We start from the raw sequence: 113,684 nt of genomic DNA, 5'->3' as shown, positions 1-113,684 counted from the left end.
CTAAAGTGTTAATGTGTACACTAAATGAAGCAGACACGGTATGTGCAATGCTGTGCACAAGTCACAGACCACTCCTTATTTATTTAATCTCTAGGCCATTAATTACATGCTATTCAGTGTCAATAAAAAAAAGCAGAATACATTTAACAGAAATGTACACAGAAGCTTCAACAACTAAATATAACATTAAAACTGTCAGTATTTAGTGTGTCCACCTTTTGCCTTTATTACAGCCTCCGTTCTTTTCAGCAGACCTGCCTTCAGTTTTTCTAAGAAAAAAAGCAGGGACATTTTTTACACCTCTGAAGTTCAGTCTTAGAAGTCAGTTACATTATCTGCCTCTCAGTCCAGGTATTCATAATTACAAATTTAGAGTTTTTAGATGTCTAGATCTCAGATGTCCAGTTTTGTTGTTCTAGTGCAAATGTTCTTTTCTCAGTAACTGCTTCTTGACAGCTACACATTCTTTCAGGGTCACACTGAGGACGGACAGACAGAAACACCTATGGATTTTATCAGATGTGAAGCAAGAGTGGAGCTTGATGTTTTTTTCTAATGTCTCAAATATGAAAGCTTTAAATACTGTTTATCTGAGGGGAGCAGTTTTAGTGGTCTACCAGGTTTAGCATGGTTGTTTTCTCTATATTATAATGTTTTTGTTTTTTTTTATTTAATTTTAGAAAGTCCTGTTTTTTCCACTTATTTTGTCTTGACCTTCCCTTCCTTATACAAGTGGACTATCTTTAATATTCTTTAGATAGATACCATCTTTTATGCACATAATGTTTGTGTGAATGTTAGTGTTTCTTTGAGGGGTAACAATGTCAGTGAGAGACAAAAGAGCAGCTTTTGTTGAGTAACTTGTTGGTTTTAAGATTGGAAGGATGGAAGAGTCAAAGTGGCAGTAGAGTGCACTAAAGACTGAACAAAGCAAATAATGATAGATTTGATGTTCTACTTAGTGTTGGAAGCTTTTATGTAATTTTCTGTTAAATTTCTGTCATTGAAAAATAACTTCTAATTCATTACCATTTTGATTGGATATTAAATAAACAAATAGGTGGTCTCTGACTTCTGCACTGTACATCTTAAATCTCACTTGTGTCCTAGAATGGCTTCTGTAATGACATTTGTATTTCTTTTGTGTATAGGTTTCCTTTAATGGCACAAGCAACATATATATATATATATAATTTTTCACACAGAAGCAAAGAAATGTTAAAACTCCCATTTGTTTGATTTTTTTCTGCATAGCATAGTAGATTGTACTTATTGTATGTAATGTTTGTGCCTTACTGTAAGTATGGCAGCAATATGTGCACTACTAAGGCAGAGAACATGTTTATTAGAAGGAAATGAAAACAAACTGTTGCTTTCTATGGTTGGAAGCATATGTCATTTTATTAGTTGATGCATGAAATAGCATGTAACCACTGGGCACACTTCTCATACATAGCAACAGGATCTGAGCTTTCCATCAGCACGCTGTATAGATTAAATGTGAAATTAAACCCTTTCATTTGATAAGCACAATACACTTTTTAATTGACCGACAAAACATCTCTGACATACAAGATTTTGACATTAAACCTTTAGCAGTTATAAATACTATAGCTGACACAATCACATAATGCCTGTAAGACTCGCTCCATTACTGTGCTTCATGCAGGAGTTAAATACAAAAATATATATACACCGACCCACACACACACACACACACACACACACACAGCACAAACACAGCAAATATTAGCCTGTGCAAAGGATCCTGCCCTCTTTGGCCTTCATTACGAACCCTCATAGCAGCATATGAACTTTCTCACCTCACATTTATCATCCAAAGCTCAAACTAGGCCTTTTTCAGTGAAACAGATATAAATTGGACATGAATCCTAAAAATAAATAGCTAAAACAGTGATCTGTGATTGCTCACGTCAACTGAAACAACAATGCAAATTACAGTAGACTTTTGCACAACATAATTATAAAGCAAGGTGCTTCTGCTAACCCTAATCTATGCTCTATAATGAGTCTGTGAGGAACAAAACCAAAATGATCAGAGCCGTGTAGATGCACATTAGAGCTTCAAATATTCGTCTAAACCTTTGGGTTTGGGCACATTATTTTTCATGTTTCTCAGATTCATATTTCACATTTGAGTTTCTAATAACGTGTCTCCCACCTTTTAATGGGTTTAGTATATCTCCCTGTTTCGTTTTTCATCTTACTTACATAAACACTGTCATAGTGTTTGGTGGCTTTTGCCTTGAGGCCATTTCAAGACTTCCATTACCACTTTTCACAACAAGTCATCAAGCATGTTACACTGAGGAAATGAGTACACTTAAAGGTGTCTTTACTAGAAACCCTCATTGTAAACATATTTAAGAAATTAGGTTTTTGTATCATGCACACTAAATAAAAGAAATAAAATTCATAATTATGATGGCGGTAGAAAATGTGTTTAGTGCAATACAGTATGTGAAACACTGAATAAAACTCATTGTGTAAATAGCTTTTGATAGCATTTTTTAAATATAGCACTACAGTAGCTTTATCTGTTCCAACTTATCAAACCTCAAACAGTAAATATCATGATGCATATCGCTTATTGTGAAAAGTATCGTGATGTTAGATTTCTGCCATATCATTCACCCCTGTGTCCAGGCCTTGAGACTGAGATTTTAAAAGTCACTGACTTTTACAGGTTTTCCAGGAGCGTGGGAACTCTGGTTGGAGTGTCGAGTTTTATGCCGTCTCTTGGTGGTGGCTGTGTTGAGACTGGGACTAGAGAATTGGTTGAGCTATAATCTGACTCAGGTTCAAAACCTGGAGGTGTGGCTGTGGGTCAGTTTGGACTGGGGTTACATTTGGGTTCCCATCAAAATTTCAGGCTCAATCAAAGCTCTAATATGCATGCTGATCGGTATCTAGGTGAGTCAAGCTGGGCTGAATGTGGCTTCAGGACAGTGTTGGTCAGATGCTCTGAGACTGTGACTCTATGAGGCCAGCTCCACTGGCCCCTCCTCCTCACCGTCAGCCCGGTTGGCGCGGATCTCCACCAGCGTGCGGGCGAAGCGTGCCCAGTCCTCGCTGTGCGTCGCTGCCAGCTGCGGAGTGAAGAGAGAACGTCAGTACACCCATACCAAATCTCTCCAACCACGTAAGGAAGACCTAAATGACTCATCAGAATGACTTGTGATATTACACTGCAGGAAAAAAACAGTATGCATTGTAAGTGTGGAAAAGAACAGTAAGGGCTGTTGTTTGGCCTTTGGATGCTGAATATTTATGGTGAGAGGAGACAGCGGGATCATGAGGCAGACTGCGAGATTGTGCCGTCACGTTCTCCCGCAAAAAGTCACATGAGAAGGAGCTGGGCTGCCTGCCACCCATGCCGAGCGAGAGAGAGAGAGAGAGAGAGAGAGAGAGAGTGTGAGACTGCAGGCTGTAATTAAGCAGGAATAGAGAGGTGGAAAGAGATGACAGCTATGTCTAAACCAAAGACCAAATCAAGCCCTTTTATAGCGCTGCAGGAGGTCTTCAGAGAAAATCATTAGGACGTGACCCCTGCACGCGTAGCAGAGAAACAGCACTGTGCTCAAGGTAATGCAGGATAGATGCTCATAAACCCAGTACAAAAAAGCTGCAGTTAAAGTGTCCGAGTGCATGAAAAATGCATGTATGAGTAAAATGTCTAGGGCTGTCCCTTTTAGATCAACTGGCAAACCTTTTGTAGTTTTTTCTTAGCCAGTGTTGTCAACTGACAGCATTTACATGTATTTCTTTATTTTTGCATTCATTTATTAATTGACCTGTCCAGGGTTTCCTGCCTTCTGCCCAGTGACTGCTGGGACAGGCTCCAGCACCCCACCATGACCCAGGAGGAAAAGCGGCTTAGATAATGTGTGCGCGCATGTGTGCGTGTGTATTTATTTATTGACTGTTAAAAGTGAACAACACTTAGAATAGTATATGCTACAAATTGAAGTTTGGACCATGTGTGGATGCAACGCAGAAAAAAGTTGTTGAAAATTGTCAAAAAAAAAAACAAAAAAAAACAAAAAACTGAAGAGTTTCAAGAAAGTGGCGTGTAAACTAGGCCTGGCCAATCGGGCAATGTAACTGGATAATCACTGCGTTGGCAAAGAAAGTTGATAAAGAACTAGAGAGGACTAATTGAATTTTAAATTTAGCTTGCTTAATGATATTACATTATATGTACATGTAATGTTTTATTGCCTTTTACAGTTAAAACAATGAATTGTTACAGAGCATTAATAAGACATTAGTCTAGGGTAAACTGTGCTGCGAGTCTCAACAGATAAATACATTTTAAACAAGAAAATATTTTGGTAGTTGTTTTAGGTCTTTTGTAAGCTCAGCAAAAGTCTTACAGTTCAACTTCAAATATGATGTACTATTTTAAAAAAATGTGTGTGTGATATTTCATGCTTAAAGGTATAATTACAACAATGTTCCTAATAACATAAACTAGTGTTCAAAAATGTTCAGTCACTTTTATTATTACTATTACTATTAATAATTGTTTTATTTAGTAATAGCTTATACAGTTTACCCTTCTTATATACACTTATACAGTGGGACATCAAAATGTTATTAAATGACAAATAATATACTGGAATTATCTATTTATTGATAATTTATCTGCCTGAGATTTGATCACCATGTTTCATATACAAGGCATTCTGGGTGTTAATTTTGATGTTTAAAGTGTAAACGTTGTTAATTAAATTCTTACTGTTTTACAGCTTCCTCAGTTATCATAAAATCCTTTACAGTTCATCATTCTGGACAAATCTAAAATGTCTTAATTTTCACAGCTTCCTACAAAATACTAGAGTAGTTGTCGAGTAGAAGCTGCAATTTTCTTTTTAATTGAAGACAGTGATCCCAAATCTTAAACTGATTCCAAACTTTTGAACACTAGTTTACATACCAAAAAGAAAGCTTTCATTAAAGCTGCAAATTTCACTTTTGTCAAAAAATGATTTTAAATTTACAGTCGCATGCAAAAGTTTGGGTACCCCGATCAAATTGCGTTTTACTGATTTTCTAAGTGAAAATAAGTACACATCCTCTACAGAGAACATGCTTCTGACATTGTAATGTACAATTACTGTTTGTTTGCTTAATTGAAAAAAATGAAACATAAAATGAGTCCTGTGCAAAAGTTATGGCACATTTTTTTTCTAGTATGTTAAACTCAGCTAATAAACAGAAATTATAAACACTAAAATTAGCAGAAAAATGTCATTTATAAGTGTGCTTAATAACGTAGATCAAAGTAAGTGAGCTATGTGCACTATTACTCATTTATATTATGAAAATGTTTGACAGGGATTCAAAGCAAATATTTAGTACACACAGGCCTAAATATGGCGCATAAAGACCTTCCTGATTGTCAGAAGTGGTATCCTGAAAGTGCACAAGAGTCCCTGACATTCTCTCCTCTGACAACGTGGGCCATGTTGTGGACTTTTTTTCTGCCTTTATGGGAAGCTTCTGGTAAATAAGCCCCCACTCTGTTCCAACATAAAACCCTTCAGCCTCACTCACTTTATTGATGACCCACCATTATCATCAAGCCAGAGAGACCACACGCCCAACCAGCACACTCTCCAATTACCACACTATGCAGGGCTAAAATTAGCCTTGCCACACACACAAGGCAAAAACCAGATTCTGAAAAGAACGCGGCGAGCAGAGGAGTCGTGGCGGCTCGCTGCTCTGTGCCGGTGGTTAGGCCATGTGGAGGCTGTTTTAAAATAGGGGATGAAGAGAAGTACCAAAACCCAAACAAGCCCGGCCAGGCCGAGAGGTTAGTAAACATGCAAGGCCTTTAATGGAAGGGCCTGCCATGCATGGAGCACAGAAAGATGCTTTAATGCACTGCCAGCAGCTCCTCTGCCCACTGTTGCCTCAGATGTACAGTGGAACGTGCAGCCTGAAAGCTAATAGTTTCACTCAAGCTGATCTGTGGTAAGCCATGTTAGAATGCGAGCACATTTGCTGTATGTGTGTTTTGAACAGTAACACTTGGCAAATAAACATCAACCTTTTTTTTTTTACTTTTAAGCGCATGCCTGAAGTTACTAGAAATCACCAGACACAAGGCCTCATTTCCACCAACCTTCAGACTGTTTCAGATAAGTGACAAGCAAATTATCAAAGCAGGAAAATTTTCTTGTTATTGTAAATACAAATTTTTGACAGTTTCACATTGGAATGCATTAGAACATTAGAACTCTTGTTCAGGGACTCTTATTGATATAGGAGTGGCATTCCTGCCTAGATAACCCTTGTGTGGTGTTCATGTTTTTGTTACTCAGTGCTCTGGTGGACCCACCGCATTATTGTTTTTTAAATAAATACAGCCGTAACAATTTATGTAAAAATACTAGATGTTTAAAATATCACAACTGGCCAGTGTAGGGTTCTCCTTTAGCAGCTGTAGCCAGTCAGCAGTTTGTCCATGTTGTCCACCCTCACACACACACACACACACACACACACTCACAGCAGGCCATGTAGGAGGAGAACAGAGTGAAGGGACACAGCAGCTCCACACTTTTATTCCCCGTGGGTTCACCCCAACATGTGTAATATAAATGTGTAGGGGGGTGTACAGTGTGAAGTCATTGAAAATGTGTTATTTTATATGTTCCTCACAGAAAATGAGCGAAGGCCAAGGAATCTGGGGTTGAAATAATAATAAATTACATCACTTTTTTTTGGTAAACATTGAAAATGGGTCCCACAGACCTGAACACCAGACAAGCGTTAATCAAAACTACAAGATTTTTTATGTGGGGTTTGTGGTGTTATCCACTATGCAGCTCATTAGAGCTTGGTAATAAGAAAGGAACAGATCAGCACTAGTGACTTTACATGTGTCAGTGTGCATGAGAGCCAAAAAATAGGGTGCTGAATTATTGTGAACGAGTTAACACAGTTTTTTGAGTCCTAACTGCAGCATACCTCTCCAACATCATAGATCCACAAACGGCCCTCTGAGTCTCCTACAGCCACCTCTTTTCCTCCAGAGGCCCAGCGAACCCTGTTCAGCGCAGGAGCTCCCTCAATGGTCACGCTGGCTGTGGGGACCTGTACACACAACACAGCACAAGCACTGATTCACAGACACACAGTTTGCAACTGCAAAACAGGTTAACACTTTATTCTGTATACCTGTTAGCTAAATGCACTCTAACAGCTGGCTTTGTATGAGGTTTCCAAATATGTGTAGAGCTTCCACAGAGAAATGGATTTTGTTCATTAAAGCAATAAGTCCGAACAGGCACCATGATAACTTGATGGATTCATACTAGTGATGGCATAACGCCACTGTTTTCTTTCCAGTCAAAACAGCCTCTAGGTTAAGTATTTTCTTAGATGTTTCTGGGGAGATTAGATATAAAATCTATTTGCACAAGCAAGAGGAAAGTCAGATTAAGTAAGTAAGAAACAGGAGTTTCCAAAACCAACATTCAAAAAATGTATTAAAAGATATAAAGAAAATGGGATTATTGAATAACCATGCAAGACCTGGAAGACCATCAAAACTTTGCTTCAGATCTGAACAAATCTACAGGTGTTTCTGTCCATCCTTCCACTGTGAGAAGATAAATTCAACACTATGAGTCTGAAAGGATGTGTAGCTGTCAAGAAGCCATTACTGAGAAATGGAAATACACAAAAAATCAAACATAGAAGCTGCAGATGTTCTCAGAACAATGGACTGACCACCCCAGAGTCCAGACCTCAACATCACTGAATGTGTTTGGGATTACGTTTTGGGATTGTGAGAAGCAGAAAATGAAACTAACTTCTACGACTGAACTTTGAAGAAATGTGGAAATGTGAGGTTCTTTAAAAACTGAAAGCAATTCCCCTGAAAAGAATGGAAACTGTAATAAAGACAAAGAGACGACACACTAAATATTGAAAAATATTATATTTAGTTGCTGAGGCTTCTGTGTAATTTTCTGTTAAATATATGTTTCCTGCTCTTTTCCATGTAATTAATGGCCTAGATTAAATAAATCAAGGAGTGGTGTCTGAATTTGGCACTGTGCTGTACATAGTGTGTCTGCTTCGTTTAGTATGATTGTAAGTAAGGGCCGTTTTGACTGGAAATTAAATAAATGAACAGTGGTCTCTGAATTTTGCTCAGTACTGTACCTTAATGAATGTTTACTAGGTGAAAGTGTCAGCTCTTTATGCAGCTGAACACTGAGAGGGATCAGATATCACACAAACCCAGCACCTGCATGATCCAGCTCTGTTCCTGCATACACTGCTCCATATGAAAATACAGTCAACACTTTTAATGAGTCCATTAATCATCACAGAAAGCTGCAGAACATACATTAAAACAATATACTTCAAACCAGCGTTACAGAGAGGAAAACGACAGGGAGATTAAGGCAGATGATCAAAAGAGAAAGCGAAAGGAGAAACAGACAGAGAGAGAAAGACAGACAGCGAGAGAGAGAGAGGGACTGCAGTCTATTACTTGTGACAGCTGAGACGAGTTCGACACATGTCGTGAGGGAATATGGAAGCTTCGGCAGTGTGCTCCGGCTAATACAAAAGCTTCCACGCTTTGAAAGGAGCTAACCACAGACTGAGCACTATTAGCGAGCAGCTTCCTCCAAAAGTCAACTGCAAGGTTAAACTGGCTGCGTGTTTCTCGTTGCCTAAATTAGAACCAGGCATTTCTACAGACTGTTAATGGCATTATGGGTGAATTTCTTTATAAGCCGACGATAAAGAATTGTTGGCGGTTAGAGAGCAGTGGGTGTGTGTGTGTCTGAGTGTGTGTGTCTGTGCCTGCGTGCATATGGGTGTGATTTTTATTTCTGAAAATTAATGTGATTTGGTGTGTTTGATTTTTTTATATTTACCAGAGCTGCAAGTATGAAAATCATAAAAACAAAACAGCTAAAGATGGTCATGAAACAGAAGCACTTTGGTGATAAACAGTACAAGTATAGTGAAAATGTTTTAGGCACATTTTAGGCAACTACAATTTTAATGGCTGTTTATCTGGACAGTAAGTATTTATTTGCTTACAAAAGTGCTGATATTAAAACATACAAATAACATTAATACAGTAGTGATTTTACATACGTCAGTGAATTCTTTCAACCATTTCAAACCTCTCCTTGAGAACGCTCAGTGTTATTTGTGTTTATCATCCTACACCTGGTTTGGCTAGTCAGTACTTCGTTATGTTAAATCAGGCAATGGATTTTAACATATCCATGTGATAGCTGTGGACATCGAGAAGAAATCTGAAACTAAACTCTGTTCTTCAAAGTCGCTCACAAAATTCCAGCTACATTTTTTCAAAATAAGAAATCCTTGTTACATTTCTTTGCATCTGTTCTAATGATATATGGTGTTACAGTGGTTTTATCATCAAAAACACATTTACCTCTGAAGTTAATGGTTTTAATCAATTTGCTTAGGCACCTTAGTCTTTTATACAGCACTGTATATGTGTGTTTATCTGCACACATCTTTTTTTCTTTGCACTAGGCAAAGTAAGGCAGCCGCCTAGGGCCCCCATGAGCCAAGGGCCCCATGAAAATACAAATTAGATATACTCTATATGTTGATATTAAACAAACTATTCCAAAAAATAAATACACATTTTAAAAATAGACATTTGCTAATTTGCTATTATTTTTTTTTGTAGATGATTGTTAGTAATTGCAATGCAGCCCAACCCCTGTACTTCTGTGTAGTTTTGAAAGGAAAAATCAAATAACGTGATCCAAGTATAGCAGTGAAATTCAAAAAGATATACTCCCATCTGCCAAAACTAACTTCATTTCTTCCAATAAGAACAGAGTGCTGCACCAGCTCAGTAGTACATAATGATAGTGTTAATGATAGCTCCAGTGTTGAGCTAAGTACTCAAAAAAAATCACACAATAAAAGTTACTAATTACTTCTCTCTAAATGTAGAATTATGATACTTCTTACTGCCTGGAAAAAGTAACATTATTACTCATTATTATTTTTGCATCACTCTGTACCAAATGATCTCCATTTATTGGCAGATAACTTTGCTTCCTTTCACACAATATTTCTTAAAACAAAAACAATTATCTGCAAAAAGAGTGTATAATTTCACTTACTAAAATTAGAAAAATGTCTAGAAATAATTTAAATCATATAATATGCTTATAGCAATCTCAAAAATGAGAAATATTAGATATGGCTAAAATGAAGATGATTTCTTATGCCAAGAGCATTTTTTGCAGTGTATACAGTTTGCATCACGCACGAGCCCAGAGCCTCAACTAATTTAAAAAAGTGCATCCAGGGGGTCCTATTCCTGTCTTTTAGCCTAGAGCCCCCCAGTCAGTAAATCCACCCCTGTTAATCTGTTACATAAAAGCTTATCCTAAACATAAGCAAATCCGCACACAGCTATTATACAACTTTTACTACAAGCTTCAAAAATCTGAAGTGCATCTTCGTCTGCAAACCTAATAATTAGTCTTAAAGTCTTAAAGCTACACACATGCTCAGAAAAGTGAGGTAAAGCTGGAACAGCAGATCTTCGTTGCTTGTCTTCCCTGAACGCCGCGTGATTCTGGCTCTTATAAATGTTTTGAAACCCAAGTTTGAAAACTTGCCTTACTGGAGTCAGTTTAGAACTCAGCCAAGTGAAACGTGAATGTGTGTCCCTGTTATTAAGCTCATGTCTAAATCACTGTGGAAATAATGAAATATCTTACACTACTAGTCAAAAGTTTAAACACCCTTACTCATAAAAGGGTTTTCCTTATTTTAGCTTACTATTATACTCATTTTAGAATTAAAGTGAAAACATCACACTATAAAATAAATATATTTACAGAGTGACAACAAAAAAATAAAAAAATACAAATTATCTTATATTTTAGGTTCTTAAAAGTATCTTGTTTTTCCCTTGGCGTGAAAGTCACACACTCTTGGAATTCTCTCAAGCAGTTTTATGAGGAGCTGCCTGGAACGCTTTTCCAACAGGCTTGAAAATATTCCACATATGCAGAGACTTTGATAGCTGTTGAAAACTTTTTTGGGGGCATTTTACAAAGAAAAGAATATTTTCAAATTTTGGATATAACTGCATACATAAGCATGGCCTGCACTGTTTATTTTTATTTGTAAGCACCAGTCTGTCAATCACAATGTCTGTTTGGTTATGAAAAGTGTACATTCATTCAGGTGTCTAAACTTGCATGACTGCGCATATATTCATAAAATGTTTAATTCTGTTTTGTATTAACTTGTTTTCATATGACCAATTTCTTAAATTCCATATTTTGGTGGATATATTGTGTTGACATTTTTCAAAATTATACACATGGATAATAGGTAAAAGACAATATTATATTTTGTGTTTATGTTTGTCAATATATACAGTACTGTGTGAAAGTCACCCTTCATTTATTTAATTTCTAGTCATAAAAGACATTAAGGACAAATTATTCCTTTTTAAGGCGACGTTTCTAAGGAGATTAGATGTAAGATAATCCATTCGCATAAGGAAGGAGAAACTCAAAGGACAATTAGAAAAAAAATGGAATTTCTAAAACTGGAGTTCAAAAAAATTATTAAAACATATAGAGAAAATTGGACTCCTAACAACCATGCAAGGCCTGATAAACCACCAAAACTGTCACCATCAGATAAAAAGTACTTAAAGTGTTAATCTTTGAGAGAGAGGAGAAAATCAAGCTCCACTCTTGCATCAGGTCTGAAAAATCCACAGGTGTTTCTGTCCATCCTTCCACTGTAAAAAGACAACTCAACACCATGAGTCGGAAAGGAGGTCTAGCTGTCAAGAAGCCCTTACTGAGAAAAGTAAACAGACAAAAAAGAAGAAATTTGTAAATTTGTAAACAAAAGAAGTTATGCTATTCTCAGATCTCAAGGACTGATGGAATGTTCTGTTAAATATGTGTGTTTTTTACACCTGACACTGAAAAAGGTATAGCTTGTACTTAAAGTCCATTTTGAACGGATATTAAATAAATGAAAGGTGTGTCTGACTTTGCACTGTACTGTAGCTTGTATATTATTGCAACATTAGTAAAAATAGATAAACACATATATTTCTGATCTGGAGTAACAACAACATACAGTTTAGTGCTTTCTTTGCTCTCACACACCTGACTGAACTAATCTTGTAATTAACAAGCTCTTCATGCTTTCAGTCATGTGTGGTAGAGCAGGAAAAAACACTAAGCAGGGAATCGAGCAGTGCTGTCTCGTATGACTGCAGTGATGGCTCTCAGTGGCTGGATATATTTTCGAGCAGTTGTTGGAGGTCCTGAAGCATGGTGACCCCAGAGGACCAGATTAAACCACTGAGCTGGGCTGTGGCCCATGGGAACTTAATGACTCTGGAGCACTGGGGAGAGAGGAATCCACACATCGGAGTGATTAAACTGCTCAACGTGTGTGTGTGTGTGTGTGTGTGTATGTGTGTGCGTGTGTGTGTATGTGTGTGTGTGTGTGTGTGTGTGTGTGTGTATGTGTGTGCGTGTGTGTGTGTGTGTGTGTGTGTGTGTGTGTGTGTGTGTGTGTGTGTGTGGAGAGAAACGTTAGAGGAGAGTTTGGTGGGAGCTGTCAGAGAGCTGATTTAAGGGCAGCCTGTGGGGAAACGCCCACACAGAGAGGAGCTTGTTGTTGTTTTGATGCAGCTTTGGCGTAGCATGCCTCTGTGTGTTTGTGTGCAGGCATGTGTTTGTGTGTGTATGAGTATGTTAGGGCTCCACAATATATCATTTAGTAATCGTTACAATGATACTAGCCTTTGTTATAGCGATACTGCAGAAGGCAGCAATATGCAAATAGGAACTCTAAAAAACATCATTGCGTGCAATTGTGATAAATCACTGACACGTCTGATGTACATTTCTGGGGGTATTTGGATGAATTCAGGCATTTAAATTATCCTTAAATGATTACTTAATATTTTTAATATACTGGGATATGGCATTGGAGTAACACAGTACAAAGTGACGTGCTGCAGTAATGCAATTACTTTTTCCTGTAATGACGTAGTATCACGCTTTCTTGTAATTCTTGTAATTACAATACAGTTACGGACAATCAGCATTTCGTTAATTGCATTATTCACATGTTTCTAACACAGCAATATTAATTATGCATTTAAATGCATTTAAAGCATACATTCCTCTATATAGATTTATTGTGACCTTGTGATACATAATTTGCGCGTGCATGCACTGCCTGTGACAGCTGACTGTGTGACTTTGCAAATGTGACAGAGCAGTGTGAGGAGGGAAGTGCCATAAACTCAAGCAATTTGTGGAAGCATCTAATCATGCTTATATAATACTAAAGGACAAATATCCCCATGCTGAAAAACAGAGAACCCCAAACTGACCTACACAGGCCTGATTCTATTTTCATTCATTCAGCTCTGTGAGCTTTACATTTTACTCATAAAGACCTATTTCTGGACTGCTTCTTGTGGCTAGTTTCTCAGTTTTCAAACAGGTTATTCATAATTTCAACTAAGCATAACTGTCTTTTTCAGAGTCAAGTCTGGGACAGTACTTTTTAAAAAGTACTGAAAGGACTACAGGATTTTCCCATGTACTTTCCAGTACAGTTTTGTGTTCCTTTTGAAAAATTAAGTAACGGCTAGTGAGATTACTTGTTCCATGAAGTAATGAGTAAAGTAATCCCATTACAGTTTAAGAAATTAATTAGGAATTTGTAATGGATTACTTTTTTGATGTAACTGCCCCAACACTGCTGTCATATCCTAATACTGCAATCACAATCTATCAGTATAGTCATAATGTTCATATCATGCAGCCCTAGGGTCTGTGTGTGCGTGTGTAGGTGAGTGTATGCATGTGTGTGCATGTAGTTGGAGGATGTCAGTGTGGCCTAGAGTTTGGCTGGGAGAGCCAGGGGGGTTGTGGAGTGTGTGTGCAGGATGTGTGGACTCACCTCAGTATCATTGCTGAGGTTCCACAGGTCCAGACGGCCCATCCCGTCCACCGCAGCAAAAAGCGCAGGGTGCACCGGAGACCACATGACATCATACACATAATCAGCATTGTCCTCAAAGGAGTACAGCGGCTTATTGTGCTGAGGAGAGAGAAAGAGAGAGAGAGAACAAGACAGCATAAGAAAAAAGAGATAAGGTGGTTCAGGAGAGAGAGAGAGAGAGAGAGAGAGAGAGAGAGAGAGAGAGAGAGAGAAAAGCATCAAAGACTGAGGGGAAAAAAAGAAAAAAGACAAGGTGGTTTCAGGAGAACAAGACAGAAAGAAAGACAGAAAGACAGAGAGACAGAAACCGAGAGAGAGACAGGGAGGAAAAGAGAGTAGACTGAGTGGCGCTGCTGCAGCCTTGGGGCCTGTCTGGGAACAAGCTAATTAAAACCTCTGCACACTCACACAGTGTCATAAAAAACATGAGATGAAAGTCTCTCCGAAGGTGTACTGTAACCTTAGTGTAACAGCTGTCTGGGGTAGAGTCGAAAAGAGAGCAGAGGGAAAAACAGAAAGAGAGAGAGAGAGACAGAGAGAGAGAGAGAGAGAGAGAGAGAGAAAGAGCGAGAGGGAAACAGAAAAAGAGAGAGAATTCCTGAGGATGGCCGTGTGCATTCCGGACAGGTAGAGGGGAGACAGGGAGACAGCTGGGTAAGAGGAATGCAGCCCCTGTCTCTCAGCTCCTATACCACACCACACTAATGAAGCACTGAGAGAGAAATGTATGCAAACATGCGTTCTCATGTATTCAGCCTAAACAAGAATATCAACACTGTCTTAAGAAAACCTCATATCTCCAGGGTTGGAAAGAAAAAAGTTCTTAAGTTTAATATATATTCATAAGCAAATGTCTGGGCACCTCTCGTCAAATTGCATGTTAGGCTGATATAGGCTGAGTGAAAATACACTAACACACTCTACAGGGAACGCACTTCTGCACACTTTAATAGACAATTACTGTTCAGTTAAACTCAGCAAAAAAACAGAAATTAAACACTACTGAAAAATGACACATTTACATGTTCTCTGTAGAGCAGGGGTGTCAAATTTTATCCACAAAGGGCCGGTGTGGCTGCAGGTTTTCACTCCAACAAAGCAGGAGGTCACCAGATGAAATGTTTGAAGACTAAGACCAACTGATTAAACAACTGGAGTCAGGTGTGCTTCAGCTTGTTTGGAGTGAAAACCTGCAGCCACGGCGGCCCTTTGCAGATAAGATAGGACACCCCTGCTGTAGAGGATGTGTTAACTTATTTTCATTTAGAAAATCAACCAAACATCCAATTTGATTGGAGTTATTAAAATTGTTGCATAAACTTTACATTAATTAGTGGTTCATGATCACAATCAGCAACCAACATTAGAATTAACTGGTTTTCGCTTATTTTTTGATAATTTTTTATTTTGAAATCTGTGCTACTAAAGAGTGTTAGCCAGGTGATGCACTCACACTGCTCAGCTACACTGCTACACACACCAAAATGTCATTATGCATTTATAATTATTATCAACTTTGGGTAATGATAAGTATTGTTACTACTGTGTTTCATGTAACACACTTAACACACACAGTGTGAGCTTTGGGTATCTAGAAAGGCTAATAAAATGAGCTATTGGTCAATATGGGTCTAATGAAATTGGAAATGGCCATAAAAATGAACACCTCTAACATTAACGCACCAATATTTTATTTTAGGTTATTTTGATTTTTTTTATTCATCCGTCCATCATGAAATGTTCATACAATGTAAAGGACAACTGATGTCTTTAAATTGTGAATGGAGTTGCATGATTTTGATATGACACATGGATCAGTACAAACAGATGTATGCTTTTTTTTTACTTAGAAGATCAACAAAACATATCATTTGCCCAGGGGTGTCCAAACATCTGCATACAACTGTAAGTAGCCTAGGCAAGGAGCATTGGATGGAGCCATATTTTTGCACTTAACAAGTTATGCAAGGTCCTAAACTCTCCTAGGAATTCTATGTCATCATAATCATGAGTCGGCAGACACTGCCCAGCCCTAAACTGAGCCGAATCCATTTTCAACAGTTACCAAAATGAATGATGGTTAGGTTAACAATACCTGCTCAGCACTGCTGCATTCCACAACCAGAATGAGCAAACCAGGACAATCTCCTTCAACCAGCAGGAGCAGTCAGCATCAGCAGATCTAATCCACAACGCCACAGCCAAATCCTGCAGGCGCCAGCGCTGATACGGCCTCGCCCTTCCACAGCACTGCAGATCAGCCTCCAGTCTTTTAACTCCCCTAACTGAGCACCACATATATACATATACACAAATAGCCTGGATCATATGGATAAACATATCAAAGTAGCAATGCTGATCTAAGGTGGTTTTTCGCTTTTCATAATCTTATGAATATAATTACAAGGTCTGGAGGAACTGATCCTAGATCTACTCAGAGGAACTTTTCATGGAAGTATCTTGGACCTAGCCAGCAAAGGATGTCTTTTTATACTCCCTCTGTTTTTTCTTTCACAATGACCTGCAGAAACTTATAACTGTGTCTTTTGTTGACTTTCTAGTACCTTCCACATCCTATTCTGTGTCAGAGTTTCAGGATGTAGAGGCCCTACTTGTACTAGCCTTCAAGTTTCCAGTGCTCAGCTCTGGAAGAGGAATGCTCCACAGACAGAATAATCATTACTAACTGCTGCGCCACAGCCACAGTGGGACATCGGTTCAAATCAGGCCACTGCCAGGGTTTTCCAATCACAGAATGGAGGAGGCTGGTGAGGGCTGCCATTTTTCCCCTTTCTCCTTTATAGGGCACTAATAAAGGGCACTAATGCCAACGGAGAGGACTCCATTCATTTTACTTTGGTTATCCACCAACCAGACAGAGGGAGGAAAAGACCATAAAGCTAATCACTTAAGGATAATGCTTTTGGATAATGGAAGAACCTGGCAGAAACTGACCCAAATTTATGCATAAAGCTGAATGCTTCCTGGTCATCAGTCTGTCTCCAGATGACTTTTTCATGTACAACCCTATTTCCAAAAAAGTTGGGACGCTGTGAAGAATGTAAATAAAAATAGAATGCAATGATAAAGACAACATATCAAATGTTGAAACTGAGAAATTTTATTGTTTTTTGAAAAATAAATGCCCATTTTGAATTTGATGCCAACAACACATTTCAAAAAAGTTGGGACAGGGGCATCTTTACCACAGTGTTTCATCACCTCTTCTTTTAACAACACTCTGTAAGCATTTGGGAACTGAGGAGACCGACTGCTGTAGTTTTAAAAGTGAAATGTTTTTCTATTCTTGTTTGATATAGGATTTCAGCTGCTCAACAGTTCTGGGTCTCCTGTGTCGTATTTTTCGTTTCATAATGCACCAAATGTTTTCAGTGGTGACAGGTCTGGACTGCAGACAGGCCAGTTTAGAGTTTAGACTCTTTTAATACAGAGCCATGCTGTTGTAATACATGCAGAATGTGGTTTGGCACTGTCTTGCTGAAATAATCAAGGCCTTCCATGAAAAAGACGTTGTCTGGATGGCGGCATATGTTGCCAAAACATGTATGTATCATTCAGCATTAATGGTGCCATTCAAAGATGTACGTCACACATGCCATGTGCACTTTAGCCCAGAAGACACAGCATCCATGATTTCCAAAAAGAATTTCAAATTTTAATTTGTCAGACCACACTGTTCCACGTCATCTAAGTCCATTTTAAATGAGCCCGGGCCCAGAGAAGGCAGCGGTGTTTCTGGATCCTGTTTATATGTGGTTTCTTCTTTGTGTTTAAGAGTTTTAACTAGCATTTGTGGATGCAGCGACACGCTGTTTTCATAGACAGTAGTTTTCAGAAGTGTTCTTGAGCCCATGCAGTGATTTCCACCACAGAATCATGTCTGTTTTTAATGCAGTGCTGCCTGAGGGCCCGAAGATCACAGCCAGCAAATACTGTTTTTTGGCCTTGTCCCTTGCATACAGAGATTTCTCCAGATTCTCTGAATCTTTTAATGTTATTATGTACCGTAGATGATTAAAAGCAAAAGTTCTTTGCTATTTTACATTGAGAAACATTCTTTTTGAATTGTTGCACTAATTGTTATACTAGTCCCAACTTTTTGAAATGTGTAGTTGGCATCAAATTCAAAATGCGCATATATTTTTTTAAAAAACAAAGTTTCTCAGTTTCAACATTTGATATGTTGTCTTTTCACTATTTTCAATTAAATACAGAGTTTAAATGATTTGCACATCATACACAGCGTCCCAACTTGTTTGGAAACAGGGTTGTACTTGAAGCTATACTATTTGCACATCAGTGCAAGTGTGAAATGCAAGGTTTCTAATGTAATGAGTGTGCAGACAGATGTAGTGGGTACAGGCTGCCCTCACTGGCGGCCTTAGGTAAACAAACACTGGCTAACCAACACAAGGTGTGCCCAGAGCGGCACAGGAACAAGGGAGAGGCAAGCATTCCTGCGGCTCTCCTCACAGGCAAAGGGAACCCCCCCCCGCACCGCCACCACCATCTCTGACCATGTCCCTTGACAAAACAACATCCATGTATCCACAGAACTTCAAGAATGTTTTTTATGTGTTAAAATGCACAAGGTACAGTATATGTTATAGGGTTCTACAACAGGCCGTTTTTTTATTGAGGTTCATTTCTAATCTTCGCGTGGTTTTATGTAGCAAAAATAGCCATGTTTTATTTTTATATGACCCCTTCTTCCTTTGGTTTATCCCTTTGAATTAAACAGGCTAGGAAGAGCGCAACTTTAATCGTCTTTGCACACATCTTTCACTCCAGTAACTGCGCTACAAATCATCTGCAGTAAAAACACTCTATCACTTCAACGTATCACCTAGCGGATGCAGGCTAAGGGGGCATTCCTATGAAAATATGTTCATGGCAGTGACATCACAAACGTGAGGAAATCAGACCTAGTGGTCTTATATGGACTGTATGAAATGAGGATTGAACTGTTGAACTGTTTTGAAATTTATATAACAACAACAACAACAATACTAATACTACTATTACTACTTCTACTACTACTACTACTACTAATAATAATAATAATAATAATAATACAATTGGATTTATAAGTTCCTCTCAAGGTACCCAAGGACACCGTAAAAGAAATGCATAAAAATGCATAAAAAACATCAGCACAGCTACACTTAAAAATGACAAAACATTAAAGTGCACTAATATTAAAAATGTAATAAAACAGTATAAATTGTAACACGAGACAATTTAAAATATAACAAAAAGAAAAGAAACACTAATATCAATGAACAATTTTTACATATTACAAAAGCTCTTTTACTTAAAAATAAAAAGAAAAATGTAATATTCTGTGATATGGGCCCTTTAAGACTTTTAATTCTGGTTTTAAATATTTCAGCACTGTTTGGTTGATCAGTCTTCTGCCATAGTAATGTGATTCTACTTCTCTGGTTGTTGTCCTCTTTTCCATCGTTTACTTTTTCACTGTTGACCACATTACTTAATATGTTTCTTTAAGCTTTCTCTCACTTCTCTATTTCACTCCCTCTTTGCTCACATTTATCTTTACCATTTTTCTACTTTCCTCTCTCTCTCTCTCTCTCTCTCTCTCTCTCTCTTTCTCTCTCTCTCTCTCTCTCTCTCTCTCTCTCTCTCTCTCTCTTTCTCTCTTTCTCTCTCTCTCTCTCTCTCTCTCTCTCTCTCTCTCTCTCTCTTCTCCTTGTGGTGAATGTGGTCCAAGCCCATGTCTCCAGACATGCAGGGCAGCATCATCTGAGAGCAGAGCCGTGTCCACACTCTTCCATTTCCCTCTCTGTCTCTCTGTCTCTCTGTCTCTCTCTCTCTCTCTCTCTCTCTCTCTCTCTTTCTCTCGTCTCTGTGGTTTGAACTTCAGTCGAGCGGCTCTGTCCTCCTTCCTTCCTCTGTTGGTGAGCAGAACTCAAGGCCACAGGCTCCAGTCCAGCGGGCCTGGAGCCTCGGACACGTAATCATCACCCTGTCTCCACCATCCCGCCAGCAGCCGCACCGAGTCTACAGCAGACCCACACACTGCTCTCTGTCTGTCCCAGACACACTCACTGTCCTCACCCTCAGTGCTGTTATAACTCACTGACAATATGTTTACATGGACAACATGAAGTAGGAGGATAGAGAGCTCACAGTATGGCCATAGGAACATTATGTAATTACTACACCCTTACAGAAAAGTTACATATATTTTACATGTGAAGTGTGAAAACCACATGTTTACAAGTAAGCACGTTTTTTTTCACGTGAGCAAGTTTTCATACATGAACACATGTTTTTATTTAATGCAATCACACGTTTTTTCACATGATACATTTTTAACGTGATGTGTGCAAGAACCACGTGTATTTGATTCACATGTGAAATTCATGTGACTCTTCTGTAAGGGTACGAAGATATGCTATAGTTATGACATGGTTATATGATTATACACTTATTTGGTTGTAGATAATAGTTATATTTCCAAAGAACAACAAGTCTAGAAAATTACTCTCACATATGCCTTTCTATGTATGCTACATTTGCCTCTATCTGGCTGGCCAGTTATTATATTCTAGTCAATAATAATAATAACAGTCATCAACATTGTCATCGTCTTCATCATCATCATCATCATCATCAATAACCATTCTTTTTGACAGGTTCTACATAGAGCTGTATAAAATAGGTAGTATTATTAGTAGTAGTAGTTTGTGATTGTAGTTTTAGTGGTAGTAGTAGCAGTAGCAGTAGAGGCAGTAGTAGTAGTAGCAGTAGCAGTAGCAGTAGAGGCAGTAGTAGTAGTAGTAGTAGCAGTAGCAGTAGAGGCAGTACTAACAGTAGTAGCAGTAGAGCCAGTAGTAATAGTAGTAGCAGCAGTTGAGGTGGTAGTAGTAGTAGTAATATTATCTCCCTAATGGAGAACCTACTTAATACATTTCTTTATAGAACCTTTTTAAATGGTTCACTGTTTACATGGTTACACAATAAATGGTTACACATCACCAAACACTACATACAGAAATCTTTTTGCTACAAGTATATGTGTGTGTAAAAAATGTCCATTCAATCCAAAAAATCAAGTCATATGGCAACGAGCATTTTAACTGGTTTCATTCTAATTAAATAAATACTTGAATGAACAATGCAAATCAAAATAAATAGATTAGATGAACAATAGCAGTATCTTACATCAGTTCAAACCTCAAAAACACTTCACATCCACTTCTGCCCTGTTCCACTTTCTACAGTGTACAAGTGAAGTTTTTCAATTGCCTTAACCACTTAAATATAACTAGGAGCTCAACTAGGAGCCTTAATGTCTACAGCTATGCTGTAACAAGGGAGATACCTGACTCAAACTGAATTAGTCAAATGAGGGGCTGTATTGCACAGTTAGAGCAAATTCCCATAGACACAGCGTCCTAAACGGAATATGCGTGAACTAAATAATTGATGCAACATTTCTTGTCCAGCACTGAATAATCCCTCAATGCTTAAACACAGAGCAACAGAATGAAAAACACTACTCCTCAAACCAGAACACATAATTCTGTTTTTACAAAACAGTAAGCAACCTCTTTGGTGAATAGATGGCAATGCTTTTCTTTAAACACTCTCTGATGTTTTCTGTGCTTTGATGTACAAAGCACAATTATGTAAACATCTCATGCAAAACACTGTTTTGACTGGATTCATGAATTAATTCCAAATATTTCACGCTGATGACAGACCCTGAAACTTTGTCTGTAGTTGCAAAAGTTCTCACCAGTCCACATTTCACGGTTATTTATACTTACAGCATACCTGATAAGGATAACCAGACTGCTAATCAAATGATCATATGCGTCACACTGAAAATTCGACTTAGAGGAAATGACAAACATGCAGCATTGCTCACTCACTGATCTACTGAATGACCAAACGGTAAGGATGTTGGTGATGTCTGGCTGGGGTGTGGTTTAAATGAGGGTTCTTGGTTTCTCTTACCTTAGTGCTCCACAGTTTGACAGTCCAGTCGAAGGACGAGGTGACAAAGATGTGGGAAAAGTCCACAGGGCCCACAGCACTGTGACAGCTGATGCCAGTTACTGGCCCCTGGTGGCCCTCAAACATCTCACAGATGCCAGCTTTACTGTAGGACAGCACAGGACTATGATCAGCACTGGTCAACTGTTTTATTCGACTCTAAGGTAAATAAAGTATGTGAGCAATGTTTCTGTGTGTCTACATACTTAGTGGTCACATTATCAGATTTATGTTCTCTGTATCTGTACCCAGAAGGCTTCAACATCTTTTAAAGACAAAAGTAAATAGGAATACACATAGAGGAGAACTGAATAATATATATTTTTTAATTTGTTAATGAAGTAGTCCAGTGGCCTCTTTCATAAATAACTTTCTCTGCCAACGTGTGAGACCACCCTTTCTTTTATTTAATTTCCAGCCAAAACGGCCACTAAGTACACGTTTTCATTTTTTAGCATTAGGAAAAAAGCAGAAAACTATTTTTTTTCAGTATTTAGTAGGTCTACACTTTACAGCCCCTATTCTTTTCCAAAGACTTGTTTTCAGTTGTTCAAAGAAATCTGAACAGATGCTTCCATGTCTGGAAAGTTCAGTATTAGAAGTTAATTACAAACTTAATCAGTCAATAAAACCTTATTTCACATCTCAGATGTCCTGTTTCGGTGTTCTAGTGTAAATTTCTGTTTCTCACTGATGGTTTCCACAATGTTGAGTTTTCAATGATTTTCCCTTGACTTTATCCTTTAGCCATTTTAGATGCATGAGAAAGAAATTTGCAAGGCGGCTAATGTGTGTTTGGGTAGTTGCTTGCTTGTGCTTGGGAGCGTACACAAGTAAAGAATGGATAATTAAACACAGATTGATGTGATGTTGCACTTAGTATTGGAGGCTTCTGTGTAATTTTCTTTTAAATACACCCTTACAGAAAAGTCACAAGAATTTCACATGTGAATAAATGTGATTTTTGCACACAAATCACATGTTAAAAATGTTTTTATCATTAATTATATGTGAAAAACTGTGTGAAATGTGTTTACATGTGAAAAGACGTGATTACTTGTAAATGTGTTTTTTGCACATTTCACGTGAACATGACACTGAAAAATGAATCACTTGTACTTAATGGATGATTTGACTGGAAATGAAATCAACAAAAGAGTGGTGTCTGACTTTTGCACAGTACTGTGGCTATATATCTGTATATACATATTTGTAAACATTTACAAACAGAAGTATGAAGCTAAAACAGTGCATCAGAATTTGATGTCATGCACAGTGAAAGTTAAAATCTCTGTACTTACTCAATGAATAAGCCCGTTGAATTGCTCATACTTTCAACTCTTACTCACATTTTGCAAGCATTGTCCTTAAGGCGTCTCTGACTAAGCAGACTTGCATAGAAAGGGGAGTCATACACAATGGAAGGCCCACTCAGTTTATGCTTTAGCAGTATTTGTAACTTTCTGCATAAACAGTGTTTACAAATGCATTATAAAAAACCAGCCAACTCCTACCCTTTGGTCAAAACCAGGTCACTAGAGGCCAGTACGAGCTGACACGACCCACACAGGGTACAAAACTCTGATGCAATCAGTCAGCTGACTTCTGAGTATAACAATGGTTCCAAAAATATTTGTATTACAGCTTTCTGACTGTAAAAGCTATGGCAGCTCATTAGGTACAGGTATACAGTAGATATACCTAATAAAATGACCACTGAGAGTTTGTGCGCTTGTGTGTTTTAGTATGCTCCACTAACCTGCCATGTCTGGATGCTGTGTACACTGTTCCCTCTTCACTGCCCACCACAAAATTATTAACGTCTCCTGCAGGAAAGGCCATCCCAGTCACAGCTACTGGTTTAGACTTGTTATATACCAGCTCCATGCTCTCCTGTAACACACAAATAGGCTTTATTTCCATAATGCTAATACAACTAATACAATGCAATGCTAATATATAATGTCAGATATTTATTTTAAGACTGATACTGCTCATGACATTTGCTCTGACAGCTTGCTGTAGAACTGCAAATACTAGACAACAGAAACATATTACAGTGCTTGGCTTAACTAGATAAGAGCTTCACACTGATCACAACAGCTGCAGAAGGGCTTGATACTTGGCGATTGCTAACATAATGCTAAAATAATGTGTTTTAACGCAGACAAATATTAGTGTGATTCGGAAATTTATATAATATGAAATACCACTGTTAATACTAATCCACAGTGTTAGCCATCCCTTACAGAAATGTCACATATATTTCAAATATGAAGCATGCAAAAACCATGTTTTGACACATTTTTTTCACATGTAATTACATTTTTCACATGAGAAGTGTACAAAAACCACATGTGAAATTCATGTGACTTTTCTGTGAGGGCATATAAATTGCTATAGCTCTTTGACTGCAGTCAGCAGCTGCAAAAACTGCATAACAGAAAAACCTTTAAGAAGTGCTCAGTTTAATTAGATAAGAGTCACCACAGCTCTTACTGATGCTAAGCTTGCTGCAAAAGGGTTTGAGTATGGTTGGTGAAAAGGCATGGAAAGTGGACCTGTACTGCTACTGACCTGTGGCTGGGAGAGCATGTCCAGGCTCCAGGAGCACATCCTGCCATCTGTGGACACTGTGATCAGGTTGTTAGCGTTCTGGGTCCCAACAACATTTACACAGTACACTGGATGCTAAAGCATGAGAAAGGAAAACAAGGTTTTTACATCAGTCTACATAGTATACATTGGACACGTAGCCCCTTTCACACTTGATGGGGTAAAAAGTACACTGCATGGCTAAAAACAGTAGTAGCAGGCATCCTGCAGCCTGATTTAAGTCAATATTTTCATCCATTTTTATAGACAGCCTGTCATATAAGCACACAGGTCTATATGTGAGATTACTTAATAACTTGAAATGGTCTGAGGAACATGTGTGGTCATATAGTCAGCACAAAGCTAACTCATAGGATATAAGCATCCAATACTAATCCACCAGTGCAAAACTGAAAAAGCTGGCTATCTTGTCTAATCTTGTATAAACTGTGGAAAAGCGGAAAACTGTGGACATCTGAGTTGATCTATAAGCTAAATGTAAAACAGCAAGTATCTCATAATATCTTCAGAATTGGCCCTTTGATACAGCCTATGAAGCAAACATCCTAAAATACCACACATGCTCCTCTGAATACTGGCACTGGCCCTGCGCTCCATCAGAAGATAACGGATGTGTGCAGCAGTCGCTTACTTAAACTTGCCACTGGCATCTGCCGCTGTGCAAATACAGTCGATTGTGTGAATCCATTATGTCATTATTGCTGTCAAATTGATTTTTGTTTTAGGCTCACAATGGGCTCTTTGAGAGGGGCCGGCAGCTCGGTGAGCTGGGGGTCGGGACATAGGCTTTCATTATTGAGGGCACGGGAGTTTAAACCTTCAGCATGTATGGCATTCAGAGGCCATGTGTGTGGCTGTGTAGCACAATGAGGCCTATCCACCTCCGCTGCCTCCACCTCTGGCCTGTGCTCTCTTTATTGCATGACATGGAGTTAGATGGGGCTCATTGACTCTGACTGTGCTGAAAGAGTCTAGCTCCAGGTACTGGTTCAAGCCTCTCTTTCATGCTAATTGAGGATGATGGTGTTGTAGAGTTAAGATCATCTTAAAGCAATAATTTTACAAAAAATCAATCACACTTTATCCCTTCGTTTCAAGTGTCGCTGATCAGCCAAAGTTCACTTCTTTAGCTTTACACTGAAGGTACAAAGCTGAAAATCTAAAAAATGTCTAAATTACAAGAAAAAGAAGACTTAGACCTTTCCATTATCTTCCTAAAAACTGTATGCATAAATCACCACACACTTTCCCCAAACCATGTCATCTCAAGTCATGTCAATGTGGTTTCTGACACAAATGACAGAACGTTGTCTATAAAATAGACAAAAGTACAAACCTCAGTTCCAAAAAGGTTGGGACAGAATGTGCAATGCTGATAAAGAAGAATGCAGTGATCTAAAATTCCACACATTCACAACATGCCTCTGAGATGGATATCACCGCATGAAGCTGGGAATACTTTGACAAACCACTGTCAAACACTGTTAATCGCTGCATCCACAAAAGTTGAGACTGTATTATGCACATCTAAAGCCTTATGTCAACAATGCCCAGAAACACTACTGACTTCTCTGGGCCCAAGCCAATTCACTGATGCACAGTGGAAACATGTACTGAGGTCTGATGAATCAATTTTTCAGACTGCTTACAGAAATAATGGACATCTCTGAGCAAAACTGTTACCAGTGTAAAGTTCAAAAGCTAGGGGCTGTCATGGTATAGGGGCATATTAGAGCCCATGGCATGGGTATCCTGCACAACTGTGAAGGCCACATTAACACTGAAATGCACTACACATTGCAAGCATGACTGCATAAACAGAGAGTGCAGGTGCTAGACAGGTCTACCTGCCATGCAGACCTGTCTCCTATTGAAAACGTGGCACATTATGAAGCCCAAAATATGACAATGATGGCTTCATACACAGCTGAAGACTTGCATAAACAAAGAATTGGTATCTTACGTCCATAAACAATTAAGTGCTGTTAAAAGAAAAGGGGATGTAACATCTGCTACTCTCTTAACTTTTTTAGTGCTGCAGGCACCAAATTTAAAATGAGCATATATTTACAAAAAACAACAAAATCAGTAAGATAAAACACCAAATCTTTTTTACTGTTTTCAAGTTAATACATGTCAAACAGAATTTACTAATCACTGCATAGCCAAAAAATGATGCCTAATTATGCCAGTGCAAAACTAAAGCAGCAATCTTGGGACATCCAATGTGTCTTGGCTGATCGTACATTTCTGATACATTGATATTGTGAAAATTGTGTACATTATTGGTTTAAAAGTGAGGACTGTGGATACAAGTTGTCCGTGGTGGTAACATAGTAAGTGCTTGCATAATTTGAATAGAGAATTTGTTCCATGTGGTATCTTTCGGCTAGGATGCCAACTTACTCCTAGCCTTACTCATAGCTTTAGCAAAAGCATGCTTCATGTGAATGGATGATGCTGCAAATGTCTTGTAGATGTTGAGTAGTGCTTACAGTGTGTGCAGCTGCGGAGAGGGGCGTCCTCTGGACCGGGGTCCTCCGGTGGCTGCGGTTGTCCCAGAGCACGATCTGCCCCGAGTATGTGCCACCCACCAGCAGATTAGGATGAAACCGGGCGAAGCCCACAGACACAACAGGGGACTTGGGAGGAGAACAGAGGACAAGATAATTAGTTTGAGAGAGTGAGTGAAATAAGGAGAGAGAGAGAGGCATGATGCTGATGAGTTCACTGTAAAGATCTTGCGCAAGGGTGGGTTTTGGGGCAAAAATACAACAATGCAGGGGATTGTAGGCCCAGCAGTTTTATATTACAGCACCATAAGCAGTGGGCAGCGGAGCGAGAAGCGTGGCTTTTGTTGTGACAGGCTTGGCCTTGAACTTCCCCTCTGTCTTCACTTTTATTGAGTTTTCCGTTCCTCATGAATGCCCGTCAAATGAAATGTGAGCTTATGCTTTCATATTTTCACACGAAGTTCCCTCAAAAAGGAGCGACTAAACTCTCAGACAAGTTTTGATAGATCTTCACTCAGCATTTTTCCCAATTAGCTCTTCAGGCCAATTATCATACGGACCCGGGGTTCCTCTGTTTTGTCATGCCTTCCCTACCCACTTAAGTGAAACGGGCCTGCACTGGGACAGAAGTGCGAGAGGCTTGTTTTCTTTAGCACTCTGCAGTCGTCTGCTGAGGCAAAACGCGAGAGAGACTGTCTCCGTGTTTCACCACACCAGCTGTGGCGGCCAAGTCATGCACCCAGAGTTCATTTTAAAGTGAGTGGAAAACAAACCAGAGCGAAAGAAAACATGCTTCTCTTTTCTTTCGTTCTTTTCCCCCCTTTAAAAAAATACGGCTTCCAAAGAGACTCGGGAGCAGCCTCATATGTGAGGCGGTTTTTTAAAAAGGATTTAAAATAAACCATGCTGGAAGGGTAAAAATAAAGCGCTGGCCACCAAAAGATCCCAGAGTTGGGTTTGTTTGCACACACAACACCCAGACCAATCTGGTTTAAGGTTTAAGCGCATTAAGACAAAACTGTTTGATGGTCGGATTATTTGGAAATTCGGAAAATAGATTTGACTGTGTGACTGACTAAAAAACCTCAACTAGGACAGACACTGAGGAACACACTGCGAAATACATGATAGAAAACAGATAAAGTGTTTAGAATTGGCTGTCACTAGTGAAAAACAGCAAGCGGGCTTCCAAAGCCAACATGTCAGTTAATAAATTGATCAGTATATCTTAAGAACTGGAAAGGCTTTCTCTAGGCCTGTTTCCTCCCTGTGGCTGCTCTGATTAGTGGGCCTGTTGAAATAAGTGCTTCTGCTCCATGATTAGTGATCAGTAAAGCCTTAATGCTAACTGAGTGACGAGAGGGCACTGCAGCACTAAGACACTCCGCTATTTCAATCAGAGCCTCAAGCCTGACCTTTGACCCCTCTCCTTACAGTATACCTTTTACATTCAAACTCTCAATGTCTTATTCTGTCCTCCTTCTCTCTTCTTTCTCTCTCTCTCTTTCTCCTCAGGTTCATAAACTCTCCTTCTTCTGTTTGCTGTAGTCATGCGTCAGGGACACGTTCCCCCAGACTGGAGCTTCATTACTGAGCTAATGAACACAAGCCCAGGTCACCACAACAAGAGGGTAATAACTCCACTATGAAGCCATTAATCAGAGACTTAATGAAGTATCGTAACCTGAAACCTCCTCTCAGGAGAGCCAGCCCAGGCAGGAGTCGAGCAGAGCCGACCTCACTCAAACCCCCCCACCACAAGCCTCTGCTTTAGCCACAGGCTTTCTGCTCTCAGGCACCAGTGCTAGTATCAGCATAGTGCTCTGGATTATGATGCTTGCAGCTTTGACATATGTATCTTTAAAACCTCATAATTTAATGATGAACAACAAAAATGGCCCAAAATCTCTCTGGATTAAAAATTTCTTACATTAACACAGATTTCAGATAAGAGCATGTATCTTATTTTATCTCTGTCATATCAAAACCTAGTCCAATTTTTCAGGTTTTTTTTTGCACTATTTGAGGACTCCAACTGCCCTTTAAATTGTATAAACATTTCAGGACAAATGGACCATTCTGGAGATAACAGCATGCAGTTGTTTTTATTCATTAAGTGCGTAAAAAGAGAATTCCAACAATTAAAAAAAAATCTGCATAATTTAGTCGTTGAGATGCAAACAAAAACATTCAGAGTGGTTTGATTGTAAAGAAACTTACTCCAATTTCTTTACAGTGGTTGTGAGAGGAACCTGGGGTCACAATGTCCACAACACAAATACAGCCAATTTATTAACTATGCAAACTAACCAGTTAACCTACATGTGTCTTCCGAGTTTTTGTATGTAACGCTTTTAATGATAACATTTTAAAATCTAAAGTTAAAATCTTTTAATCTTACAAAATAAGTTTTCTTCTGTTACTATTTTACCTTACAATACCCTGCATGTACTTCTCTGGCATAGATGTGCTTTAAAACATTAAAGATCAAAACCTTTCTCAAAACAATTGTAATGTTTCAGGCATCAGGCAACATATTCATAACTAGTTCATGCATTAACTTTCTGTTAAAGAGAATTTAGAGGCACTCAACTATTTAGACGTCTGGTTCCACCATCTCCACCACAGTGAGCAATTCTGACACAGTAAGTTTCTCTAGCAAGGAACATTTCACATCAAACCACACTGAATGAATTTGTTTACATTTTCATCATTTAATAATGGTGGGATTTAGAAGAATTGGTGGCAACCCCCTTTACACTGCAAGGGACATTTTTGCCCTGCTCTTCAACAGATCGCTCTCTTAACTATATATCTTCAATATTAGTTTGATAAAAGTTTTTTAGTAATTGTTAAAAAGGCTAAAGTATAATAACTGAATAATAAGCCTTCAGTTGAATTAATTAATTCAGAGCTACACAAAGCTTTAAAGAAAGAATCTCCATTATAATAGATATAAAGCCTACAGAGAGTCTTCAAGCAATGTCAGCCCAAGACCCCGAGCCATGGTGGGCTGGATATTTGCCAAAGACCGATAGATGTATACTGATTAATGAAGAAGTCCTTTTTCCCACTTCTCATTTTACATTGCAAGCGCACATCTACCCTCACATCCCGGGTGGCCATATGTGACATTAACCGAGCAGACATTAGCTGGAAGTTGCAATCACTGTTTCAGATTTTATGATAAATAACCTGTCAGGAAGCAAGCTCAAAGTCATAAACAGATGATGTATGCTTTACTCATTACAGTCACCACATAAATCCAGAAAGTTCTTTCACTCCACAGATAAATGTGACAAGTCATATGAACGCTCTTTAAAGTCATAATCTAAACATGGCAGAGATGCTGGAGGATGAAAAGATGGTATATTCACACCATATGGAGAGCCTCACCACTCCGCCCTATCTGGCCTCTCATCTTAACTAGCCGAACCAAGCGACTGACTCTACAGACTTACTGTAAAGCCCAATAAACATTAGGCTCCGTGCACTGTGGCACACATGCAGCTACTGCGCTACCGGAATTAGCTCAATTTGTCCCGGTAGACTGCTTTGCTGATTCTGCCAAATAGGAAATTAGGCCTCAAATCATAGTCTATTCCCTGTGCATATGTCATCAGAGAACATGTGGTTGTCTGCTGAAAGGGATCTTTTTGGTAGTCGCAGCGTAAAAATGATTCAGTGTTTTAACTTGGGGAAAAAAAAAAGTTCACCTGTTTGCCTTATATTTCAATTTTATTCAACTGCAAATACGTAGTTAACAGAATCTCAGATTAATAGATTATATAGTTAACATATTATATGAGGTTCAATAAATTCTAAATTTAATGACAGCCAGATCGCTAACTTTTAAAAGTTAAGGCACTACATTATTTTTTTTCAGTATGACACTTCGGTGCCTTCGTAAAATATTTAAAGGTCCCATATCCACATTTTTCATGTATTTTATTTTACCCTATTGTCTACTTATGATGTTTGTTCAAATTCATGTACCAAACCATTCATTTTTACCTGACCATTTTCGACCTAGAACTAAAACATATGTAAAGTATCTCTGCTTTCCTTGGCTGCCCTGAATTGTTCCTCATTCAAACAGCAGTCTGAGCTGAAACACTCCTTATAACTTCCAAATGAATGGGCAAGGCTAAACTGATGTAGTCTGAATAGGCAGATATATGTAAAAGTGTTGGCTTTCATGACATCATAATAACAAATTCAACAGGGGCTATTTTCACTGCTTTTCCACTATTCAGATGAGATTAATTTTGCATGGGGAGGTGGGGTAACGTAATAATTATCAGCAGTTCTCAGTGATTTTAGTCTTGTCCGATTGAGCCATTTTATGAACTATGCAAACTAACCAGTTAACCTACACGTGTCTTCTGAGTTTTTGTATGTAACGCTTATAATGATAACATTTTAAAATCTTAAGTTAAAATCTTTTAAATCTTACAAAATAAGCTTTCTTTTGGCACTATTTTACCTGCATGTACTTCTCTGACATAGATGTGCTTTAAATTATTACAGATCAAAACCTTTCCTCAGAACTATTGTAATGTTTCATAATTGTATTCATAATTATTTTATGCAATAACTTTCTGTGAGGGAGCATTTACAGGCATTCAACTCTTCAGACGTCTGGTTCCTATCACCACCACAGTGAGCAATTCTGACTCAGTCCGATTGAGCCATGTCAGCCATTATAATGGAAAATACTGGAGAAGATTCTCACACCTAAACATAAAAATCATATCCTGGGAAAAAAAGAGTTTTCACAGTTTTTCTTATGTACTGAGGCACTTGAAGCATATGTTTGTATTCTCTGTGGCTCAAATAAAGCCCTTATGTACTGTCCTTGTTCTTAAGTGTACAACTCAAACATAAAACATGTAACATGACAGAAAAATGTTTGAATTTATGGGGTTGATTGTTGGCTGTAAATTCCCAAGCTAACGACAACGGCAATGACACACTGCATTCACTTAGGACAACTAAGTACATGGTTAGCATAAACAAATGATGGCTAAATTAAATGTTTTGACATGTATTGTACCCTTTTTGGAGTGAAGGCAGTGCATTTATTTATACAGAGTCATAAACATTACAGATGCCCCGAGGTAAAAGCACATGCAAAACTATTCCTGTCCGAATAATACCGCTTTTCCATAATATGTGCCCTTTAAAATCCCTGGAGCCAGACTACTCAAGCAGACACTTTCCCACACCACCTGGCATGAAAGTGCCTCAAGTCTGCTCTGGTGATATCTCAATTGTGCCACTTTTTTACCAACTCGGTCACTGAAATTCAAATATTCGTCTCAAATTGAGCATTTCTCATTGTGAGCTCAGCTAGGGGCCCGCTCTGGTGAAGACACAGATCCAGTGATGATATTCAAACTGACAGTTTCAGTAAAAACACAATCTCACGGCACATTTCCGCCTTGCTGTCGGATTCCAGTGGCACGAGAAAAAGAAGAGGGAAAAAAACTCTTCAGATTGTCTGCACCTTCCAGCGGCAGCCGACTGTGTTTTAATCTTAAAGCCGCACTTTAATGCCCTTCACCAGGCCTAAGTGCTTTTGGCAGACAAGGTTATATTAATGGGAAGTGTTCTGTATAGAATAATACACACGGCTAACCCGTGATGAGAGATGGCATGGAGAGAGGGATCACGGAGGGAAACACTCCCGTCTTTGTGCTGCCTCTTTGTTTTAGGGAGGGAGGCTGGGAGGGGATGAGCATGTAACAGACAGTACATTCAGCAGCGCCAATCCACCGCCTCCTCCTGCAACACCACAATCATATGGTTCCCAGCAAAGCTTATCAGCTCCAGATGCACTCCTCCATCTTCCACCGGCATCCCTCGCTCTCTCCCTCTTTCTCTCCCCTAATGGCACCCCACGGATTTTGTCACTCTGTGGTCGCTGGCGCGGGCCATGTAATACCATATCTCCCTCTCAGAGGAGAAGGAAAAAGAAGCCAGTGAATGTGAGCAGTCATTCTTTTTCTCTTGCTGTCTCTCACTCTCTCATGCGCGCTCTCTTTTTCTCTGCATGATCTTCTCTCTCGGTTCTATCTTTCGGTCTTCTTTTTTAGGACAACAAGGGAAAAGTCGATCAATTAAAGGAACACAAAACACTCTATCTTGATCAAATATCAGTCAGGTAGCAGATACATATCAGAACCAATCTTACACAGTGAACATGGGCAAAAATAGATGCAGGTAAGACTGGACCAGTGCCTAACTTTTCTGTTGACGAGTTAGAGAAAATAGGTTTACAATAGCACAACCATTTCCATTTTTCCCATCCTAAAAAGTTAAACTTAGCCCTGCTACCTCCGCCTTTTAAAGTACTATTATTGTGAAATGGTGAGACTACAGATATGAATTTGTATTTCATTTTTACTCTGACAGAATACAAGTTTCTGACATGACATCATGGTACTCATGACCTAAATACAGTGCTGAATATGCCCGGGCATGTTCTGTAACTGGATCAGACTGCATCTAATAGCCATGACAGCTGCAGGCTACATCTTTTATACAGTGGCAGACAGCACAGTACCATATAGTATGTTTATATTTTTCATGTATATACAGTTTACAACTTACAACAGTGTTGGAGTAACACGCTACAAAGCAACTCATTGTAGTAATGTAATTACTTGCTGTAATAAAGTAATAACACATTACAGTTTATTCTCTTGTAAACACATTACAGTTACTGACTTAATAACAATTTCATCTATTAATGTAACCTCTTAATTTATCAGACTTATTACATACTAAGGCTTTTTATTTAAAGGCTAATCATTTAAGGGCTTAATATCAATTATGTGCAATGCAAATTTTATCTTTGTATATTCTTTTACATATTTTGCAAGCTTGTGCTACAGCGGACAGTGATTGCAGATGTCACCAGCAGAGAGCGAACTCAAGCAATATTCTCTTTACTTTGAAATCATTGCATGTTAGGCCTAAGCCTGAAACCACCGCTATAAAATTGATGAGCAATCTGCCCAAGCATCTAATCAGAATGCATGCTAATGCAACATTAGCTAACTGAAGATCCCAATGCCAAAGAAAGTTCCACCAAGTATCACCCAAACAAGCCAGACTCAATTCTTATTCAGGCAAGGATAGTGACCTTCCATTTTTGAAAAGATATTTAGTATGATTGGTGACTCCTTTCAAAATAAAGCACTGAAAGGACTATTGGATTTTCTCTTGTTATCTCCCAATGATATCTGTATGTTTTAGAGTGTAACTTAGAAGTAAGGTAATAAGTAAAGTAAACTCAGCTACAATTTGAGAGAAGTAAAAGTTTGAGAGTTTGTTTTGAGTGACTACCCCAACATTGATGGGAAGCATATATGTTTGGATGGTCTTGTTGTTTTTACAGTTAGACATTTTCATTGTAATAACTCAGGGATTGCTGGTATCTCTGCCACTAGAAGGCCTGTATGAAAGGGAAGAAACCAAAACCCAAAAACAACACTTCTACTAAAAGGGCAAATCTAATCAGATTAACCACTTACATGGCCAGGGCCTTATTTTTTTTTATTACACACTTCTATAACCTAAGAATAGTAAACCAGTTTGCATTGAAGGCCCTGTAGTTACTCAATCACAGGCCTTAGTATGTAATAAGCTTGGCATTTTAAGGGGTTAATCTTAACCCATTTCTCCCTATAATGCCAAGAAATCCTTGGAAGACTCAGTCTTATATCTGTATCACATGTTTTTATTTGGGAAGCACCAATGGCATTTGGTTCAGTCTAAAGGCATGTTTACACCTTGCATTAACATGTATTTTGGGTGATCGGATCACGTCCAGATTTCACTTAACCACATGAAAAGCTAGGTGCTAACTCCTCCAGGACACACTGTAATCAGATTATGATCTAATCACTCAAACCACATTCAGAGGTAGTCAGAGACAGATCTTGATCACATGTAACTCAAGTGTAAATGGAATGCATTTTCTATTTTCACAAATAATTATGTGAGTGGAAATGCTGGATGGAGGATACGCAAAGCCTAAATGGAGAAAGTCTAAATGGAACCCGGCCAATGTACATCCAGATATGATCCGGACATGAAACACGCGAAGTGAAAACAGGCTCTAACACTAGGCTTAATCCACAACAACAAAACTGACTTACAGTATTTACTAAAAAATAATAGTTAAGCTTAATAATTCTATAACAAATGTGAAGCACCTGGAGGGTTAAACAGTAGCAGCAGTGATCAGTACAAAAGCCGATATGTGGTTATACAGAGTCATAGTAAACGCATGACGGAATGGAGGTCTTTGCCCTTCCTCACAGTGAGCTGAGAGTGGTTTTGAAGCATTTCCACAATGGCCTTTGTGATCCAAAGCAACTCCATCCGGCCGCCATTATTCAGAGTGGGCTGCTCTCCAAACTGCTATGAATACATCTCCCTCTCAGCCAGCATCCAGCAGGCCTTCAGCCAGAGTCATCCCGGGGAAAATACACCAACGATATCAATAAAAACATAGCGACGGGAGATCAGAGCCGACAGTATCTGCAGGGGTATGGGCGTTTTTTTTTTCCCTCAGGGTGTGCTCTTGATGTGGCTGGAGGCAGCCCACTTGAGAAGGCCATGTGATGTTACTGAAGGGTCCAATAAGGTGGTGGAGAGGGGAGAGAGATCCATGCCACAACAGCAGAGCACAGGACAGAACGACAAGAGACGGCACTGACAGCCCTGAATCCAACAAAACTCAAACCGACTCCATCACCATCCCAAAACCAGTCTAGCAGTGTGCCAAAGTCAACTGAGCTCTGCCTCTAAGTACAGGATACCCACACTGTGAAGATGGGGAGAGAACAACGAAGGGAGGACAAAAACGGAGATGGGAAGGACAGCAAAAAGCAAAACTTTGGAAGACATAGAGAGAGAGAGTGAGAGAGCAAGAGACAGCGGTCAGAGAGGGAACAGAAGCATTCAGCACATGAAAGTGTCAGCGGCTGTGGACGAATCTGGAAAAATGACTGCTGGAAAAAAAAACGCTGAACTCCGCAGAGGGGGCCTGCCAAAAGCGAGGGAAGCCGCGGTGGGCGGAGAGGTGAAGAGGAGAGTGGGATTGAAGGGAGGCCGAGGATGAGCGTGCGGCTTTCGCAGGCGTTCACTTCGGGGGGAGAGAAAGAGCTGTGTGGTTTTGGGGGTTAAACAGCAGAACATGCTCACACATTAAGCTCCATCTGATCCCTGCCTAACGAGAGAAAAAGCAGTATCTGTGCAAACCACCCCGAGCCCTTTCATCCATAGCCAGCGGCACAGTGCTCCTGCTATGTGCCAAACGATTGGAGATCGAGCTCATCTTCCTTTCCACAATCTTCTCCCTTCCCTTCCTTTCTTCTCTTCTCTGTTTGTCTGCACACAGAAGAGGTCTGGCGAAGACCCAGGCCACACTTACAGAAGCCTGCAAGATTCTATTATTCCATTATTCTGTATTCTGTATTCATTATGATGTACCTTCTTGATGAATTAGCACTAATTAGTTCATTATATATACATATATATACACACATATATATATATATATTGCCCTGCGATGGACTGGCGAAAATTGGGTTGCTGTTTCAATTTTTTGCACAGTTACGGCACATTTTATATTTCATTTTTTCATTTTCTTCCAATACGTTAAACACACAAAAAAGAGACACTGTGCACAAAAAACGGCAGAAAATGCCATATTTAAGTCTGCTGTCTGTAGAGGTTATGTTACAACTGGTAATGACAGCCCTACATTCTATTTTAATTTTTTTCTCCACTTCATCATTTCCTTCATTTTCTCCTCTTCCTGCGGCCACAGGGAGAGAAGTGCACCAACCAGCCAGTGACAGCAGAGATACACATATCAGACCTTTATGACCATCATCATTCACACTTTCACTGAGGCTTACTCACCACAGTAAAACTTCCTCCGGTACGATTAGCCCGGCCAGAAACACCAGACAGACAAAACGGGCCACTTTAACCATAAAATACCAACTCAAGACAATAAATTCTGAATCTCAGATAAAATAAGAGTAACACTCTTCACAGAACCCTAAGCAACTGTCAGAACTGATTGTAGTTAATTGGTACAAAAAATAATACCATCATGCCCATGACATAATGCAGGGATCTGATACTTTGTGAAAACTACTGCTGTGAAGGATTAAAATTACTGCCTGAAAATGAGACAAGGCGTATTTATGATAGCTAAAAGAATTATGTGCCTGCAAGTAAGTGGGTGTTTACAGAAGTGTGTGTGTGTGCATGTGTAAATTTGCACGTGTGAGATTCTTGTGTGTGTGTGAGTGTGTGTGTGCGCGTGTCTGTATGTGACATGTTGGGCGTAGGAAACGGAAAAGCACATGCGATGGCGGTCCATGTGGGTGGGCAAACATATGTGGCTGGCTGGATTAGGAAGTGGTAGGCCACATCTTTTTATTACAGAAACGTCTCTATAATATCTGGCTCTTGTGGGAGTGGAAGAGACTCACACCAGGCTGTCGCCTCCAGACTTGCTTACTCGCTCGTTTCTACCTCACTATGCCTGGAGTCTTTTATAATTAGCATCAAAACCAACCCCATATACTTTTTTACTCCTAAGATGTTTTAGATTTTTTCATTTCAACAGAAATGGACATGTTCCAGAATGAATAGCATGTTCTGCTCCACATGCCTAACCATGGGAACTTCTTTAATTATATATCTTTTTCTTTTGCATTTTTCAAATCTATGTCATCATTTAAAGCAGCGCATTCCTGTACTCTATACACCAGCTATATCTCACTTTAGAGTCCATTTAGCATTGTTCTCAGTGGGGAACACTAAAGCAAACTATTTTATGTTAGATATTTCTCACTCATAGCTCACTGAAACAAGCAAAAAAGTATGCTGAAAGTATGGATATTAAATACCAGCAGCTTATCAGAGCCACTCCAGAGTCAGGACCTCAACATCACTGAATGTGTTTGAGAGAAAATGCAACCAACTTCTAAGACTGAACTTTGTGGAAAACATTCCTGCAGATTTCTTTGAATAGAACAGAAGCTGCAAGGTTGTACACATTAAATACTAGCAAATTATAAATTATATTTAGTTTTTGTATTTGTATTTTTTGAAATATATGTTTTCTTATTTTCTGATGCTGAAAAAATTGTATTGTATTTAATGGCTGTTTTGACTGGAAATGAAATAAATGAGGGGTGGTGATTTTGCACAGTGCTGTATTAGATTTTTGTCATTTTTGACCTTAACCCAAACAGAAACTGTGTAATTTACTATTTAATTATATAAAAATATTTATTCAATATAAATAGGATACAGAAACACAGCACTAATAACTCTAGCATTTTAGAGTTTAAGCAGCACACTCCATACACTTTGCACACCAATTATGTCCCACTTCAAACTCAAATAAATTGTCCTATATTTGGCTTTTCTGTTTATCTATCAGGCCAGATTGTTATAGAATGGCCTATTACTACAGAAAGGCTGCTATGTTCACCTGACAGTGGTAGATGTACTCAGGCGTGGCCTTCTTGAATTTCATATTCCACACTAAGGCCACACCGTCTGGCTCATGAGGGGCGTCCTCGTTGTTGTTATAGGAGGCCACCAACAGCTCTGGGTACTGGAGAGAAAGAGAGAGAACAAGAAAAAGAGGGAGATGGAGAAACAAGATGAGCATGCAGGGAGAACAGGAGGAAGAAAATGGTAAAGGTGGGTAAAAAGTGCCATAACAGAAGAGCAGGGGTGTGTGTCAAGCGTGCAGAAGTGAGGGAGGATTCCTCCGTGAAATGAAGAAGTGTTGACATGTATGAGAGGTCAGAGGCAGAGGTGACTCTACCTGAGGGGACCAGTCCAGACAGGTGATGACCCGATGCTTAGACCAATGCTCATCATAGAACAGACGACTGAAGGACAGACTCGACCCCCCCTGCAGGTCTCTGAGACAGATAGAGAGAAAAAAAGGGGGAGGGGTATAAAATAAATTATAGTAAAAGGTTTAAAAGGTTTGCCATCTTAATAAGCAACTGAATTGATAATGATAATCTACACCACTCTGCTATGAAAAGTAACAAAAAAGTTCAGACTGTACACCAGGATACCGCATAAAAACCTAGAATTAGAAGTGCTCTTAATGTTCATTGTGAAATGTGGTATGCTGTCTACAGGCACATTTTCAGAGAGTATGTTTGGAATAATCATCCTGAATAAGAGGCTGTGAATGAATGAGACGGTATGAGAGCATTTCTTTGAAGAACAAAGGAGCACCATGTTAGGCTCCAAACTCATGAGTCACACACACACATACACACTTGTTTTGAAACAATGTGAGGACACAGAGACATACATGTGTCCCATATGTACAACCCCATTTCCAAAAAAGTTGGGACACTGTGAAAAATGTAAATAAACACAAAATGCAATGATGTGCAAATAATTTAAACCCTATATTTCATTGAAAAATTCTTCAAAGACAACATATCAAATGTTGAAACTGAGAAATTTTATTATTTTTGAAAAATATATGCCCATTTTGAATTTGATGCCAGCAACACGTTCCAAAAAAATTGGGCCGGGGGCAACAAAAGGCTGGTAAAGTTGCGTAATGCTTGAAAAAACACCTGGTGGTTAATTGGCAACAGATCAATAACATGACTGGGTATAAAATGAGCATCTCAGAGAGGCTGAGTCCTTCAGAAGTAAAGATGGGGAGGGGTTCACCACTCTGTGAAAGACTGCACCATCAAATAGTGCAACAATTCAAGAATAACGTTTCTCAAAGTAAAATAGCAAAGAATTTTTGCTTTTCATCATCTATGGTACATAATATCATATAAAGATTCAGAGAATCTGGAGAAATCTCTGTATGCAAGGGACAAGGCCAAAAAACAGTATTTGCTGGCTGTGATCTTTGGGCATTTAGACAGCACTGCATCAAAAACAGACATGATTGTCTAGTGGAAATCACTGCATGGGCTCAGAAAAACTTCTGAAAAACACTGTCTATGAAAAAACAGTTCAGTGCTGCTTCCACAAATGCTAATTAAAACTCTTAAATGCAAAGAAGAAACTATATATAACAGGACCCAGAAACACCGCTGCCTTCTCTGGGCCTGAGCTCATTTAAAATGACTGGAAGTGGAAAAGTGTCCTGTGGGCCAACGAATCAACATTTGAATTTTTTTTTGGAAATCATGGACACTCTGGGCTAAAGACCACTCAACTGGTTATCAGTTCAAAAGCCAGTATTTATGATGGTATAGAGGTGCATTAGTGCACATGGCATGGGTGATTGGCACATCTGTGAAGGCATCATTAATACTGAACGATATATACATGTATTGGCAACATATGCTGCCATCCAGATGACGTCTTTTTCAGGGAAGGCCTTGATTATTTCAGCAAGACAATGTAAAACTACAACAGCATTGCTCCATATTAAAAGAGTCTGGGCGCTAAACTGACCTTTTGGCAGGCCAGCCCGACTTTTTTTGGAAATTTGGTTGTATTATATTCATGGAGTTATACATGTATATATATATATATATATGCGTGTGTGTATAGTGTGTGTGTGTATATATATATATATGTGTGTGTGTGTGTGTGTTAATTAAGATACTAATAAGCTAAATATACACAAAATCATGTGCTTTCTCCTGGGAGGTGGCTGTCCCAAACCCTAACTCCTAAATTTCAATTTGTGAAAAATAGTACTTAAACTGATTTTGTATTTTTGTCCATGTTTTTTAAGGATCCTTTTTGATTTCTTTAAAGTTGAGTATTTTAGCCACACCCCTGCATTTTAGAGTGCATCCCTGTCCCTCATGGCCACATGGTGAGCAGTTTCATCCCACTGCTATGAAGTAAATGTTACCCAATTCAAAATCATTTATTTTATTGAAAGAATCATAATTAAGGTATTTGGTCATTTAAAGCAAATTATTTTAGTCTAATGTCTCTTAAAAGTCAATTAAAAGTCCAAAATGTGTCAAAAGATCAAAAAAGTTGGACAATCCCAATTGAATATGCAGTCTTCATAATGATAAAGACATTTAGATCTAAAGCAGGAGTGTCAGATCATACAGGCCCATGGGCTGAGATTGGCCCGATGATGGTTCTCCATTGATCGTAATTAACCACTTTCAAAGAGATGACTGGCACGATCCTCAACCAATCACTGCTTAGCAACTAACTTAGTCTCTAAGTGCTACTTCTTCCAACAAGGGAATTAAAACTCCTCAGAACAAACCTGGAATGAATGGTTCTGGCAGTAAATCAGTCAGAATTATCAGGCTGAGAGATGTGAAAAGGGGATACTGGGAAACATAGTGAAACATGTAATTCAGACACACACCATCCTGATCATCTGGAGGGTGGTGCTGTTTTTATCTCATCCCTGAAACAGTAAATATTTTTGATTAAACTCTGTGGAGGACCATACTTACAGCTCAGTGTCAAAACTATGAACAAGCAGCTGTAAGGTGAAACCAAACTGAATCTAAGTTACTGTATTTGCTGACATCCAATTCAATATGATGTCTGAAAATAAATAAATAACACAAAAATAGTAAGATCAGTTAGCTAGCTGTGTTAGCTTGTTTTAGCTTAGCTGCTGATATTGCAGACAGTTTAATAAATTAGTCAGATTAATGACTGCAGATTAATTGCTATCAAAACATTCTTTTTGAAGACAAATATTAATGCACTCATATGCATGCAACCCTCTGCATTCTTTGAGGTCTGCTGAAAGACCTTATGTAAACGATGACACATCCTCAGCATCAAACACTGCAGTGAAGAACTTTAGTCTGTCTAATCTGTTTTATAGGTGATATTTGTTCAGTAAGTTTGTGCCTTTAGAATGGACCTTTCAGATACATTTATGAGGAGCTGATGTGTTATTGGCCTAATAAACTATTTTTTTGTTTTTTATTTTAGTCTGGCTTGACATCGGACTGAGTGTGAGGTGGCCTGATACCAAAAATGAGCTTGACACCCCTGATCTAAATTCTTATGCTTAAATGCAAATTAAATTAGTTTGTAAGGCAAATACAAATAGTTGAACAACACAAAACAGAAACAAACGTTTTTAATTTAAACTAAAAAAGTTACAAATGCATTACTAACACATTAACAAATTCATTTTTAATGCTGTTAACACATTTTCCTAGTTTAATCCTTCAGATCATCCATAGTAGTGCAGGCTGAAGCCCAGCTGATCATTCACTGCAACTTACTCTACTCTGACTGTGATTTAGCTCTCTCATTGAAATACAGCTTTTAATGGTAAGTTCCATTAAAGGCTCTATTGAGAAAAAAAGTTACTTCCAGCTTCTGCCAATGTGATGAAAATTGGAAACTGCATTCATGTTCGCCCTGTGTTCACGTGTTTCTTGTTTCAGTAATGTTCTCAAATTATCACAATTCTGATGAAGTTTACTTAATCCACTCATATAGTTCTGACAAAAGGAATAAATAGCATGATTAATTGTGGTTGACTTCACAAAATAATACATTTAATTGTGTTTAATTATTAAACCGCTTTGCAGCCCCAATACAAACGGGTTAAAACAACAAGCACATGTTTATCTTCTTTAGTCCTGTTGGAAAAGCATCTCAGGCTTGAGAGAATGCCAAAACTGTATTTATGAAAAGGAGGGCTACTTTTTTAAGAATGTAAAATAATTATAATTAATGATTATGATTAGAGTTTTAGGTCTCGTGTTATTTTAGAGTTTCGATGTATTCAGTAGTACATTCTAAAACATGAAAAATTAGAAAAACCCCTTTTGTGAGCAGGTTTGTCCAAACATTTGAGTGGTAGTGTGTACAGGTAGCTTTGAGTAAAAAGAGTTTTCTAAGCCAAACTTAAACCTAACACTGAACCAAAAAAAGTGTTTACCCTTTAGTTTTAACAGATGAAACGTTGCTTTGGAAAAAACAAGTTGTTTTTTGTAAGCACTGTTTTTGTCCTGAAACTGTATAAAAACAAACACATACACATACTCACACAAACACACATACACAGAGCAGCTTGCAAACACACACATGCACACACACCCTCACCCCTCTTTATCCTCGAGGTCTCGGCCGCTGTAGTCAAAGAAGATGTTGGAGTCTTCAGCGAGCGCTCGCTCCATCACACGAATACTGCGGTCAAAAAAGATCAAAAACTCCTCAGAGTGCAGGACCTGCTGCTTCTCCTCCTCCGTCAGCTCCCTCGGGTGGCCTAACATACACAAATATACACAGGCAGGAATATACGGAGCCACAGTGTAAATAAACACAGAGGAGACAGCACACTCGCACTCACACATATGAATGGGGTGCAGATTTGGGGATATGGTGTTTGTAGCTACCTACTGTCATGGAGTAACACAAAATAAACTGATTCAACCACAGAAATCATAGCAATAGACAACTGGAAAGAACAGACACTACACAAAATCAGATTACCCAGAGAGACATGAGCTAAAATCCAAACAAGTCACTCCTGAGCCTTTTCCTGCATCAGCAGTGACTCTTCAGCATCACGAGCGCAATTATGTCAATTACAGAGATGAGATGCTAACGAAAAAAAGACTACAAAGAAAGTAAACAAACACCCACAAATAAGTGAATAAACAAATAAATATATCAGCAAACACATAAAGCCCCTTGTCCTTTTCTCCATATAATGACTGCATGGTCACATTTTTTTGATGTTACTGGGCTCCTCCATTTTCTCCCAGACTATTAGGGGCCCTTCACTTTGATCTTGGACCACTTGATTCACATAGACCTTTTTTTTGACGACTCATAAGGAAGACAAAGGCCTGATCAAAGTCCCGGCGGAGTCAAAGCGGCCGTGTGCTTTCGCGGCCCAACCCCGACAAGGCCTCTCCCTAACCCGCTACACTTATTTACTCCATACGCACGCACAAAGAATGCACTCTCCGCATCCTTTGAAGTCCACTCGCCGGGGTCAAGTGACATTAATTTTGGATCGGGCCTGACCCACAATGCCGTGGAGCTGATAAGCGGGACCCCCGGCCCAGAGAGATTGGTATCTGATATGGCGGCGGGAGTCACACGCGAGTAGCCACGCAACGCTCCAACGAGCCTGTTGGGTGACTGAGAGATTCCTCGTTTGAGAGACGCTCAGACTGCTAAAGCTGACTGTTCAAAAGTTTGGAATCATCATTAAAGTCTGGAATCAATGTTTTCAATAATATAAGACTTTTGGTTGCAGGTAAAAGTATAAAGTGGTTCTAATGCTTCACATAATTACACAGCTAGATAGCTAGAAAAAAGGACAAAAAATCAGATTTTCAGGGGGGAATAAAAGAGATGTACATGATGCTGAAATGACTATAAAAGCTGTACAGAATCAAGAATGAAATTATAATAAACATTGATAGGCAGAACACCTCATATTTCAAAAATGGTGATCAAATCTAGAGCTTTATAACGTAACAAAAATACTATAAATCGACTATTATTTATCATTCAACATCTTGTTACTGTTTCCAAAATGTTTTGAATATTAAACAAAAATGTAAAAATACAATTTGGTGTGTAGTTTATAAAATATAAACCTACATTATATAAGTAAGCAACTGAATATCGATAACAACATTGCTTAAATTGATGTGTAATTCTAAACCTTTGAACAGTAATGCAGACAGTAAAGTAGACTGTAAACATAAAGCAACATAAGGTGCATAAGTTCATGAACTTGAGCAGTGTGATCTGAATTAACACTGTCATATCATGTAGTCATTACTCATGTGAGACATTTATATGTTTCAGTCTTAAACCAAATTTTAGTGCTCCAGTGACACACTGACACACCATTCAGTGATAAGTTCATCTCTGTGAAAACCAGTTAAGCACAGTTTAGCTTAGTTCCTTTTTTTATTTTAGTTGCATAACAAAACTACTGGTGACAATACATTATATTGACAGTGGCATACAGGACAGACCGCCAGGGACACAGTGCCAAATATCACCACTGTCAGGACAAAACTTTGCTGTTTTGTAACCTTTTGCATTATTTGTAAACTTGTCCAGTTGCCCAAAAAATTGTCCATTAACTAATTTGAATGTAAAGAAATCGAAATCAGACAGAAAAATTATGATCAGTGTTTTCATGTTTAATGAAATATAAAATACAATGTGTCCATTTAGTGTCATTTCATTTTTATCTTAGTAAAAATAGTGTTATAGTTCATCCCAGGGATATACAAATTCTCTGCCTCTAGTTTAACTTTTGCAGATTCCACACATTTATCGCTGCTGTCGGAATATCTCCATTTTTGACGGTTTTCAGTTTTTGACATAATTTGAAAATGCCTGTTGCCCTTTACATTGTGTGTAAATTTCATGATGAATGGACCAAAAGAAACAGCCCAAAATGACTTGGAAAAAAGTCTGGTTCCATTGACTTACATTAAAAGTAAAGTGTTTTTTTCCTCCTCCTGTACAGTTACCAATTTGGAGATACAAGGTTTTCTTCCGACAACAGCGATATACTGCAGTCAGAAATGGGTCTGCTGTGAGCTTAAACATGAAGGTAACAAAATACCAAGAATGGCTTGGGGTTGTACCTCCTTTGCTGCAATACTAGCTTTAAGTGTTTTGGAGTAAGTATGTACCAGCTTTGCGCACTGCTCTGAAGTGAGTTGGATTTTCACTCAGGTTTTTCAGGTTGGTTTGGTGATGCTTTTAGACTGCATTTTTTTTAATAGTGCCACAGATTCTGCATGGGATTGAGGTCAGGAGTTGACAGACCCACTGTAGGACTCTCAGTTTCTTATTTTTGAGGCAGCTTCTTTGGCCTTAGATAGCTTCAGTTTCTTGGCAGTCTAAAGCAGGCTCTCTTGCCTTATTTCTCCATATTTTCTTGCATTATTTCTCCAACCCAAATGCCTCGTCTTTGCTGATAAAAAGCATGCTCACAACATGATACTACCACCACCATACTTCATTGCAGGGATTCTTCTTCTTGGTTAAGAAGCATCCCTATAAGGTTCTATATGTGGTGCAAATCTACAACACGGACAGAGTTAGGTTTGCACCAAACTTAGAACCTTGAATTTATGCTGAAAAACTCTATCTCTGTCTCACCCGACCACAAACTATTTACCCACATCTTAGTTTGGTCACTCACACATGTTTATTGACTAATGCTTCTTTCTCACCATCTCCCTACACAGGACAGGTTGTGCAGAGTTCTTTCTATTGTGAAGCAGTGCACTTTTATTCCACTTTCAGTCTGAGTTCAGACCGCTGGTCTATCTGTGGCTTCCCTAACAGGTCTATCTAGTCTATCTAGTCCTGCTTGGATGCTGAGTTTTGAAGGGAGATCTTTTGTAGCATTTAGGTGTGATGTAACTTCCACTTTATTGGGCAGTTCTCAGCAGGGGACCCAAATGTTTATACTTTGTATGATTTGGCTAATTTATGCATTTTTTATTACCTTAAATTTTTCAGTCTTGATTCTTGCACCTTTACTTCAGTTCAGCCATACCAATTAAACAGAGTGTTTTTTTATATCTTGACAATGTGGCAGTTGCTTTAATGGTTCATAGTTATGAAGCAATTATGTCCAATTAAGAGGCAATTATGTCTTTCTTAAGGGTTTTGTTTTTCATGTGTGTAAGCTTAGAGCTTCTAGTTTTCAGCTTTCTTTGAAATAAAAAAATCACTTGAAAGATTTGCAGTTACATCATATAAAATAGTGCCTGGAAGAATATGTACACGCAGGCAATAATTTACAATCCAGAAATGTTAATAACTTTCAAGAGGGTGTTCATACGAGATGGTGTTTAAAGTAGGCACAAAATATGCTTTGTTCCGTAACACATTTAACAGAAAATGCGCTGTACAACGTCAGGTCTTGGCATTTTAAAGAGATGTCTTCACCACAAACTCTAAATTGGACAGATGCTGTTCAGTATAAGATCTAACACGCAGGAGTCAAATGGACTAAATTTATACCAGGTGGATGCTGCTGCTAGTTCAGAGTAGCGCATTCCTTTTTACCTTCCTTTGTGTCCTTGCCTTCCTCATCCTCTTTCTGGTCATCCTCCAGGCCTGCTTTGGGCTCTGTATTATCTTCATCCTCCTCTTCTTCTTCTGTGAGGACACAAAGAAAGGTCATGTTCACTGACATTGCCAAATCTGCACCTCCACACCCCCCAAAGTGACCCAGCCTAAGCTCCAGCCCTGCCTGCACTCATGCTAATGGCTTACAGATCAGCTGTGCCTGACCCACAGACAGGCCAGGCTCATCACTAATCTATCTGCATGAAGATCACGGACTTCCATTATAGTTGCAGGCTGGACTTGTTTTGAAAAAACATGGCTTCTTGTTTTCTCGCCAGGGTTGGACGAGGATTTGCACAGCTGCGTTTTCACAAGCGTGAGCCAAAGACAAACAACACAGTGCTTTAAAAATCTCCCAGGTTCTGACGAACATGTGTGCTCCACGTGTGTGCGTGCGCATGCTTGCATGCATGTACGTGAGTAAATCAAGATGTCCGCTGGGAGGAGAATACTACAGATACAGATACCCTACAGGAAGCGGGGCTGTTGAGTGGCATGCCTCTCTCTCTGCTCTCTCCTGACCCCCCCCTCAGCTGCGCCAGACCCCCAGGCCTTGAGGACTCACCCCTCAATTAACCCAATCACCCCAGTCAAAGAACTAGTCTGGTGCTCCTCTCCCACAGGCACCTGCCTCTGGCCTCCACGCTGGGCATGTGTTCCTAACCCGCCCCGCCTCCCCCCATGACCCGTGCCCACAGATGGCAAAGGGCCTCCGAGATGCTTAACACCCATCAGACACCTGCAGATGAGAACACACGAGCAGCCGCACGCTAACACACACACAGGGCTCTGTGGGATTGTTTTCTTGTTGACCTCAGCGTGCCAGAGGTTAACAGGCAGGGGTCAGGCTGACAGTGGCCGCCCAGTTCAGAGGAGGAAGTGATCCCATCGCACCAGACGCGCCGAAACTTACACACTCAACACCAGTGTGTTTGTGTTCACACCAGCTGAGAAGGAGCGCGGTGCCCCAGGGCTTGCTCAACAGTGATTTCAGCACTACAAGAATGTATCACCAGTTATTGTCCATTATTATAATAGATCTAGTGTATTTTGGGAATTTATGGCTTTATCTCATGTAATAATATTTTAATATGCACATCATTTTTTTACACATTTTTGCCTTGAAACTAAAATAATTACTAGGGGTGTAATGATACACTACACGCGCAGGATTCAGTTCAGTTCATGATACTGCATTCAAGATTCTGCATTCTTATGATATTTTGAGCAAAATTCGAATAAAAAATGTTTTCGACTATAATGTTGCACAACTTACTAATGACTCTAGAACTGGAGGCAGGAGGAGTGGTCGAGTGAGGCATTGATTGTTTGCAAATTTTGGTGTTCAAAGAATGCAGTTGCATTAGATGGCATAATTAAAATGTCCATTCTCCATGATGCACACACAGTTTTGCATTGCACCCCTAATAATCACTGCTTTCATCAACAGCTGAGAAATAAACAGCTTGTCTGAGTTTGAGGACACCTTTTCCTCTTTTAAAATGTGAAAGATTTTGACATTTGAACATCATTACTTAAAAAACAAGGCTTTGATTAGCAGCTCTTCCATAATACCTTGGGCATATTTGACAACACCCAGCTTCAAATACATAAAAGTCTCTTCATTGTTAGGAATGATTTTTTGTCCTATTTGTCTACCTTTCCAGCTATTGTTAAAACACACATGGATCAATTCACTTCAGATTTCCAGATTTTAGAACAAAGTTCTCAACAGCCCAGATTTCAGTTTTGCTACATACTTTCAGGAAATAATGACATCATGAGCAATAGACTTGGGCAAAATTTCACTTCTCATTAGTATGTTCATCAGTTTATCAGACACAGAGATGTAGAGACTTTAGGTTCTGGGATTATTCTTTGGTTTTGTGTTTCCCAAAGAAAACATACAAACATATATGTTTTTTTTTTATTTTATGGTTTGCTGAAACTCTAGATTTATTCGTTCATTTGTTTGTTTGTTTGTGGTGCACTGTGGCAAACATTGCCTGACATATCTCCACACTGAAGCACATCAGAGATTTTAAACTTTGATATATATATATATATATATATATATATATATATTACTCATATTACACCAAATTTAAAAACTAGAGCATATGGTAAAACAGGTTGCTGATGTAGGAGCCATTACAAACAATATCACATTACATCTACATTTCAAATACACATTGCTCACATCAGACCTGGGCTGCCACAAAATAATTTACAGTACCTAAATGAGCACATTTTATTCAGCAGATGCTAATATACTAAATATAAAGATGATATGTTGACATGGAATAAAATACAGACACACTACATATCACAAAACTGTATTAGATGACTAATACATGTTTATACATATACATGCAGTTTATACTGCTCACCAATATGCATTTAAAAAGCATGTAGAACTGTTCATTTTTAACAGCTTGTAAATCAGAAACTTTTATTACTTGAAGACTTATACCTGTTGACAAAGACGTACTGTGATATGAGTGTTAAATACAAAAGTTCAAAAGATCTGAAGTGCCCCAGGATGGAGATAATGAAGGCTAAAAAAATAAAATAAATAATAAAAATAAAAAATAACAAAGGATCTGGAGTCACAGCAAGCTGTAAAATGGCAAACATGCATCTCTGTGTCTTTTGTTTTATTAACACCTAAAGGTTGAGGTGCTAACGAGTGCAGTCAAAAACAAGGAAACAAATTACAAATCACATGGTGTATGCCGTCCTTCCCATGATAATCACAAATATTGTCCCAGATATTTTTTTACATTATATTATTTTCCTCAAAATATACCGGGTTAGTCTTTAATATATTAAGTTATCTGAAACCACAGAGAAATATTTGAAAAGCTAGATGTCTCCAAAGCTACAACTCCATTGGGCTTAGTTTAAGTCTTGACTGTGGGGTTTAAATGCCAGTATCAGTGCTAAGGCTTCTTCTCAAGAGGCTGCGGGTGAATGTGGATCAGTGACGTGAGCGAGGTCCGGGCCAGAACGAGTGCGGTTTAGCTGCTGAATGTGACTGTGCCTGTAAGCCAGAGACCAGCGGGGAACCAAGGAGTTCTCAGGCCCAGACAGGCAGCCAGCCAGCCAGCCCAGACCACACCACACCATACCGCCACCCCACCACTCTCTCTCACTCTGTCTCTGTCTCTCTCTCTCCTTCTCCATCTGTTTTTCTCCTGTACTCTGCTGGGCTCTGAGGTGATGCTCTTCGCATAAGCACCGCGACTCACTCTCTCCATTCTGGGTCTGTGTGGCTGTCGCTCCAGGGCCTGACAGAAATAACCCAGAAATTACAAAAGGCAGGGTACGGGGCATCTCTGAGGGGCAGAGAGTTGCATTCTGCAGGGCTGGTGTCAACGGTGGAAGACAGAAGTCTGGAGTCTGGAGCCAGCACTGAGAAAAGTACATTGAATTTACTTGATTCAAATGTCTACATCATTTCCATATGAACAAAAGATATAACCTCAACACTTACTTTTTGCAATAATTGTGTTGAGGTAATACATTACACTCATGGAAGTGATATACACATTTGAATCAAGTAAATTCAACACATCACTTTTTTTCAGCGAGGCGGGACTTGACCTGATTTGACCAGGTTTGGGAAAGGATGATGTGCTCCAGGAGGGACGAGGGAAAGCCGAGAGGCTGCACAGCGTGAGGTGGTCAGCCTGACCACAGAGACTGGGACAAAGCGAGACAGCCTTGATTCACGATCGTGGTTGAGAGACCATAGGCTAGCAAACAAGGCGAGAGAAGCATGTCAAGAGCCTGCGGGTCCCTGCGGCTTCCTGTCCAACCTTACAGCCACGCATATTTTCATGAACCCAAATCAGCCTCTGCAAAACATCAACACTGTATGTTTGCTTGACATTCACAGGGGTCAACCGCACACGCTCCATTCGACGGGAAATATCTGAGACGAGCTGTAAATTAAATAAAATCGTAATACCATAAGAGTTCGATTTAAAAGGAGTTGATCTCTCTGTGCTATTTAAGATGATGTTGAACTAGCGACCCAATAGGGTGTCTGGGTATTAGCGAGAGCCCTAGGAGATGGAAAAGGGGGGGAGAAATGAGAAGGGGCAGCTTTAACGCAGTCCCTGTACTCTATCCAGTGGCCATTTAATCCCAGTCACGAGATACTTTCCCTTCCACCTGCCGCGTAATACCAGCCAGCTCTGTGGGGCAGCGTATTAAGCTCTATCCTCCCTGCCTGCCAGTTTGATGAAACTCTGGGCCTACAAGGCACTGTAATGACATCTTCTGCTTCTCGCAGCCATTCAATCTTCCCTCAGCTTCCTCACGCTGCTCCAGTCAATTCGAATCCTCCCCGCGTCACGCTGCTCGACACGGCATCTACACTCGCCCCTTTGCCGGATGGAGATCTAAAGCGCTGTAGCTAAGCTCGCAGCATACGTTTCATGCGTCCAGACAAGACAGTAAGACTCCTGACATATAAGAATTAAGTCAAGAGCCCAGACCTCAACATCACTGAATGTGCTTGGAATGACTTGGATTGCAGGAAGCATAGAACATAACCAACTTTTTGAAGATATTGAAATTTATCCCTGCAGATTTTTTACTTAATGGCTGTTTAGCTGGAAATTAAATTAAAATGGTCTAAATTAAAGTGGTCTCTGACCTTTGCACAGTATGAGTCACTACCACACAGACTCTATATATGGAGTAATTAAACAAGACAGTACAGTATAATACACTGAATTACAATACAAAATAAAAACACAAATAGGCTCAAAGCCTAGTAATAAATACAATACAATAAATACACAGGCCAGTATGAGTTTTTTATTATTTAGGTATTGATCTTAAAGCTTATTATTGAGTAACTCCCCTGAATTACTAGGAGGAAATCCTTAGCATTTAATGGATTAACTGCACATATCATATATATGCTGTGGCAGCAGCATAGCCTGGTGCAAGTTGTTCTAGATAAGTAACAAGACAGATATCAGTGTGTAAGCGTGTGTTGTTTTCACTGTCGGTGATCACTTACTTTGCCTATGCATCACCAACTGAGGTACAAATGCACTGTTTCATTATAGAAGATGAGGAAATAATCACCACAGGAGTGGATCATATCACGGATCTCAAAGATTACACTGCATGTCTCCCTGTACAGTAGCTATGCATGTGGAGCCGGTTAATCTAAACATGCATCTGCCACGGTGCTGAGGGACAGACGGCTGCAGCGCACAGAGCTCCTTCGTTCCGTCAAACTAGCACTTTCACTGAATGCCTCACCAATGACGTGAAAGAATTTTTTAACTGGTAGCCAGAGATCAAAGATTTTGCCCTTCAAATTTCCCGTTAAAGCAGAGGTGGAACGGGAGCGTGCGCCACAGTGGAAATATTAAACTTGAGGTTTGTCTGTGTGAGTTGGAGGGCGTCCAGCAGCAGGGCCAGTGCCTGTGCCAGCGCCTGTCCTCTCGCTGATAGATGTTGACACAGAGCGTTTTTAGAAAAGGCAAAAGGTACAGTGCGAAGCGGCATGGATAGACATGCACAGAACGAGCTCCCATCCATTAGACGGCAGGAGGATGCGACCTGGTCTTTCATCCAGACGTTTATTGGGCCAAGCTGTGCAGCTCCAGGCCTCCTATTTGGGATATGGAGCTCATTACACAATCAAAAAATTCCCTGTCATCTGACAAGTGGGGAGTTTTCCCTCTAATGTGTAGGGTGAAGAGGAGGGGGGTGCTGGTGTTCCTCACCAGGCCCCGTCAATACAAATAAAAATGGGGCCGAGGGGTATTTCCGTGTGGGGGCGTGAGAGATGGCAAAAGAGAGCAGAGACCCCGGCTATCCACCATATGAATGCACATGCACACATACTGTATGCCTCTGTTTTGTGAGGCAACACAGACATGCACACACAATTCGCGCCTCAGAAGTTGGGTGTCGAGCAGCCTGCAGACCACAACAGAGGCTGAGAGCAGAGGAGGAGGCAGCAGAGATGCGGACATGAAAGAGGTCTCTAATGTGGCGCTGGCACGCCACCCCATGCTTGACACAAACATTGTCGAGCCCTTTACAGCCCATCAAGCCAGTCAGTTTGAGTTTCCAAACTGATACAGGACCTCATCAACACCTGAGCTGCATCTAAATAGGCTAAATGCTTTAAAGCGACAGTTCATTTCCCTCTTATACCATATCTTGTCGATCAGCCAAGACATGTGTGTGTTGCTGCTTTTTAGCACTGGAGCTATGAGGCTCATGTAGCTAACAAGTTATGGATGTTCGTGTTATACCTAATTTGCAGCGAGTGAACTAAATGCCTAAATTATTACACTTGCATTAAACTGCATGGAGTCAAAATGTCAAATCGACTTGGGGTTTCTGGTTCCGTAAGACATACTGCTGTCTATAAAAATGAACAAAAGTACATCATATAGCCAGTAGTGAAGTATGATTATTAGAGCCAGGCCTTCAGTTCAGACCATAAATGCCAAAATGTCTAAATACCCATATGATAATGCTAATTTCTCCTAGCCCTCCTAAGGGATTTCTCATAATATGTTAGCACTAAGCTTAATGCTGCTGTATATGAAAATGTTTTGGTCATTTTAAGCTTTTAAGCAAGGCCATTTAAAGCTTGTTAAAGATATTCCACTGTAGCTTTGAAGCTTGTAACAGACATATATTTTACCTAATCTCCTTCATTAAAGAGCCCTGGCATAAAGCTGCTGCTGGCATGTGGTTTTGTACACAGCGTTCCAGAAGGCCTATAGTGATGTTTTTCTCACAAAACCGGTCCCACCCACTGTAAATCAAAATGTGACTGGTTGACTCCACTGTCATACCTTATTAATGTTGCTAGTTAATCTAATGCTTAAGGTCTTCTGTCCAGCTCCTGAAGGCCTAACCAATGGGAGAGCTCATTTAACTGTACCTAGATACTACGGAGAAAAATCAAACTGGACAACTTTATATTGGGTCTTTGAAAATTTTAACACCTTTGTTTTCAAACAAAACTAGCACTGCAACACTTGCAGAGATACAATGAGCATTACTATTTTATTAAATAAAAATTACATACATATTTTTAGTTGCCAGAAATCTTTAAGCCTGCATATAGCTAAAAAAAGTAGTAGCATCCATACTGAAGCCTAAGCCTAAGTTTTTGTACTTTTCTCCATTTTTATAGATCACAGTATGTCATGCAGTATCAGGAAACACACAGGCAACTCTACTACTACTTGATGTAGTTTGATGCCTTTGGGGTAAAGGACACTAGCTCACTCTGTGGACACAGCATGTTTAAAACAGCACATGAACAGAACGCTGTCATAGAGTCTGTGCGATCTTTCGCCAGGGCTTACAAACGATAACCATAGACTCAAATGACATTATTAAAGAATCCATAGTTTATCCATTCATACAAGCACTGCTCTTCCTGCTAGGCAGGCTGATGACTGGGCTGCAGTCCGTGTGCCGTGACTCATTCAGTTCTAGACAACAAAAGCTCTCTCACTCATTCTATGTTGCAGTGTTAGACTTTCTTCTAAAATCAAATGAAGACAAGCTGTGGGGGGAGAATATGCTTCCTCTCTGGGGTCTGTGCTCATCAAACGCATACAGCAGAGCAGAGAGAGCGAGAGGAGTCAGGACTCAGAGCCAGGAGGAGGCCAGCCTTTAATTGACTCTCAGCCACTCTTCCCCTCAGGCCTCCTGCAGCTGTGTGGCAGTCCCGGGCTAAGAGCACTGTGAGCCCCCTCTCATGTCCACCAGCCACCGTCCACTCTGACTGCAAACAAGTGTCAGATTAGGCACGCAATTTCTACCACCCACTAACAACATCGAAACGTTATTATTCAGTTACTACTATCAAATATTTTGTAACTATTAAGGGTGGGCGAGATAACACCTCAGTATTTGAAGATATTTTCACAATAGACAGCCATTACTGCCCTATAATCTACTCTTCACTGTTAATATCTCAGTCCTGTCACTGTTTATTTGATATGCACATAACATGATCTAACAAAGGCAAAAACTCATAGTTCTATTTTCACAAGCTACCTTTTTGATCACGTTCATAGGAATATACTTCACACTGCTGTCCACTGGTTAAACCAATCAATAATAAGTTCTTGCTCTGTATGGGTGCACATCACAGTGTATCCAGCAATAAAGGCAGCATGATGCCTCTTTTATACATTGATAGAAAACACTGTAGCACACATAGTAATATTTTGTACAATGCCCAACATGGACAAGCACATGACCCAACTAATCTGGGGTGAGATTTAAAAAAGGGTTAAAAAGGACAATGCTAAAGACCCTAATGTTTCACTGGTGAAATATTAGTTTTGGAAAAAAGGCTATGAAAAACTATGAGTATACTGTTTTTTTTTACACAACAGAACTATTTAAGAACGGGGAGGAAAATCATACAAATCATATCAAACAAATCAAACAAATACATACAGGCTGCCATCTAATCAGCTACTTAATACAATGTAGTTTGTGCAGTTACTACACACTGGTTTTTGCTGTTGTTTACAGGTGGTCTATAATTGATCTAAATCTTTTTTGCAGTTCTGTGACATAATTTATGACATTAAGCCTAGAGATGGCACAATATCACTTTCCAATACCGATACCGATACTGAAACCTTATCAGCCGATGCACAGTCAGGAATGGCCAAGATCAGAATCAGCAGATTTTTGCTCAAACCACGAAATTGCCAAACAGCCAATTTATTGTTTTGATCTTGGCAGGTCTGTGTTGCAATTTTATGACTGAAATAATGAGGCAGTTGTTTATATTGCAAATTTGGCAAATAAAAAGTACTTTAAGTAAGTGGATCACATTGGCCCTCAGATTTAAAAAAAAAGCTAATAAAATCAGCCAATCTGGCTGTAAAGAAATCAGAATCTCTCATAAAAATCATGAACAGTTTACACCTAGCTGATACTGATACACATGAAATATTTTTTTCTTTAAAAACTTCTATTTTTATTGAAGCATTTCACATAAGCTGAACGTAAGCTGTCATGCTCAAACAACTCAAACACTACTAACACAGAAGCAAATTCATAGCTAACATCACATCACATCACACAGTGTAAATGTATCGTACTTCAGGATAGATTTGGTAAAGGACTGGATCAGATTTATTCCTTTTTTCCCTCCGATATCCAATGCAATATTTTCTGTTGATGTTGGCACAATACCGACATATGGTATCAGATCAGTACTGTCCACCCTACTAAGTAATGGAAATAAAAAGTGAGTTATATAGTAAGAGAGTGAGGAAATAATGAGTGTAAAGATTTATAAAATATTAAATGAATGCTAAAATTATTCCATAAACACTCATTTAGTGATAACAGTAATCTGTCTCAGATACAGTAGTAAACAAAATCCTGTTGTCCTATCTTATATTTTCCAAATAAGCTCAATAAACCCATAACAATTGCTTACAGAACAGAAAGAAAATATGAATGAATCACAGACGAACAGTGAATTTGTGACTCTACTAAAAAACAAATGAATATCCCATCAAACCACACATATAAATCACTACACTCCTTATCTCTCTGCCCCACTTTTTGGAAGCCAATCTGAGGCTCTTTAGAAGTTTGGCATGGTGGAACACAAAGCTTTGACTATTTACTGGAAGGGATGGATCAGCTTTGGGCTCGGCCTCCCAGTTCCCTTCTGCCTCCTCATCCTCATTTGTCATCATTATGACGAGCTGCTCAGATCGATCCTGCTGTGTCTTTTATAGGAGCGCTATCAAACCTTTATCTGCTGGCTGAAGGCCACACAGTACGGAGCGGCCTCTCCCTCAGAGACACAGGCAGCTTTTCTGGGGTCTGGAAATATTCAGAGCGGCAGAGATAAACAAGCGGGCCGCTTTGAACACAGATAACTGCTCAGAACCTCCGCTAACCCTTGCAGGAAATGCTCCAGATTGAGGGACTTAAGGCCTTGTCAGATTTAGACGGAATATTTCAGGCAACACGTAAGACAGGAAAAAACATAACATGAACAGTCAAAGCTTGGCATTAAACGGCATTATTTCAATACATGAGTCTTGTTATTTCGATCTATGTGGACAATTCACGCACACGTGAAAAAAATAATCTTATGGTTTTGGGGATTTTTAGTTTTATATAAACATACTTGTATGATATCTTTGTATGATTCCATTAAATAAACCTTATTTTGTACAAGAAAACTTAAAGTAATGAACTGTCCCAGTATTGAATGATATATATATGTGTGCAGGTACTAAGTGTTATAGTAACTCAAATGTGACTTCAGCTCATTTTGCTAATAATGCAATACAGTGACTTTTGTGCTTAACTCATGCAACAGCACTGCAATTTGGACCTGCACCGCTATAACAATGAACTTCACTGTCGCTCTAAAGCAAATACAATAGCATTGTGGATGATGAATGTCCTCAGGCTAAGAGTATTTTTCAGTATTTTACATTTTCTCAGTCATTTCTCTTTATCTTCACTGGTAGTGGTTTAAGAACCATCACAATGTATTTTTATTAATTTAGGGTTTTATTTCCTGTCTATTTCACTATCTCCATTTTTTCTTTCTAAAAAACCTAACCTAATCTTCAATTTCATCTATAAGGCCTCTTTTTTCTTCTTAGCTGTGATTAATCAAGTCAAGGTAACTGAACACCTCAGCGCAATCACTCTTCTGATACCAAAATCCAACCATTGAACAGTTACAGAAACTGTTTGAAAAAACACTGAATACATCACCTTGACAGTAAATACAAACTCAGATTAAAACAATTAGCTCTGCAGAGTTTCTACTATTGCACAGCCTTCTACTCTGACCTACCGAGGCTCCGAGCTGGTAATGAACCTACATTATGCAATGGGTCTGTGGCCCGCAACCGTGGTGCCAGTGAAGCTGGCGTGCTCCCAGAACCACATCTTTAAGAGAGCCATCATGCCACGCCATGCACAGGCCGGCCGCAGAGCATGATTAAACCTCATGACTTCAAACTTTCCAAACACTAGCCTGTCAAAATGAGCCACTGAAGCAGGGCAATGAGCTAAACTCACTTTTCACCAAGTCTCAAAAGAAAGGACACTCTCCCTTAAGTGTTCTACTTTTAAGAGTTTTCGTAAACGTACAAAGCGGTGATATCTCAAACAGAACAGCGTAAGAAATTTGTCTGGTGGAAGCTATGTTTTGATTAGGGCTTTAAAATGAAAGAGAAATTCATCAGGTCTACATGACAGGTCCACAGTGAAAATAAACATTTTCATTCGTCAATTTAAAACAAGTTTTCTTGCAGTTCACACAAGTCTGACATACAGTACTGTGCAAAAGGCAGAGACCACCCTTCATTTATTTAATTTCCAGGCAAAACGGCCAGTCAATGAACAGCAACTTCATTTGTCAGTGTCGCAAAAAATGTAGAGGACATATTTAACAGAAAATTATAAAGAAAACTCAACAACTACATATAATATCAAAGTTTCAGTATTTAGTGTGTTGCCTTACTTACAGCTTCCATTCTTTTTTGGGAGAGTTTTTGGGGGAAATGTTTTTCCACATCTCCAAAGTTCAGTCTTAGAAGTTGGTTGCATTTTCTGCTTCTCATGATCCAAATAATCCCAAACACATTCAGTGATAGTGAGGTCTGGACTCTTTTGGGCTTTTTTTGGATTTTTTCATTTTTTTTTCTTTTTCCTTTTTTCAGTAAGGGCTTCTTGATAGCAACACATCCTTTTAGACTCATAGCATTAAGTTGTTTTGTCATAGTGGAAGGATGGACAGAATCACAGAAGCTTCAAGTACTGTTTATCCAATGGGGACAGTTTTGGTGGTCTATCAGGTATTTTTTGTTGGCACAGTTGTTAAGGGTGTTCCATTTTGTCTTTATCTTTCAAAAAAAATTTGAACTCCAGTTCTGAAAACTTTGAAAAAATATTCACATCCCCCTTCCTTATGTATGTGGACTTACATCTAATCTCCCCTGAAATACGTACTAAAAATGAACAACAAGCACATCATGGCCGTTTAGTCTGGAAACTGAATAATGGTCTCTGTTTTTTGCACAGTACTGTATTTTGCAGTTTTGCATTTCAAATGTACGAATAAATTGAAACAAAGAAATCTCTTAAATACACCACTGACATCTTGTAACACCAGCTTAGAGACTAGGAGAGAATGCAAAATCTGTCATGTGCTAAGAGTGCTCCCTGATGGTCGTGCATGGTACTGTATAGAAACAGCATGGAGATATGTGTATTCCATTCAGCTAGCAACATGTGTTACTGGTGGTAGGGTCAAAACAATCTGTTTCTGTGTTACAGTATCCAGTGCAATTTTGCAATTTTCCTTCCGTCCAAGGACATAAGCGCGATATTAGGAATTTCTGAGGAATCTGAAACTGAAACACTTCTGGGAATATACTGTCTTATTTTTGCTCGCAGATCTAACTGAACGAAAATCCACTACAGACGTGCAGGCCCACAGGGTCAAGGCTAAAAGCAGAGAAAAAGGAGTAAAAAAAAGCAGTGGCCATCAGGGGCCGAAAGCTCAGACCACCCAGGCCTCAACTCGGCATCAAACCAAGGGGTTGGGAGGAACATGGGAACAAAAAAGTTCAACGCAGCACACGTAAGAAGAGTAACTATACGCAGGAACGTAAATGTATTCCATTTGATTTTCAACTCACATCAGATGGCAAATATTATTACAGTGGCTCCATGGACAGCAGCCACTTTCTGGCAGAAAACAGTTTCATGTATCTTATTATGTGGTGGTATGAGAGGGAAAATTGCAATCATCTGGGTCCCAATTGGCATGCTCCACCTACTGCGAAACACATCATTTCGTCTGATATCAGATTTTTTTTTCCTCCTGGGTTTGACTGGCATCCTGCTTGGATCCGAACTATTTGGGGCCGGGGCCTCTTTCAGCATGAAACTGGAGCAGGATGATGGCGATGAAATTCACACTCTAACAGTTTACAGTAAAGAGCACAGGGGTAAAAGGAGGATCCAATGTGACCAATTAATTCCGACAACGTGGATCAAAAAGAATAAATGTAACAGTATCTAAATCCAAAACGACTCTTCCTCCAGCCTCAGACAGGGGAAAGGAACAGGCTCCATGGTGCGAGCGTGAGCAGGGAAATTTTGGCGCTAACCTTTAGCTTTGTGAACGCTGACACCCACGGCTTTTCTTTCGCATGAGAGAGCTGAAACAACACGGCAGCACCAAGCGCTTCCATATGTGACCTGAGCGCACAGCTCAGCTGCACTCCCAAACTAAGAGCCAGAGCCAGCGCACTGCTGCTGCTTCTGCTGCCTATGGGGCATACAGGCAACATACATGACAGCCATATGGGGTCCTTTAGGGCCCTCAGATACCTGTCAGTCTTACCAGGTCCATCCTGCAACACCTGGCTCTGAGCTGCCAGCCTAACAGAAATGTGTAGATGTTTGTTTGTTTGTTTGTTTGTTTTGTCAATGGTACAGACAAACAGTGGTCACTGTACTTGAATTTTAGCTAGGCGTGGGCAATATTGCAAAGAATGTAAAACTGTGAAATTTCAACATCTCACAACATTTTATTTTCGTGAGGTTTGATAAGTTACATTCAAAATGCACCAGCAAAACAGTAAAAACAAACAAAACAAAAACAAACTAAAAACCATACTATAAATACACTATAACTACAACTAGAGCTGGGAAATATGGCAAAAATGTAACATCACAATACTTCACGAAGTTTTCACAATACATGATATGACATGATATTTATTTCTTCTGATAAGTTGGAGCAGACAAAGTAGAGCCACATTTAAAAAATACTAGCAAAATTAAGAATCCAATGATTTGTATTCAACATTACTTTGCAGCACTAAATCCAATTAAATTAAATAATTATGCCCTATTAGTAATTAAACATGCAGTTGGGAAGTGTTTTTGAAGTATTTTGAAGCAATTTATCATGATAATGATAAATACTGACACACTGCCCAACTATAACTATACTATAACTACAAGAAATGTATTACATAATGGCATAATAAGCTAGCATTTCTAAACTCTTATGAAGCATGCAATTGGTCAGCGTTCTACAAATACGGATGATACTAAGGCAGGTTTAGAATAGCTTATCATGTTGTAATTTATCACTTTAATGACAAAACATCGTCATATCGCCCACTCTTAATGCTAGCGCTCTTTAAAGAAAAATCCATATCTCTGAAACAGTGAATTTATAGGAGAAGGAAAAGATGACTTTGACCTAGCTTTATCTGTTATTATAACAGATAAAATAATAATAACAATAAATAAAAACCTGAAAGATCTGCTTTTCAAAATTTCTATTGGGCTATTTGTGATAAATGTTCACCCAAGGTAACGGACAGCGAAAATAAATATTAAAAAAAGAGGAATTACATGGTTTTCTGACAATGACGCTTTGCTGGTACATTTTCAAGTGCTAGTGTGTGGGAGGTCATACATTTTGCATTTCATGCAATGTTCGTACCATTTAAAATAAGAATTATCAGAAAAATCTGTAATGATTTAATGATGTTGGTCATTCTTCTGAAAGCAATTAAAGTTATTCATGTCACTGTACATTATCATTAAACGTTCTAAATAATTTGTGGTCACACACAGACCAAAAACTCAATTTATTAATTGAATCAACGTGTTGGGAGTTGCCATTTTCGTAGTTTACTATTTTGTTTCTTAACTGCTTTATTATGAGCCATGAAGCGCTTTCGGTCAATGTCCAGTAATGCCTTACAGATTAGCTGTTACTTACAACTCAGCTTTCTGGTAATTACAAAACATTTAAGGTCCACCACAAGTTTAAAACAGAAGAACATTTAAAAAAAAAATGTCAGTGAATCACCACCCGCTCTCAGTGGAGACCTCGTAGCTAATGGTCCAGAAATATGCCAGAGAGAAGCCACACACACTCAGCCACACATGCACACACATACACACATACACACATACACACATACACACACACACATACAGAAAGAAACAAAGAAAGAAACAGCTTCCTTGACCGCGTGAACCTCTAACCTTATTTGTGGCGGATTCCAGGGCGGGTAAGTCTAAGTGCAAAACTGTATGACTGAGAGCCATTTGCGGTTCACTAACAGTAATTACCGCTACAATATCACGTCGGCCCCTCAGCATCCCCCTGCACTAAGAACAGCAGCTCCTCGGCCATGTTTCCACTGCGGCCCATTAAGGGGTTCGCAAAGCTCGGCTGAGCGAGACCGATTTCTGCATCCTGGACCCAGCCAGCGGGCCGCACTGCTCTGACCCAATGCCAGCCTTCCTGAGGCCCGACCCATCTGGGCACACAGGACCCTCACTCACCTGAAACAGCTCTTTTTTTTTAATTTTTTTTATTTTTACAACTGTAACTGATACTTGTCTCCTGATGAAAATCAGAGGGAGAGGCTGCTAACGCCATGTCAGCGTTCTGCTCTACCCACAACTCCAAGCTCCACTGGCTTTGGCCACACACTGTCTATAGTGAGACTTAATGTCAAGAAACACGGCTGCACAAAAGCTATGTGGAGATTTAGCCTCTTAAACCTAGGGGCCTTAACTATAAAGGTGCCAAAAAGGTCCTTCAACCATTTGGACCACTAGCGGTTCCCTGTGAACCTCTTGATAAATGGTTCCTTTAAGAGACATTTTTGTAAATAAGATGTGAGTATGAAGAACTATTTAATTTCCGGTCAAAACGACCATTCAGTAGAAGTTATTCATTTTTCAGCTTCAAGAGAAAAGAAGAAAACATATTTAACAGAAAATTACACAAAAGCCTGAACAACTAAATATCAATTTTTTTCAGTATTTAGTGTGTCCACTCTTTTACTACAGCTTCCATTCCTTCAAGAGACTTGCTATCATTTGTTTCAAAGATATCTGCAGGAATATTTCTCACACCTCCAAAGTTCAGTCTTAGAAGTTGGTCGCATGTTCTGTTCCCCATGAACTAATCCCACTTACAAATTACACTCCTCAAACCAGAAGACTTTACTCCACATCTCAGATGTCCAGTTTCTGTGTTCTAAAAATGCTCTTTTTCCTTTCACTTATTGTTCTTTGTCTTTCCTTTTTTTGCAAGTAGATTATCTTATATCTAATCTCCTCAGAAATATGTCCTGAAAAATTAGTGACTTGTACTTAAAGGGCATTTTTGGCTGGAGACTAGGTAAATGAATGTTATTCTCTGACTTTTGTACAGTACTGTACATACAGTAAAAATAACATATCTGTGCCGGCTCACAACTGACATATTGGTGCATCCCTACCAAGAATGACTTAGTAGTCTTTAATTTTATGTGCATGTAGCACTTCAGTTCTTCACTCTCAAATCTACATAATTTACATATTAATTTCACAGTAGTTTTCACGTACTATATAGCAATTACTGAATAATAAGTCTTAAGATTAAAAACTTCCCCTTCTTCTAGAACAGGAGTGTCAAACTCAACCACTAAAGGGACCATATTAAAAAATCCAACAAATCTGTTGAGATTATATAGAAATATAGGCACTTGTAGTAGACCTTTGAAATATTACATGAGTACTTGAAATATTAAAAATTGAAATGTCCCCAGTGGCTCAGTCTTTTAAACCTACCTATTTGCTTGAACTAGACAACTGGAATCCGTTCTTTGCTGCAAGTTCATTAATGCTTGGGATCAGTTTCTGAGCTGCTGAGCTGACATTAGATGTTTATACTAGTTGAGCTGCAGCTGAAATGCAGCAAGTGTTTAGTGATGCAACTGGTGTGGACTTGTGTAGAATTGTGTAGAACTGAGGTGTAACCGCTGTACCATAGATTGTTGTTGGGGTAGGAAAGTCAGAGTGCACATTATGTTGCAGTGCATGCTGGGGGCTGTAGTGCAGCGCATTGTGAAACGGGTTAATATCAAGAGAAAATTAAAATACTGTTGTGGGCCGGATAAGATTGCGTCTCGGGTCTGATGTCACCTGCCGGCCTTGTTTTTGACATATTGGTTCTAGAAGTGTACATGCTGGCCGTTACAGTTCTTTCCTCACAATGCAATGGACGTTAAATAGATCGGATGTCCTCACTCCAGCCTGTGCTCTGATGACACACGTCATATTGAATGTTACATCTTAATTCTCTCTCCTTTGAAAGATGCCAAATTTAGCTGGGCTATTTCCTCAAATCTGAGACAGTCTGAAATGTTACACCGATGATCTCCGATGTTTTAGTGGAAAAATATGTGGACGTCTGGGAAGCTGACTCTGCCAGGACCTCCTGATGCACTGTCCACTGGATTAGCAATGTCTCTCTCTTCAATGTCACCCACTCCCAGCAGCTCTCAGGAACGACAAGCCTGCTCTTTCATACTAATTATATTGCCCAGTAAGCACTGGAGCCATGTTTATGTCGGCCAGTGACTGGTGGCTAATCTCATTGAGAGTGGACAATGCACACTAAGGAGAGAGTGATCTCTGACCAACCATCGGACATGAACCTAGACACAAACTCACACTACTCATATTCATTACAGCAAAGATGGAGCGGAAATGAAAAGATCATTGCATTAAATCTGCTAAACGGAGTCACACAGAGTGATGTAAGACAACACCCATAGCTTAAGAGAATGGGCTTTCTCAAGGAGTCAAAAGTTCAGATGGGTCATAACCCCGAGACCACAGACTCATAGCGACAGTGGTCGCACTCCATGCTTGTTAAACAACAGTCTTGATTATGCTTGTCTGCAATGCATGAAATTAAGTTTTAAACCATAAATGAGCCACTTTCAGGATTCCTTTTGTCGTTATGCAGAAGCTGGGCCTTCACAACTAAACCCGATTAATCATACGATCTATTATTAGTAAAAATCTACACTCTTCATAGACTGCCAATGACCCAGCGCAAACTTCCACATGAATTCTGCTGAACTGAGAGTTTAGTGAGGGTTAACTAAACAGTCCCGAGAGCATATAAAACCTGCTCTTGTTAGATCCTTGCAGCTGAGCACAGTGAACATAAAGGATCACACATAGGTCATGAACACAGGCTAGTATGGCAGCTGCCAATAAGACATAAGCAAAATTAAAGCTGCGTTTAGTCCTCTGCTCCAATCAAACCCACAGCTGGGTTATGTTCCTTCAGACTAGAAATCTCCATTAGAACATAAAACAGAGAGGACACAGTACGGAAATGCAGCCATGCTCTTGAACCCGGTCAGTCTGAACTCTAAAGGCAAGCATGCGACCCTGAGGGCACAGGAAGGCCAATGGGTGATGCTCTGATTCCGCATTTTCCCAGCAGGCCTGATGAAATAATGAGATAAAAATACAGTAAACTCTAACAAAAACAGGGGTACACAGAGAATTTATGCTAATTCACTGCATGATGAAGCATATTATTGAAAATCCACAGTATTACATCTCAGTACACTAGCACTACTGTTAGTGTTACTGTGAATAATCACACTAAATATGCCGTTAACAACAACACTACACATGTAGCTAATTACAGCACCTCTTAGCCTTCAGCAGAGCTACCATAATGCTAAAGCTAATCAGCCACAATTACCCTTTAAGAAAGAACTCTTTAAGAGTAGTGCTTTAAAGTTATGAGAAGCAGCTGGAGATCTGAATGTAAGAGTACAGTTGTATGTAAAAGTTTAGGCGCCCCTGGTCAAGTAACATGTTCTCTTGATTTTCTAAGTGAAAATAAGTTACCACATCCTCTACAGGGAGCAAATGTCTGCACATTTTAGTGTACAATTGCTGTTTATTTGCTGAACTGAACATTAGGGAAAAAGAAAATGGTCTGTGCAAAAGTTATGGTACACTTTATATTTTATGTTGTATTTTTTCCATTATGTTAAACTCTACGCTAAAATGTGCAAAATTTGTGTTAACTTATTTTCATGTGTAACATACTTCACAACATAACTCACTGTGCTAAACAGCCAGTTGCCTTGTACTTTAGATGCAGCATTTTATTTGATTGATTTGAAAAATTTTCATTTAAAATGTATTTTCAATTTTTATTTTAATATTCACAAATTTAAAATGCCACTTTAGCCCACAAAAGAGCTATAATAAATAATAATGTTATTTATACTGCAGCATTTGCTACTAACAAAGTACCAGAAATGTGCGTTTCATATGTTCATTTGACCCACACAGTGTGAGCTTCAGGCAAATTACAAATGTAAAAAAAATAATAAAATAAAAAATGTCCAAAAAATTGGCACATTTGGCTCTAAAAAAATAGGAATCATCCATAAAAATTCCTGATCGGTGCATCCCTGGAAACTACTATGGAAGGCTGGATGACAGGATGGGAGATACTTTGATTCCACATTTGCCCAAAAGGACTGATGGAATAATGATATTTGCTAAAATAAGACAGTGATAAGCCCACAAAAACAAGGATGCACAGACAAATAAAGCTAATGTTTCTGAGAGTGAGGAACTGCATGTGAACCCACAAATTTGCCCTCTGCAGTTTGAGGGGTGAAATAACAGAAATAGCAATCAAACTGCAACGAAGGAGGATTTATATACAATATTATATTGAGACCACTGTCAGCATACATACATATCAATAAAACAGATAAATGAGAAACATCCTGAACACAATTTGGCCTCTCCTCAACAGAATCCATTCTCAAAATATGTTGTGTTTAAACTAGGCAGACTGGAACAAGCTTCAAACTATGTATGTCCATATTTGGAAATAAATAAATAAATAAATAAAAAACCTTAAAAGTGAAAGGCTGCTGAGAAAAAGATCCCAACAGCCTGCAACTTGGCTAATCTCCAACACTGCCCTGGGGAAATGTTCAAACATGTACAAATGAGCGCGGCAAGTAAAGGCATAACTGGCGGAAGGTGACCACTGTTTAGCACGAGAGTCACTTTAGATATTACTGCACTTAATGAGCGTGAGAGCCTTCAATGTCTCAGAGCACGCTAGCACCTGGCTCTCCCTGGAATGAGCCCAGAGAGAGAGAGAGAGAGAGAGAGAGAGAGAGAGAGAGAGAGAGAGAGAGAGAAGGAAGAATTGTAGGCCAAAACATACAGCTCTGTTTGGGTTCACCAATCAGAGAAGGGGACTTCTGGAACAGACTGAACAAACACAGTGCTGAATGTAGCAGGTGGAGAAGTGATACATTCAATTATCCCTCTCTCTCTTTCTCTCTCTCTCTTTCTCTCTCTCTCTCGTCCCTCTCTCTCTCTCTCTCTCTCTCTCTCTCTCTCTCTCCCACACATACATACATTTTGTCTGTATCTCCTGCTCCCTGTCTCTGTCTTTCACATTTTCTTTTTTCACTTTCTCTCTATCTCTCACTTTCTTTTTCTCTTTCACGCTTCCTTTCCTTCCCTCTTCCTTTCTCTCCCTCTATCTCTCACTTCTTCTCTCTTCCTCTCTTCTCCTGAACTCTCCTCTTTTCTCACTCTCTCTCTCTCATTCTCTCTCTCTCTCTCTCTCTCTCTCTCTCTCTCTCTTTTCTGGACGTGTCTGTGGGGCAGGGTCAGACAGACAGTGCTGTCGCTCTAGCCAGCTGTGATACTTAGCTCTAGCATCTGGACCAAAGCAGATAGGAGGAAAAAACAAACAAACTGCAGTGATCGCGAGTATCGCTAAGGGCAACGGCCAATCAAAGGCTTGTCAGCGGTTGCACTTGCTGAATAAATGACCCGCCTTGACAGGAAATTCCGCCAGCAATTTTAATTCTGATCAGGCTTCAAGGAAGTGGGAAGAATAAAAACACATCAATTATAATGACAGGAAGTCTCCAATCACATGGCAAGCAGCTGTTGCCAACGCAGGGATCAAGGAGCCATGAGAAGATGGCGGGGCTTCTGGTGCAAAAGGCAGGATGGAAAAAAAGAAGAGACGAGTCAGAGGGGAGAGAGAGAAAAGGGGGAATCAGGTCTACTGCAGGAGGATGCATTTCATAAAACTCCCACTCGCAGTGCATTGCTTACAGATTAAACCTTTACAGAAGGAAACCTTGCTTTGCATTATGTCTCCTGACAATGTTATGCAAAACACTCCAACACTCTAGTGCCAACAAGCCAGTGCTTGTTAAGGGGTACCACCCATATGGAGATGTTTAGGGCACTTTTTTCAAACCATCTGTGTTTTATACCAGGCCTGGCTCCCGAGCCTGGAGGATGCAATCAAATTAGCTGAGCGCTGTGTGTGCTTCATTTTAACAAGGTCATAAATTTGAACATGTAATTGAAATATGATGCTTTAAATATGATTGGCTTCAGACGCATAAATCGAGCAAACGTTTAACCAGCAGAAGAGCAGATTAGAGCAGACTTGTGGAAATTGATATCTAAATGCTAACTGCTATATTGTGATGGACAATGAAGATATCAGGCCTGGGTTTCTGCAGTGCAAACCACACCTACACTAATAAGGCTGAATAATCCTCCATTATACTTTACCTACAGGCCAAAGTGGTTTTGACTAGGCAATTTTACATTTCATAAATCAGTCAAGCTTTATGAACACAAGTGGTCCTCTTTTATAGAGCGCTTGACACTATTTTAGCGCTTACTATTCGGATCACATCATACTAGCATATCATACCAGCAGTACTGAGTGTGTCACGATTTAAATAATGAGATCTGCTAAAAATACAGTAAAGTCTACTTTAAACAGGGGTACACATAGAATTTGTGCTAATTCACTGCATGACGAAGCATATTACTGAAAATCCACAGTATTACCTCTCAGTACACTGTGACAACTAGCACTACTGTTGGTGTTACTGTGCCCTATCAGTGAATAATCACACTAAATATGCAGTTCATAACAACACTACACACTAATTACAGCACCTCTTAGCCTTCAGCAGAGCAACCATAATGCTAATCAGCCACAATTACTCTTAAAGAAAGAACTCTTTAAGAGTAGTGCTTTAAAGTTATGAAAAGCAGCTGGAGATCTCAATGTAAGTGTACAGTTTTATGCAGAGGTCTGGGCACCCCTGGTCAAATGACATGTTTTGTTGAGTTTCTAAGTGAGAATAAGTTACCACATCCTCTACAGGGAGCACATGTCTGCACATTTTAGTGAACAATTGCTGTTGATTTGCTGAATTTAACACTGGGAAAAAAAAACAAAACGGCCTGTGCAAATGGCACATTTTATATCATCGCTGTCCAATGAAAACCACATATCTCCATTTTTGTTGATTTTTAGTTTTCTACATCGTTTCAACTCATCAGCTGTCCTTTACATTGTGTAAAAATTTCATGATCAATGGACCAATAGAAATGCTTTAAAATCACTTGGAACAAAATCTCTTTATATTGACTTACATTGAAAAGTAAGAGTGTTTTTGCCTTCTACTGCAAAGTTAATATTTTGGAGATACTTGTTTTTCATTGGACAGTGACGATATGTTGTATTTTTCCATTATGTTGAAAATTTGTGTCAACTTATTTTCACGTAGAAAATCAACATAACATAATTTAACAAAATGCCAACGGGACACAGCATAACTACACGTAACTCATTGTGCTAAACAGCCAGTTGCCTCTTATTTTTGATGCAGCATTTTATTTGATTAATGTTATATAAATAGGCAACAAATTTTCATTTCAAATTTATTTTTCAATTCTTTATTTACAAATCTGCAAATTTGGCTCTAAAGAAATCAGAATCAGCCATAAAAATTCCTGATTGGTGCATCCCTAGAAACTAGATTTAAAAAAAAAAACAATGCATAAATTATGAAAAGTGTTTCTAAATATAACTGTATAATAAACGTATAACAACTGTAAACCTTGATATGTTTTAAGTTAAACCATTTGAGAAAATCTGATGCCTCAAATGAATTAAGTTTTGTTTTTTTTAGTTGATTGAAATTATACATGGAGTTGAATACATGAAAGATTTTAAGTTTAACAGACAAAAGCGCAACAAACTATATCACACCAACTTGAGTTTTTAAGTCCAAGTAATTACTACGTTATATATTTACCTTTCAAAACATTTACACTATATAAATAATCAGGTTTTTATGCAGAAGAAAACTCAGTGAAAAAGAGTTCACTCTTAAATGCTCTTTTGCCGGCCTTACAAAAGACTACTGAGTTGGCATGATTCTGATTACTAAGCAAAGACAAAACACATTCTCGGTTACAACTAAAACTTGTAAACTTATATTTAACCTACATCTAAAATGTGAAAGTGTTGTTTATGCGAAAACACCAAGGAGAAAAGGAAAAAAGGCGAATAAACAAATCATCTAACTCCCTAGGAATTCTGCTCCATACTCTCTTATTGCTTGAATAAGTTCTTCTTACAAAAAAGTAAGTACACTTCAATTTTTAACCAGACAGTACAAACAACATGCCTGGATTAAGTGATACCAACTAATTGTGAAAAATTAAGTCATTAAAACGTCATTATTTACACCCAAATAATGTCAGGGCTTTCAGTGATAAACTGTGTAACAACTGTATATAACACACCCCTCAGTCTCGTCTGAGGGCCTCTCATTTGACGTCTGGCTGGTCCTTTTTTCTGTTATGTATGAATTCTAAGGCCATTTGTGGTTTTTAGGGCTTATTTTATGAGGAGGCTGCACGTCAGGCACTTTTATTTATCTACTCAAAACCAAACTGTGTACTACACTCTTAAAAAAAGTAGTTCTTCAAGGGTTCTTATATAAAGGAAATGCTTATATCTACAACTGTAACAATTCAAAGAACCATTTTAATGCATAAATTGCTCTTTGCATGGTTGAATGATTCTTCTGTATGATGAAAAACCTGTTGTTCTTTAACAAACCTTTTTAAAAATAATCCAGTATAGCCCCAAAAAGGGCTCTGCTGTTTAGTCAAAGAACCTTTTTTGGTACTATATAGAACCCTTTTTGCTAAGACTGTATATAACTAGAGCTTTGTAGATTCAAGACATTTGTAAACTATAAAATATCAAAAATCAAATCAAATTTTGACCTCAGAATCAAAATTCATATCAAACCCAAAAACATTTGTCTAGTTACATCATAAGTACGAGGGCCTTAACTGATACACAGCACACGAGACGCTCTCTGCAGAAACGTGAAAGTAAAAGCGGTGACCCTCCCCATGAGATGCAGACACAATTCCAGGTGATGTCCTGATGATAGAAGCCATCTTGAATTACCCCAGCCTGCATCCACTTAACGGCCGTCTCAATGCCCTCACTGTTCTGTACTGCAGGCAGAGCCACTGATGGGCAGGCATCTCTTTTCAAAGAGGCATTCCCCTGGCTTTCCTCTCAGGAAATGGAGGCCACTGCTGGTCAAATGAATCTTAATCTGACCAGGTTTGAGCTCCTCAATGAAACCAGACAGCCAAAATGACAACCCACCTGACAGCAATGAAAATCAAAAGCGCTTCCCTCAGCAGACACTTTTAATTTCAAGAGCCGCACAAAGTTGTTTTACCATGAAGTCTTTATACATATGTTCAATCAAACACAGATATAAAAGTTACTCTCTGGTTTACTCTAGCTTAGAAACAAGAGCTACTAACACATTTTCACATCAATAGTTGATTACATCAGTTAAGAAGCAAAATAAAACCAGTAATAATCCACACGACCAGAAGCAATAATAACAGCTTTAGGCTACAGTGTCCATGTATGAAGAGCATAGAAATAAATAAAACTGTACCTTCAGACTGATGAGCTGCTAGAGGAGTCTGTGTCTCTTTAGAGTAAGAGACCACCTCTCTGGGCAAAAAATCCACCTGGGTTATCTTAGATGCCCCCAGCCTGTGCATCCTGCGTCTGGAATACAAATAAAACACACACACACATGTATACACACAACAACAGATTGTGGAGTCCATTCGAAACACCTGATCCTGTCCTAAACTCTCATTTAAAAGGAAATGCTGATGAAATGTTCAGCAATTTCTTTGCAAACAAATACAATAACACAATCAGTTTCACCTACCATAAAAAGTGACAGCTTGAATTTACTTGATCATTTCCACATTAATAAATATCATCATATTAACATAAGTACTGCAAACAGTAAGTAACCTGAAAGTCAACATTGAACTGATGTATTATGTCATCAAAGTTAATACAAAACTTCTTTTTCAACATTTCAAAATGCCAGCTACAATTTACACTGTCTACTAAATTCCATGACGAATGGACCAACAGAAATGACCCAAAAAGACTTAGAATATAATCTTGTTAAATTAAAGTTGTACTATGTAAGATATTTTTTACTAAAACTGAAAAAAGTAGCATTACTGAGTCCAATGAAAAGGATGCTAACATAAGACGTGTGCGCTGCTGCAATTCGCCCTGTGAAGAGTTTTTGGGTCGGATTGAAGTGGGAGTTTTGACCACATCATACATCTTTATGTATTAATGTCACACACACAGGCTCAAAAAGAAGGTATGGCTCGATGTTTAGGTTTCAAATTCAAAATCATCATCACACTGATGAAGACATTATGACAACAGCAGATAATTCACTTACATCCTTCACCAAGTTTTGACTGAGCTCTCTTTGAACACTCACTCAACTCACAGTCATCGGAACCACAACCCACTTCACAAAATGTTCTTTAGCACACTGTATGCAATTATAAATTTACACCACAGAAGTCTCCAAATCCCCAATTCATACATAGTGTAGCTTTAACTCACATTGAAAGTTAAGAATGTTTTTTCCCAGTCTTTTTTGGATATACAAGATATTGTTCTGACAGTCATCATTTTGATTAATGTGGAAATGATGCTCACATCTGAATCAATTCATTCTATGCATTACTTATTATAGTGTACATAACATGAAAAAGGTTTAGGCTGCACTCCTGCAGCACTGTGACTAGGATTAGTGAATACTGCGTATTTAAACAGAAGACCAACAAAAACTACAGTAATTCTAATTCTAGTGCTCATGTGTTGCACTCTGAGTGTTCCCTGCACCTGTACCGGCAGGGTACATCAATCAATGCCATACACAGCCCCTGGCAAACAGCTGGAGAGTAACCAGCTGAAAGCACTTAAACCTGACAAACTTAAAAAGAAGGAAAATGAGAAGGAGGGGGGCAAGGAAAAGACAGACAAAGAAAAAGAAATAAAAGGTCAGACAGGGAAAAGGCAAGACACACAGTGAGTACTGACTGTGAGTGACGGAAAAGAGAAAGAGAGAGAGAGAGAGAAAGAGAGAGAGACAGAAGGAAGAGAGAGAGAGAGAGACAGAAGGAAGGGAAAGCAACAAAGAAAAAGAGAGTGACAAAGTCAGAAAAAGAAAAAAGAATGAGAGTGAGGGGAACAGAGGGAGAAGGAGAGAGAAAGAAGAAGACAGAAAGAAAGAAAAGAGAGAAAGAATAAGAGAAAGAAAAAGCAATGGAGAAAGTAAAAGGAAGAGCAGGAGAGACAAGGAGAAAAAGAGACAGAGAGAGTGAGAGAGAGAAAGAGAGAGATAGAGAGAAAGAGAGAGAAAGAGAATGTAAAGAAAGAGAAAGAGAATGTAAAGAAAGAGAGAAAGAGAGAGAAAGAGAGGGAGAGAAGAAAAGAGGGAGAAAGTAAGAGAGCAAAAGTGAGAGAGAGCAAGCAAAAGAGAGACAGAGACAAAATGAGAGGCCATGACAAAAGAGAAACAGATGGGCTGAGAGAGGTGTAGAGGAAGAGAAAGAGGAGGGAGGAAGTACCCGAGCTCAGAGTCAGCCTGCAGCTGCAGAACAGAGGGGTCAGTGTCCCACTGCAGGGTCCTGGAGGGGGCAGCAGGGGGCGCCAGGAGGCCAGGAGGAGAGAACATGCATGATTAGCCTCACCAATAACACACAACACAAACACACACACACACAAGACCACATGCAGGAGAACAGTGAGACACAGAAACAGTCACATCAGCCCACACAGGAACACCGTCCGAATCACCAACAGTGCTGAGAGGAGTCGCGTGTTTGTTCACATATTCATGGTATTCATGTAGGATCTACAGGATGGTTTTCAGGTCTTTGAGAATGACCGCAGGGTTATGGAAACTTCCAGCAAATGGGGCTCATATAGTTCTGTTTAACAATATAACAGTATTGACAGCATGATGTAAATAATACACATTAAATGAAAACATGATTGCAATGTTAAAGTAAACAAAAACGCTCAGTATTACTGGAATGTACATCCACAGTCATATGGACAGTCCTCTGTTTTGCTACATGAATATGATTACAGAAATAAAAGTCACAATAAAAGGACAAAAAAGACAAAATGCAGAGGCTTTCATCTTTCATCATCATTCTTGAAAGATGGACATGCATGTATATAGATGCACTCATGGGAAGGTAAGGTAAAGTGCACATATATGAAGGCGAAAGTTTCATATATGACTACAGAAGAAAAAAAAAATGTGCAAAAGTCTTAGGCTCTGTGTTAACTGCAGTGTGTTAAAACTGCAGCTTTTGCAATTTGAAAACTGCACTCTCTTAAATTGCGATTTTGATATAAAAACAATTAATTTTCAGCCCTAAATTAAACAACTTATTCAACACTAAAATGAGATGCCTCTAATGAGGCCTTCCAATGGGCCCCGGTCATTTAAGGGTTCACACTCACAAAGACACGATTCTTTAGGGAAGCAAAAGCTCAAAGAACCCTTTTTTAAGAGTGTGGTTTGGTTAATCAATCCTTCAATAAACTGCATTGTGTGTTCTTGTGATGGATTTGAAAGTGATGTAATGACTGGAATGAACTAAGACATTTCTTATGTTTTACTGTATTTATGTTTGTATTTGTATATATTCTAGTTTTATATGGTGATTTTACTGACAAAAACAAACTTACTGCTGAGATAAATAGTTTTAGACAATTTAATTGGGTGCCTAAGATTTCTGCACAATACTGTGTGTATACCCCACGCTGTGATTAAGCGGTGTCTGCTTCTACTGTCATAAGCAAAAGTTTGGGTGCCCCCGGTCAAATTATGTATGGTTGATCTTCTAAGCAAAAATAAGTACACATCCTCTACAGAGAACACACTTCTGTACACTTTTATACACAATTACTGTTTACTTGCTGAATTTAAAGCGCATACATGGCCTGTGCAAAAGTTACATTTTATAATTCATGTTTTGTTTTTTCCAATACGTGAAACCCAGCAAAAAAAAAACAAAAAAAACTTTGGCAATCAAAATGTGCAGAAAATGCCACAATTGAGTGTGTTCCCTGTGGAGAATGTGTTAACTTATTTTTACTTAGAACATCAACAAAACATGTCGTTTGATGGGAAGTGTTCAAACTTTTACATACGACTGTATGTCCTTCAAGCATTTTAGCCCAAACTTGGACACAACACCTGCTAGTGGCCGACCATACAGGGACAAGTTTTGAAAGGGTAGTGTTGACCTTGTAAACTTTTGAGTAACCTTCAGTACAAGTCATGAGCATGCCTATTATTCCTTCACTAAAAGTGAGCACAGTCAAAAGGAAGTGTCAAACTGACACGCTGTTTTACTAGGAGGATGACACTTAAAAAAACTGGATTGTCATTCACGTTACGCTAAATGGCTCCGGTCTAACCATGCAAGAGGAATCGCTGTAGTCAAGGCTGGAGGTAACAGCAGGCATCAGGCAGTCACCCTGGGGGACACACTAAACTGCTCTGCTTTTCTTTCATCTGCCACTGAGATACAGTGAGCAGCAATGTTTGCATAGCAAAAGCAACCTGACGCAGAGCTAGTTTATATTCTCATATTTTCTGCTCTTCAGATACATACCTCTCATTGGCTGTGTCTGATTTGTACTTACTAATGCCACCTGCCCTAAGAGAGGACGAGAGTGATTTGGATTAAGGGTGGGTAATATGGCAAAAATGTAACACGATACTTGACATTTTTATAATATGTGATATGCATCATAATATTTAGATTTTCTGAGGCAAAAATAAACAATTTAAGAAAAAATATAGAAAAAATAGCTGGTAAAAATAAATGAATAATATAACAGCAAAATGGGCTGACATCCAAACTTGTTCCTGTGCAGTTTATGCCATTATTATACAGTGGTGGTCACTGTTCAAAGGCTTTCTGTAAACATGTATAAGTTGCTCTGCCATTTATCACAATTGTCATATTGTCCACCCTTAAGTTGGAGAAGGATAAATAATGGACTGCCAAGTAGCCAACACAGTGGACCATAAGGGAAATATGGCCAAAAAGAATTATTGGTCCACATGATGACATTTACATTCACAGTGATAGTTTTATATACTCACTATCATCACTTATACTCCACAAATTCACAGTACACTTTAATCATTCATGGCCCACCACAACATTACATTTTAGGCCCCCGGTTCTGAAGGTTTTAGCCTTCCACTAAAGTGGCTTTTAAATCCTGTCCTCCAGCACAGTAGTAGTGTGCGGGAAACATGCCCCCTGCAGAGAACAGATGACAGGGCCAAGCATGGCCATCATGTGTCACTCTATGCAGCAAGCCTGTATTATACAAGCTTAATTACAGGCCTGTCTGCTGAGTAGAGTACAAGCAGCCCCCTAACATCAGCTCTCACCTTACCACACAGCTCCTGCTCACTCTAAGAGTGCAGAAGGTTTGTTGAAAGAATGTCATTTATCACGTTATGTGATATATTACATGCACTACAGTTCAAAAGTGTGGAATCAATTCTGTCAATAATATAGAATCAATTGGCTGCAGATACATGCAAAAGCACTTTAATTTCCAGTCAAAATGGCCTTGAAGTCTTAGCCTCAGGAAGAAAGCAGAAAACAAATACTTAACAGAAAATTACACAGAAGCCTCAAACACTAAATATAACAGGTCTTTCAGTATTTAGTGTGTCCACTCTTTGCCATTATTAGAGCTGCCATTCTTTTCAGGAGACTTGCTTTCAGTTTTTTAAAGAAATCTGCAGGGATATTTTTCACACCTCCAAAGTTCAGTCTTAGACGTTGGCTGCATTTCCTGCTTCTTGACCTGTTGGTCCTTAAAACTTTACTCCACATCTCAGATGTTTAACTGCTTAACTGCTCTAATGAAAAATTTCTTTTTCTCAATAACAACTTCATGACAGCTACACATCTTTTCAGGTTCATAGCGTTGAGTTCTCACAGTGGAAGGATGGACAGACACATCTGTGGACTTTTTCAGGTCTGAAGTAAGAGTGAAGCTTGATTTTCTCCGCTCTCATAAAGATGAATGCTTTATGTACTGTTTATCTGATGGGGACAGTTTTGGTGACCTACCAGGACTTGCACAGTTGTTATGAGTTCCATTATTTCTTTTAATGTTTTGATCATTTTGAACTCCTTGGAAATATCTCTTGAAAAATTAACAACTTGTACTTAATGGCTGTTTTGACTGAAAATTGAATAAATCGAATGGGTGGTCTCTGACTTTTGCACAGAATAGTAAAAGTATAAAATTATTCTAATGTGCTAGTCCTGTTCACAAGCTTCAAATAATTAGTAGGAAACTGTAAGAAAAAATACAATTTTAGATGTGTCTAGAATGCTATATGTTATACATTTATAGATACATATTTCAAATGAATAAATATCAAGATCAATAACTTGAAAATAATACACTAAATAAATAATTGTTGTATTATTTATGATTTAATAATGTCTTGTCAATACTGAAATATAGAGTAAAATGTCTAAAATATTCTATAGCTCTATTTTTTTATTTATATCTACATTGTACACGTTATTATTATATATACAACGACAAAAGAGCATAATGTCAGGTGATTCCAAACTTTTGAACAGTAGGATAACTACTTTAATTAATGATGTTATGCATGTAAATAGTACAGCAAAACAAAAGTAATTACCACAGACTTCTAACTTCTATCGTGTTGTTATGACTGAGATTTCCTCTGGTTTTCTACTGCAGGATGCTCTCTGCATTATTATCAATACTCTGCTTAAGCAGTTTAAAGCCCAGCATCTGCAGTCAAACAGGTTGTTCTACATTCTGAAGCCTCATTGTCCCTTTGTGATTATGTCCCCATTAGAGCACCTCTGCCAGGGTCAACTCTAGGTGTCAACTGACAGTTGAGGAGATACAACATCCGAATCACAGAAACAACAACTACTGGACACACATTAAAAAACATTAACACTGGTTCTTACCTATATCTGTTGATGCAATTCAGAAAGACAGACAGTTAAAAGAGTCAGTTAAAAGAAAGTCTGAATAACATTATTTTTTAAACTGTGTTGATAATCTTTCAGAGAGCATCCTGGATGCTTTCTAAGATGATGTGATCTTTCCATTTTCATATCTATGGGCTATATCGTCCTATATGTCGTCAGGGTGTAGCATTGTATCTGACTAGTGTACTTATTTCTGCTTAAAACTCTGCTCTTTCATAGGCTAATACAATATCATGAAATTACTTTTCTGAATGTCATGAAATTAGATGATGGATTAGCATGAATATTCAGTCGTTTATAATGTAACATTAACTGATAAACCAAATAATGATAATGTTCTTTTAGAGTCATTAGATGTAATATTAAACCATCATTTATGTATTAGTTAGTGATGTAACTCCACACAGCATGATGTCTGTATGAGTTTAGAAACATACCTGCCTGCAGTGGCACCATCCACTGAGTCCTGACTGCCCGTCTCACTCGGCGTGCTCATTGACTTTGAAGGGGACATTTGCGTTGGGACTAAAACACATGAAATAATATACAGTTGTATGCAAAGGTTTGAATATTCCCGGTCAAAGTGCAGGTTTCATTGAAAAATAAGAAAATAAGCTAACTCATCCTCTAGGGAACAAACGTATAATTAATTCATATTAATTAATATTTTCAGCAAATTGTGCACAATTTCTATTAACCCATTAAAACCCCAGGCTTATTACATGCTAAACCTTATTATTCAGTAACTGCAGGGGCTTCAGTGCAAACTGGCTGAGCTATTCTTAGGTTATAAATGGAGATTCACTTGAAAGAGGCCCTGGATATTCTGTTGTAACTCCCGTTAGGATGAAGCAATCTGAACCAAAAAATACAGTACGTACCCTGATGTGTAATCGATTGCATTACATGCGATGCTGGAAGTGATCTCTGTTTTCTGCCAAACACATGAAGGGGTACAGGGTATGCACACGGAACGGAGGTTAAATGTCGCAACAGCTTTCTGGAGCTTATCTCATCGCTCCGACGCAGTAGCATCCCGGCTTGTTCGAAGCTCCATATACTGAGGAGCACATACTGAGGAGCATGTTGTTTTGTTCAGATTGCTTCGTCCTATCAAGAGTTATTACAGAATATTCGGGGCCTCTTTCGAGTGTATCTCCCTGTAAAAGTGTGTAATAAAACTTTAGGCCTGCTGGTGGGCCCTGGCCATTTAAGGGGTTCATTTGCTGAGTTTAACATAATAGAAAAAAAACAAAACAACAAATATAAATTGTGTCATATCTTTTGCACAGGCAACATTTTATGTTTTATTCTTTTCCAATATGTAAAATTCAGCAAATAAACCGTAATTGTGCATAAAAATGTGCAGACGTGTGTTCTCTGTAGAGGATGTATTAACTTATTTTCACTTCAAAATCAACAAAACATGTGATTTGACTGGGGCGTCCAAACAACTACAAACGACTTTAACATCAAACATCAGTTCTCATTTAAATGATCCGGAGCAGTTCTTAAGTAATATCAAATGTGTTTGATACCATGCCATGCATATATTATGGCCAGGTTTCAAGCAAAAATAATCATTGCTTTTCAAGGGATGCCAATTTTCAACTACGCTCTGTAATTCATCATTGGACAACTTTTCAACTTTGATTGGACAAGAAGCCTTCCCAAAATATACTTGGACTATGTCAACATTTCAAAAATCAGAACACATTACTAAACTAACCACCTATGCTTTTATGTCAACTGCTAAATCGTGTTTAGAGTGCCTGCCAAGCACCCTTGTAGTTTAGAGGAAGATCTTTCCACCAGGGGGCACTAGAGTCACATGGCTGTCCAAGAGCTGTAGTGCCTAACCTAATTACAAGCACCACATCTGCAAGCCACTAAACCTAATCCTACACATTTTTGCCTTTGCCATAGCAAAAGAATTGCCAGTCTGTGGTGTTTCAGGGTGAACTCTTAACTAATGCCTTAAAAGCCCATCTGCCATTATGCGGATGAACTCTGAACATCCAAATTCCGAAACTGACAGGCTTAACAATGCGGTGAGCCACTATTGACTTCAAACTAAATAAGTTAAAAAAGCAAGCAAAGCACAGCTAAACTGCAGAAGTCCAGGCCAACTCCCATCTAGAGTTAGCAAACGTTAATATTTGCTGAAATGTGCCTTGACTATAGAATGGAGTCGACCGCAGGCTGGTCCCATGCAGTGCGTCTGTGCAGATTGTTGTCGTGGGCTGCAAGTGGAGGGCTAGGCACTGTGCAGTAAGTTGTGAGAAGAAATACAGACTGACCGCTGAGTGAGGACTGTACCGTACCTAACGGAGGCTCAGGGGAGATTCCAATACTCTGGAGAAGTGCCTCAGTTTCACGACGCTTGCGGTCCAAATCAGAGTCTTCAGGAGCAATCTCTGCTTTCTGCTGCGTTTCTGACTGCGGATGGAGACATACATACACACTTACACATATAGCTCTTCACCAGCCAAACCAGCATATGTTGTATTTTGCATGCTGGTATGCTGGTCAACCAGCCTGACCATGCACCAGACCAGCATAAACCAGCTTAGACCAGCATGGAATTAATGCTGGTCTACATTGTTTTTTTCAGCAGGCATCTATGTTTGCTTTGCCACATCTTAAAGTGTTCAAATAGAGTACACTGACATGTTGTATGTCCTTACCTCTTTCTTCTTCTTCTCCTCCTCCTTTCTCTTTTTCTCCTCCCTGATTTGAGCTAGGCGCTGTTTCTTGCGCTCCAGCTCAGCTTTTAGGTCACTCTTGTCAGCCATTTTGTCCTGTCATGTTAACAAGGGAGCCACAGTAGAGAAAGAGTTTAGCATAGCTTGTGCCCTCATTTACATCACTCTGAAAAATGGATTTCCAAACTGAAAGACATTCCCAGATATTTACATGCTAATGCTTAAGCATTTTTGTTTACTGTTTCCTGTTTACCATGCACTGATTCTAATACAGTGATTTCAAATCTTTGGCGTGTGACTGATAGGACGCAGATTTAAAGGGGAACTCGATCAATGTTTCAAAATCTCTGCATAATTAAATGGTTAACATGTCAACAAAATCCTTCAGAGTGGTTTGGTGTGAAACGCTTTGTTCTAAAGAAACGATTCAGACATCTGAGGAGTTTAGCTCTAAAGAGTGGAGCTCTAAAAGCTCCCTCCCAGAAAGTTATTACATGAAATGGTTATGAATACACTGTCTGATGTCTGGGACGTTGTTTTGGGGTAAAGTTTTAGTCTAAAACAAATCTAATCAACTTATTTTAATCCATTCATGGTGGAGGCATACATGAAGAGTGTTCTAAACTGTCCCCGAAAAAAACTTTTTTTTTTTTTAATTTTAAGATTGACCATTATTTTACCAATATCAAAGATACATTAAAAAACTCAGAAGGCACGTGTAGGTTCACTGGTGGTTTTGGGTAGTAAATATAATGGCTATATTTGCATGGTAGATTGGAACTCCTGGTTCCTATCACCGCCGCTGTAAAGAAATCTGAGTCAAACCAATCTGAATGACGTCACGTCAAACCAATCTGAATGACTTTGTTTGCATCTCAACCATTGAATTACACAGAATTTTTGGAAAATTGGTGGAATTCCCCTTTAAGGACAGTTATTTACCCAGTAAAAGTATGACACAGCACATCTGCAGGGATTTAAAATAGCACAAAATAACTCTGCTTTAACTATAGCACTGACAAAAGCTTGAAATGACTGCTTCCAAAGTTGCTGTGTCAGGAGCACAGCAGCAATACATCAAATGAAAAAGGCCTGGTAACGACATAAACAGGCCCAACATTCAAACGAAATTAGGTCAGAATAGGCGGTACAGAAAAGCAAAAAAAGAAAGAGTAAAAAGCTATAACCATTTTTCCAAAAATGCTAAAAAAAACTGACAACTGGAACTTTCTGGAACGAACAAATGTGAATGAATAAGAAAGGAAATCAAAATGGAATCTAATTTCACATTTAAGCCTTCAATATATGAGCCTACACGCCTTCATCAAACCTCGAGGACTACAGAGCCACAGAAAACACAATTCAAAATAAATATGATCAACTATGATCAATAATATTAATATTTCTTTACTCTCATGACATATTATTGCATAAACGGCCTATATAAAGATGGCTAATTGCTAACAGTAGGTAGCCCATGGAGCTAAGCACGCATGACGTCATACTCCATATGTGAATAGTAGGACACCGAGCTGCACAAACTGCAGGAACGATACCATAAAAAACAGGGACATATATGAGGGTCAAATACATGAAAACACTGGATCAGGCCACATTATAAAGCAGGCATTCAGAATGCGTGTCTCGGCTTACCTGATGCCCGTATGGATGCTGCCCACTCTAAAGATGCTGTATCACTCCTTCCCACCGCGCACAATCTTGCAACCGCAGTAATGATAACGCTGATTTAAAACATGCCTGCACAGATTTGTTTTGCTACCGATGCCTTACGACTAGATGACAACCAGCTTTAATGTACATTCATATTCATCCATTTTTTCATATGTACGCCTCTTTCTGCTCTGCTGCTCCAGATTGAAATCAGTCAGGATGAAACAGCTTCTCTCCGGTAACACATGCTGTCAAACGAGCAACGAGCGCTGTAGAAGCGCATGAGTCTGTCACAGCACCGCCACCTAGCGGAAATCGGTGGTAGGGACAATAAACTACATCAGCCCAACTCACACTGGTGCCACTAAACCCATTCTCAGGTAAAAGTTATTGTTACCTCAGTGATTAACGACTCAACTAAAAGTACATTTCCAAATAAATAATTCAACAAATGAATACATTTAAAGATTTGAGGACAAACATACCAGGTCAAAATGTTCTGAATATTTAAGGGGGAATTGCACGTATTTTTTCCAAAATTGTGCAAAATTAAATTGTTAAGTTATAAATAAGGTCATTCAGAGTGGTTTGATGTTACAGACTCATAGACATGTGCACCATGCAAGTCGTTTTGAATTGTTAATAAAATGGCTATATTTGTGCTGTAGACATTATAACCCCTGGCTCCTGTCGCAATCATTGCAATTAAAATGGGTTTCTAAAAGTTTCTATATAATGAACCACTTGACATCAAACCACTCTGAATGACTTTGTTTACATATCAATAATTCGATTATGCAGAAATTTTGAAAAATCGCTGGAATTTCCCTTTAAATATGAGTTACTTATAGAACTACCACAGAACTTACATCCAGCATCTATCAGCATGGGAACTGCTGTTTGGCGCTTTTCTTCACTTTTTGTATCCTTTTGGTCTAAAACAAAACAATAAGGCTTCAAATGTAGTGGTTTTACCAATCACAAAGTACAGATACTGTCCCCAGTGTTACTTGTTGAAATTCAAGGCTTATTACATGCTAAGATGTATTAAAATACAAAATATCAAATAAAATATTCCCAAAAGAAAACATATTTTGGATTTACCACTTTATTTTATCATAATCAACATTACATACAAAAACATGTAGGTTCATTGGATGGTTTTGGATATTACTGGCTATATTTGTGTTGTAGACATCAAGACCTCTGGTTCCTATCACCACTGATAAGAAATCTTGAAGTCAGTATGTTTCCCTACAATAAACTATTTCACATCAAACCACTCTGAATGACACTGTTTACTGTTTTCTCTTAACCCCTTGAAATTCCAGGCTTATTGCATACTGATGCTTATTAATCAGTAACTACAAGGATTACAATGTAAACTGACTGAGCTATTCTGAGGTTATAGAAGTGTGTAATAAAACTTTTGGCTTGGTCGTTTAAGGGTAAGGACAAAAAAAGAAATTAGGAATTAAATGTTAATGATGTTGCCCTGCGATGGACTGGCGACCTGTCCACCCAATGACAGCAGGGACAGGCTCCAGCACTGAATTGATTTCGTACCATATACTGCACCCGCCTGAATAAATTATCACAATGGAAATTTCTGTTTCCTCATCAGCTCAGTTTCCTGAGCAGCCTGCTCTTCTGCTTTGGTTTACAACGTCACTAATAACATTTTTCTACATTGCCCCTAGAGGGCACCCAGTCCTTGTTATGTTACTTTTAAAATGCTTAAAACTGCATTACATTGCTATTACAACAAACCATCTGCTTTTCCTTTTGCTTTTATTAACAACACAAAGAACAACACGCACGTCTTGCACGTCTTTAGCTCCTAGAATAATTCTATGTGTTGCCACTAGAGGGTATAATACTCCTCAATAGGAAAGCAATGCTGAACTGCCACTTTCCTTGCCATTACAATAGGATAAACTGAAAAGCACTTATTCATGCAGAGAGAGGATCAGAAACACGATAGGAGGCATATAGTTGGTCTATGAGTGCTAAACATATTGATGAATTAAACTACTCGCATTAGGTTCCAGCATCAGCAGCGCTTTTTCATTTCTTTTACTGATGAACAGTTGTGTTTGTGTCCCGCTCTGAGGCAGCTGTGGTATGACCTTTCCCCTAGTTCGGTTGTGCGCATGTGCGAAGCAGACTGCACGTCTTCATATAGATGTATAAATTACAGATCTCAGGAACACGAGGGCTCCGTTCGCGATTCTAACCGCAAACAACGCGCGTTAAACAGGCATTAGGGCAAATATATGCGTTTATTAATGTGAACCACGGGAATATTGATGAAATAAATACATCGGTGCTCAAACAAGAGAAGAGATAGCTTTGTTTTTCTCTGTTCTGCGTTACTACATCTATGCAGATCGGAGCGGGACCAGACCCCCTCCTCCCTCCCTCACTCAGCTGGTCAGTTGGCGGAGGCAATGTCAAACTGAACACAAACATTTGGGGACGACCACCTCATCTTTGGACCTTTGCCGCCAAATCCTGAATATGGACTCTAGGAGAAGATAGTGGGACGCTGGCTCGTTGACTCGACAGTGGACACTGATTTCTGTGGCTAAGCAGCAGCTCGTGCGCTCTGTACAGTAGAGAGTCTCACTCGCTTCACTGTTATTGACAGTTAAGGGGCTATGCTAGTATGCTAATCACAGGTTAGCCCTCTGAGCGTTGGGGATAAACAGTGGACGTCTCGAGTCATTTCACCTTCACTTGGCTTTGGCTTTGAATTCAAAATGAAATTCGCGCACATTTTGTTGAAGAACACTTTTAACATACCGAAACAAGTGGACAGGTTTTCTAAGTTTTCTCCGTCGCCGCTTTCAATGAAGCAGTTTATAGATTTTGGTAAGTAATTTGGTTGCATAAGTTGGATGAGAGAAGCAGCTAACCCAGCTAACCATTCATGCGGCTGTGCTCTCATTTTTTCTTTCTGTATTAGCTAGCTAGTTGAGCTGATCCTGAAACAGTTTTCCTGAGCAGTCTTGCAGACAACACAGTCATAACTGTTATCTGTTGCTTTTGCCATTCACGAAAAGACGCATTATAGACATACAAACCCATTAATAGGGACACTGCACAGATGTTTACATCCCAACGGCACCTTTGTATGTAAATTAAGTATTGCTCAACTGCACTGCTTGTACATGGGACCACTGCTATTTAGCTAATGTGCAGTATCCTCAAGTGCAACACCTCAGCTGCTTTTTATAGTTTATTTATTTTGTACTTTAAATTAGTTTAGCTTGATCTGTTTTCTATTTTTAGTTTGCTGTTTGTTATTTATGAATGCACAGTGAGGATTGCCACTCAGTTTCGTTGTACTCTGGGCAATTTTAATAAAGCAATCTAATTTAATCTAAGAAAAGTTCAAGTGCATCAGCTAGAAAACATTCCCTTACAAATGATCCATAGCAATATTTCAATAGAAAAAAACTAAAAAGCTATGTAATGCTTCTATTATAACGTATGATGTCTGTAGTACTGTTATTACAGTAATCTATACTAGTTGAGTGGAGTGCTGTATTATATGATAGTAATTGTCTCAGTTCACTCTAAAAATCTTGTAGAAATCCTGTAGAAATTCCTTTCTGTGAATTATTAATAAGCATGTTATAATTTGCCACTTTGTAGCAATAAGACATTTGTAGGCTGAAACTGACATGTTGTCCATGTTTTTGTCTTAGAAGCGGTAGAAATGTAATGCACGTCTCCACCCTTAGCACGGTGTTCCCTGTGTTTGGCAGAGTGTGGCGCTGCGTGTACACCCGTGTAGCTTGCTGCATGTCTTCTCTGTCTTTCTTGCAGGTTCTGCCAATGCCTGTGAGAAGACCTCCTTTACATTTCTCCGTCAGGAGCTTCCCGTCAGGTTGGCCAACATCATGAAAGAGATAGACTTCCTCCCTGACAAGCTCATCAGCACCCCATCCGTACAGTTACTGCACAGCTGGTAAGCTCTCCTGCTTCTCTGTGTCCAGAGCTGTGGCCCTTAGGTGCCCACACTTCATTCTGAGCTGGAGGCCTGGAAAATTATAGATATGATGAGTTCCAGACTGTCTAAGACAGTTCATTTATCATCATCTTAAATTCCCCTTATCCTAAGACATGTGGTGTGCGTAAGCATCAAATAAAATACTGTCAGTGATTTATGTTCTCAGGTAAGCGTGATTAAAAACTACTCCATCATTCACATAAAAATCAAATCATGTAGTAGTGCTTTGTAAAAGCTGGGGCTGAATTGAGTTGGAGATTGGTATCTCTGAAGTTCTGTTCTGTTCTTTAAGCTTTTTGTGAATACAATAATTCTGTTGTATTTTAAACTTAGCCATAACAGCCAACGTCCCAGTACTATGCATATTTGAACCCACATAAAGAAAGCCTATGAACTATATATTATTAAATATATATTACTGAATTCTGTGTGTTTAAAATGCTGTATACGGTGATATTGTATTTTAGGATAGTAATATTTATAAAACACAGACATTGCTTCAGTACACAGACAAATCTTCAGTTGAGCTGCTGGTTCATGTATAACTTGAAGATATGAAAATATGAGATTTGTTATAATTTAAGTTTAATTAAGTTATAATTCACTAATTCACATGCAGCGCTACATTTGTTTAGGGTGCATTTGAGGTCATTTAGATTTAAGCCAAAATCAAAACATATGACATCTCACGTGTTGCATCTTGCATGTCTTTAAGTGTCCAGATTGATTGGCCTGCTCGTTAGGTGTCTCGTGAATCTCGCTCAGGCTTAATAGGCTTGGCTTATGTCTGCATGACCTCAAGTGCACCACTGATGTAAGGTAAAATATGATATGTCTGAGGTTTGTTTCCCTAAATGGCTTGAACAAGTCGATCTATTCTCTCCCTCGAGCACTACAGAGTGTGTATAATGCTTTAAAGTTTTGTAAACAAGCTCTGCTGACCAAATTGCATAATCTCTGTTAACCTCAGGGCAGTGGTTTGGTCAGGCTCTTTTTAGAGAGTCGCATGGTGGACCAGTGTGAAAGTTGCCTAAAAATCATTTACAACATGAAACAAAGTACCCAACTGTTAGCCAATGCCAGCAATTTAGCTTTGATAGACTGGCTGTACATTGACCTGAGTCCTGTCATTATTGTTTGGACACGTCTTGCTGTTCATGATTAAAAGAAGTGTTGGCCACAGAATAGTAAATAGTTGTTAAACATGAAAAGATGACAAGAAGTGATTAATCATTTAGAGCATTCTGAGCATGAGAATCCTGATTGGCTATATTTCTGCATTTCTGTGTGTTCACAGTTGTGAGACAAGAGGTCATAGAACATATGTTTGCAGTCAGCGAAATGACAGGATGTTTTTTATCATGTTGTTGCCATTAACCTTAGATTGGCTAAATTTACTGCTGTTTCCATGCTGACCCTGCTTTTATTGACCATGCTTTGCTCCTACAAATGTGGTTTTAGACTCGAGGGTTCAGTTGACGTTATGCTGCCTCTGTTAATGATGTCTGCGCTGCTTAAACTTTGAACCCGGGTTCACTGTTGGGTGAGCACTGTGTTTACATCACAAGAATGGGAGATGCTATAGATAAGCGTCTTTCTTCTGTGCCTTTTGCTTTGTTTTTAATGATATCAGTTGTGGTGATCACTTTTGGCTAGCTCAGCAGAAGTACTGACTTCTGTATTCTTTCTTTGAAAATCTGTAAATTATGTTTGAACGTCATTGGGCAGTTTGTAGGGCTGAACAATTTGGTGAAAATATCTACTTTTTTTCTGACCAGTATTGTGCTAGTGATTGAAATGCAGTTATTTCCATAAATTAAACTCTAGGCCTTTTTTGCCAGGAAGACCACTAGGGGCTTCAGCTCTGAATGTACAGTGCCAGACTGCCAGTTCATGAGCTCTGCATTATTAGGTTAAAGCTACACCATGTAAGATTTGGGGATTTGGAGACCTCTCTGATAGAAATGTGTAATTGCACGCATTGTACTAGGACATTTTATAATGTCGATTGTGCTTTGGACCCCCATGAGCAGATGGATCTGACTATTGCAAGCATGTTGAAAGGATATTCAAAAAGAACTCAAGTCAAAACTTGGTTTTCCAAGGGTGTAAGTGTTGAAAAAGCTCCCGCAAAATCTGACCCCACAATCTATTTCAGATTTTTCCGGGGTGGCTCGCAGGAGCAAACGCACACCATATTTTAGCAATTTTTTTTCTCCTGGCTCAGTAATGCTACTTTTTAGTTTTAACAATAATCTTACATAGTGCAAGTTTAATTTCCCTACTTGAGACTTGTTAAGCCAATGTTGAATAATGTAGGATATGCCAGCTCTTGCAATTTGGAAATTACGCTCTTTTAAATTGCAATTTATTGTAACTAGTAATTGTTCAGCCCTAGCAGTGTGTGTAAAATGTAAATACCAGGAGTTTCATCATGTGTATCACTCTAGCAACTCTGTTCTAGAACTTCATTGAGCTCTGGGACATAGGGAACATTTTTCCATCCATAAACCAGCATACCACCCGGTGGCCAGGCCTTCACCACCTCTTTAAAATGGTGCTGTCTAAAAAGTCTTACCAAAAAGTTGTGGGATAGTCCCATGGTCAGCAGTTTTTCTTCATTTGCTGCAGTTTGAGGTGTGCTGGCCATGGTATGTAGAATTATTGTTGATGTATCCTTTTGGTTTTTTTGATGTGGGCTGTTACTTACATACTAGAGTAAGGTTCAAAAAGAAGAGGGCATGAGACATAGGCTATTTATTACACTTGACCTCACTGCCATTATTCATGGCAATAAATCACAACACATGATATGAAGTTGTAACAAATGAACCAAAGTTGGGAGAAAATTACAGAGTCATGAAGGCCCTTAGATCCAGACCAGCTCTGAGATTTAATCGCTCCTATGTACACTACATGCTTGTGGTTTGGATGACTTGATCTCACTGGAAAGTCAGTCAGTTTAAAAATAAACTTTCTTTGCCCAGTTCTGAAACAGCAATATTCAAAAGAGAATGGACAGAATGATTTATAAAGGAAAAACAGAAGATTTTTGTCATGAATGTTTCTCTCTGCCTGCTTCATTATGTTTGGCACAGGCTTTAAAAATCAATGCTACCAAAATAAAATTCCAGTCATGCACCCTTCAGAATAAAAGCTAGGCCTAACAGTTATGCGTACTGCTTTGTTTCTCCTTATGTTATGATACATCAAAGCCCATTACCATATTGATTGCTAAAGGTTGTGTGGCAGTATCTTGAATTCCAAGGCTGTGCATGCTTTCCAGGTTACAAAATGGTTCTGTTGGCGATTGGAAATGTTTTTCTTTGTAGCAATTATTACTTATTGAAATCTATAAGTGTTTGGTTTCAACTCTCAGGGGCCACTGCAGTAATTTACAGTACTGTGCAAAATCAGAGACCACCTTTCATTTTTTTTATTTTCCAGTCAAAACGGCCAGTACATACAGCATCAGGGAAAAACAACAGAAACATTGCATTGATTTGCAAGTTTTGGTCTTGGTTTTGTGTATTTCCTTTTCTCAGCAATGGCATCTCCTCAGAATATGTCCTGAAAATGGATTTCCACTTTATGCTGGACTTTCATCGACAATAGGGCCAGAGATTTTATGGGACTATGAAAGGAAAGAATTAGTTATCATGTAGCCGAGAAAGAATAATATTTTCAGACTGCAAAACAGTAAACTTACATTGAGCTTTGACCAGAGTTCAGTCAAAGCTTCTCACATCGCGGTTCTTGTGGTTGTTTTGTGCTTGCAGAGCGTGTGCTTCATGCAGGCAGCGCACATGACTGAAATTTAGCCTAATCATAATAAGATAGAGATGGCTATTTACTCCCAGCCAGACAGCAGAGTGAATAGGTTCAGTTTGTGTTTAGCCACTGAAATGTAATCAGTTAACTACAAAAGTACATGTCTTATTAAAGCACAGTGTCTGTTCAGTGTTTTAAATGATACCTTTGCACTTCACAACTCAGTTTCTTTCACTTCATTTGATGGTTAAGTTTCAGTACATTCTCAACAAACAGTCTTTCTGTATTGAACCAGGTATGCACAGAGTCTGATGGAGATTGTGGACTTTCTGGAAAAAGATCCTGATGATAAAAAGGTTTTGAACATGTGAGTTTAAGTTTTAAATTTAATATTTTAAATGATGTTTACAGGACTTAGTCATAATGACAACAGTGCTCTAACAGATTACATGTCCTGTCAGGTTCACAGAGACTCTGATTAACGTGAGGAACAGGCACAATAATGTGGTACCCACAATGGCTCAGGGGGTGGTGGAGTACAAGGAGACTTTTGGTGTGGATCCAGTAACCAACCAGAACGTGCAGTACTTCCTGGACCGCTTCTACACAAGCCGCATCTCGACCCGCATGCTCATCAACCAGCATAGTGAGAAGTTCTGACAAGCTTGAACCCTGTACTGTTTTGTGCTGCTGTTTTGTGATAAATGTTACATGCCTAATTTTCCAAGCATGGTAGTTCTACCCCACTGTGAGCTTAATGATAATTTTAATGGTTGTTTACAAACAATACAAATGCAAATGAATAATTTAGAGCTTCTATTTTTTTTATTCTGTTCACAGTCACTTTTTGCATTCAAAGCTCTGTTTGCACATTTTAGCAGACATGCTTGGCACTATTACAATTTTTGTGTATTTTTATTTATTTAGTTCAGTGGTTTAGATAGAATGTCAATATTTGCAACCTGGTCAATGACATACTCATGAAAACCCTATCTGTGTTTACCTTTAGCACTGATCTTCAGTGGCAGCACTAACCCAGTCCACCCAAAGCATATTGGCAGTATCGACCCAAACTGTGATGCAGTCGAGGTGGTAAGAGGTAATAGCCCATAAAGTTGTCTAGGGTACAAGGTAAACATAATGTGTGTTTTAAGAGATATGCTGACGTAAATTCATAAATCTGAGCTGCTCCTTGATATGTCTGTTAAACTGCAGAGCATAGGTAATGTTTTTTAGTCTAGTGTAGTAATTAGCTTTCCTCTGGCATGTACCAGTGGAGTGACCAGTGTGGTTCTCAGTTTTAAAGTGCCCATATTGTGCAAAACTGAATTTTCCTCGCTTTTTAAAACAAAAGAGTTTGATGTAGTATATAAACATTTCAGAACTGTTTTCATGTTTCAAAACATACGGTTTACACTATCTAAACCAATACAGTCCACATATAGGAATGCAAACACAGCCCCTTTTTTAAAATCACTGTTTCTGTGATGTCATCAAAACCAACACATTTACATATATCTGCCTATTCAGCCTACAGCAGTGTAGTTACGCCCATTCACACTGATGATATAAGGAGTGTTTCAGTATGGACTGGTTTCTGACCGAGACACAATACATGGCAGCCAGACACAACAGAGGTCATTTACAGATATCAGTCTTAAAGCCACAGTAAGAGAAGCAACCTGTGTAATTCTAAGAGATAAATATTAGGGATGAACTGATACCACTTTTTTCCTTCCAATACCAACACCTGATCCTTAAGTATCTCCTTGTAAATCCTGACATTTACACAATTCCACTCCGTTGTCTGATGCAGCGAACCAACAGAGGTGCACCACAGGCAGGGCTTGTGGACACACTTGCTCAACTAGTGGGTTGCTATGCTGAAGGCTAAACTGAGGCTAAAAGCTGTTGTTATCCCCAAGAGGCTGGTGGTTCCTTCCATGTATCTCTCTAACCTTTCCATCCTTCAATAACAAACCGGATTAACATTAACTCAGACTGTAATTGACTACACAGTGGGAGGTGAGGGAATACTGAAAGATCTCTGGCTCAGCCATTTAAGTCGGCAAGTTTTGCGCTGTATGTGCATTTGCTTTATCTGGCCTATTTGTGGCATACCGATGAAACAAATATCAAATGTCTTTTCTTAGAATTCCATCTGGTATATCATTCACTACCATTACCTTACCACAAAATACTGGCATTACAGATTTTGCCATCAGCATTTTTATTACTGCCTGTCATCTCACACTGGCAACGTGTTGCTTGCTTTAGTTAAGTTCCATGTACTGGTGTGCATGCACTTGTCATTTAGTAGCACACATGCACATCAGAAATTGCTTCATGGTATTGATACTCCCTGTCAATACTGACTCTGCATCTAACTGCCAGTAGTGGCACTGATATTAATATGATATTTAAATATATATAAAAACAAATTTTGACTGATTTTAGTGCATAAACACGCACAAGTCATAAGTGGACCTCAGAAAAAAAAATAAAGTACAAAAACATGTATGATGTGAGCCCTTTTAGTCACTAAATCTTCTCTCTCCATATAGATGCTTATGAGAGTGCCAAGATGCTGTGTGATCAGTATTACCTGACCTCGCCAGAAGTGGAGATCAAACAAGTAAACTGTGAGTGAGACCTTTCTCTCTGTCTAATCTTTCTGTTTAGTCTGTATTTGAATGCACTGTGCATGCTGAGTTCTGACATGTCAGCATGGAGTCAGTAGCCTCTTTTCCACTGAAGGGCCGAACTGTTTTGAGCATGGAGGGTAAATGTTGCAGTGGCATTTCTACAAGGATACGGTTCGACAGGGAATGCTTTAAAAACAGGCTCAGCGTGGTTTTCTCATCACAGTTAACGTTAGCTAACCGTGTTCAAAAACAAATAACTGCTCGCTGAGATGACGTAACGGTATAGCTATGTTATTTCAAACCCAAAAAACAATCAAATAAGTTCATTTGGCTTACACGGATGCCAAATAAGTGAAAGCAGTACACCATTTAAGTCCACCATTCAAATGTCAAAGCTTCAGTCTAACAATTTCTAAATGTTAAACAGCGCTGCTAACCAGGAGAGAGAAGGTTAGCATTATCTTAGCTAGCACAATAACCACAGAACAGGTTTATTTCTAACAGAAGCTTGACTGACACAGGTTTGGATGATAATGACACAAGTCTCGAAAAGTAAAGTCGAGAAGCTTTTGAGGACCAGAAAGCGATATTAAGCCTGTTCTGTGGTGTTTGAATCTGTAGCCTACTAGCTAAGCTAATGCTAGCTGGTTTGTCTCTCCTAGCTAGCTTAGCTAGTGAGATCCAAACACCCCAGTACAGGTTGGATTTGATTAACTGGTGCTCTGCTATCACGAGTATAGACGATAAAAACTTGCATCATTGAGAGCAAAGTTGACTGACTGGGTGGTGACAGAAAGCCAGAATCAAAGCTGTTGTATAGTGTTTTATGTTGTAGCTTGCTGGGCTAAGCTAACGTGATACCTCCCACTGCAGTACAGGCTCAGTTCTAGCAAACTGATGCTTAAAAACACCAGTTTAGAGGATAAATATTCATATCTGAGATCACAAATTTGAATGTCTGGTGTTGAAGTGACAGAAAGGAAAAAAAAAACATCATGTTTTGTTGTGCTTTGAGCTGTGCCCTGCTGGGCTACGCTAACGTAGTTAGCCGGCTATAGATGCCACCCACTACAGTACAGGCTCAGTTTCAATAACTAATGCTTAAATCCCACCTTTTTAGAGGATAAAGAAGCATCTGAGAGCATGCAAAGAGACTGATGGTGGAGTCACAGTGGGAATCAGATGTGTTTTGTGTGTTTGAGTGATAGGTTGTTAGGCACCCTTTTGAATAGTTTTCTTCAGTATTTCCTGGCTCTGATTTAGCAGCTCAGTAGATGGAAAAAGAAACGATAACCATTCTCACGAGTCAGCACCAGTGCAGAATGGCACAGTATGACCCTGAGAACCTTTTGGCTCTCCAGTGGAAGAGAGGCTGTTGATACCATATTTAGCTAGTGAATCTTTAGTACTGAGAAGTTGAATTTATTAGGCTTTCTTTCTGAAAAGTCTGACACAGCCTCTTAACAAGGTGCAGTTAAATTTAAGGATGTTACATTTTAGCCTGCTTCTCTTTTACTGTGAAAAAAGCTTGCATTACTTTATCACTTAACATTAGCACGGAAACATCATCATGAAATTGCGTTAGAGCGGGGTGATATGGCAAAAATGTAATATGATAATTCAAGAAATTTTCACGATACACAATGTGTCACAATGTTTATTTTTTCTGGCATCTGATAATTTGGAACAGACAAAGTAGTACCACATTTAAAAATACTATCACAAACTATGAATCCAGTGACTTGTATTCAAAATTTCACATACTGTGCTGCGCTAAATCAAATTAAACAGGACTAATTATGCTTCCCAACATGTAGTTGGGAAGTATTTTTTAAGTACTGGCAATATCCCCAGTATGCTCAGAGAAGCATAATGTGACATATTGTGATGTAATTTCCACAATAACGATAAATATTGTCATATTGCCCAGCCCTACTTTGAGTAGTTAGATTGGAAAGGCAAAGCTTTTAGTATCTCATGTCTTGTAGTTACCAAACCATGCTTTGTTATTTGCTACCATGCAACCTGATAAAGTGATAACCTTTGGACTGAGTGTTTGTAGAGTTGAAATGAATCAAACAGCTTTCTTTATATACAGTGACACAGTGCAGTGAGACTTGATACAATCTCTATTTTTGTCTCAGTCATGCAAATAACATTACTGGCCTGTTAGAGAAAAAGGCAGAATGACGTGCATCTGGTCAGGTAGTTTACTAATAGGTAACAAATTAAGACATTGTACATACCATGCAATGACATGCAGAGCTGCAGTAACCTGTTCTTGGTGCACAGCAACTTGCATAATGCATGCAAGTGCATATCAGCAAGTACACCTATACTGAGTATAACCAAGTTTCTAATTACTCTTTTCTGTCTCATGTTTTCTATTGTGTTGCAGCTGTGGAACCCAATGAACCTATTAGTATTGTCTATGTGCCTTCTCATCTTTATCACATGCTCTTTGAGCTCTTTAAGGTACCATATGTTTGCTCAAATACATATCATCTTAACTGTACTTACATAAATGCAGACATTCAAAGAGTGCATGTAGTCATTCAGAGTACTGCAACATACTTTGTTGAGCCATTTGCATTTTTAATGCTATTTGCTTTAAATACATCACATCTACTTACCAGAATGCAATGAGAGCGACTGTAGAAACCCATGAGAACAGCACTCATCTTCCACCAATCAAAGTACGAGTTTCTTTGGGAGGTGAAGACCTGACCATAAAGGTAATCTTCATCGTAACTGTTCCACATTGTTTTGTTTTTTTTCTGGATAATACAAGCATTCTTTGAGGCAGTCCTGATTGTTTTATTGTAATTATTATTATTATAGATGTCAGACAGAGGAGGTGGCGTCCCATTGAGGAAAATTGAACGTCTGTTTAGTTATATGTATTCCACAGCGCCAAGTCCAGTGAATGACAATGCTCGCAATGCTCCCCTGGTAAGCTCCCTGTTTGTTTCATCACAAATATGATAGAATATGGACTATAAACCATTTAGATTATGTAGTTGTAAAGGTGGTGGTTTAATGTTAGATGTATGAAGTGTCAGTACATGTGATTTACTGTTTTTCTAAGTGGGGCTTTAGTGTAAACTCTGTGTTAAAAGAAGTTGGCAGGGTTGTAAATTAGTGGAATTACAAAACGCTGTTGGTCATTTACACAGGATTAAACAGTAATGTCTGCCTCTGCAGGCGGGCTTCGGTTATGGGCTTCCCATCTCTCGCCTTTACGCCAAGTACTTTCAAGGAGACCTCCAGCTCTACTCTATGGAGGGATATGGAACATCAGCTGTCATTTATTTGAAGGTACACTGTTACAAACACTCTAACTGGCCTAACTAACAATCGACCTATGTTTTCTAGAGGACACTGTCTTATTAACTAAGGCAGGAACTTGAGGTTGCCTGATCAGTGACTATGCTAACACTAACACTACCTTCTTCCATCCCATCTTTTGTCCTGTTAAGCAGCCAGGCGTAAGTGTGGATAAAGATCTTGTTTATAAAGCTCATAATGTAAAACTGTTGCTTGGAAGAAGAGTCTAGTGGTCAAGCAGCAGCCATACTCATGTTAAATCTTGCGGCTAGGAGCTGAAAAAGAAATGTTCTGAACTGATTAGAACAGTGTAGAGATGGCTCAGTACCACTTTTGCTGTTTGCGTACTGATACTCAAACCTTGAGTATTGGCCAATCCTGTTACCGATTCGATGTTTTTGTTTATTTATTTTTGAGTACTTCGGAGGTAGGTTAGAAAAACTTTGAGGACGATAAGACTGCAGTACCTGTGTTTTTTACATCTGCAGTCATACTATGTCTCTCTTAGAGAGACGTTGATATTTTCTGCCTTGATATTTACTGAGTCAAGAATAGTGCTAAATTTGACACCGTATTGCTGCAGTGCTCCAATTAGAACTTTTTTCCAATGGTCTAGCAAAACTCACTGGCTCTGCTACTCCACTGATGTTATCACCTGGCCTTCTTTGCTTTGTTTTGTGGTGCTACAAGCAATTCTGTGCTATTTAAGGCTACATTTGTGAATATATCAAATCATATTTATTCCTCTTTCCCACCAATATCCGATCCAGCATATTCTGCCGATATCGGCCTGGTATCGGATCAGTGCCATCAGGCTGGTGTGTTGTCCAGTTGTGTGGAAAAATGTAATTATCCTTGTGGATAAAGGATTTTCATGGAGAAAAGGAGAAACTTATGTCTGTTTTCTTTCCTTCCTTCTTTCTCTCCTTTTAATTTCACATGGCTTCCAGGCCTTATCCTCGGAATCTGTGGAGAGGCTGCCAGTTTTCAACAGGTCAGCTTTAAGGCATTACCAAACGAGCACAGAGGCAGACGACTGGTGCATCCCAAGCAGTGAACCCAAGAAACTGGGAAAGTACGATTATAATGTGCAAGAGGTGAGAACTGAGGGGAAGCTGAACTGATGGGATAAAACAGGATGATGAATTCCCAGTTAGAACCAGCGCATTCACTGCTGTTCATGCATTTTCACCAAATCCCAGTTTGCTGCCTTCATGATACAGTGTGAAAAGGGGCATTTGTGATTTGAGTGTGTCAAACATTGCTTTGTCACATTTTTTTGCAAAATTGTAATAAGCTTATTACTTTCTTTGTGGAAATCAGCTGTATCAGTTCAATGTACTGAACAAAATGGAATCTAACCAACAAAGGTTTTCTCCCCATATGTGAACGTGTTCATACGTCATTAGACAAAATAATGACTAATCAGCTATAGCATTTGAATTGCCAACTCAATTTAAGTGCTCTTTAGTTGGTTGGGCCAAGCTTTGTATATATGTCTTTAAAAATATCCCCTGATGTTGAAGTCCCCAGTGTACAAGCTAAACTAAAATAATAAACAACTGAAGTTATGCTAAGTAGCAAACAATAGATGTAATGCAACATTGCATTACAGACTGTAAGCAGCAATGACTGTGCATGCCACTCATTGAAAATACCTTAGGAATAGCAGGGCATATACTTTTACAATGTACTGTATGGTTCCTTTATCAAGGATTGGAACGTAGTACGTAGTAGTTTTAAAATGTACTGTTCAGCACTCCATTTTGTCATGTTTTTAGAATCTAAAACTGTAAATGTGGCCAACTAAACTTAACTGTTTATGTACAGTGTCATTGTCATTCGAGAAGGCTGTATGACTGTGTGTACACAATCTAAAGACAGAACAACAAGCCAGAGTAACACCTAGTGAGACTGATGTTGAACTACTTGATTGATGCATGAATGTGGACATTGTGTCTGAATTTGTTTTGAACAGCAAACTGACAAAAGAGGCTTTTGTTCAATTTCTAGCATCTGTCTGCTTGGTATAACCAAGTCACGATGTAAACAAATCAGTAGTGTTAAATATGTCACCAGCTTTGCTTAAATATGTTAGCATAAATTAAACTGTTCTTTTTTCAAAAGAACAGTATGGGGCCCTAATGTGAACAGTTTTTGTCACTGTTTGCACCGGAAATGTCCAAGAACAACAGGGCACAACAACTTTGACACAACAGTTTGATTGTGTCAAAATTCAAATGACACAAAAGTTTACAAAATTCCATAAATATATAATTTAAAGTGTTATATTAACAGTTATTGAATAACTGCTGCAATGTCATCTTTCATTACCAGCACTCCACCTAACATATAGGCCTGTAATTTGTCTATTACACCTCTTTACCAGGAATTAACAATGACAAAAGGACAAAATTGTTTTTGCTTTTTATTTTTAACTGTACTTGTGAATTTAATGCGGTAACACTGAAGTGCCAACATTGTATTGTTTAGACATACATTTTAAGGGTAAATAACATTTGTTGTTTTAATCGCATGATCTCAGGATGAAGAAGGTATGCCATATTTTTCTTTCTTTGAAACCCAAGTGTGCTGTGCATGTTTATCCTAAAAGACATAGGAGGTTTTCTACAGAATGCTGTCGAAAGGACTGTGACACTAGTAATTTCAAGGGATCTGCAGTGGCTAATGTTACAAGCAGCATTCATCAAATGCTGCTACCAGTTTCTAATGAGAGTGGGAAGCAGCCTCCCTTTGCCTTGTATTCATGCACCACTGCCAAGTTAATTTGCTCTTGCTAAAGTCCTGTTGTATTTGTTTTTGTACAGAAATCAAAGAGTACTTTCAATTAACGTCGGATGTTGAATTGATCTTGCACACTACACTGTGTGATAAACTGGGACTATTAGTTTGTTGTAGTGATCAGACCAACCACTCATACCTCACTAGCTTTATTTGTAGTCATGAGAACATGACACCTGGTGTACGAGGCAGGAACCATGGCTTGTGCTCTCAGAGCACGTAGTCTGCAGGATCACTTCCTGTTTTGTGCACCACTCAAGCTCATTATGCACAAGCAGTGCTTTCTGACTTCTTTGAAGTGAGCAAGGCTGTTTCCACTGCAAGTGATTGTGTCTCTATTAAAGTGTATGAATGAAGTGAACTTTTTGTGCTGCCTTTTTTATCTGACAACAGCAGATTTAAGAATATCAATGGTAAGTACCAACAAACAGTCTTGTGCAAAAGTCAGAGACCAGCATTCATTTGTTTAATTTCCAGTCAGAATAACCATTAAATACAAGTTATACTTTTTTGCAGCAGTAGGAAACAAGCAGAAAACATGTTTAACAGAAAATTTTACAGAAGCTTAGTATTTAGTGTGCACACATTTTGCCTTTATTACCTTCATTATCTGCCATTTTTTGGACAGTTTTTCAAAGAAATCTGCAGGGATATTTTTCCACACCTTCAAAGTTCAGTCTTAGAAGTTGGTTGTATAAACCTTACTTCACATCTCAGATGTCCAGTTTCAGTGTTCTATTTTCTTTTTTTCCTTTTCTCAGTAAGGTCTTCTTGACAGCTACACATCCTTTCAGACCCGTAGCGCTGAATTGTCTTTTCGCAGTGGAAAGATGAACAGAAATACCTGTGGTTTGCAGATCTGAAGCAAAAACTCATCGTGACAGTTTTGGTGGTCTACCAGGCCTGGCACGGTGGTTAGGAGTCCTATTTTCTCTATATCTTCTAATATGTATATTATATGAAACTCTTGTTTATCACATATTTTCATTTGACATTCCTCTTCCTTATCTGACATCTAATTTCTTCAGAAATATTTCCTTTAGCCATTTTAGATGCACATGAGAAAGAAATTTGACAGCTAGTGAGGCAAGGTGAGTTTCGGTAGCTCTCTTTGAAGAGGCATATCATGTCTGAGAGATGTGGGAACAGGTTTTGTTGGAAGGATACAGCTGTAACTCGATTTTAATATTGAAAAGATGGAAGTATTAAATTAGCAGTAGAGGGAACAAATAAAATATCAATAAATTTGATATTAATCTTGGTATTAGAGGTTTCAGTTTCATGGACTGATTACTCTGAAAAAAACTATTAAAGCCAACAGGTGGACAGACTACTGAGAAAATGATATATTTAGTTGTTGAGGCTTCTGTATGATATAAATTAATGGCTATTTTGACTGGATATTAAATAAACAAAAGGGTGTTCTCGCCTTTTCATCGTACTGCATATTTGGCATTACTGTTTTTTTGTTGTTTTTATCTGTCCCTTTTGTGAAAAAAGCCTATATACATTTCTTGTCAGTTATTATGTGTCGTACATAAAATGTATTTAGTCACATGGCCGAGAGAACGTGCTGCTCAGAACAAAACCTTCGAGCAGTGAGTACACGTAGCAGACTGTTCCAGTGAGGAGTGTTCTCTCTGAGCTTTTTGCTGTGTCACCCTTCCACACATCCTTTTCTCCTGAGCCTGTTTTCAAAATGAGAGCGTGTTCTTCCTGGCATTGGGCCAGTATGTATTCCTGGAGTTCAGCCACGTCTGGTACGCACTGTTCTGCCTTTTCTTCAGCTCCCCTGCCACTCTCCTCATAAGCTCTTGTCATGACAGAGTGGCCAGTCTCTGACACCAAAGCCTCCTTTAGAAAAGGCACAGTTCTATTTCAGGAGCTGACCTTTCACTTACTAACACAGTGTTCCCCTTTTCAAAGCCACCGCTACAATGACCAGACTGTTCCACACATCTCCATAAGAACTAGATTACAACATTAATTTAGATTTTATGTTTTAGTGAACCAGCAATTAGTACCTCTGTGCCCTGTAAGCAAAGTGATGTGTTGAATTTACTTGATTTAAATGTGGACATCATTTTGTGAAGTAAATTGAGTGCATTGCTTTTTCCAGGCAGGATTTCGTTGTTAATATTTGGTGACAATAATTCTTATTCTAGTGTGTATATGATGAAAGGAAAGAGGGCTTGTGTAGTGGGGAGGGTCATTACTTCCAGATGACATTGTATGGGTGAGGGGATAACAGTCACTGACCCAAGCTCACATACAACCCCCATCCCCCATTAGCACTTTGACCTGTGTGCAGTGGGAGTCAGCAGCAGGGCCACATGAGCAAGAAGATGGTCTCAGTATAAATGGACTATATAAGTACCTTGTAGAGTCCTTGAGGTCAGGCTGTGGTGACAGCCTGATGTGTGGAGGACTAGACCAACTTGGCTTTTCAATGAATGTCCAGCTGACAAATCCATTTACTTGGAGCCTTACTGACCTCTACAGACTATTAGACTTACTTTGGAATTTGTAAGGTCAGTCATATCAATGCACTCGCAGATTCCAAGAAAATCTAACTTCTTGTATTTGTAACCTATTGTTTCTGTAAATCATTGAACTTCTCTCAACTGGCTTTAAAGAGACCAGTTTATGTCTGCTACTAGAATAGAACATAATATGAGTATTTCCATAGTCAGTAGGCTGTAATTTCAACCAACTGCCTTTGGGAGCTCCACGAGACAGAGACAGTGTTCTGGCATTACTGGGTGATGCTGTAATTATGGAGAGTGTAAAGGGTGTAGCATTGAAAGTGCCAGTTAAAGCCTGTGAAGTTCACTTAAGCCTTGACAAAAGGATAAATGGCTTAGATGTCTACTGCCTTTCAAAGGCTATCTCCAAAGAGTTGCTGGCATAATGCCTGATATTTATACTCTTAATCTAAATAAGGCTTTGCAGTCATTATAAACTGCTTGAAATCAGTGCTGTACAGCTCATTACAGGGTACTAATAAAGCTTTTATTAAAATGTAGTTCACTTTTTGCGCTATATAAGAGCCCTGTGGAACAACAAGTGAGTGTTTTGTACTCTTTACACAGTCAAATTACAAGTTTTGTTGATTTTTGAAGTGAAAAGAAGTACACATTCGCTACAGAGAGCACACTTCTGCATATTTTAATGCACAATTACTGTTTTTTTTGCAGAATTAACATTTTGTAAAAAAAAACAAAAAAAAACATGTGGCATGTAAAAAGGTTGTAGCACATCTTATATTTCATTTTTCCCCCCAAATATGTTAAACTCAGAAACACTGTGTCCTGTAGAGGATGTGTTAACTTATTTTCACATAGAAAAATCAACAAAACATGTAATTTGTCTGGGGGAGTGGAAACTTGCATATGACTGTAATTTAATATTTTAATTTTAATTGTATTTTTATTCTCATTTCTCTCAAATTCACTTGTTTGATTTTGCTTGAAAGAATGGGGAAAAGTAATGTTTTCTGGTGTCATACAAATAATAAATATATACATATTTGAATTTCATCTCATTATCAGTTTAAGAAAGACCAGAAAAAGTATGTGTTCCTCTGAATTGCCTGGTAGCACAATGAAAAGTAGTAGGATATTCCATCATCCAGATATGACAGAAGCTGCAAAAGACAAAGGACAAAGGACAAAGGACACCCTGAATGTGAATAACATTCAATTTAATTTACAGAATATGGCAGACACTCTAATCCAGACCGCCTAATCAGAGTTTTCCCCCAAAACAGCATAAAATGGAATGTCTGCCGAGAGGTGAACTGAACCCAAGTTTACAGGCTTGTGATGTTATCCACAACACTATATAATTAAAAGTGACTAGCTACATCATAGTTCCATTTGCCTAACAGTAATTAACCCCTTAAACTCAAGGCTTATCATCTAGTGACAACTGTAAAACCTATACATAAATTGCAGTAATTTGAGTGAGGAATGAAGCGAGGACCCACTAACAGATCCATGGTTATCAAGGGGTTAAAAGTTCCAGAATATTCCATGCTTCCAGGATTTGGACATGTCAGGAGTTTGATCCTGGCAGAGCAGGAATTCACCACTTTGATTTGATTGTCACAATGCAGTCTCTAGAATATAATTCCCACAGGCTCCAGCAGTAGGTATCTCCTGATTGGTGGAGGTAGTGGTATCTGCTGAATGCCTATTTCACAGCGCCCACGCATTGCTATTCGGATGGTACATCTGGCCAGATGTTGTAAAGTACGTGGATTATTGGTGCAAACAGCAAACAAGGAATCGTAGAACGTCCTGTGACGCTTAATGAAGAAAGGGGTGAAAATATAAGGTTCATGTTGTTTCCTCCTCAAGGTAATGTATATGTAACAATGCACATGCATATAACAATCCATTTTTTTCCCTGTATACACTAATCGAGGACCATGCAAAATTAGATATTACAGTTAGCAATTTTAAAATGCATAAGGCCTGGAAAATGTCTTACCTCATATGTTGCATCAGGAATAGCTGCCCTCCATTTTTTGGTATGCATGAGATGCTCATAAGAATTCGCCATCACCTCAACAGCCCTTGGATAGTCGTAGCAATTCTGCAACACCTACTTAATAGAAAGGAAGCAATTCAAATGGCAAATTATCAAGATCATGCATTAAAGTGATGGTTTGGTTTTCCCCACAGTATATTTTACTTTACTCAGTCTTATACAAGCTGTTTTAATTAGCTATTTTATGAAACATGAAGTGTATTTCTTAGCCAAACATCATCTTTTAAGGCAAGTGTGTGACAAGTTCACACAATGTTGGCTTAGCAGGCTATAAGTTTCCATTACCTGTTAGCTACATTACCTAAGCACAAAAAACTGACTCACTGACTACACTGACTACATTTGAGGTAATGGAGAAAGCTGTGTGAACGTTAAGGTTTTTATGAACTTCTCCTTTAATACCACAGTAATGATACTGTAAAGCTAGTTGTATATGCAGCAAGCAGCCTTGCTTTTTTCAGGTTCTTATGCTGGGATGAAAGGCAAATTAGGTAATTGAGTTGGGCCAACTACATTTGGAGCCTCGCTGTACCTTATGAAACTGCTTTGGGTAGACCCTGACTGCTCCATAGTTCAGCAGCAGTTGAAAGCAGCGCTCAGGTATGGACAGCGGCCGAAACTGCATCACCTTCAGCACATACTGGAGAGCAGCACACCCGTTGACATCCATAATGCTGGGATTAGCTCCACCCTCCAGCAGTATCTGTATTAGCACATGGTCACAGTTCCAGGAGGCCTTGTGCAGGGCTGTCTTCTTGTCCTCCTCCTGGAGGTTTGGGTTGGCGCCAAAATCCAGCAACATCCGGCACACCAGGTGGTGGTCCTCGCTGTAGGTCTGCTCTCGAGCGTCCATAGCCCAGAACGCAGCAGTTATTAGGGGGGTCTCCATACGGGCGTTCACCGCATCCATATTGGCACCGTGAGCAGCGTAAAGGGCCACCAGCTCGGAGATACCGAATCGTGCAGCTGTGTGTAGTGGAGTGTCTTCATCATTGTTATGGCTTTCTGCGTTCACATCTGCTCCTGCAGCAAGAGGTCTGTGGGTCAGTTGAGTTTAATTAACATTGAGGCAAACAAGATTTCACACGAGGCTTATGACTGTGTATCATATATACGTTATACACTGTATGTGCAAAGGGATCCAGACATCCCTCCTAATTAGTGCATTAAGCTAGTTTAAGGTGCACTTGTTGCTGACACAGGTATTTATTTAATTGTGCACATATAGCTTGTATAATCTTTAAAGAAAAGAACTGCCAATAGAACGGAACACTCTAGAGCCACAAATGACCCTAAAGCAGGGGTGTAAAACTCAACCACTAAACAGGCCATAATAAAAAATCTCAACAAATCCATGGGCCAGCTGTGTTTTTTTTGCAGTAACCTGAACTGGGCATTGTTTTTTCAAAACATGTCAAAACTGCAACAGCAAAATAGGCATTGAATACTTAAACTGTTCAAAATAATTTTAATTAAAAACAACTTGTTTTACATAAAACAATGGGCTATAGTAGCTACAGATAACTGTTGAACATCTTTAAAAGTCCCCTTTAAAATTTGCTTAAACTCGGCACCACGCATCTTTTTTTTTGTGTAACCGCTGGCCCATAGATTGCTGCTGGGGCAAGGAGGTCGGAGTGCACATTATGTTGCGGTGCATACTGGGGACTATAATGCAGCTCAGGGTGAAACAAGCTAATATTAATAGAAAATTAAAGTAATTTCATGGGCCGACCTGCACTCTCTGGAGTGACGCAGTACTATCCACTACCTTTGGGATGAGTTGGAGTGATGATTGTGATCCTGAACTAATTATCCTACACTATTACCTGACCTCACTAATGCTCTTGTGGCTGAATGCAATCAAATCCTCACAGCAATGTTCTGAAGTCTAGTGTAGAGACTGTTACTGCAAAGGGGGAACAAACTTTATATATAGCGTATGTCCAAAAGTTGTAGACACATGCTTATCGATTTTTTCTTCTGAAATCACAGGTATAAATGAGATTTTGTCCCAGCCTTTGCTGCAGTAACAACCTCTGCTCTTCTGGGAAGGCTTTCTGCTGGAATCAAGAGTATTTAAAGAAGAATTGCAACGTATTTTCAAATAAAAATTTCTGCAGAATTCAGTTGTTGAGAGGTAAACAGAGTCATTTAATGTGTGGTGTAAAATGGTGCACTGTAGAGAAAGTTAACACAGATTCCCTTTAAAGTAGTGATGAATACAAATTGTAAGTTTTCTTTGGGTACTTTTTTGTATTACAGCCCTGCATGCACCTCTCCACCATGAACAGGTTTTAAAAAATATGTTTTAGGCCAAAACCTCACAAAACAATCACAAAACAATCGTAAAACAGCCTCTCAGGTAGCAGATGGCATATCCTTACCGATTTCATGTTTCAGATCACAAAAGACACTCCAACTCAGAGGACTGAATGATTTGGGGAAATTTTCTAATTGTGATATTTGTGACCAATGTTGCGATTGCAATTTAAATGTGATAATTTTCTTTTAAAATTAAACTCCATTCCTTTTTATTTTACTCAGGAGGACCAGAACATCCATTTTTCAGGCTTAAAGCTTGAATGATGAATATAGTGTGCCAAACTACCAGTTCATAAGCTCTGTGTTTTTAGGTTGAGATTCCTCACTTAAAACTACTTACATTTAAAAAGACAATGTTAAATTAAATAAGAGACAAATGGTAGTTATGCACCTTTTCAAATTGCAACTTTGATATAAAAAATGAATCATTCAGCCCAAGCAACTCGTCCCAAAAGTATTCTACTGCACTTCATCTCCAGAGGACAGTTTCACTGCTCCACAGCCAAGTCCTGGAAGGAATTTAACCCTCCCCCCAGCCAACACTTAGCATTGTGCACGGTCACCTTAGGCTCATACGTTTCTGCTCCAGAGCCTCCCATTGTATTGGAAATACTTTTCTGTGGAGATTCTACAAACTGTTGGTGCACAACTGAATGCCTGTTTCAGCAATAGATGCACCTTAAGGTAGCTGAATTCACTGAATTCACTGCATAACTCATTAGCTGAATTAAAATGAGTGTCTGGATACTGTTGGACATACAAGTGGTGCTTTGTGAACCCTTTAGAAGTTTCTATATTTATGCATAAATTTGACCCTGATAGGTCAGACTGTGATAAATCCCTGTTCTTTAAATAAAACCAGGTGGTCATTCACATCTGATTGTCATCCTATTGATTGAAAACACCTGACTCTAATGTCACCTTCAAATTATCTGCAAATCCTAAAGGTTCACATACTTTTACCACTCACAGATATGTTATATTGGATCATTTTCCTCAATAAATAAATGGCCAAGTCTAATATTTTCTCATGTCTCATTTGTTTAAATTTGTTCTCTTTACCTGCTTTTAGTACTTGAGTGAAAATCTGATGAGGTTTTAGGTCAAATTTATGCAGAAATATAGTAAAAAGGGTTCACAAACTTTTAAGCACCACTGTGCAGCGTATGTGAAGTGTATATAGTGAATGCAAAACTAAAGTAGAATGATTCATTAGCAATTATCAGACCCTGTAGTGTGCTTCTTAACTAGTTTTGGATGAGGAATTGCCTGTATTTCCAGACCTCTCAGTATGAGCTGTTTGGCGCAGTCCACAGACCCGTGAGTTATGCAGTAGTGCAGAGGGGTGTGTCCACTCAGCGAAACACTGTTGACCTTTGCCCCCCAGTTCAGCAGCAGATTCACGCAGTCTGCGTGCGAGACCTCACAGGCTACGTGCAGCGGGGTTTTGCCATTAGGCTTCCTGTTCACAGCTGCTCCCTTCTGCAGAAGCACCAAGGCACTCTCCAGCGCATTATACATCATGCACACGTGAATTCCCATTGCCCAGGAAGTCTCCAGCTTGTAGCCTGGTAACCAGTAACCTGTGTCAAACATATAAAATAAAGCACAGATGTCAAACCATTAAATTATGTGAGCAGAATATCAATTAATTTTGAAGCTGAAAGCATAGCTCTAATCCTGCAAAGGTCCTAAAGGACTTTACAAGTTAGGGATTACTGATATGTGCGCATTACAGTCTATGCTATGTTTTATTTTTCCTTATAAGTGTGCTTTCTTTTGATGTGGATATCAAGAGTTGGGCTAATTTCATAAAAGAAACAGCAAATTTAATTCACAGGTTTGAGTCTGAAGGCAGCGTTTCCAGGTGCTGAAAATAAACATGCATATCCCAAAAGTATTGTATTTCACCCCTGAAGCGCCCAGTGTGTAACATGTAAATATGCTGATACTGCGGAATCCTCTTAGCTCATTTTTGCTGCCTTTCCAGACAGTAAAGTCAACAGACCTGCTGCAAGGTAATAGCTAGTTGCTACTGACTAGTAAAAATGAGAGTATCAATACTAAATGACGTCTTTGTTTTTGAAAATTGATCCTCATGTAAAAATTAAATTTTTTAAAAAATTAAATAAAAATTAAATACATTGTTTTCTTTACATAACCAAATAAATGTCAGCTAGAAACTACTTTCACTTTTTTAGCTCTGCTCCTTACACACACGCTCATATACACCCATGAAGTGTTCTATAATGGTAGATTATGGAGTTAGTTCACTCCCAGTCAGTTTTTTTTTGTGGCAGTTTATTGAATTATAAAGTAGAGCAGGAGTGTCCAATCTTGTCTGCAAAGGGCCAGTGTGGCTGCAAGTCTTCACTCCATCCAAGCAGGAGGTCACCTGATGAAATGTTTAAAGACTAAGACAGACTGATTAAACAAGTGGAGTCAGTTGTGCTTCAGCTTGTTTGGAGTGAAAACCTGCAGCCACAGCGGCCCTTAGAGGATAAGACTGGACACCCCTGACATAAAGGCTTACAAATATAATTGTGATGTCCCCTGTAAAACTGTATTGATATATGTTAGACGCAGTATTGGCATCAAATCAAAAAGAAAATCACACATCCCTATCCTCTTTTTTAATTGCTGCACTTACAGAAAAGAGAAAGGTTGCTAGGCTGTTTTAACCAGCACCTATACCACCTAGTAGCTTAGATGACATTGCTGGCTGACGAGAACTACGCAGAGATCTGATTGGATCATTCTGGCTGATCCAGGGTCATTGGAGTAACTTACTGCGCTTGTGAATGAGGTTGATTGTACATCAGTGACACACCAATCTATCCAAAATATTTATTTATCAAAATTATCACACATATAGATTTTTTTACAACTATGTATAGGACACTGTACACACTGTTCCTCGAGGGTTTTTTAGTAAAGGGAATGGTTATATTTAGAACCATTGTACTTCAGATTGATGGAGAATATGCTGTGTATGATTCTAGCACCAAAAAAGGTTCTTGTATTGTTATGATGTCAAGCTTGTAACAATCAAAGAACCCTTATTGCTGTAGAACCACAAAAATGTTCTATATAGAATCATACACACATTCTCTATCAGTCTAAAGAACAATTTCGCCATGAAAAGAACTATGGTTCTGTTTAGAACTCATGGTTCTAAACGGAACAATTTCCTTTACTAAAGAACCCTTCAAGAGAGTGTACAAAGCACAATACAGTCTAGCTGAAGACATGCACTCTCAGGCCCAATCCCATTTCACCCCTCGCCCCTACTGAGCCCTTATCTCTCAGTTTTGAGCATTTATGCCTAGGGGTAGGGTGTCCTGATTTCTGTTGAGATAGAGGGGTAGAGCGAAGTGTTACGTTTTTCAAAGCCTCACTCCAGAGTGTTATGAGAAAAAAAGAAAAACCGGCAAGATGGCTGGCAGGCGACCAAAAAAAAACCCCTAAATTTTCTCAGTTAAAACATTACGATAACCACTGTATTATCTTAGTTAAATGTTGTGTCAATGTATGGTAATTTTCTAGTTTAAATTGCTAGTAAAACGCTGATGTCTTGGTAGCTAGCTTATTTCCCATTCCACCTTAAAAATGCAGCACTTACAATCTGACACATCAGGCATCACAACTGTTGCACCATTTAGGGTGGAACTGGAAAATTCGAACAAGAAGCTGGCGAATACCTGACCTCAGCTTCATACCACCGAAGAATTAGGGGTGGGCGATAATAAATAATTGTCATCCCCCGTCTTTGAAGGCATATGTTTCCTAAATTTAACCATAGACCAGCAGCGAGGTCGCTGAACTTTACCCTCCTCTGCTGTCACTGCAGACTAGCAGGGTCGCCTATAGAGCAGCGCTAGTAGTCTGTTAATGAAGCAGCGTTAGTCTTGTTTTTTATTTGAGGGTTGAACATTTCGTAGAGGAAGATTTCACCACTACCTACCCCTTATAACTCAGTTCCAAGCGGCATGGTGACACTCGAAAAGAAGGTGTACGGGTAAAAATAAGAAATGGGATTGGGCCTCAGTCAGATGCACTCTGAGACCCAGTGACGTCACTTGCACATGCAGTCTTTGCCACAACGGCAGACGCGGCCCAACGAAACGTTCACATATGGCTGCTTCTGATTGGCAAGTCGAGAGGAATCTTAAAACAGCTTCATCATCATAGTTTTTTTCTGTTTCAACAACCATATATATAGGTTTTATTTTGGAAATTACCATGTTATTTAATTCCATTATTATCAGTATGACAAAGCTAAAATCCATTCAGTGTAACTCACGCAGCCCAACAGTACGTGTTTCGCTGGTTTTGCTCATCAAACCGACAAAACTGTCGTGGCAGAGCGCACTGACGTCATTAAAAGTCTGGCGGTGTCAGGCTGACACTGCATGTCTGTATCCAGACTCTTCTCGTACAAACAGTAAAACTGGAACAACTACGGTATGTCGGACACGTGTAGACGCCGAGGAGTGCGAGTCGGTGTTATTGACAGCAGTGTGGCTCCACACTGTGGCTCGTTTCATGCACTCCTCTGTCTTTCACAGCGTAACCGTTGGTATGCCGGGATTACCTTGCTTGTATGAAGCCAGGACCATGCTGGTGTCCTCCACGTCCAGCACCGAGTCTATGTCTATGTTGGTGGTGCGGAGAAGTTTCTCCACCTCAGCCGCGTCGTCGCGCTTCAGCGCCGCGAGAAAGCGCGACTTCAGCTGCTGAACAGCCTCAGAGCGGCGCGAAGCGCGAGCCTCCGTCATCCCCACACAGCGACCCTCTCATACACACACACACTCACACATACACCAGAAAACACACTTTTCTCCAGGTTTCCAGCTGTTTCCCAGTGTGTATTCTGTGGGAATTCCGGCGAGGGAGAGTGAAACACAAATACTGTAGACTCGAATTAGGCCGGCTATTAATAGACTCTCAGGCGAAGACACCAGAGAGCAACAGCACTTTGGACGAGACAGCCGCACTTTCAGACTTTACCTCTTAGAATTAGAAATATGCATTGTACAGGGTTCATATCGTAGAAAAAAAGCTAAATGAAATAAAAACACTTGTAGCATGTAGCCCCCCAGCTACAGTATGTAAACATATACCATTCACTTCCCAGTAAATACAGTCCAGTCCGTTTATGAAAACAGCCCGGTCTGAACTGAAGTGGTGATTGACAAGTTCATTAATTGCAGAAACGTAAATCAACTCAATTCGTATTAATCAGGGTTTTTGTGAATCATTAATCAAAATGATTATTCCAGAGGTATGATTCAGATATTATTGAGATATGATTTGTATGGAATCTGTTACGGAATCATATTAAGTAATCATTAATTATCCAGTCATAGTTGAATTTACAAGAAATCACTAACATTTTTTAACATTAGTTGAATGTGGTATTTATGCATCACTAATGTTTTATGAATAAACTTCAGTCACTTCTAATTTAATGTTAACTAGAATATCTTGGTGATGTGTATATCTGGTTATAATTTGATTATATCTTGTTGGATGCATTTTATCTTTCCACAGAGTGTTTTAAAGTTCACTTAGAAGTCTTGCAAAAAGGCCCAGGCATCTAACTTCCCCTTTGATCAAAATATAGCCTTCAGTTTCCTGAACTGTCAGGGACTGGGTCCAAATCTAGTAATTGTGCTGTCTGTCAGCATGTAAAGCTGCAGTAGGTGAACTGTACAAAATAACTTTTTGTCATATTTGCTAAAACTGTTACCGTCACAGACAGTAGTGCATGTGACACATAATCTGTGAAAATATCAGGCTCCTCTGGCTCCACCTAGTGTTCCTAATACCATTTACAAGAAAACAACCAATCAGAGCCAGGAGGCGTGTCTGACGGAGTGTCAATCACTTCTCATGTATAGCAGCAGTCTCTTCTCCGCTCACTGTCTCAGTAAACACAAACGCATGGCTGGATAAACAACCACCAGCAAGTAAAAAAACAGCTCATCCCTCCTTTGCCAACAGCGAACATGACAAAGACAAGTAAACAGAAGAAGACAAATGAGGAAAAGCAAGCTAAAAAGAATGAATTAGTCAGAGCCTGAGACAAACAAGGGTAAACAGCTTTTCAGAGGTGGAGGGAGCTACGGGATCTGAAAGGCTTCAAATGCATGCAGAGTCAGCCACATTTCTGCTTGACAGGTAATTACTCTGCTTAATTGATGTTTTATTTGATTTTTGAAACAAAAATAACCACAAAGCTAAAATTTGCGTAATTCATCCATGTTTGTTTCATTATTTCCTTCTATTCTTCTTGGTAAGCAAATTGTTTTCAAAATGGTTTGTGGGTAAACACATGTTGTGAAGTATAAAATGTGTTGTTAGCAGAGGCTCCCGCTATACTAGGGGAAACCACTTTTTCTCAGGCTCTGGTTAAAGATGCTCCCCCTGTGTAACCAGTGTAAAAATGAGTGAAAAGATCATGCACAGATATAGATTATCTGTGCATAATGGATGAGAGTCATGAGGCTCAAGTCAGAGTCAAAGTCAGAGTCACTGATGTTCGAGTCAAAATATTGTCGCAAGTTGGTTTTTTTTTTTATTATTTTGTCCAGTCGAGTCTCAAGTCATAAAATTCGTGACTCGAGTCCAAGTCATATGACTCCAGTTCAGACCTCTGGAACTGAATCTTCTAGAAGCTCAATTCCACGTTTGGTATTAATTCCGATGCTGATAGCCAATCACGTTTGAGCTGGTTTCAATTCCTGTCTTATTTGGAGACAGTGATGCAATTTAGTATCCAGTTGAATTTTTGTCAATTATCACATCATCCAATGATTTTTGACCACCCCTTCTGAGCTACGTCAATCAGCTTTTACAGCACTGAAATTTACTGATAATCTATGGGAGCAACTCTACGTGGAGTGCTTTCTGGACGTGACCAGCCTTCTACTGCAGGGACGGACTACACCAGAGGAACTGTGGGTCCGTCATCCTGTCCGAGAACACAGAGAAGGTACTACACCAGGCCTGACTCGACTTAATGATACTAAACAACGGACAGCTAAGTAGGATCAACAGCAGAGAATTTAGTGCTTTTTATAATATAGACAACACTTCCTCAATGTTTACTATTCTCCTATTTCTTTGTTGTCGTAATACTAAGGCCTCTGCTAGCTATGATTGGAGAATTTGTTCCAGTAACGTCAGAGTCATCAAACCCTGTGCAGTTAATAAAAAAGTGCAGTCAAAACTTGAATAATTTGATTCATGTACCCCTAACAAAGACCAGCCCCCAAACACATAGTGTAGTGAGCAGAAAACTAAACCT

At 39.0% G+C, this 113,684-nt stretch overlaps 3 protein-coding genes across 6 annotated transcripts; 1 reads left to right on the top strand and 2 right to left on the bottom strand.

The window, feature by feature from the left end:
- Positions 1–1,377: 1,377 nt before the first annotated feature.
- On the bottom strand, positions 1,378–83,209 carry LOC118805574 (cytoplasmic dynein 1 intermediate chain 1). Of its 3 annotated transcripts, XM_036566460.1 has the most exons (19): positions 82,913–83,209; positions 81,242–81,355; positions 80,879–80,993; positions 78,992–79,079; positions 78,531–78,536; positions 76,152–76,196; positions 74,085–74,144; positions 72,080–72,195; positions 47,298–47,390; positions 43,338–43,500; positions 39,112–39,211; positions 38,770–38,895; positions 27,219–27,365; positions 24,685–24,798; positions 23,867–24,000; positions 22,069–22,213; positions 14,017–14,157; positions 7,003–7,128; positions 1,378–3,110 (listed from the first exon to the last, which is right to left on the bottom strand). In XM_036566460.1, exons 2-19 carry the CDS (start codon positions 81,347–81,349, stop codon positions 3,000–3,002), a joined length of 1,938 nt encoding a protein of 645 aa, XP_036422353.1. In that variant the 5' UTR covers positions 81,350–81,355; positions 82,913–83,209; the 3' UTR covers positions 1,378–2,999. The 3 variants fall into 3 exon arrangements, with proteins under 3 accessions (XP_036422353.1, XP_036422355.1, XP_036422354.1); XM_036566462.1 differs by lacking the exon at positions 76,152–76,196; XM_036566461.1 differs by lacking the exon at positions 78,531–78,536.
- A 1,885-nt stretch (positions 83,210–85,094) lies between these two features.
- pdk4 (pyruvate dehydrogenase kinase, isozyme 4) lies at positions 85,095–99,127 on the top strand. Its single transcript, XM_036566459.1, has 11 exons — positions 85,095–85,804; positions 86,765–86,906; positions 91,015–91,086; positions 91,181–91,365; positions 91,729–91,818; positions 93,284–93,361; positions 95,763–95,839; positions 96,001–96,099; positions 96,206–96,316; positions 96,569–96,682; positions 97,642–99,127. The coding sequence occupies exons 1-11, from the start codon at positions 85,693–85,695 to the stop codon at positions 97,813–97,815; spliced, it is 1,254 nt and encodes a 417-aa protein (XP_036422352.1). The 5' UTR covers positions 85,095–85,692; the 3' UTR covers positions 97,816–99,127.
- A 4,091-nt stretch (positions 99,128–103,218) lies between these two features.
- On the bottom strand, positions 103,219–111,291 carry asb4 (ankyrin repeat and SOCS box containing 4). 2 transcript variants are annotated; one of them, XM_036565659.1, is made up of 5 exons: positions 110,967–111,291; positions 107,656–107,955; positions 104,580–105,070; positions 103,988–104,101; positions 103,219–103,802 (listed from the first exon to the last, which is right to left on the bottom strand). In XM_036565659.1, the coding sequence occupies exons 1-5, from the start codon at positions 111,148–111,150 to the stop codon at positions 103,614–103,616; spliced, it is 1,278 nt and encodes a 425-aa protein (XP_036421552.1). In that variant the 5' UTR covers positions 111,151–111,291; the 3' UTR covers positions 103,219–103,613. The 2 variants fall into 2 exon arrangements, with proteins under 2 accessions (XP_036421552.1, XP_036421553.1); XM_036565660.1 differs by lacking the exon at positions 110,967–111,291 and adding an exon at positions 110,676–110,792.
- Positions 111,292–113,684: the final 2,393 nt, after the last annotated feature.

The sequence above is a fragment of the Colossoma macropomum genome, unplaced genomic scaffold (genome assembly GCF_904425465.1).
Source record: "Colossoma macropomum unplaced genomic scaffold, Colossoma_macropomum, whole genome shotgun sequence".
NCBI lineage: Eukaryota > Metazoa > Chordata > Actinopteri > Characiformes > Serrasalmidae > Colossoma > Colossoma macropomum.
Note: the sequence above shows the minus strand (reverse complement) of the source record. Positions and strands in the feature narration are given on the sequence as shown.

What these genes read in the sequence shown, in the direction of transcription:
- LOC118805574 (XM_036566460.1), bottom strand. Translation starts at nt 81,349, where the DNA reads ATGGCTGACAAGAGTGACCTAAAAGCTGAGCTGGAGCGCAAGAAACAG. An exon ending in GACCTCGAGGATAAAGAGGG is followed by an intron (nt 39,212 to 43,337) that starts GTGAGGGTGTGT and finishes TATCTGTCTCAG; the next exon opens with AGACCTGCAGGGGGGGTCGA. An exon ending in GGATCTATGATGTTGGAGAG is followed by an intron (nt 3,111 to 7,002) that starts GTATGCTGCAGT and finishes TTCACTCCGCAG; the next exon opens with CTGGCAGCGACGCACAGCGA.
- pdk4 (XM_036566459.1), top strand. Translation starts at nt 85,693, where the DNA reads ATGAAATTCGCGCACATTTTGTTGAAGAACACTTTTAACATACCGAAA. An exon ending in CATGCTCATCAACCAGCATA is followed by an intron (nt 91,366 to 91,728) that starts GTGAGAAGTTCT and finishes GTTTACCTTTAG; the next exon opens with CACTGATCTTCAGTGGCAGC. An exon ending in ATGCTCGCAATGCTCCCCTG is followed by an intron (nt 96,317 to 96,568) that starts GTAAGCTCCCTG and finishes CTGCCTCTGCAG; the next exon opens with GCGGGCTTCGGTTATGGGCT.
- asb4 (XM_036565659.1), bottom strand. Translation starts at nt 111,150, where the DNA reads ATGACGGAGGCTCGCGCTTCGCGCCGCTCTGAGGCTGTTCAGCAGCTG. An exon ending in CCTGGCTTCATACAAGCAAG is followed by an intron (nt 107,956 to 110,966) that starts GTAATCCCGGCA and finishes TGTTTGACACAG; the next exon opens with GTTACTGGTTACCAGGCTAC. An exon ending in ACCCAAAGCAGTTTCATAAG is followed by an intron (nt 104,102 to 104,579) that starts GTACAGCGAGGC and finishes TCTATTAAGTAG; the next exon opens with GTGTTGCAGAATTGCTACGA.